Source organism: Syngnathus typhle, linkage group LG3 (assembly GCF_033458585.1).
Source record: "Syngnathus typhle isolate RoL2023-S1 ecotype Sweden linkage group LG3, RoL_Styp_1.0, whole genome shotgun sequence".
NCBI lineage: Eukaryota > Metazoa > Chordata > Actinopteri > Syngnathiformes > Syngnathidae > Syngnathus > Syngnathus typhle.
Window position 1 is genome coordinate 8,690,970 of NC_083740.1, and position 102,348 is coordinate 8,793,317.

Genomic DNA, 102,348 nt, shown 5'->3' on the forward strand with positions numbered 1-102,348 from the left:
TGCAAAAGATCAGGCATCTCTGTTACTTTTACAAATCTTGTGGCCCTACAATGAGGAAAACGAATTAATGCCCATGCATGCACTGACTCTAAAGTATTCAAATGTATTCTTTGATGGAGTTCAAATGTTTCTGTGCATAAAATGGTGATCATTTTGAAATTCAATTGAAGCGTAAAGTCTACACATCGATCATATGGATGTCTGTGTAATGCTATGGAAAGGTTGAGTCAGTGGTTTAGGTTTGAAAATCTCATTTTTATTGTAAGTATTGCATTTCCAACTTTGCAACAAAACACGTTCATCAGAGTGCATGTTATACAAAGAATGGTCACAGGTTGAGAACAACCAGACGACTCCCCGCAAGGGACTCATCTCGTTGCCTTAACTTCACCTCGAGGACCCGTTTTCTTCAACGACACTTGAATGGAGTGTGGTTTCCCAAAACAAAACAAAAACTGCAACATCAACTTTTGGGGGGGGCTGCCTGGACTCTTAAAAGCAGAACAAAGCCCACTTGCTAAGTTAACCACACGCCCAAGGTTTCTTGTTCGGGACCATATCCTCAGGAGATGTAAAAAAAAACACACAAAAAAACACGGTTTGTTAGAATAATTCCAGGACTTGTGTCACAAAATATCACAATTCAAGACCAAATGACAAGTTTATTCCTATGGAAGTAATTCCCTGCAGTTACTAATACAAACTTGAGCCCAAGATGTAATATAACAAAAATAAATCATAAGGTCACATGAGTAGGGCGCTTGCTTTAACATGACAATGTTCTTCTCGACCAGGCACTGTCAGCTGCTCAGCGCATTGTATATCTCGGCTCATAAATGCAATCGGGTTACCCCTGTGCATGAAATGATGTCATTCTGCAGGATGTATTCAATCAGGATTCTTTAAATGTAAGTTCTGTCCATTGAGGCATGTTATTCCAATTGTTTCATGAACCTGAATTCTGACCCGAATATTCACTGCATGTAAATGTCGTCTGCTCCACACATTAAAATGAAAAATAAATCTTTTGTGACACAAAGACCTGAAACATTTCTGACACACCCTGTAGCGTCAGAGAAGTGAAACAGCAGTCTTGGGAAAGTAACGTGAGAAGAAAATGGAAACAAAGATGGCTAAAAAGTCACAGAGGGGCAGAATCAATGTATGCTGTCCCTCAGGTAGAATGATAGAGAGAGAGAGCAAGAGAGAGAGAGAGAGAGAGAGAGAGAGAGAGAGTGAGGACACTGAGGTGTTCTGATGTGGTTTTGGCATTTGTGTTAGTAGGATCAAGCACCAGTGGTCACTTTCTGATTCAGTGCCAACAAGTTGAAACCCTACTGTTGTTTTTCTGTTGAATCACCTTATGGGGGTGTTGTAAGTCTAAGACACATGTTATCAACTAAAAAGACAAGTCCTCTTGTATGAGGAAAGTGGCGTTTTGAAAGACCCCAGTTTGGGTAGTAGCTGGCTCAGCATATGCCTGTGGCGAAGACCGGCCCCCTTAGCCTACTTTCTCACACACACTCACAATAGTCTCCACTTGACCAGCAGGCTGGCTTTGGAGGGAAGCCAATCCAGTTGTATAACATGTGGACGTGACTTTGGAGTGCGAAGCTGGCAGTGGCGAGGGGGCGGGGGTCAACCTCCAACCAAGACAGGTGACTTAAAACAGGCTCAGCAACTAAAGAGCAGCTTTGAGGTCATTTACATTTCAAGTGTCCATTGAATAAACATCCAAAGCAAAAGAAAATGGCTACATTATGTTACCCTCCCAAATGCCCCCAAAGACCAATAAAACATAAAATACATTATTCTTAAAATAAGGGAACAGGAATACGCATTGAAAGTTAAAGTAAGACAGGACAACAATAAGTTATTTTTCTCCCTCTGGTCTGTTGTTAGAGGGATGGAGAAATAAATATTCAAATGATGTTCTGTTAGAAATCAAAAGGGCAGAAGAGAAGGGGGAAAAAAAAAAAAAAAACAGCGGGCGAAGTGCAATTCTTAATGCCAGTGGAGTTGGGATGGCTAACTTTGACAACCCGTTTATTTTCCCCAACATGTGGGATCACCTGACCACCAGTGGAATGCCATACGCACACACACACACACACACACACACACACACAAACACGCACGCACACACACTCCAAGAGAATATCACGTGTAATAAATTAAACTCTGCAGCTTCCGCCACGTTACCTTGCGCAGCACCAGACAGCAACACGCTAATTAACTTGTAGGATGTCAACCAGCAAAAACTAAGTGTCCAAGCCACGTCCACCGCGCTTCCACTTTCAAATGCACAATAAACACAAGTCAGCAACAGAGGCAAAAGTTCTATCCATGAGCTCTAACTTTTTTCCAACTTTAACATTAATTCAGTAAGCTATTTGTATATACAAAGGGAGGGGAAAAAACAAAACATGACTTTGCTTTTTTTTGGACGGTCACAAAGGGAAAAAGATGAAGAGTTATTGCTTGTTACTGCTGGAGAAAAGGTGGACGTCTATTCCCGTCGTATCTTGTTGCTGTAGTTTGTGCCGTGTCAGCTGAAAAGTATTTAAGTGCAGGATCGCTCATCGCTTGAGAGGGAACGAGAGCATGAGAGAGAAGGCGCCGCATTTAACAGGAATGACTTGTGTGTGGTCGTCTTGCTCCGGGCTAGCGCGTGGAAGCGGACGCTTTTGCTTTACCAACTGATGGAGGACTTGCACAATAGCACCGAGTCAAGTGTCCAAGATAAGACAGATTAGGCGGCATGGGGTAATGTTACCGTGCTGTGTGCTTTCCATCGGCCTGAATCACCCATCAGCTCGGAGCGACTTCAACAGCAAATGGGCTTCAAGTGCATCTTGGGTCATACATAGGCTTGTATGCGTGGGTTTACATTTTTTAATTTAAAGTGTTTTGCTATAAAACCAGATTTTTGGGGTCTTAGATCAGGGGTCTCAAACTGGGGTCTGTGAGCCGCAAAATAGTTTTCAATAAATTATGCTGAGCTTTTTTTTTTTTTGAAAGTGCAAACCTAGATATAGGGACGGGTTGCCCAATAAAACAAACGCAGTAAACAAATTATTCCTCCTGTGATGCACCACATCAATCTATCTAAAGGGTTGGAATTTGCTGAATATTTGTAGGGATGTGTCCTTTGTTATTTGCTGAATTATTTTGTTATTTCTATGCTTGGGCCAAAGCAACAAAAATGGAAAAAAAAAATTGTTTTGGTGCCATCTTGTGGCATTGTAGTGCTTAAGTATAATATTAAGTTAAGGAGCTTCATTTAGACAAAAGTAGTGCTTTTCTACCTTATGTCACCTGTAATCAATTAGAACCATTTATGGAGGGGCCAATAATCTGCAGATTTTTACTATCTGGGGAAACACTGCATTTAGGTAGAAAAATTTACCGTATTTTCTGGACTATAAGACAGTTTTTTTCATAGTTTGGTCGGGGGTGCGATTTATACTCAGGAGCGACTTATGTGTGAAATTATTAACACGCTATATCATTTCACATGTTAATTTCACACTAAACCACAAGAGGGCGCTCTAGGCCTGTGGAATATTTGGAACTGCAACTGACGATGAGTCTGACGTAAGCAACGTAGAAGAGGAAGTGCCGCATCTTCTCCCTCCAGAGTTAGTGGAGTTGTTTAAAAGTGACACAGAGGATGAAGCTTTCATTGTATTTAGTGATTTGGAGTAACACGGATGGTTTGGTAAACTTGTTAGCACGTTATTTATGCTATAAAAAAGTTATAGTTAATGTCCCAATGATCGTCACACACACATGTAGGTGTGGTGAAGTTTGTCTTCTGCATTTAACCCATCCCCATGTGATTTTGATCCATCCCCTGGGGGAGAGGGAAGCAGTGAGCAGCAGCGGTGCCGCGCTCGGGAATCATTTGGTGATCTAACTCCCCAATTCCGACCCTTAATGCTGAGTGCCAAGCAGGGAGGCAATGGGTCCCATTTTTATAGTCTTTGGTATGACCCGGCCAAGGTTTCAACCCACAACCTTCCAGTCTCAGGGCGGACACTCTACCACTAGGCCACTGAGCTGGTTCTATAGGTATCTGAATAACTTAATATGTTACGTCAGGCACGTTCTCAGTTTGTTGTTTATGTGTCATGTAACGTCAGCATACCGTACAATTATTCAGCCTGTTGTTGCCTCTATTCTATTTTTATTTTAAATTGTCTTTCCTGTTTATTATGCATTTTATGGCTGGTGCGACTCCGGAGTGACTTATAATCCGGAAAATACGCGAGACAATAATTATTTTTGCTTCTAGGGGTTCACGTGGTAGCTAAAATATATTTAGTAGGCGTAAGGACTAAAAGGGGCTCCTCATAAAAATGTCTCCCAAGTAGGTTCCCAGACTCAAAAAGTTTGAAAGCACCTGTCTAAGATACTGGGTTCGGCTTTAACAGTGCTTTTGCATGGTGATGGGCACACTGCAAGTAGGCGAACAGAGGCCCGTGGGCACGGCTGGATGGGAGCACGGATATACCGGGTGGGAGGGCTGGATGGGAGCAGCAAGAGGAGGGGCGAGAGGAAGAGGTGGTGTTTGCAGTGTTGGCATTGTGTAGCTTCTAGGAGGAGAAGGCAAGTTTGACACTGCAAGAGGAATATCCCTCATCACTGGCCATGCTCTGCAGGCTGCTGTGGTCATCCAGGTCGCTGGTGCTGGCTGTGCTCAGACTGTCCAGCTCTCCGTGGGATAACTCCGTGCTCTCCACGTCCACCTCGATCTCCTCTGTGGCAGAGGGAGGAACGTCAATTACTCGATCGACACTGGCAGGAAAGGAAGCGTGTAATTCCTCTGCTAACCACTAGATAGTGGCACATGATTTAGTGAGAGTACATTTTAGTTTCGAAAATTAAAAAAGGGAAGTACGACAAATTTCACTCAAAGTAGTTTTTGCTGTAGATGATTAAATGTCAATTCTGCTTTTGACGTCCACAGAAAGCAACAGGGTGAATGAGAGTTGGATCATTAAGGTAAATTCAGTTGACATTAACTTGGCGGCTAGCACTAATGTTACCTCATTTCTACTCCTATTTGCTTAGTCCTTTGATAAAATGTCGGTTTCAAGCTCACAGACCCTGTCATGATGATGTCGGCTTTACTGCAAGTAGATCAAAACAACAACTGACCCTGGTCGGAGTCGGAGCGCTCAGAACCTAGAGTGGAGCCCACGCTGTTCATGCGTATCCTCTCGCCCTCCACGGCCGTTCCGCCTCCTCCACTCAGCAGTTCTAGTTGGCGTTGGAGGTGCCTCTGCTCACGCTCCAAAGACTCCAGCTGGTACTGGCTCTTCCTGTCGGCTTCTTCAAGTTTCTGGAAGCAGGAGACAAAGGGGGCGGGGTTAAATTGACAGGTATTGACAGGTGAGGCAGAAAAGTTACTTTCATTGAAGACCTTATTGAGAAGCAAGCACTCCAAGTGTATCCTGACTCTTGCCCTCAGAGCCCCTTTATTTTCATTTGCGTTATGTCACTGGTGACAAGCGCGACTCACGGAGACAAACTAAAACGATGGGGTCATCGTTGGTGAAACCAGGTGACAGCAGCAGACGAGTCGAGTGTTGGTGGATGTTGCCCGATCAACTAGGCAGCAACAATGTGGCCTTTGTTCCATCTCTCTCCCTATTACACATGCACGCTGCGCTCACATGTCAAGTTTTGAGTGCTCATCAACACGAGGTAGCTGAGCTTCACAATTTAGACGCACACGTTTTCTCGATACGATGAGCTTCTTTGGGAATCTTAGAACAAACCTTACACTAAAGATCTTGGGTTCAAATCTCAGAGTGGAGTTTGCATGTTGTCCTCACGTATTTACTGTGGCTTCTTCTCACATTCCCGAGAACATTCATGTTTGTTTAATTGAAGACGCTGAATTGCAAATGATTTGTCTTTTGTAATTTCCTGGCAACCAGTCGAGGTTGTACCGCGCCTCTCACTCACTCAAGGCTGAGCGAGGCTGCTCCAGTGTGAAAGCAGTACAATGGATAAGTGTCTAAAATCAGTTAGAATAGGATTAAACTCACCACAGGAATTCTGGTAAAAAAAAAAAAAAAGAAACTGTAGATAAAATGGAATACCTTTATATGTGCTTTGGCTTTGTTGAGCAGGCCCAGGGTGGTATGGCGGCTGCAGTCCGGTCCCAGCGGGATGAGGGCCTTCAAGCGCTCCAGACACAGTCGCAGATGAGCCCGTCTATAGTTCAAATAGAGAGGGAGGGGAATTTTTAGACAACGGGGAAGAAAACCTTAAAAGCAATGCATGCTGTTAATGTTAATGAGTAAGGATTATCACTTAGACTTGTCGCTTGGACTTCTACTTGCTGGGTGATGGTATTTTTTTTTTTTACTTAAATTATTGCTGATACTGTTAATAAAGATTTTATGTCGGTGATGGATAAGTCCCCAAAGTAATTAAATTCAATGGCGGAATTTTCTTTGAAATTCAAACAAATCTGACGAAAATTAGCATCAAAAATGGAGATACTACTTTGCCCCCTTAGTCCATGAAATCGAGGTTCCGCTGTACACACTTCCCCCGACTCCCCCCCCCCCCCCCCATCGCATGTCAGTGTGAATCAGTGAGCATTTTAAAAGGCTAAACACAGACGTTGACCGTTACTGACTTTACCGTAGCAGCAACTCATTCACAGTCGAGTGCTAATGAGGAGATGGGAAAAACTTGCACTTCAGCACCCTAACGCAAGATGTGCTATGTAATCTTGAGACATAGGCACATATTATGCATACTTGAAGAAAGCAGAAGCTCTCCAACAGTTTCCTGCAATGTCAACAAGCTTTAAGTGATAGTAAGCACCTCAGCAAGTTGCATATGGTTTCAGCCTCTGGGCGATACATGATCCTTTGTTGGCATTTCTCTCAGGCCGCTTAGGTTACCCCGCTCATCTCCATAACAAATATGTTTTAGATGATAGGTGCCGTGAAGAGAGGAAAGGTGTAATGGCATTTCCTGGATCTCTCTGGGCCCATCCGTTCCATCATCCAGACAGCACCTTATTGGTTGTCTGGGGAAACGCCCGGGGTGACATCTATCCCGGCTAATGACCCGGAGTTGAGAGATAAAGAGAGATAATTATGGCTATAACGCAATCAGCGCTCCATTAACAGGAGCCTGAAAGGCTGGGCGTGGGGGGGGCTATTAGGAATCTGGGGGCTCAGTCTAGTGACCCACACTCAGGAGATGAAAACAACTGGGATTCAACTACTTTCTGTTGCTTTAAGACTGGTGCAGAAGAATGCAGCCCGGAATATCCATCCATCCATCCATCAGTGTGCATGAATGGAAGGTTGAGGTATACATGGATGCCGCTGATAAGAACAAGAGTGCAAACCATTAGAGCGGTATGTATTGCAAGTATGCATGAGGGTGCGTTTTAACTCGACACCAGCAAGAAGAGTGGTCTGAATGAAGGAGGAGGTGCCATGATGCAATCTGTAGTGCTGAAAGTTTGGAGGTCAAGAGAAACACGCGTGAAGTATGCTTCTAATCTGACTGTGAGCATGATGTCCATCAGTCTGGCTCGGGTCTTTTGTCAACGCCTTATCTTCTACCGACGGGGCCTAGCAAAGTCTGTCTGCCTCACATGGACACCCACAGCCCTGCTTCAACCATCATGTTATCAGCTGACAGTTTGTCTCTCTTTCCAAGAAGCCTGGCTCCATCTGGGACCATGCACCGTGCCGGTCAGCTCGCTAATGCATGGCCAGTTTTCATAAAACAAATGAATAAATCAATAATGCTTGGTGAAGAGACAGATCATAAGCCTGCTAGTCCAAAACTCAGGCTAAATAAGGATAATAATGCTACAGGCTGCTCAGGATTGTTTTTAAAAAAAAATGCTTGGTAACAAGAAACAGACACAAGAGATTTAATTGATTCACTTGATTCGCCTAATCGTATTTAAATATCTTGATAAAAATAGTAATTTGTGCATTGAGGGTTGCTCAGCCACAACGTCATGCTAGAGAAGTGATAGATAATGAAGGTAAACGTGCAGGTCATTTGAAGACCTGTCTGGCCATGTCAAAGTTCAGTTAACAAATTCCAAGTTGTTGTTTTCCGCTCGGACCAGGACTAAAACCATCACAATGGCATATAAAGAGGCATCCAATCACCACGGACCCCACTGCCCATTCCTATTTTTCCTCAAATACACTTCTTTCGGATCCGCAGGGGCATCCACAGAGTACAGCATTGCCGTTTTGGCAAATTCAGTTTTGGTTTCTTGCTCCATGATTTCTATTTGAGACTGTGAGGCGTTGCTTGTTGCGCAATTTTTGCCAAGGCCGTGAGAAATCACAAGAATCATTTAACACTCACATGGCAATGATGCTGTCGTGCAGTCATGCAGGGTTCTGGTTCTGTTCCTTTTGTCAAATTGTTGATACAGTCTGTAAACCCAAAGCCCTCCAAGTTCTGGTTATGTTGCTTTTAACACTATCTTGTGTACCATGTGATCTCCTGTTTTAGAAACACAAGTGGTCCATTGGCAGCATGTTGCCTTCAAGCACCCTCAACGTGTCCGTCAGTGATAGACAAGATCGCAAAACATCTACATGGCTTTTTTGTCCTGAAGTCTGGACCCATGCCAGACTTTTGTAGGGAACACTTTGATGATTGAAGGAGAACTCAGCTGATCGCGTATGACCCGGCGGAGGACAGACAGTCTGTCTGTTTACTGTGATGTCAAACGAGCCTGAAAAGCAAATATTTGCACAAAAAAAAAAAATATATCCTTTCGTTTGTGGTTAGGGAACAAGCTAATGACTAAAGATAGCTAAAAGCGGATGCAGGTTTATCATATAAGTTTGTCCTGCCAGCACTATCTTGAAATGTGTCACCAGAAGGTTAAAGGCCATGAGTTTGTGGCTTATTGGGAGGCCCCCCCCGAAGGGTTCCTAAGCCCTGCAATTGATACGTTATCATGGAGACACACAGTTTAAGCCATTTCCTATTAACAATATGAGAGTTGTCTTGCTACCATAAATAGTTACACAGCACAGCCAGAGTCCTTTCAGTCCTCAAAAACCAGTAACACCCTCAGAATAGAGTGGTGGAACATCGAGGAAAAATACAGTGCCATCAAAAAATATCAGCATCCCTGCTTAGATGTGTTAAATTCCTTCAAACATTTCTCTTTATTGAAGAAGCATACGCTCATTCTGAAAATTGTAGAAATGGTTCACCACAAACAGAATCACGCTCCTACCACAAAGGAATTTATTAGAAGGCATCAAAGCTTTATTAGGGGTGCCAATAATTATTAAGGGTAGTATAAAGGAGGGTTCCTGTGGTATCCAGAATAATATCCACATCCCACATTTATACAGATCTGGTAATGCGTCACTTTGTGGTAGTTCTACTTTATGTTTGGCCCATTCTCTTCATGGTTGTGTACATATGTTTTCTTATGGCTTGTGTTCCTGACGGTCCCCAGATGGTTACGCAGAAGGGCAGCTCTGCCTTTTGGCTTCGACATGTGAGCGAGGAGCCAACCGACCATGGGTCACTGCACCCCAGCTCACCCCACCTTTGCTCCCCTCCCCTCCAATCACAATAGCAGTGCCTTTTCGATTGCATGACTAACTCATTCCCGTTTACAGCAACGTGTAAATGCAGTGTTTTTTTTTGTTTGTTTGGTTTTTGTTCGAAAGTGTGTTTTGCAGCAGCTTTGAAATGTGATCAAACAGACTTCAATGTGGGTTTTATTTTTACAGAAGCACTTTGATTCTTTCCCCCATCTGGTATAGGAGAGCTGCCCACCTACTGGTACAGAACCAACGCACATCACATGTACATCTCTTTTTGTCAATTCAAAGGAGTGCAGTTCACCACTCGCCTCCTTCCGCGCTCTGCTATCATCTCTGAACACACATACTGGTACATATGATGAGCAACTGTCTAGCATGTTAACAGATGCCGCAATTCTTTTTCCCCATTATGATAAAGAGCCGTCATTGCCTCCTTTAGGAATAATCCAACGAGGTATCAAATGAGTTTAAATGGGAATCTATCTGTATGTACTAATGTAGTTCGATATTTTAGTTTTGATAGCATGACGGTAATGTAAAAGCAAATTTGACTATATTACTCACATTGCTATTTCAGCAAATGTTTCTAAGCTTTGAATAAATTAGTTACAATCAACACAAGCCTGTCCTTAGGCAAATATAAAGAACATTGCAATTTGTTTTTAAAAGCTGCACTGATAAACCAAACCGTGTTTCTACTTAATCAAAACCGTCTTAAAGCAACACTTAAAGCTAAAGCACGAGTGACGGAGGGAAAAAAAAAAAGACTGCCCTAGATTCTAAAACTTGTGAATACATAAATAATAGACAACTTCGCAGAACCGAATATGTCTGACATTATCACTGGCTATGCTTTTAAAGGCAGGGTCACATTTGCAGCCCAGATAAGAGTCAGTACACATCTTTATGGCAAATCCCCCACACTCTCAAGCCCTTTTAACGCACACACACTTTGACCCAATTCTATTTCATCTGGAGGGAGAGAAATTCTGACCCTTTACCCAGTTATTACACTAATTACATATCAGCGCTGTCCGTCTCAGAGGTGAACCCTCTAAATCGATTTACAAAGAAAATCATAATTATAACAAAGGATGATCTTCATGGGAGGGAAAAAAAAAAAAAAAGAGCACGACTTTCCCTCGACGCTGTTACAACTTCTTTATTGTCAAGGCTCATTTGAAGAAGTCCAAAAACCTAATTTACAGTGATGCCAAAGACATTTAGAATATTTTGTAATGCAAAAGCTCATTTGAAGCAGTCTAATCTACATCCACTGGGCACAACATGAAGTCAATGTCAAATGATCTCCCGTCACGGAGGAATGCAATCAAATCAACCCCAGTCAACGTGCAGGCGGTTTGTATTCTATTGTACTTGCTGAGCTGAACACATTCCTCATCTGTTTGAACAATCCAGACCGGTCATCAAAGTAAAATCTTATGTACGACAATTTCTTCCCACATCATACACAAAGAAAAGCGCATTAAACATGTGACACATCATGAAGCCACAGTGCAGATGGTGACATGCAATATATATGGCGAGAAGGGAAGAGCTGAGCTCACGTGGCAGCTCATCCATCAATGCATCCTGCATGATGTTTTACTGTCACTGACTGACTGCTCGTAGTCCCAGCGAACTGCCGAAGGCACGTCACTGGATGTACAATCGCTGTACCAAGTTAACTTCATACTGCTCCTTAACATACTGTCTTTGTTCTCTGAGCTGAATCAGCAAGATGATGGGTCGGTGCTTAGTACAAAAAACAAAAAAAAAATCTCTTTTCATAAGAACCTCACTGCTAGGACAATACTGTTTCACATCCCCCCACAAAGTATTTCTGTGCCTGTGTTTCATGGAGCTGGACATTCTTCTCTCACTTTCTCGTTCACATGCGCATTGTCACATGTTCCCCGATACAACACGTAGCACCTGACTGAATGGGCTGTTCATGTTGACGGGGAACCTACCACTCACTACTGCTGGAACGGTCATTAAAGAGCGACCAAGCGTGGCTGCTAAATTGGGGCCTGACGCAAGGGCGTTAACCCACAGCTTTATTATATGAACCATAAAGTTCAGTAAATTGCACTTACGTATGGATGTGTGGCATAACTATATGTAGAAAACCTCTGGATTTGGCAGTGAGGCTATTTTTAGGCATGCTCACACGTCAGGGTACTTATTTCCCTTTAACAAGATCAGGCTGGCCTCGCTTATCAATTCGGAAGAACCATAACTGAAATGCCAGTGCTCTCTGGATTATAGAACAAAAATCCGTATACCACTAGTGGCCAGAAAAAAAAAAGCAGCAACATTTCATGTGTGTATTCCAATGTGCAAGTAAAAATTGCGAACGTTTGCTATGATAATGGGCAAGTCACAGTTTACCAGTAATATTAGCGACATAGCAAGATTTCCCCCTAAAGTTGACACGTCATTAAAAATGATGAATTTGGTTGAAATTGCTATTTCTAACAGAGTACAACACACCAAGAATTTTGAAAATATGATGATACGTTTTGTTCGATATCGCCTATAGAAAATCTGCTTTAAAAAAAAAAACAACAAAAAAAAAAACACCTTCAGACTCAAGTAAAACTTCTAATTCTGAACACATCTTCTGGACCTTTTGGTTTTGTCTGCTTCTCAGGGAACCTCTTCTCTTATTGGCTGACAAGCTTCAGTTAAAAGTATCCACCAATAAGCTTGTATGGGGCCTTCTCCAGGCGACACATCAAAATGACCGTGACGTTTCAAACAGCTTCTTGCCCTAAAAAGTCAACTCAAATAGCACAAATGGAACATTAGTCATGAGGAGAGCAGTGGAATAAGTCATGTCCTTGAGTATTGAATTTTTTTTTTCTGAACTGATTCGTTATAGAGGATTTCAGAGATGTTTGAAGTGCTCATTCTATTTTATTTTTTATTTTTGAAAATCCCACAACTACAGTGGGTACTCATTACATTGCTCATAACATTTCTCCTTTCTACTTGTGCCTGAGTCAAAGGCCGCTATGTGTTTTGTTTTCTGCAAACAAAAGTTAGTCCATCACGTCTCCGTACACGTCAGATTAGAAGAATAATTTCCCTTCACAAACTGAAGGCTCTTCTTGTTGTTCTGGCCGATACATCCCTTTTGTCTTTATGAAATCCAGACAGATGGGAGAGATACAGGAAGAGCTGGCGCGAGATAGAGCAGGTGAGAGATGTAAAGCGTGGGGGAGGAGAGGGGTGCGTTACATGTGTGTGTGCATGTGAAGTCTGCCCAGAAACTGCCCATTGGCACAAAACGGGAGCTAGTCAGGACTAATTCTGAGTTTAGTAATGGTGAGTGAAAAATAGACCATATATAAGAAGAAACTTTTATAATAGTCTACAAACTACTTCAACTTTTTTCTAGCTATAATAAAGACTGATGAGTAGTTTGAAATGGAATACTCTGTTCATCTCACTCATTCAATGGCATTGATGAGTGAAGGGATTCCATATGATCCGTTACTGACCTACTACATATTCTGCTCACATGCCAACAAAACGCAAAGGAAATGTAGAGGGGTACAATTCATGGCAGCGTTAGAGTGGGTTGTTTACTAGTACTTCAGCATGCAGTTGTGACCTCAATCCCCAGATGGAGATTTATTGTGAGCAAGAATATTTGGGCGAGCAAGAAAAACCGTAGCAAAATGCAAATATATATTCAGCACGACACTGCAAACTGGGGACAATCAAATGTTCAAAGAACCGCCTGCCCTGCCTAACCAATACCATGACCACAAGTAGTAAATAACGTGAAATTGCAGTTGGTCACTAAGCGGACAAATATTGTCGTCACGCTCACTGCAGAGGCCACCCTGAGAGACAGAGCAACATGACGCATCGGGACCAAGGACTGATGGGCAAAAGGTGGGGAATAAAATGTTAGAATAAAACAATAGCGCAGCAATTGACCCTCTTCAAGCAGCGCTCACAGGCACAAACAGGCGCTTACACACACAAATGCTCGTGCAAAGTTCACTGGTGAGGGAGGGGCGGCAGGGGAATGTGCTAGCTGCATGACGGGGCCAAGGGACTCCAGGGCTGAAACCCATCACTAACTCATGGATTAGTTCACACGTGCACACTGCCTTTTAATCTGCTCCGATGAGAAACAAGCAATGGAAAAAGAAAAAAAAATCAAAACCAGGGCAAAGAGGTTGCTAGGTCTCAGATTAAAACCTACAACAAACAAGCATAGTATGAAAACAATTGCATATATTGTCCAAATCTCTTTCCTAATCACACGTACAGATCATGTGATTTGAAATTCACTCGCCCCCTAATCCCTGTACTGCACTGTACCTCCGAGTTGTGTCCAAGCATGCAACATCTGACTCGAATAATCAATATATTAAATATAGCATCTACTTTTGTCTTCAACTATGATTGGATGAAAGCCTCCAGATAAACGCAAACTTTCCATTTGAACCCAGTGTGACCTGAGGGGTGTGGGTTAGAAGCTTTGGATTACAACACTAATATGGATGGGCTTCTAAAATGAGTCTGATGAAGGTGGGGGGGGGGGGGGGGTGTACAGATTTGGCCAGATGTTGTCTCTGGGGGATGGTAGTATAACACATGTAGCTGGTTCAGCAATGGCTGTATGTAATCCAAATGTCAGAACTAAAGTGCAAATACATCCTTGTGTTAAGGCACTTATGTTTTTTCCACCGTCCCAGTGGGCTGGGATGGTAGCACTGAGTCATGCGGAATTGTGTTTTGATTCATGTTCTTAAAACTTGCCATAGAACTCGGACGAGAATACTCATATTTTGGGTTGGAAAATTAAGGGACGTGTTCTTTTCCGCGGCCCAATTCCGTCCGTGTGAGTCAATCAGGGGTCCCCTTTCCACAGAGTGCTTCGGATGACCTTCCAGCTAACTATCACATTTGTCATCACGTTCGTTATGAATTCTCTGAGCAGCAGTACCCTAAAAACTGATTTCAACCTGCGTCTTGTGTTAAAAACCCATGTCCTATCTATCCCAAGAGTTCCACTGGGCATGTCATGCATGGCCTCGCGAATAATCATCCCACTTCGGAGAGCATTTGTAACCGTCAATCTGGATTTGAACCTGGGCCTATGGGGGCAGATTGAATCCTTCACAGAGCAATAGACACTTGCACCAGGACGACAGGCTACTAAAAAAGTAATTGTTTTTTCCCCCAATGTTGCGTTTATCGCAATTGTCTGTGGTAGCATCCAGAGCCCGTTTAACTGAAATAAGGAGTGACAACCTTTTTCACTGCTTATTCATCGCGAGGCTCTCATTGGTGGCACACAGCTAACCTATGTGATTGGTCAGAAGGCGGTGGTGTTTTCACTCTGTCTCCCCAGCTGTAAAGCTAAAAATAGAAGCTGGAGTCAGATTTAGTCTAATTGAGTCATGATTCTTCTGCTAGCATCTTGTTTTCCTTCCTTTCTGCCTTGTTTCATTTTCGGCCCTTCAAAACTTCTCCTGATGGTACAGATTTGGATTTTGATACCGATAAAGGCAAAGTTGCTTCTCTGGTCGCCTCACTGGTCAACTGTCAGTCAATCAACCAAAAGCGTGTTTTCTAAAAGCTTTTCCGATAATCTAATCTTCTTACCGATCAAACCAGGGGGAAAACTAGCACATGCTACATACAGGGCTTCCTTTGGAACTTCCCTTGTGCTCAAAGGAAATTAGAAGCATAAATACATGAATCGTCGACACAATTTCACCATCCCTCAAGCGTTATTTCATCACGACTGAAGTTGCAGCCATATCCTAATAATGGGTCATATTTCATTGCGGTAATTACTGTACAGGGTATAAAGGCTCACCATGCACAATCTGGCACACAAGGGAGCATAGATTAGGTTTGTTTGCTGCTTGAAGTAACCCTTAGTCAGGTGTGTTTGACTACGTCCCTGCTCATCCCATCAGCTTGTCAGTTAGTTCCTTGTCCTCTGACTCGATCGTTTGTTAATCCGGCATCAAGAGAGGCTATTAAAGAATTGCACCGGGCGGTCTGTGCGCGTGCGTGCGTTTGTTAGGGAGGTTGATGAACGTGCCCCAACACGTGCACATGCTGCAGTTGGGCTCACCAGACCAAAGATCAAGCCCCTTAAGCGGCTTTTCTCAGCCAAGAAAAGCTTACAAGTCGTCACGTTGGTCGGGACAAATGGTCCCAGTCCCGGGGCTTGCAGCAACGCCTGAGAATGGGCTGCACTCACTGGGCAGGGAACACAAAGCTTTAGCACAGCCACAGAAAATGTAGCCCGGGCTTTTTCATGCTTAGCGGCTCATCCCGCCCCGAGGGCTCTCGCAAAAAAGCTCAGTTCAATTCTTGCTATTATAAAGGCTCCAGCAAGGATATGTACCAGAAGAAAATGTTCAACCTACTATAATGTCGAGTCGCTTCTTAACAGGTTTGCGTTTCATTGTACGCACTCGAATAAAAAAATGATCCATCTTGTGTGACACTCGGTTTTCAAGAAAGATTGAGGTAGACAGTGAAGCCCGACGTTTTGGTGACGGAACCGATGAGAATGGAAGAGACTATTTCAACTGGCATGCGAGCAACAACAAACCCAGGAAGTCAGGACTGTTCTAAACGTGAATTCCATCATGGTTCAGCTTGACTGGGACTTTTTCACAACTTGTAAGTCTGCCTTAGAAGAATCGTGGTATAAGCCTGAAACACTCGGGTGAACAACTTAGGCTGATACATATATCTTACAGTGGGGCATGTCCTGAAAGGGAATTGGATTAACCGCTGGCAAAGATGGGGGATTATAAATTATTTTAACAAGTGCGCTTTCAAAAAAGATGGATTACCACATCAATTCGACTCACTTTCTTTGGTACCAGAAATACATTTTTACTTATACAGAGAGGAGATGAAGTGAACTACTTGAAATATCAGATGATTCAAGATCCGAGATCCATTTCTGTGTGTCTAGCTTTTGGCAGAGTTGAAGGCCTGCCTGGACCAGCAAAGGACAAGCAGGACAGGGAGGCTGTGAAGGGAATGCTTCAAAGAATGAAAACAAAAAAATGTGGAGGGACCCATAAACAGCACTCGGTATGTTGTATGAACAAACAATGAAATACTACCCGTAAAAAAAAATTCAAACCGGCATGGGAGCTCCAATCTGCCAGAGCTACTCGCCCGCCAACTGCGTTGCCATGTGCGACATCACACATCAACTGGTCTATATTTAACACACTGAAACCAACGTTCCAATCGTTTTACTGGAGTCCGCCAGGGAAGATGGTGAGAACAACAGGCCGAGGTGCGATGTGATTACACCTCCTGCATCTTTTCAGTGTTCCCGCATCCTCAAAGATAATGAAATGGAAGGCACACTCTTCTCTCCTCTATACTATAAATCGTGCAAGTCTGTTATTTAAGGTGTCACACACGCTCTTTGTGGAATGACGGTTGCGGTCTACAATCTTAAAATAAAATAGTAAACGGCGGCAGGCACCCAAAACTCAAATTAGATAATGGCCTTCAAGATACCCGAGATGGCAATGTTCAGAGGAAACCCCTACATCCAACTGTCCACCATCTTACATAAGAATATGACTGGATACATGAAGGCATGTTCAGGCTCAAACATGACAGACACTTTTATGATTTGTATATAAAGCTGACAATAGCATGTAGCAACTGACAAAACATCTAATCTTCCACAGACAATCACTGTATGTCTGGTCTGGTGGTTGCACTCGTGTTTAATCAAAGACCTTAGTATAAAAATGTTCTTTGTAAATGTGGTGAAGAATAAAAAAAGAAAGGAAGAGCGGCTTAGTTTTGATTACAGGAACGTGTTGAGGAGCAAAGCTTGAATTTAAAAAGGCAAAGAAAAGTGCCTATTAAAGTGTGTTAGGTCCACTCACCTATTCTTCTCCAGCTCGTTGTGTGTGGACCTGCAGGGGAAGAGAACATTAATAGGTGTTTAAATACACTATATTAAGAAGAAAAGCAATACATGTTGTACACAGTATGATTGACAGAGTGCAGTATTTCCGAAAGCATTTTTTTTTGGTAGGGTTAAGGGCCAGATGTTTGAAGGCTTTAATGTAGTGTATTAAGCAAGCCAAGGCATGGTGTCCTAATAATGAAATGTGATTAACTTTCTATCCCTGTACTGGTATTTTTACATCCTCATGAAAACAAATATCCTGATATAGTGAAACGTATTTGCTTGAAATTACATTAAATTTATTGCAAATTAATTTTTAAGTTTATTTCACATATTTAAAAATATTAGATTTACAAAACACAAAAAAGATGGAATAAAAATACAACCATCCAGTGGAACGATAGCCTTCAAAATACATATCTCATAGTACAGCCAGTTTCCAAGGAATGTGGACAGCTGGATTCGATAGACATCACTAAGAAGAGACTCTCCAACAAAGTTCGAACCCACTGAAGCCTTTGCACCATCAAAACATCAAAGTGACAGGCAGGAGAGCACTATCATCATCTCCTCCTCAATAATACACAACACTACACAGTGGGGGTGCACATGTAACAGTGACTTGCATTCACTTGAGTTGACACTGCACGCAGTGTGTGCGTGCGTGCGTATACACACACGTGTATGGGCTGTTGGGGAGACTATGAGGAACATGTGCATGCCCTGTGTGGGCAACAAGCCGGGTGCAGTGCACCGTTGAAAATTAAATGTGATTGAGATGGTCTCCAACACCGCCTTTGTGGGGCAACATACTGAAAGGAGCCAAAACACCCCTCCCCTTGACTGAATGGCTGGGTTCCCATCCACTCCTCAGCTCGAGGATTGCTAGATTTGAAGGAGGGTGACATGTGTAACTTGCCCTCCAGGTAGGTAAACAGGCTACAATATGTCTCCTATCACATCTCTCATTATTGTAACCTGGATTTACGAGGAGGAAAGTGCAATTGTTCAGTGCGACTGCCTCGGATGAGACGATCTCTTCCGGATTAATAATTGACAAATTGAAACACCATATGTCTGCATTAGACTATATTAGTTCATTTACTTAGGTATGCAAGAGTGGCTGTGCAGTCAGCTGAGGCAATGGATATGATTTTAGATGACAAGGCCACTAATGGCCAGGTTGACTTGCTGCTATATTGGGCCAAACAAACTCTGACTTGGGATCGGCTCAAATCTCCAAGAGTTAAATCCAAATGAATATGTGGGGAGAAGTAAAGAAATAACTGGAGCAACACTGATGTCCCCTACACTGTCCATTACTCTAAGAGACACACCATTATTCAGAGTTGAGCCATGAGGCTGGCACTCTCGACATCCTTTATATAGTCACTCATTCATGGGGATCAATCTAAGTCAGCTTGCTGTCCTATAGCCCTTTATCATCACAAAGACTTTCTTCCCTTCATCCTGAATCAGATAGCAACATGTCTGCAGCTCCCCAATACTTCAAACCAGATAATGAACTGGCTCCAGGCCATCCACAACTGCAGTATGCTTACTTGGGCGAGTGGGAGGGAGGACACACAAATGCGTGCGTCTGTGCGAGTGTACTTGCACGTGCATGTAGACCGAGTGGGTCAATGAGATAAAGCGCACCGGCTATAAACGGTAGGCAAGTGAGGACAGTCAGATAAGCCCATCACTTGAAGCGTTATCACGTTACAGAGAAGGCAGTAAGAAGGCCACAAAAACTTAAATTGTTTGTGGAAATTGCCAATGTTCTATCTCCTATCATTTTGTCATCTTCCTTATAAAACCACCTCAAGCATTATTTCAGAAACCCGAAAAATAAAACAAATACTGAATGCCGTTATAATATATTTATTAATTAGCTCATTTCATCGAATGACCTGTCAATGACAGAGCAGAGGTGCTCAGTACCCCAAAAATGTTTAGGGGGAAAAAATTATATAAAATATGTTTTTGTCAAATTATGCGTTGGGGCGATTTGGAAAATCCTTATGTTAGGTAAATGGGCTTGTATGGTGCTAAAACAAAAAAAATGGTTTGTCGTGCGTGCTGCCAAATGAATGACGTGAACATTAAACCAGCACTACCTTACTGACCTCGTTTTGAATGCGTTTGTGCGATGGTGAGCAAAATTGAAAACAAACATGTAGATGGATTGATAATTTCATGTTTCCCTTAAAAGGGAATATTGGTGACTATAAGCAAAGGAATTGTAAAAATGGAGCATGAGACGTTACACAGAAAATATAAAATGTTTTGCATGAAACTCAAGGATGTGATCACACTGGCCGACACTCACTTTTGCATTAATGAAAACATCTTATGGGGAGCTACACATTTGAAAGTATATTTGCAGTGCTACTCCTCCCCATACTCGTGACTTTGAGTCTGTATTCAACCAGCTTGTGCAACATCATTAGCATTCTTAAACAAATGCCCTGTTCATCGGAAGCATTATGAGGAGCACCTCAATCCAATTATGATCCTGACTGTTGCCATGCAGAAGTAGGCAGCATTCTGTGCTGATTGTGAGTAATGCGCAGTTCCTGTTTGTTGCCTCGCTCTCACATTAATATTAAAGCATTCAGAGCAAGCGAGTGGGGCTTTCGTTTGATGTATGGCGATCAGATGACAGATTCACCTGAGCAGACCTGTACCAAAGAGGACACGATGCCAATGGGTCTTCATTTGGCAGACTTGCTTCCTCTACTGAATGCAAGTTACATTCATCAACATCAAATACTGCGACATACATGTCATGCATGAAAATCAATCCTCAGTGTTCATGCATCAGACACTTCATTAGGAACATCTGCACCAGCTAGTGAGACACAATCAAAGACCTTTGTGGATGACCTTATTTAGTAACATGAGTGGTGCATTATTAAAAGACACCACTCAATAGAATATGGCACAGTTTATTGAGGAGGAGTTGTTGATTTATTCAATTTTCCATAATGCTGGAGCCCACCCCAGCTGAGTTTACTGAGAGACAAGGTACCACGCTGGACTAGTCTGCAAGACACATATTAATAAGCAGCCATTCACACGTACACATAGGTTCACAGAAATTTTGGCAATCTCGAGTCCTCGTTTAGCCCAACATGCATGTTGATGGAATGCGGAAAGTACCCAGAGAAAACTTTCACGAGCACGAGGAGAACAAGCAAACTGCACACAGGAAGGCCGGAGCTGCAATGAGAACCTGTGAGGTAGCCGTGCTAGTCACTTGTTTACTGTGCTTGCCAAGCTGAATTATTGGTGCCGTGTGAATTAATGGTCTTGTATTTGCTCTAATTAGTTTAGTCTAATGTTGTGATCAACTAGTTGAGGGGCTCAAGTATTTAACTTTGGGTCAGTGCAAACACTAATCACATGGTGTTGTTTCCGCCTTAAGTCAATAGTTTACTTCATCAGTGTCCTGCGTGAGGCCAAAACTACCATATAGTAACAATTCCAGGTGACTCAGTTTTGCAAAGGACGAGCCCTCCTGCCCCAAAGCGCACAAAGCAATAGAGGTGTACTTTCGCACTGTCACGAACACAGGAGTTTTCTTACCTATTGTGGTTACTGCTGAATTTCTTATTTCGGAATTTCCTTTGCCTCTGGTAGTTTGTGTCCTGATTTGAAGGAAACGTCGATGCATATCCGTGTTCACACTCTGTTTGAAGAATAATATATTTGATTAGCATTTAGCCATGAGAGAATTTCAACATGACTCTTCTAAGAACCCTGAATGTAAATACACTGGAGGTAAATCCTCCGTTTGCACGGGGACTTTTCCTGGATAAACTTTAATAGGCTCCTGTTGACAATATCACATGTATTTTACCTCTTTCTCTCCTTTCGAGATATTCCGCGGCTTCCAATAGACGCTGGATATTCATTAGCTGAACAGCCGTCATTCTTTCCTGAGCCTTGCTGTCGTTCACCTTATTGCTAGCGTTTAACATTGACAGCAGTAATGCAACGATATAAAATACACGGAAGACAGTGCTTCGGTTATCAGTGCAATAAATTCAATATATGTACATTAAAAGCAAAAAAAAAAAAAAAGGCCTTTAGTTCTCTTATTGGGGGTCTTTTGCAAGGATGGGAAATCGTGTTTCCAGAGTTGACAAGCTAGCAAGCTGCAGCCAATCCTTTGCTGGGTTGTCAGAAAATCAGCGTATAAGAATAGTAAAACGTCCACATTAATACGATTGTTATTTGCTACAAACCCAAATGTAAACAATAAAAAAAAAAATCCCCCGGGTTGACTTGCGCCAGCAAGTGCCTGCTGCTGCTCGCTTCCTCTCTCCTGTTTGCTTTCCATAGCTGTACAGCTCGGAGGCGGGGACATAAAAAGAAGGAGGGTCCGGAATCAGCGAGGCGCATTCTGGGAAATTGTGTCTTTTTACGACTAAGGCCATTCAGTATGTAAACATATGCATACATACATCATATATGCATGTATATACAGTAAAGCAAACTGAACAGTGATGATCTGAATATTAGTAATGAACACTGAGTGACTTGAAAGTTCAAGTATAGATTCTTTCTGCTCGATAAGACCTACAAGTCCCATGAGGCAACAAGAGCTAGGGGCGTGGTTAATAGACAAAGCCAGGCCCAGCAACACGTGACATAGCAGCTACCCGTGTCTTTGATTGGCAGATATTTTTGACAGACTTTGAGGGTTGAGTCGCCTCTATCCAATCAGAGAGCGATTTTGCGCCATGTGGAACCCGGCACGACACGCCCACAAATAGCAGGAAGCAAACAATCGACAGAACTGTGGAGAAACAGGAACTGTACGAGCGAATCTTCCAGTAATTTACCCAAAGTACTCATTTAATAAAAGCTGCATTTCCTGTTTCTTTATAAAAACTTTAGAACAAAAATAATCACATCTAAAAGTCATCCGGGAGAACATCAATAGACCGCAATGTAAAACTCATAATTTTTATATGCTGGTTTTGTGAATGCACCTCTTTCAATATCGCATCGTCCTACACCATTGCTCATGCGAGTTGGAGGCTTTTTATGACATTCTGCGGGGGCGCAATGACATCATCCTAGAAGTGACTAGCAGCGCGCTGCAATGTGGTCAGATGTATTGCATCTGAGTGAGAGCCAGTATGCACACCCACTCACCCAATCAATATGTCACATTTTGCTATTTTCAACTGTACAAAGATCAATAAGAGATCCCTTCCTACGTGGAGACGTGCATACACACTCCAGTGTGGATCGCATGCCATTTAATGCAGATAAATGATCCACGTACGATGGTGTAACATCTTTTTATTGTAAGGCAAATCCGTCTTGTGAGCGTAGACAATAGTCAAAATCTTAGTTGAATTAACTCAGTTCTTTGTTGTCTGACTGCACATGATAAAGTGTGTTCGTCAAATGCAGAACGACATCGCACAGCACACATCAACTCACTTCCGTCCTTCCTTTCAGCGCTCTCGAGAAAGCGAGCAGCCTCCAACAATACTTGCACATTTTTCAGAAAAGTGTTGATCTGATCCATGTGGGAGTCTTTGGGGTTGAAGACGTCATTGAAAGGACAACTGGACATCTCCAAGTCTTGCTGATCCAAGTCAGACGCCTCGCAATCAAAGAAGAACTCCTCGCTCTTCAAACTTCTTCGTTGAATCTCAGTTTTGGCCATTTTCCCCCCTGTAAGTTTGCGTGGCTTCTGAGGAAAAACCGTGAGACTTATGCCAGTGAGTGGAAGCTGTTTGCGCCTGAGCTTTTTTTTTTTTTTTTTTTTTTAAATATATATATATATATATATATATATATGAATGCGGGCTGTCCAATGTGGAGCAGCAGCCAATGTCAGTGGATGCTGGTCCATGAGAAAACTTAATCCCGCCCCCTCGAGTCGAGGATCTCTGCATGGTCCTTGTGCTTGTCGGGTTTTTAAAAAAAAGATCTATGGATTGAGGCTCACCTGTACCTGCACACGCTCATATGTAAAAACCAGTTACCTCGGAGTTATACCTGTGCAAGTCGCAAGACTCAAATCGTAACCTTCAGTTTTCGAGCAAGTCCCAAGTTATGGGAGAAATATCAATTAAATCAAGACGCAATTAATAAGTCTTGCTCATTCAATATTTATTGGAGTCGCAATAAATCTTTTTTTCTCATTCATTATCGTCAAGAATATTAGCAATTCAAATCAACTCTAAACACACCTCGCAAACAAGGATATTCTTATAGGTTTGGGAGTATATTAATATACCACCACTCATTTTTTTTGCACCGCTTGTCCCCACGGGGGTTGCAGGCATGCTGGGGCCTATCCCAGCAGTCATCGGGCAGGAGGCGGGGGACACTCTGAACTGGTTGCCAGCCAATCGCAGAGCACACAGAGACAAACAACCATCCTCACTCGCACTCACACTTGTCATTATTTTATTGTCAATATTTTGCGTTTTAATTGCTTGTAATGTGCTACTGTAATTGCAATGATGATAATAATCACAAAAGGTTGTGCAAGTTTCTTCAACTAATCCTCTTTTTGAGAGATCTAGGGCCATTTCTATTTAGTGGCTAAGTCCATTTTCAACCAGAACATGTCAAGGCGGGCCTGTGTACAGCTCAAACACCCACCTACTTTGCCACTTCAAAAGGCTGGTGGAAGCCCGTGTTCGTTTGATGTAAAGTTCGCACGGGCAGAAACTTTTAAGTGCAACACACAGGGGAATATTTGAAGGTCCCCGCTCCACCTTTTGTAAGGCCCGGCTGTCAAGACCGAAAGGCGTTTGAACATTCCTATGGTGGAGCAGATAAAAATGGTGTCGTTTTTGGCCAGCAGCAATACTACTATACTGTACTCATAAGGAGGTATTCCAGAAAAAGGGCTGACCAAATTCTTAGGGCTCTATTTTCCTGACTGTTTCAAGTCTGGCATGATGTACGGTTTAAATCTGCACAGAGCCATGTTAGACCTGATGTTGGCAGACTTATGCAAACTAGGGGAATTTAAAAAAGGGTGGTTTGCGCCGTTGTGAACATGAACATCGTTGGCTACATTTGTCACTAATCAAAGCAGCTCCTCTTGCACCGAGACATTTCTGCATTCTGCGGAGGACGCAGCAATCCATATGTGACCGGAGCATTGTCACTTCACTTGGCCGTTCAACAAGTGCGCAAAAGGAAATCAACAGAAAATAATCAAGTAAATTAACTTGAACAAAACCTTGGAAAAATATTTTGTGCACCTCCGCCTGCTGCAGACCTTGAGTAGATCAATTTATTATTTTGCCTCATCAAGGACATTGCAATGTTTATTAGGTCAAACGTCTTCATGTCCACAACGGAGCAAGACAGTCATAGAAAGGGACATCAGCAGGTCTCAAGTAAGTAATGGAATGCTGCAAAGAAGATGCTTGTCCCACGAGCCGACCGTGGTCACAATGTCAAGGTTAAGATGGATGTTCCTTGTTGTAGACACCCACCAACAAGAATCCAGCAAATTCTCCTCATGCTATCGCTACGATTAAAGGGAGCACTTTGCTTTAATCACTCCGAGACAGTGCAACAAGCAAAGCCTCAGAGCTCAGGCATCAAAAGGAGAAATGGAAAGAAAAGGGTAACGCATTTTATTGTCAGTGTCTGACACGAATAATAATTACAGCTTTCTTACATTACATTTAAATGTATATTGTGTATAAATAATATTCTTTATATTTAAAAAGACAGCAATTATTGCATTATCATTTTATTGTTGAAAACAACTTCTTGATGGTCGAGCTCTGATGCTAACGTTGAAACATTTCACACTGCAAAGACTGCGGCAGCGGTTAGGCAATTGTTTATCTTTTTTTAACCTTTCGGATGGTATGAGAGAAATCTGATGTAGGTTTGTTTCGCTGGAGCCATTCTGCGTCATTCGGCAATCTTTAGGGGTTCGAGGTAGACTGCTCCCACTAAATGAAACCCTCAAATCATATGCATCATCAGAACGGATGACAAATTGACTTCATAAAACGGTGGACTGGAATGGATCTTTTTTTTTCCCTCACCCTTTTATTGCTCCCTGTGAAATCTCACATTTTCATAAATGTCAATGACTTACATCATTCTCAAAGAGCGTTTCAGCAAGTGTTTTTCTGAGAGTATTAGGCAACATTCGTCACCGCCATCACTGAGCTAGCATGACATGAATCTAAAAGTTTAAAGTAGAAACACTTGTAGAAACTCTCTCAATACAGCACTTCAAAATGTCCTTTCAAAAGTGGTCGTTCATAAATCTGACCTTTTTTACAGCCACGTTTTCCAGTGTGTTGGACTTTTCAAAACAAAATGAGCACTCTTGTTTTCTCCATTCTCTTTTCATCCCAGAGTGGACCTAAGGAGTTTGTCGAATCAACTTTGAAAGTGTATTGCATAATTTGTAATTTGCGTGAAGTCCAGCGTCAATAAAACAGGGCCCACTAATACGCATGATGTAAATGTTACCTCATGCATTTCCCAAATAGTATGTGTGACGCGTGAGAGCTGCACAGTTCTAAATCAACCTCTTTTGTTTCGGCCTGTCTTGTGTGGCTGTGTGGTGTCGCTAATAAGGGCCCTGAAAGCAACCCTCATTCGTAACCTCTCATTCCTGTCCTCATCTTTCTCATGCGGTACTGCTTCTCGGTGGGAGGTCAAACCTAAACACACAAACACTGAATACGTGTCATGCCTGCTGTTGTTCCCTCCATGGGCCAATTATGTAATTCTTTGGCTCTCCACCAACCAAGCCAGGGTGCCTGTCTGTCGTTTACATTCACAGATCCGGAGGCGCAATTGCTCGCAGCTGCAGCACAATAGATGCCGCTGTCTGTCTTTAACTTACATTATAGTGACACTGTGCAAACAGACAGTGAGCAAGCAAAGGTGCTTTTGTACTGTGCGCTAAACAAAGTGCATGGGGCTGAGGGGAGGCTCAATCGAGGAAAATGACAAGGTGAGAGTGACAAAGCAGTGTCAGCCTCTTTAACTGACCTCACATTGACACCGCCGCTGACACTACGGTCCGTTTTTTTTTTTTCCCAGGAGCTGTGATCTGTGTGGGTCCCTGCTTTGTCAGGGTTTTCTAATGAAGATACTTATCTGTCTTCCATCAAGATCCCAGGCAGCTTTTGCTTTTGTTTGGCTCAAACCGAGTGGCCGCTGGGGGGGAAAGGCTTCCTGGGTATTATCTCCATTCCAGGATATTCTCAGCCCTTCCTTGAGATACTGTATCAAAACAACACATTAGAATAACGCACCCCACCCAATTCCTCATCTAAATGCTGCTGATGCAACTACTGTTGCACATCTCAATTCTCACCTCCATGCTGTTTCGAGATAGTTCAGTCAGAGTGTTAGCACACACATTTGAAACAGCTCAAACTTACTGTCAAACATTGCTGTACTGGCAGAAGTAAAGTACAAACCTGTGAGATGACATACTGATGTCACCCTTCCCCGAACATGCAGTTGCCCTTTGGCTCTCTGTGACTATTGTTCACTTCTGTTCCCAGGCACTGACATCTGGCAACAATGGACACGGCGGGAAAGAGGGGAAAGAAAAGTCTGCAATTGCACACATGCAGAAATGTACACAAGCAGACAAATGAGAAGGTGGCTGACTCTACTAATGATTGCTCAAACAATCTTTCTAAGTCACACACACAAACAAACCAAGAAATTGGAGCAATTTGTGACAACTAAAATCTAATGGCTGAATAATACTGATAGGATTTTACATTTGTTACGAGTATATGCGTGTATGTTGCTGCACAATCGAAGCATATTACAGTGACGCGTATGAAGAGTCATCGGTCGATGTGTCGTGCAGTTCACATGAGTATCACCCGTTGTGAGCAATGTCTGGGCCGTAAATGATTACATAGCTCAGTCCAGGGCCGTAGTTACACATATTGTGATGGAAAGCATCACTCACGTCAGTCACCCTCCCCTTTTCGATACTGTAAAATAGCAAATGTTGAAGTCAAAATGTAAAAATTATGATTATAGCAAACTTCCTTAAAGTCCATTTAGGCCAATTCACAACGTAAAAAACTAAATGGCATCAAATGCTTAATCCTTAACTGATTCTTAAAAAGTAATACTAATTGTATCGGTGTCACAAACTGTTCAATACGCCCTAGTTCGACATACAGGTGGTTTGATTTCTTGGGGCTAACATACAATATGCCTTTTTTTAAAAAACATAATCTTGCTAAGAATCTAAAATTACAATACTAAGTTGCATGAAAAGGCCATTAAAACCACAGTCTTCTGTACATAGCTGCAGAGAGTTCAAAGTCTTCTAATGTCAAACAGGAAGTGTGAATTTATTTGCTCCTTGTCTCACTAGCCTGTCATTTATTCTCTCAGCCTCAGACAAACTGTCTCAGGTCATCTCACTCCCCTAAAACTGTTAAAGCAAGCCCTCCAGTCTGATGTAGGATGCTGCCACATTAGCTAAAGAGCCTTGGGGCTGTATGCCGGCTCTGGAAATTACAGAGGAGATGGAGCAGATGAAGAGCAAGGAAGGAGGGCGTGTGTGGGACGGATATCGGGAGAAAGAGAGGGCAGGTTCAAAGGACCTGTGTGGGAGGGGAGCAGTAGTGGGGGTCATGTCTGTGGGGGGACTTTACTGGAGGGATGAAGAAAGGGGATAGGAAAAAAGACATGAGCTCATGGTTGTTGCTTGTTCAGCTTGGTCAAAGCAGAGAGTGCTTCAAAAGGACGTCCTTCCAAAATAGGTGGGGTTACAAAACTCGCTTGAAGAGTGTCACAAAAAACGACGGCTATGTTTGCATAGAGAGGTTGAAATAAAAATATAAATATGAGGGGGAAAAGGTATGTTAAGAACAGAGGTTACAGTTCATTCTGTATTTCTGTAGCAGACTGTAATCTTGTGGCACATCTCTTAATTCATTAATCAATACAGACTCCTCTGTATGTCAGCTGTGAGTTTTAAATCCTTCAATTTATCAAGACAGTTTGGACAAGTTTGTAATCGGTGTCTGAACTGATGAAAGTTCCTCTGGATGAATCTTGTCAAAAAGTCAATACAATTAGGGAACAACTAAGTGCATCTTTTCACTTCCCGTGTGTCACGTGTCATGTCCAGAAGTCCCAATGCCGTTGTTGTTCTATCCTTATATTTGAGCAATAGAACCACAACCTAGTTAATATCATTCCACATATCCTACCATCTATTGCTTTTGCTCATGCCAAAATAGTGCTGTGAAAAAAGGTCATTCAAGCACGAGTAGTGGTTGCCCAGGATTGTCATCTTCAGTTTGCAAAGCCAAAAATGACCCGTCACTCTTCTTAAGCCATTTCTAAATGTTGCATTTGCATCTGAATTGTTTTATTAGGGTGTCTGTGATGGTGGTGAACATCTGACAGATTTGATCAAGCATCTTATTTTTTCTTCTACACTCCGTTTTGCCACTTACTTCTTCCTTTCCAACTGCTGAACCTTCCCCCCTGCCTGGGTACCGTCGGCAAATCTCCTAGTACCCCCCTTTTCCACCGCCACTAGCCGCCCAGTGCATTTCTGTCTGTGATTTGAGCTGGGAGGCAGTAGTGTGTGTGTGTGGGGGGGGGGGGGGGGGGGGGCCTGCAAGAGGAGTACAAACCTTTCTTTACGTTCTTGCTGATTTAATTACTTGCATTATTGGGGTACTTCCACCGTACCAATCCCATTAGGATAAGACGGAGCACAGCGGGAGGAGTCGTGCGTGCGTGTATATGTGTGTGTATACGTGTGTGTTCATGCGTGTGTTTGTGTGTGTGTACCCAGATGGTCAGGGGTTCAAATTCCAAATGTCTTTGTTTTGTCTCTTCAACTTTGTTACATACGCTAATACTAAAACCCGAGTTTACATTTTCACCTCTAGATACAGACTGCACGTAGAAGTACATTTGTTGGTCATCTAGTGTTTGCACACAATTGATCTATTGCATTGTGTTACTGGTTTCGGGAGATGACTTATGTCTAAATGTAATGCACTGGGAATGAAAACGACAACAGAAAATGTGCTTGATCTAAAATGGTGTGTAAGCAAAGTGGTGGTGGAGCATACCTGCCTCACAGTTCCCACAGTGAGGCTTGAATTTAGGGTTCAGATCTCCTGCATTTTCTCTCGTTGTGTTTTCCAGGTACCTCAGCTTCCTCCCACATTACTAAATCATTCATGTTAATGTGAACAGTCATGAAAAATGTCATTGAAGATTCTATATTGCCCAAAGGTGTGATTACGGGAGAATAATTGGAAGTCTCTACGTGCCCTGGAATTTACTGGCTACCGGTCCTGGGTGCACCCCGCCTCTCACCCAAAGGTGGAATACGCTCCAACGAGGCTAGCCGATACAGAAAATGCATGGCGGGATGGTAAAACGTGTAATCTCAACATGTAATCTTCCTGATATTTTTAATGGCCTTGACCATTTGCCCTATCAGAACTAAAGCTGTCAATGTGAACCCTTGACCTCCAACAATAAACCACTGGAGGAGTAAAATCAGACCGTGATGACGACTATCCATCTATAAATATTCACAATAACTGTCCATAGAATTAAATCATCATTTTTGTCGAAAAATGATTCGGACAAGTTGACTAACAGTGTAGGTGTGGCGTGGAGGCTGAAGCTTTTCCCACAATACATTTCAAAACGAAATCTAGTGAGGAAAGATTGCTCTTCAGATCCCAGAATATTTTTTTTCACGTATAGTCAAAGTATTGGAATGACTCATGCATGAAAGGAGCTCCCACACGTCTGTTCCTCCCACACGGGGTGTTTAAATACAGTAAACTACATGACTTGGTGTTATCGTTACAATTAATCAGTGACATCATGTAATTACCAGCAAGTCTAATCAGTAGGGTTATTGTGGGTGTGCAGATTTTTTCGACACACTGTAGAGGCCATGTTTTCCATTTAGCACAAATGGTGCAGTGGTTGAAACATTACTTTAAGAGGCTGTGGCGACGGCAGTCAGACTGGAGCCATCTTAAAACAAACCAATAGGCTCATCTCAGTCAAAGTCTCTTTGTGGGGTAAACACAGAGATCAAATGAAAATGTCATTCAGTTGAGCGCAGACCTCCAGTGTAATGTTGAACCTGTTAACAAAAGGTAAAAAAAAAATGTCAACAGACAATTTCCTGGTTCATTGAGTATGACAAAAGACAACTGTACCACACTACATTTGATGAGTAGGACAGAATGGATGGATTCCTTTAATACATCTACAGGTTTTGAAATGGTGGTCTTTTAATTGGGGTAATTTGCATTTTACGATAGAAATATTCAATAAAAAATAAGGCTGATACTTCCTTATAATTTGATCAATCACAAGAAAAGGGTAAGATTTTTCCACATTTCTTCAAGACTCAATTCATCCAGAAGAACAATTTTTTAGGTCAGACTAAACGGGCTTCAGTAAAGACCTACTCTCTCACAATCTCTTTTCTAGTTCTGCTCTAATTTGAGTAAACGCAGAAGGAGTTTGGTGGGGTTGGGTTCTTCAACACCAAACACATCCAGGCAAGCTTTTATGATCCTTGATTTGCATTACATGCATAAAAAAATGGTCTTTCCAATATTGTGTACACAAAGTTGACACCATAGAATTGTTCGGTTGAAGAATAAAGATCCAGAGGGAACGTTGTGGTATACCAAGACGCTTGCTCAAATTGACAATTCATTCATCAAATGCTGCATCTAATTAGTCCCTGAAGGACTAGTGCTGATGCAACCAGGGGCATATTTAAACCTCAGTGGCTTCCACTTTTGGATCCCTGTTCAGAGAATATCTCTGTCATATAGGCACATGCATACAATGTCATATTCTAGACAGCCACTGAACCCTATAATGGTCTTGGGCACAGTCTGCTCCCTGCACCCTCAATTCATGACTGCAGCTGCTAAATCCTAATCCTTCCTTGTTACTGTCAGCAAAAGAAAGCACCCCACTGGCATGCAAAGCGCCTGGGTCAAGCAAGTTAGAATGCCAGGAAATGGAGTGTTCTGACACTGTTTGCCAATTGCAATCGCAATGTCCATTTACAAGGAACTGCAAGATCTCCACTTGCGGATGATGTCAAGTGGGGCCCTGTGAAACACAGACACTTCTACCCGCACACATGACTTTTGTGAGTCAACCTCTATATCTGTGTGTCACAGCCTAAAGTAAACCATCAGCAAACATTATGTCAACTATGTCTTTATTTATCATCAAGTTAAGAGGAAACAGTGAAAAACAAGATTAGCAAAAGCAATCTGGGAGACATTGTGCAATCATGATAAATGCTCTCATTAATGTTCCCCTCTGCGAATCGTTCTGCTTTTGGCTAACAAATTGGATCCATTATAATTAGTGTCATTTCCAGAACCAAATGCACAAGTTGCCGCTGCATCTTCCAAATGATAATGTCTGTAATTAGCAGGTGATTAAGGTAGTTTAGGATTGAAAGTGAAAGGTACTTCAATTAGAGTTTGTCTGGGGTGGAAAGTTAATATCAAGCTTACATTCACTGGGTGGGTAGAGGCAATAGCACATTATTTAATACTAATTTCACTTCCGGCTCATTAGATGCTGACGCTTTGGAAATTATTTGATGATTCGCATCGTGATAGCCTGAAAACCAATCAACCAACGAATCAAGTTGTTTTTTCCAATGTTTTCAGTCTTCAGAACTTGAGATAGATAGCTAGTCAGTGACACACTGACAAAATGTTAGTGAGACTGGCTGACGTTGAAAACGGCCATGCTTGGCAAAAACATGACTCTCCATCCTGCCAATGACCTTCAGTGGCTGCAGAATAACCTCAGCAGTTTGCTGTTTGTGGGTAAGTAGGTCTGGGGTGGGCCTCAAGCGAGGCAGAACCCCAGCCAAACAATGAGGGCCAATGGGATGGAGTGGCAAAGCGGGTTCTCCAGACCTCCACAGCCCTAAACTAGGTCTTCTATTCACTGAGCCATCCTGCACAAACAATGGGACTGGAGTGATAACATGCTCAATATTCTCAATTCACTGCAAAAAAAAGCCAGAAGGATCCAAGTCTCGTTTAGGAGTGGCATCCCAATTGGACATCTGGCCTTTATTCAATGCACAGCTCTCTTTTCTATTCACATACGTTTATAGGCCCTCAATGGTTATTTGATGTGCTTTGTACAAGCCTCCTGGCCATGAACCCTGCTCTGTGACCATTTCCATGGTTGATTTCATGTAAGATGTGACATTTTCTTTCACTTAGTACAAATTAGATTGGGTTGAAATGTAATTGACACGTAAAGTGTCATTGACCAACCCCCTCCTTGCATCATGTTTTATATTAAAATATGACTATTTTAGTGAGAGTGACTTTGGTAAGAAGTTATCATCAGTCTGCTGAGTTATTCAAGCGTGATCCTCCAGGGAGACCGAGCCCCCCCCCTCGTCTTAAAAACATAAAGGTCTGGACAGACACAATGAGCTATGTGAACAATTTCGACAAGTCACTCGGCAACTCCCAAGCAAACACAGCCGCTCATTGTGAGCCACAATGTGTGACGGGAAAGAAAAAAAGACGACGCAACGTTGATATTCCATACTGAGGGAGGGAGTGAATGAGTGAGAGGAGGGGCTCTGGCTAAACAGACGTCTTTCTTCTTGAGAAACATGCTTAACTCCATTGCTGCTCATGTGAGCTCTGTATGTGTGTGCGTAGGGGTGCAGGAGTAGCAAATAGGGTGCGCTCTCCCCCTCCTTAGACAAAGGGTGCAGATGGCTGGCCCTCCTTGGCTTTGGGCGGGGTGGTGCAAAGCAGACGCCTGCGATGTTGCGTTGTGCCCTCCCATGGAGTTCATTTCAGCTGCTCAAAGAAAGAGATGGTTGACAAGGGGGGGGGGGCTCTGCTCAGGACAAGAAAGGCTTAGAGCCGATGGACCCTCCATTCCAAAACCTTAACACCCCCACAACACTGGCCCATGACCCTTGCTCCTCACCAGGTCACATGCACAGTTACGAAGGTGAAAAGAATGCAGGCGGGAGGGAGTGCTGGACTTAAACCCCCTTGTAAAAGTTATGTAAAGTTTAATTTGTGCTGATAGGCAGCAAGATAATTACTTTGAGTACTGTAGAATAAAGATATTATTATGTTTCACTTTGGAATAGCATTGCACACTGTTTTGGTCTGACAAAGCAAAACAAACGGGCTGTACTGCAGACAAATGCAATGATAAGATTAAGCTGACCTGACATGAACAAACACTTCCAGCTCTTCAATATGTTTTTCCCCTCTGTTAAGCCTAAACACCCCAAAACAATCGACATGTATGATAAGAAGTGTTACAGTAGCAGATAAACCAGAAAAAGAAAAGAAATACATGCAGTGATTCAAATGCGGAAATACCACTACTACCCTGGAAACTGAGCACTTGTGGGATCAACTATATTATTCGGGCTTGACATTGAGCGTGGAATGCCATCCCACGGCTGCGTGTGATCGACAATGCATGCATTTTTTATAATAATAATAATAATAAATTCTTTATTAATTGCTGATTGGTTAGAAAAAGTCAGATGGGTCTAGTGAGTTTGTTTCAATCTGATATGGTTCTGTCACCTATACTTAGGTGGCTAGTACATACAAGTGTGTCCATCATTTCAGTGAAATAACCATCATTGTGTAACCAAATCCAGACTATGCCTGCCTATGAATATTCTCATCCATCCAGATCATTTAATGGAATTGAATCAATCGCAACTGGACTGTTCTGGTTGTCTAAGAGGACAACCCTTCGGAGCAGCTTGACATGTTTTCACAAAGCTTGCCCTTGTTTGGAGAAGTGTACTAAGATAACACGGTCACAGTGTTTCGATGTGCGTAATTAGCTGTGAGCCCACCCCAGCCATGTTTAGGCTACACTATAACATGTCAACATGCCTTGTCTACTCTCCCTAAGCGTACTTTGATTAAGGCCGGCATTCAGTATCGGATAATCTGCAGGTGATTATAGCAGATATTCAAAATGAGGGGAGGCCGAGTCATAATTCCGATGTAATGCACAGCGGTGCTCCGTCCCTTTGACCCATTAACCCATATCCTGTCTGGTAGGAGGGGGAGCTTTTATTGTGATATGGAAAGGCTTACAATGGCTTATGAGGAGGGACCTCGCTCACAGTGAGGCGCTTGTCAGCCCACTTCAGACTCACAGGGATTTCATCACAATGTGTGCATTATAATGGCCAGTGGGGACGTACGTAGGCTCTCTGGCAGATGTCCCTTACACTGTACAGAAAGTATGTAGCCTACCGTGTGTGTGTGTGTGTGCGCTGGTTGAGCAGAAAGAAAAGACACGGAGGGCTGTTTACAATTCAAAGTGCGCTCATGATAAAGTCCCAAAAAGACTGGAACATATTGCTTGCCATTCAAAAGGAGCAATGTAATGTTGCAAATATGTGGCCTAATAGCTTTGTGTGTCTGTAGAGTGCGTAGGTGTACAGTATGCCTCTATGAAGCTTATATGAAAGCTGAGGTGAGAGGGAACATTAATAAAAGGATAAAGGAGAGATTGTGAAAACATGGCATGTGAATAGAACGAGAGAAAACTTCATGAGAGCATTGTGTGCGCGTACATGTGCTGATGTGGTACAGTGGGTCGTGTGTGGGTATCGTGGGGTGACAGAACCCTCGTTAGTATGCGCTGAATGGAGGTCAGTGTGACTCCTGAGTGGGAGGGGAGAGGGAGGGTCAACGTGACAATGAGAGGATGAAGCTCCAGCTAGACTTCTTGTGTCCCGCCTTCTTCCAGCCTCCTCCCCCATTTTCACTTGTCACTCCTGCCAACAAATAACCACATTTTGTATTCCCATTTCAAATATAGTATTGACATTCCATAAATTGACTCTCTTGTGTGCCTTTTTTCCACCTTCGCACAAAAACGGTCACTGAGAAGTCACAATTTCGTCCCTCCTCCCTGCTGCTCCAAATTTCTACAGCCCAAAGAGAAGAAGCTCATAGGACCGTGCCCACTTGATTAAATAGGTCTGGGTGTGGTCAGTGAAAATGAACTGACAAATGTGATTGACTACAGTAAATTTATGATTTAACAAGGGCGGCAAGTAGTTTTGCACACAAGGTCAGGTAGCTTTGAATAGATTTTTCTCCTTTAATAAAGAAAATCATCATTTAAAACAGCATTTTATGCTTAGCTGTCTCTACTTTACTATTTTTGGGATTGTGTTACACATTAAAGTAGGGAGCATATGCAAAAGAGCAAATACATGTGCATGTAATTCTAGTCATGTGACAATCATGCCTTTTTTTTCTCCAATAAAATTGCATTCTAAAGTCTAAACATCTAGTTTTGACATAAATCTGGGAGAATATAAGCAGTACCAAGAAAAGTCTCTTCAGGGCAATCTTTCTGTCAGACTTAAAGGCGTAATTAAATTCTTGCACCGGTAAGAGAAAGAAAGAAAGAAAGATCTGCCTTCATTCTCAACATTAATCAGTGTCACTTAGGGTAATCTAAGTCCCCCATTAGTGGCCCATTGTAGACATAGTGGCTGATACAAAGAAGACGATCAGTCCACAAAACCCAGCTCAGTAGCCTGGTTGCACCTCATTGACCCCCTTTATGACAGGAACACCCCTTTTCCCAAGTTTGGCATTTGTCTTAGTCATCTTCCTTTTATTCCTACCCTCCTTGCTTCCATCGAGCTAGAGGAAGGAAGGCAAGAGGGCAGGAAGACGATACAGTGTCCTTGCTGAGGCATTGTCAGCAAACGTGTACATCAGGAAGTCGTGTGACTGGGAGATTCATACCCTGTGGAACATATAGCACACTCATTTATTTATCTATCAAGGAGGAGAGGCTGCATATTCTCTAGGGCTAGAAGACAGGGTGTGATGGAAGGTATTGGACTCTTTTCCAATTCTTAAATTCAACCTTGTCAATCACAAATGCTTAATTGAAAGGGGAGTTACTTGCCGTTGTCTGCAAAAAATGAAACAAGCAGGCGTTGGCTAAAGAATTGGGCCACGTCACTTAGTTTTGCTTCACGGGCTTGCGATCATGTCGCTTAGGTTCTCTTAAGGATTGTATTGGAGAAAAGTCATCAGTAATCAGATGGGTGTCGCTCAAAGACCTCTCTACATATGTATGTAGCTCCTCCTCAGGTAACCTGACCTCAAGGCTTTCTATTTATTGAATGACACTCTTGGAGTCTATTTGCAGCTTTCTTTAAAACATGTTTCTTGTAAGGTCTGGCCAAGTTCAAAGTGGAGGTCAATTTCACATAGTCTGGTCCAATCAGTTCATCCAGTGGAGTCAGGGCCCAAGGCAATAAAATGATGTGCTATATAGTCCATTGCAGTCCAGTCCAGTCCCGCAGTCTGGCCCAGTTCACCCTCAAAACATCTTAGCTACTCAACCTGTAAAAATGAAACGGAAAACCACCCAGAACATAACTTGGTCAGCACACTTTTGTATCGCGTGGTGCTTCCTTCCTGCAACATGCTTTATCGTGACAAGCGGGTTAAAGGTCACTTCTTGTGTGCGTGTGTGTGTGCCATCATTGGACTATAGATCACAATGACAAACAGGGCGGGCTTCAGTTTTCTGCTGAGGACGCATACACTCACACCTCAGAGCCATCCTGTTTGTGTCATTGATTCCTACAACTGTTTATTATTATCGATACAGTCAATGTCCCCCAGTGGGAAAGAAACTTCCGAGGTCTGTTTTAGCCACTTTAATTGCAAAAATCTGGGAGAACAATACAGAAACGTCATATGTGTGCAAGTGTATGGCATAATGATTTTATTTTAAACCTAGTATGGCACACAATAATCAATTCTATACAAATCATGACATTGATTGAGGCAAAGTGTAGTGATTATAACCTGCAATGCTGCCCACACATCTTTAACAAATGAAAAAAACTGGGCAAAATCTGAAAGTTTGGACAGTTTGTGTTAAATGAGTCACACTAATTCAGCAGACGAGCAGTCCAGTCCACGGTAGTATTCTATTGAGTCCTCGACAAGTGATGAGGAAATAGGAGGTTATTGATCTGGGTTGGAGGATGAGATTTCCAATAGAAAAAGGATACAATCTCATTGTACAATGGGAGGAGGATGTGACAGAGTGGCCTATATATAAGCCATAGCAGAGAGTCAATAGTCAGGACAAATGATTGTGCAGCCCATAGGCAATCTATGCCACTAATTCTTGTGTGCAGTGGCCGCATTTGTCACAGGGATCCCTTGATTGTAAGAGAGCATAAAGCTGCTTTCCATCTGCTTCCACAGCTTAAGTCAGCAGGAGCATTGAGGCCACTTCAACTCCTAAACAACCGTGGTATATTTTCTTTAAGGATCGGGTTCGTCGTCCAAAACCATCCGCCTATGGTTAATACGAATATTATTTTTATGGATAAGACTCTTTGAGTTGCATTCATTACCACCAAAGTTGTACCGACACAAATTATTTTCAAATTCAGAACCTGCAAACTGGAGCTACATGAACCACTCAATCACAATGCTGCTCATGTCTTCAATGAAATTTTTTCATGGCAACTACAGAAAAAAATGACTCCTTCCACAGATCAATCATGTAACACCACTTCAATGCCACTATTCATCCTGAGAATTTTCCCCCCTAGATTTTCAAAAAGAAATTTATTATTAGCAATCCTGAGCAGCATAGGTTTGAGCCAGTGTTCCTGTCAACCAGGTCTAGTGAATTATAATATGATGCGTTTGATTTTAGATTAATTTATGTCGGAGGGAAAAAAATGTTCAGGAAGCCCCTGTGCATCATACGTATAAATATATCATCTTAGAGGCTAACATTCCATATACTCTGCAATGCAAGAATGTTTTACACCTTCCTGCGGAAAATAAGGGCTTTGACGCTTGCATTTTCGATGCATTGTATTACTCTGTGCAAAACATGAACACTGTAATTTATTGTTTGACACATCCTGTGAAAACTGATGTTCATAAAACATCGTCAAAGAGCATCTGCTGTGCATGTAAAAGATGACTAGAGTTCCTCATGTCGCTCTCTCTGAATGCAGTCTGACTTTCCCAGCCAACTCAGGAGCTCATGCCACAGACCAATCCATCACCTGCTTGTTCCTTCCACTGTCCACTTTTGTTCTGGATTTTATTGTGTCTATGTCCCTGAATACTAAAAAACGCCTGGCAAGCAAGAGGGAAGAGGAATTATAACACAACAACATGATACGACCTCTATTTTATTTCCTTCAAAAGGTAGTCCGTCTATTATCTATAGAATTTGTCCTCTTTCAGGTCACGGGTGATCTAGAGCCTATTCCAGTTGTCTTTGGGTTAGAGGCTGCAAACATTGGAATGGTTGCCAGCCAATCACAGCGCACATATTGACAAACAATCACAATACGGAGTGACGCAACAATGTAAAGTAGTAAACTTGAATCTCTGATCCAAAAACATTTGTTGACCAGTGTTAATTGTACAGTACACAACCACAATACCTGCATTACAATAACAAAAGGCTTATTTGTGATCCTATCTTAGACAAGAAAGCCAGTGTGTGGGTGGTCCAATGGGGTGTGGACAAACTGCCCCCTGTGTGTGTGTGTGTGTGTTTTCCTCCTGCTGACATGCGCTAGCTGTGAGCCTGGGAGTCATGTCGAGGTGTCTGCGTGGGCATGTTTGGGTCTAGTCAATTGTGCTCGTGGGTGGGGGTTTGCCCTAAAAAGGTCTAGCCTGTTTTCTACAAAACCCAACAACAGTAGCACATGCATCATGACGGAATCAGGCTCATCGTTGTGACACTCACAGCATGATGCTGTCTAGTGCAGAAAAACAAATCACCCTCCTCCCCAAACAAGCACAATCACCTCCATCTTAATACCGCTCAGAATAAAATGCATGAATAAAAATATCTGGATGTTGAGGAAAAGGGATGTTCCTTTGTGATTTACTTATCTTTTAGATTTAAATGACAAAAAATATTTGCAAAAGACTGTGAATGCAAAGATTGGTAGACACGAGTGCAGGAACGCGAGCAAGAAAACCCAGGAGTACCCAGGAGACAAAAACATTTTTTAATGACTCTCAAAAAGGCATATTTATGATAAGACTCTAGTAGGAACATTACACAACTCACTATTAATTTACTTACAAAATACCGACACTATTGGTGAGTCGGTGACTGAATGTATCACAACAGATAATAGAGTAAGCCTAAAAAAATGATTGGATGAGCAAATAGCAAATATTTAAAATTAATATCAATTAATAATATTTTCATCATTTTGATTCAACATTTCAAAACTAATGGAATTAAGTGTACATCGCGACATTAGGTTGACATATAAAGTATAATCGGATGTAATAAAAGTGCTGGTTTTAAACAAAATGAATAAATAATCCACCTTCACAAACATACGAAATCGTGAATTCTGTTTCACAAAGAAGCGCTGTTGCCTTTTAAAATATTATTATTGTGATCGTAGCTTGGAGTTGTGTAAAACTGTTACCTTGAAGAAAGCGCCAATGAAAGTGAGACTGATCAACTTTGTACAAGCTTAATTTTGCTTGCACTTCTTGTATTAGACTTTGAACCCATACATAATTAAGTGTATGTTGTGTGTATATGGGATTTAATGTAAAAATAGTGTTATGATTGAAAAGAGCGATCAGTCCTTCTGTCACAATAAATTGCATTCCCCATGATGGACGTGATTGAAATTGGAGGTGTCCAAGGCCAATAGCTTTTTTTTTCTGGAGCAAAACCAATAAACAACCATATTCCATCTTTTCTATTATGTTTTCCTGCCACAAGAGCACACTAATGTAATGAACCGTTATTGATCTGTAACCAATTTCCCCCAAAGAGGATCCATAGTGTAATCTCTTTTATTGCTGTGTTTCCATATGCTGCCACGAGATAATGATCACAAATCAGATGAGCGTCCTTTGAGCGCACTGGAATCACCTTGATGGAGGGAAGAGCAGTGGATGTGTGCGTGACACTGTCAGCAGCCGCCATCGAGGTGACGGAACGAGCCGCAGTCATGACACTCGCAAAATATTGATGAATTGTCAGATCTGGTTTTATTGTTCATATCAGGAGCTTTGCCAAATCAAGTGCTGAACTAAGGTTATCACATTCACTGGGTATGCTCACACACCGGGCTGTAAATAACACAAGCCACAGCCGTGATTCTTCACAAAGTTGTGACCAGGAGAAATTGGGTCTGGTCCATTTCATCTTCTTCTTTCATTCCCCTACTCGACGCCTTTCTAATAGGGCCGCAGTGGAGTTAAGTTTCTCTGTTAGCTTCCAGCATGCTGCCGTTCTAAAAATAGATTGTTGGCTCGTGCTCGTGAAGGATGACATTGTTTCTTCTAATGCATGGAAGGTATGAAGCGGAAAAAGGCAAGATTTTACAGTGCAACTTGCAAAGTCATGAAATATATGCCTCTTAAGTCACAAAAGTTAAAGGTCAAGCCATTATTAGGCGTATGTGACATCACGCAATAGCACACTTTAGTTAGTATCTAAAGCACAGGTGTCAAACTTAAGGTCATTTTATGTGACCTGCAAAAGCTTGCCACATTTTTTGAACACTGTCCAAAACTATTTCTTTATCATATAGATAATTGGATATTATGAAATATGATGGGGTGATTACTGAGGTTCCCACAAGAAGTGCAACCGTGTTGCAGATCAGCTTCTGGCTTGCATTGCGGCTACCAACTTGCTTTGGGCAGAACATCAATCTGATGAACTCATTTGAAACACGGCTCAAGCCAAAGCCATCAGAGATGACATTGTATTATAATCTAGAGTACAATTCATTACTGTACATACTTGTCTGCATTGTTCATTTCCTACAGAAAAGACAAACTATTAAACTTTCCTAAAAAGCAAAGATTTAAAATGTTTTGTTTTAAAATGTCAATGAATCTTTTTTGTCAGCTTACTTTTACATCCTGATGGTGTCACGGATCGGAATGGAGCTGGGCGACCAAATGCAGCTTGGACCAGGGTGTATTGAAGAGAATAGGTAGTTAGAAGGGAGGATAAGGGGAACAGACGGACAAACTAACATAAGGACCTAACAAAACAACAACATGACCGATCGACAGACTGGCTCACCGAAACAGAACTGACACTGACAGGAACCAAGAAACAAGAAGTGAGACGACATCAACGATCCGACGGGAGTGAGGGGCAGACAGGACTTAAATACAAGACAGGTAACAAGACGCAGGTGACTGGTTACATTGATTGTGAGGTAACACAGAGGGGAGGGGCGACGCGAACAGAAACCATGGTAACGGGGACGAGTCGTGACACAGTTGTTCATTTGTCATTTTGGGGGAATCACCATTTTAACTGTAACTATGATTTGATGAAAATGATAATGACACCAAGTTTGACTTCATCCGATTTTTATTTTAAAGGATGAAGCCACCACCAATCAGTATGGCGTCGGTAAGGACATTTGAAAAGCAGAGTCTTGTTCTGGCAGTAACAGTTTAATGCTGACACAGACTATCCAAAAGAATTTTATTAGTTGATTTTACTTTTTTATTTACAATGATAATTCAAAACAAATAAAAGCAAAATGATGAGCGATAGTCATTTTAATTTAATTGATCTTATATAAATTATATGATATTATTTCAAGAAAAAAGTTTTTTTTAAGAAAAGAAAAGAGGTACTAAACTAAAAAATAAAGTTGGAATACTACTCTACCAGAAAATGTTGTAATCTTAAATCATAATATTACAAGAATAAATTTAATATGTTACAGCAGTGCCTCAAAGTGCCGAGATCTGACTGCTTCATTTTTCCTTTGACTTGTGAGCGCAGACTTGAGATACGGGCACTTTATGGTTGAACTGATCTCAACACAATAATCCATCCTCCTCTGTCCTTATCTTAACACAGAGAATCACAGACTCATGATATATGTATGATATACAGTACATATGCTACAATGCACATCAAGAATAATCCAGCAAGGTTACAACACATCATTTGGATACCATTTTTTCCATATTGGTGTACGGCAATGCAGTCAAGGCACACTGGCTGTGCAAAACAAAGACAGGCAGCCATTGAGTAGTTCGTAGCATGGAATTTCAGGAGTGGGGGTCATTCTTTGGAAGTATCTGTTGGACTTTAAAGGGCAAGGAAACATATTTGGCAATTTACAGGAAACAAAACGGTTGCCACATGCCTCACAACAATGTGACTACTCACACACACAAGACTAAATAAGAACATGTTTCAAAAATATACAGTATATACGTATATCAACTCAAAGCAGACGATATACATGCATACAGCAAAATATTTGACCTTGCTGACATTTTTGGCTAAGCCATGTGGTGGATCTGAGCGGCATGATTCTGTTGAAAATCTGACTTTGTGCAGTTCATCAAATATATATGAACTCTCTGAAATATTCTTTTTATCATCTCACTATGACAGAGTGGACATGCTAAATGCAAATAGATGTCTTAAAGGGGAAGGGTGGACAGCAATTTCAGGGACACTGAAAATAGTCAATATAAAATTTAGACAAAATATGGATCAAATATAACCTAATTCTCTTGATTATTTATTTGACCCTCAAATTTAGACAAAATATGGATCAGAAATAACCTAATTTTCTTGCTTATTTATTTGACCCTCAAATTTCAAATGGAACACCCAGTAAACAAGATTTTTTTTTTATGTCAGGGAAGGGGCGGGCAACAACTTTGGGGTGTTGTTTGGCAGGTTATTCATTTGACCCAGTTTTTGCAGTACGGGTGGCAGCCGCATTATGAAATGGTACACAGTTATTTGGAGAGCAAAGAGGCTTGTGCATGTCTCTCATGATATTCTCAAGGCCTCTTCTCATGGCTTTGGTATTCCTGTCAAGAAGGTCCACATATCCTGTGCCTGTTATTGTCCAATTGTTTATTGGTCAGACTCAACATCCATTGTCGCAAATGTGATTGAACATTTCACAGACACACAGGTTGTATATCCATTTCCATCCAAGACAAATAAAAGGAGCCAGTTATTTCCTTCTCAGAGTAGAGCTCTTCCAATTTGTAGCGCTACAATGCAACCAATGATCATGGTGTAAGCATCAATGGATTAGACCTAACTTGGCTCACTTGATGCAAAAGAACATGATTGGGAATGAATACAGCGCAAGGCAAAACAATACATGGAGTGACGTGGATGCATAAAAAGATGAAAATGAGCATTCATTTTGGCAAAATACAGTTTATTTGTGAACGTACACTGATTAGCAATACATCTAAAAGCAATTCCATAGATTAGCATTTATATAAGGAGGTGTTCACAGATCCAAAAAGTCGCTTGGCTCATTGTGGCATACCAAAGCCAACTTTTTTTTTTTTTTTTTAAACAGAAAAGATGAATTGGGAAGCATTGGTAGCGGAAGGTGCAAAGAAACCAAAATTTAAACTGAAGGAACGCGCATTCAGTTCACCTGGAAGCAATTTATGCCCATAAAATATTTAATGAACAAACATAGAATAAATATAGCCATACAAATGGAGGATGACAAAGACGACGATGCGATGAAAAAAAGCTGAAAGCATGCTACAAGTCCTCCCTTCTTACACTTGGAGTTCATCCGACAAATATCACATTTACCCAAAACGTTGCACGAGGGGAGTAGAACGGGCGTACGAGATTGAATGCGCGTCTGAAAAGCTGCGTTTTGAGGAGTGAAGAAGAGTGCTGGTTATTGGACCCGAGAGAAGGGGCCGTGCAGTCATTAAGGGGATTAAACAAGAGGTCCTGTCAGGGTCATTGAAGCCTCACAACCCCTTGTCCAAAAACAATACAATATGGCTTTAAATCACACACTCTTTAAGCACGTATATCAACACTATACAAAAGTCATCCCTGCTTCATACTTCATTCGTGACACAGGAGGATTAGGGCCAGACTGCGGGGGGGGGAAATATACTACACAGATAAAATATTAGAAGAACTCTTAATATACAAGAATAAAATCATCTTTTTTTTTTTCCTCCCTAGAGGAGTAAAAATGTCAGGACAGACTTAATTTGAACATATAAAACACAAATGCAATTGAAATGTTGCGAGGTGTAATTTTGTAACAGATGCCGGATTACAAGAATTAAATTGAAGAATAATGTTGTAAAAGAGGAACAAAGAATTCAATCACTTTACAACTGTTGTAATTTTACAAGAAAATAATCATTTTACAGGGAAAATAGGTCAATCATAAAAGATGTCATTTTGTTTGTAATATTACAACAATTGGGGTTTAAAAAAAAACAGTTCCTCATGATTGAAGATTACTGCATGTTGAAATGTTTTAAACCATTACTTAATACTAATTGCAGAGAAAAATTCAATTTTTAATCGAGATACCGGCCATTTTTTTCTCCCATTACAACTTTGCTTTTGGTAATATCCTTTTTTTCGCCACTTCAGTGAGGTCCTAATACTCCTGTTATTCTCAGCTGGCGACTGCAGAGGTTAGACATTTCAGCACAACACACTTCCGGATTTTTGCAGTGCAGACATCATTTTGCACATAAAGCCTATTTTCTTTTTGTTTTTTCTCCTTCATACTGATTTCACTTTCTGAGTCTTCACTTGTCTCAATTGCTTTGCTACTTGCTCGGTTTTCGACCACATACGACTTGACAGTCTCTTTCACGGGTGAAACCATCCTACTACAGTGGAAAGTGCAGCACAATAAAATAAAAAAATATATAGTTACAAATCTATAGCCGACGTATCCAGTTGTCAAATATATCTGTGTTATATTTATGTACTCTACTTTAAAATATAGTGTGAGCAATCACTTACAAGTAGCAAAATGTTCAATAAAAAAGGTCAGATTTCATGCGATGACTTCAACTACACTAAAAGAAAATTCCGGTTCGTCCCAAAAGTAAGTAGGAAAATGCTACATATGTAAATGAATAGTATCCGACTGGCTCTTTTGAGATGTTAACAACACTAAAAGGCGCATGACTCCAGTTTGATGAGTAAATGTGTGTCGATGCCGCAGAAGCGCAAAAATGAGAAGAATGGTGCAAAATAAGAAGAGCCACTAAACAAATGGACACATACCCTGTGGCCACTGATGGGGAGAAATTGTCCAGTGTGACGTCATCGGTCATGAAGCCTCTTGGTGATTATAAACTCAATGCAAAGGTAGAGGACCACCAGATGAGGACTTAACAAAAAATGTGCAGTATACACTCTTGACTTGAGAACTACGTTGAAATGATCGTACTTTTAACAATTCTAATTTCAGCACAGTTGTGCAGATGTCACTGAATCAACTTTGAGTACTGCATTTGTGATTCACTTGAAAATGCTCGACCACACTATCTGTCCATCTGCGTGGGAAACCCTTTTTTTTTTTTTTTGCCAATTCATTTTTTTTCTCCAAATCATTTCTTTGTATATAAAAACTCTGGAAAGGATTAAACACAAAAATCAGGAAAACAAAGACAGCATAAAAGACAAAACATAAAAAGATGCCCTCCCCTTTCTATCATCTTGGTGGCCCTCAGGCCTCTGTCTTCTCTTTCTTTTTGTTCTTCTTGAGGAAGGACGGCGTGCGGAACTTTTTCTTCTTCTTGCCGTTGGGCGACTTGGAGGGCGAGCTCTCCTGAGACAACACCTCTTCGATCTTGTCGGCCGAGCGCACCGTCATTTCCACGCTCTCCGCGCTAGTGTTAAGCTGGCTGACCCGCTTGCACAGCTCGTCGTTGGCGTCGCAGTGGTTATCCTTGCCGTTCATCAGGCCCGCGTGGTTGACTGCTGGGGAAAAGGACCCCGTGAATACACCAGATTGTCATTCATACTAATAATGAATCATTTGTGAGCCTATAGGAAACAATACAGATCCAAATCTAAAATGCAGCATCTGATAACTGGGAGGACTTTAATTATTTAAGCCTTGCTTCATTAACGTGGCAATTTTTATATTCATTCCAGTGTGGCAGGCTAGTCAACAACACTCCTAATGATGAAAGAAGAAGAAGAAATGATAGTGAAGTCATCGGAGTTCAAACTGTAATACCGGCACATTAAATTCGACTTCATTAGCATTTACCAAGCATGCTTTTAATACCCTACACTGCGCTCGTGTCGTAAATGTGTCGCTGCTGGCTCGGACACACAAACACCATTTCAGATGTTTGCTGCAATGCCACTGTACTTGTGCTTTACATATTTCATAACATGGCAGCGTGAAACCCATTGACCTCATAGACTAAAGATCCTGTCCTACTCTCACTTTAAATAAAAAATAAATAAAAAAAAGCCTCGGTTTTTAACAGCAGACTATATCCTCTGTTCACTTAAGGGCCTCCGAGTGTACAACTCCTCCTATGGACTTAGCAACACCAAGAAAGCAGGCCACTGGTATTAAATAAATATAATGAAACGTTATCACCACTTCTCAGGTTATTTTCGTGCTTCAAAGCAAACAATACACTGAGGCCATCCTGAAAATGGAGCATGTAACAACTGACCCGGATTCAAGCACAAGAATCTGACCTCACAGCAGCGCCATCATAAAAGATGGCTCCCGCGAGTCTGCACGGCGCTATGGGTTAATTGCTACTGCTGGTGTGTTTGGGCATTGAGGGAAGGTGACAGGAAGTAAATCTTGTGATGTTGTCAGCTACTATTTAAGTAGGAGCGGCCCTATGAGGTAATGCTGCTGGCTTCACATGTAAAGGACATATGGAACAAATAGAAGAGAAAGGTACAGTGAACACACATTTATGGTGGAGGAGGTATTCCCGACCCTCCTGCAAAAGCTGATAACAAAATGTAAACTTATTGTAAATGTACCGCAGTGTATTAAAACTAATTGCAAGCCCAAGATGTTTAGAAAATATTGTCTGGATAGAAGTGTCTGTGTACAGTACATGCATGTGCCTTTAAAAGGTGGATTCTAGTGAGGTGGGGTGACTTGGCGAGTGCACGTGAGCACCTGCGTGTGAGCTGTAGCCAACAGAAGCTCAGATATTACGGTAGGTATATTGTAAGAACTCATTAAAAGGTCACTTTTGAAAACATCATAATGCTTTATATCGCAATTGGCTCCAAGTTGCCATGGAAACAGGATAGCGAGCATCACTATTCCCCCAAATTAGAAATGAACTGCTCGAGCCTATTAGCTAAATAAAAGTAGACATTTTATATCCGGAACTTATTTTAATGGCGAAGCTTTTGCCAAGAATCGCAGATTACTTGTCGTGACTGAGGTACTGAACTATCTGCTGCTTCTAAATTGTGTCATAGTTTATTATTAAGATTTGTGTTGTAACTAGCACAACCGTTTCTAATGAAATTTGACATCATATTATAGATTTCAGAGTGTGTAGCCTACTAAAGCAACACTATGGATATGAGTGATAGATACCGTGAGAAAGTCGTTTGAATTTAACAGATGCACAGGGCAGGAACTTAAAGAGGCGGCTCTGGTGCCGTGACTGATACCTTTAGCTGGAGTGCTTTGTGGGGACTGGGTGAGCGACACAGACTGAGAGAGCGTGGAGCCGTCGTCCGAGGTTAGTTCGTGCTCGCCATCTGTGTGGAGGGGGGTGGTAGCGGTCGCGGGGTGAGCGGGTGTGGGATGAGCGGATTGCGGGATGGTGGTGCGTGGACGTGGATTGAAGCAGTGGCAAAACAGCGGGGGCGAGCCGGTCCAGAGAGGATGCGGGGATTGGGATGAAGGGTCAGGAGGGAAGTGGGGGGAGGCGAGTCAAGAGATTAGTGATAGCACACACAAGTTAGGATTCAGACATAGACAGAAACTCTTCTGAAAATTTGACAGAATCCTTGTTGGATTCCTTTCAGGGTTTTCTCTTTCCTGGACATTATTATCTTGACAGGAGTACACGTAGCACCCTCAAGATGTCCTATTTCACTATGCAGTTTACCATCATAATTGATGTAATTATTATTATTAATTTTTTTTAAGCATTAGAGCAAAACTGGCGCTGGCATATGTATTTATAGCTACTCATTTTAACTAATTTCTGTTTTATATTTTTTTGCAATTTCCCTTTTTAAGTTATCGATAGATGACCTGGGATGGATGACCTGGCCCATCTGTTAAAAAATATATCAATAAAAAAACAAAAACATCCAACTTGTTCTTTGAGTGAAAATGTTAGCCTGCCAGTTTAAAATGTTATCGTCCTTCAAAGAGCCTTCAGATTATTTTCTTTTTATTGCAAGAGTTTGACCATTTGGATTTTTTTTTAAGTTCTTAAACCTACCAAACTGCCCAAATATTAAGTTATGAACGTATTTTTAAGAGGATTTTCTTATCTTATGCATTACTATAATGTCATATGAGTGCCAATGTTAATATAGTTAATGTGCCAGGGCAGCCCAGCAAAAGTGGCTTGAATGATTTTAACAGCGCACAAAAGCTGCTTCCAAACCACAATGACACATTAATCAGCACGTTCAGGGTTACACACTGAGAAAGCCGAGGCCTGGCTCACAACACTTACATACGTTCACGTTGCTCAACAGGCTGTGGAATAAATTGATTTGCTTTATGTCTGAGTGTGTGCCTGTGGAAAACCTATAACCATACAAGTGAGATTTGTAGAGTGCAAATATCTTATTTCATATGCACTTTTGAAATATATGAAATGGCTTTTTGGATGACCATATAGTGTGTGTGTAGCCAAGTCATGTTTTAGGCCAGTCCAGACGGTCTCCAGCTGGCATCCAGATTGGCCAGTGGGGATTCACAGGGCTACGGGGGGCAACATTGTCATAGCAATGACCGGCAGTCTTGGGGCTGGTGTGAAGACCTGCTGTCTGTTCGTTCTGCCATCGTTTGGCCTCTTGTGCCCACACGCTACACTGACACTGTATTACTGCACTGTCCGCACGCGCATACATGAATGAACACACGTACTAAATGCAAGGTGGCAGGTTTAAGTAGCATGCAGACTGAGACCGCCTCTTCTCTATTTGTTCATTATTGATTTTTCCCATGCCTCTCAATATGATTAGCATTTGGTGTGTGAGTGTGTGTGTGTATGTATGTATGTATGAGTGTATGTGTGTACGTTAAGCGTGTCTGCGAGCAGAAACAAAGGGTCAACTGGGAGAAAAAAGTGTTTGTTGTGTGTTTTTTTTTTTTTTTAGCTCCCTAGAGGCTGCTGCTAAGCTACATACTATAAACACACACACAACAACCACATTAGGTACATTGTGCAAAGGGCTTCAGTACAACATCATAAAAAATGTCACTTTTCTATAGGCGATAGAGATACGTGTATATATAATGGTGTGTCTAGTTTTTTGGCTCTCTGAGTTACTGTTTAAGAAATCCACATTTAATGAGCCCTTATATTCAAATATTTGATCTGATAGCTAAACCACTATCAGATGATGTTTGTGGTTCATCTGGTATGGAAACAAGATAGCGACATTGTTACGTTTCTCAGAGCGCACGTCTGTTGGAATTTTTTTTGTCATTGAGCATGAAGTAAAACACCAATTAGTCACAAAAAATAAAAGTAAATTTGTGTGTGGCCGTCCACCACCTACCGAGACCCAGTTGCCTCACTTCCACGTTTTTGTGATACTCCTGCAAATCTTTCTCTGACAGCTCACTGAAAGGGTTGGGAGGCAGTGGGGCCATCTGCTCCTCCTCTGTGGGCACGTATGGCTGCCGTGGACACACACAAACACATATACACACATATAAACATTTAGGAGGTACTAGTAACCCCAAAAAAGCAAAAAAGAATGATACAGTAAGTATAGAAGAATGAATCTACTCCAGTCTATATTTGATCATGACCACAAAAAAGCTCCTCGACTGAGGAAAACTGAATAACCACTTCAAACTTGACTCGTTTCAAGACAGAAACGTTCTGACATCTTGAACCCAGATGGGAAAATCAAATGTGCACAGACTAGACAATAAAACACACACACATTGTCATTGTGGTAACATGCAGGCTATGCATACAAACCACGATCCAACCGCATCGGTGATATAAAATCTGTACATTTGAGTATTGAAACACACCATTACATGTCAACATCCAATTAAGAACACAGCACAATGATTTGTTGTACGAATACAACAACACACAGTGGGTGAATGTGTTTGTGACTATTCGAAAACAACAAAACATGCTCTTGGTGCTGTGACACAAAACTATATAAAAGTGAGGACAATTCTGAAATATATTGCAAACAACCATTCATTAATATTTGCAGGTATTTACCAGAATGTGTATCTGCACTTCAGCCTTCAACACAAGATACCAACTCATGTCAGCATTAAAAGATGAGGTGTGGATCATTTTATAATAATAAAGCATTTAAGCAATTTTCTTATACAATCAACTCATTGAAATATAGAAAAAATAGAAAATAATTGAATATGGCACTTTGGTTATCATTCGCAGCAATATGTTGTTACTTGTCTCCCTCTAGTGGCCTTAAGGTGTTACAATTTAATCCGTTTTGTGTAATCAGATTGGACCTGCAAACATTTAAGACTACACCCTAAGATTGTCACCGGCAGTCAACTACAACAAATCAGCTGCATTCAGTGCTATGCATGGTCTTTGGCAATAAAAACCTTCAAGCAAACCTACAATGGTAAATCCTGCAAATGAGTTGGTCTTTATTTATTTATACTTTTAAACGTTTTCTATCATGATGTCATTGTGTGTTTTGCATCTTACCTGTCGTGGTTGATCAATTGGGATGCCAGCAAGGTGCTGTGATCGCGGCCCTGATGTTGTCAGGTCGCATCGATTCTGCTCTCTGATCTGTAAAACAAGAATAAGAATACGAATAAGAAGAAGAAAAATATTAACCCTAACCCACACACGCGGTCTGCATATTTCTCGTGTGCATATTTTAACTATTGATCAGAAAAGAATAGCTGCAGTTAAGGCAACGTTAGCATATACTTCCCCTAACCTAAAAATTTGAGCTGGGTAAATTGCAAGGATTGCAAACATATTATCAGATTTATGGCAAAATAATGAAACTTGCAGTCATCAAAAACCAAAACATTCAGAAAATTGCAAGGATTGTAAAGACAATATCAAATTTATGGCAAAATAATGAAACTTGCAGTCATCAAAAAACACAACATTCAGAAGCCCATTTTTAACTACATAACACTTGCAGGGTCGTTGAATCTTGGCTGTTAAAAGACCTCATCATCCGTAATTGTGTGACGTGACGTCAGACTCACTTTGTTTCTCTTCTGCAGTACCTCCTTGGGGTCTGTGTTGAGAGGGACAAATTGATTGGGGTCCTCAATTCTGATTGGCGTTCCAGTCTCCTCTGCTTTCATCCACTGTAAATGAAAATAATAATAATAATAATAATAATAGGTATGGCATTGTCAAATAATTTTAGAATCGATTATTCTACCAATCATCCCATGAACCTGCCCCTGAGATGGATGGTTGGAGGAATTCCATTCTGTTTAAAAATATATATAGTTATTTTTGTAAAGGAACCGTAATACCTAATAGAATAGACCTGACCTGGTGAGTCTAAGACTTAGACTAAAGGTCAATGATGGCAAATGGTCAGTGTTCCATGCAGTATAATAGTGCCTTGTTTAACCAGCAGATGTAGCTAGACCCTGACATCTTAAGAAAAATTATTACATTGATTATTAAACGGAAGAACTACACCCATATTCATGTGAACAACTCAAGTTGTGAATCTTGCTGATAAGAAATTTGTAAATTGTGTTTACCGTGGTTGTCCTGTTGTGGTTGTAGCGGTCATCTCCGCCCTCCACGTTGACCTTGGTATAACTGTTCGGTGAGTTGAGCCAGCGCGTCTTCTCCCGCTGCTGCCGGTGCTGCAGGAACTTGAAGGGAAAGTGCGTGGCGTCCACATCCTCTTCGAACATGAACGCCGTGACGGTGGCGGGGATCTCCACGTCGCTCTTGTGCCTCGGTTTCTCACGCATGATGGGATGGCGGTAGGCATAACCGGTCCTGTAGCCCTGGAGAGCAAACATCAAGAACATATTCAAAGATGGAAGCCCAGTCACATTTAGGATAAAATCACACATGGCTACCAATTGACCCACCAGGTTATCCAGCATCCTCATCAGTGACTCAAACTCCAGTTCACCGATCTTCCACTTGTACGGGCTGTTTATATTTTCGGAAACTGTTGAGGCCACGGCGAACACTCGCGATTTGTATTTCTCTTGGTCAAGCACAATCAGGTTGTCTATGCTGCCAGCACAAGAGATGGCGTTAACCTAAAAGCAGCCACAAAGAAGGAGGGGAGATGGATGTCAGTTTGCACAACACACCTGACAGATGAGCTTTTTTTTTTTTAACCAACAAACATCTGTCAATCAAATTTTGCCAACTAAAATCCTCCATATGGTGAATTAGTGCTGGAAATGCTCTTTGTTAATCTGCACAAGGACAAAATGTCATTTTGCAAAAGACACAGGACTTCAACAACACTAAGGAATAAACCACACAGCACAAAAAACATGCTTGGGAGGGATTTATTTCTAGAAATTAAGCTGGGCTTTGCTGCAGGATTAATGTTCTTTTTTTTTTGTTTGTTCCACCGAGCATTGATGTAGGAGATTTGGACACACCGGGATAAAAAGAAAAAGTGAAAACAAAGATTTGCAAAAATGTGAAAAATCCCCAATTCAAATGGCTACTAAATTGATCTATAGTCTTCATGCATTATTGTTTTTTTTTGGTATGTCAGCCATATTGACACAAGAGTGTCGTTCACTTTGATTGTACCTGAATTTCACAGGCATATTGCGCAGTGTGGATGTAATGAAAGGCCTCTTCCATAGATTCACCCAGAGCAACCAAGCCATGATTGCGCAACACCAGAACCTTTAAAAACAAGAGCATATTATTCATGGTTATTGACAAGTACAAGTCAAGTACTGCTTTTTTCACCATACATATTTAATATCGGACTGAAGGATGTGATTCTTTTTTTTCACTAGTAGTGGTCCGATAGTTGTCTGTCTGTGACAAACACACACCCTTTGCATAATTTAAATTGTTTTATGTTGTGTGTCCAAAAGGCGTTTTCACCTTTGCTGTAGGCCCGAGTGCTTTTTGCAGCTCTCTTCGCTCGGCTGGCTCATCGAGATTGCCATTGTAATTGAAATAGGCGATGTCACCCAGGATGAGCGCCTCCTGAGAAATGGGCAGGATGCCGCACTTCATAGAGGACACCTACAAAGCAGGGAGGAGAAATAAGATCAAAATAGGTCAACGATTCCCAACCATTGTGCTGTGGAACGATACGTCATGAGATATCCTCAGGTGTACCAAGCGAAATTATCCATATTTAATTAAAATATTTATTGTCAACAATAAAGTTGCTTTGTGCACCAATCTATCCCACCAATGTATTGTAGGCGTGTGAAACAACTACACGTTTTTCCACTAGATGGCAGAAGGTGCATAGTCAGTAATCTGTGTACAATAAACAGCATCATTTGGGAGAAAATCACATTTACCCCATTTTTGAAATAATAAATTAAGATTAGGGGATGTTGTTAATATTTGTCAAATATGGGTTTATGAAGCCCTTTGAGACTCTTTTGTGATTAAGGGCTATATACTGTAAATAGAGTTGACTTGACACAATAGTATGTGTAATTAATAATCATATTAATCTTTGTGAATGATTATGTTAATGGTTTCAGGAGCAGAATATTTGTGCATATATAGGGAACAGGGAAAATATATGCAACAAACAAATCTCTGTTCACAATTTTAAATGATCACTCCTATTACTGGTGAGTCGTGACCTCACAGGCTACCTGGTTGTACAAAATAAAGAGACTTACAGCAGCCGTGGCAGGAGTGTGCACATGGATGACACAGCGGGTGTCTGGACGTATCGAGTAGATGGCGGCGTGGGGGCTGAAACCGGCCGAGTCGATGCTCAGGTTGGTGGAACCCTGCTCGATCACCTCGCCGATGATGTTGACCTTCAGCTGGGGAAGGAAGGAGAGCAGCTGGAGTCAGCATGACTTTTTCCCAAGTGTTTAATCTGAACCTTTCTTCCCCAGAACAGTCACCTTTGTACCATCAAATGGTTTTACATTGAAAGCTCACATAACTTCTGCTGTAACACATATGTTAAACAATCTAGCAGATAAATCCATCCATCCACAAAAGCAATAGAACCAACACCATAAATCACGCTAACAACCACTCCTCACGTCGACAAGCCCCTCCCTAGGAAATGAACTAGACTCTTACATGCAACATGATACAGTACCGATAAGGCAACTGCATTCCCATTCCCTTATTGGATGATTGGGAGCAATATCGGATTCAGCAGAGAGGTACACGACCCGCAAGAGAGAATAGAGACATAGACAAACGGGAGAGAATGAAGACACCTGGTCAGAGAGACATTTGTGCGAAGCGGAAGAAAAAGAAATGACCCAAGTGTGTGCAGATGTGAGGGTCCGGTTGAAAGTTAATCGCAAACAGAAAGCCTCTGTGGCCTGCAGGCATCGTGCACATGTTGTTCTGATATAAAGCAGAAAACCACAAGATCGCATTTCCCTTTTACAACAAAAACTGTGAGTGTGAGTTGTAGCAACAGGAAAGGGCATTCATCATGCAGTTGGACGCACATGAATCAATTTTACATCTCCCTGTTGAACACAGACTACAAGTTTTTTTTCGCTGTTTCATTCCTCTGTCCAGCTAAAAGAAGCCCATTCAGAAAAACAAGCAGAAAATCCATTTGGGGTTAACTAAATTAACCAGCTTGTGGTTAGTGGTTAGTCCAATGTGTAGCCTTTTAACAGGATAAGCAGTAGAAAATTGTTGCAAGTTGCAAACATGTCACTTTGGCATTTGACACAATTTAAACACAATATTCAGTTTACTGATTGTCGACCACACCAGTCATTTTAGTTAGGCCTCTTCCAACTCAGATGGAAACTACATTATAGGTAGATAATTCATTGATCTTTCAAAAACCGAACCACCACCACTGATGTCGAAACAGTCAGACAAAAGCAGCTGTCAGACAAGTGAACATTGATTTGCGTCCATCACATGTCCAGTAACTTTTCACCGCCACGACCTTCAATAATTGCTGCTCACTCACACAACTCTACAGCAGACTACTGTGATATGGACAGCATGTCAAAGGACGTGTCAGAAAGCTATTAAATGTGACATGCTTAAACGACGATGATAAGAAATGTCTAAAAATGGCAACGGCACTCAAGAGCGAGGGGCATTGGGGGAGGGATTGGTGTGTGTGTTGACAAGAAACAAACTGACCACTTCAACCTATGGAACAGAGCCCATCATCTAAAACAGTTAGCTGGGATTTGGATCAAACGTCTATCATTTTTGCCAATAATTGCCTGGAAACAAAAGTCCAGAATCAAAGTCTCTAATTGACATTGGATCTCAAACAGACATGAGGAGGTGAGGCAGACTGTAAGTGACCATCACTGATAACTTAATGTTAGTCTGCAATAGAAATGCGTGCAAAACTCACAGCTGCAAAATGTAAAAATGACACATATTCAAAGTGAATGATTTCCCCTGTATTTGGGGCATTTATCTTTAATAGCTGGATTTGAAAGATGCAGTGTAGCCACATTGCTTAATCAAAACGTTAGAACAGATGTTGCACAGACAATTACAGTATTTCTTCTTTTTTGTACTTTGCCATTATTTTGGGATCAGAATCGAATTAGTCACTGTCAGATGGCTATAGTATGTGGTTTTGCTCATTTTATGTCTTGAAGCAAAGCAATGATGGTTACACTTGTGTCAATACTAAACCAAAAACGTTTCCATGTAGCCTGTTTTTAAAACAAAATATACAGGCAGTCAAATATTGTTCCAGTAAAACAGGAATGCAGTGAAATTAATGAAGGTCAAAGGCTTTTTAACAATGTTAATTATTAACATAAACAGCCAACAAATATGTGCTTCAGTCATTTTGAAAGTTTGAAAGTTTCTGCAATCAAAGATTTTTATTTTTGGGTGACAATCAAAATGGAGGAAGCTGCCCTTTTTCAAAAAGTTGGGACTGAGGCAGGTTGAGTCTTACCAGGTTTGATGCAGACGCCTCAGCAAAGGAGAGCCCTCTGGGGATTATAAGGATGTGATCTTGCTCTTTGCTGATTCGGGCCTTTGGAATGAGAAAATACTGATTTTATTTCTCCAAAGTATCTACGCAACCAGATAACATAATAATGAAGATTTACTGAATGCCATTCCATTGATAACACTCAATATTAGCCAAAAAAAACAACAACACAAAACCAGCGAAGCAACCATCTAATCTGACGTGGCTCTGTAAAAAGACTGAACAAATTGAGAACTTTATTAGAATTGGACAATGCACTAATAGATCCAGCAGATAGAGCAGTGATGAAAAAGTACTGTGGGTGTCATTGTGTCTCATGATATATTGTGCAAGTACACTTAATAAAAATGAGTGGCCTGTCCACCTGTACTCTCAATGATAAATTTGGGGAATCTTACGGTGATATAGGAGCTGGCAAAGTGGGCCCAGTTAAACAAGTCCACCAATCTGTAGAGGCTGGCCAGTTTACAGCGTGTCAGCTTCTCTCCTTTCACCATGGCACTCGTTTCCCCGTTGTACAAGTCGTTAATGGGTATGACCATCCCCAAACCTGAACAGGAAAACACAAAATAAAATGCATGCAATAAAGAAATATGCTGACTGAAGTACAGTAATTAGTTTCCTTTAATTTAGTGATATAGAGGTGTACAAATTAATCGATTAATTAATCACCTTGCATTTTAATAATCAAGTAATCGCTTTGAGACTTCTTTTTTACAAAAGATTGTACAAATGTTATGATTTCAGGCTCTCAAATGTAATAATACTCTGATTTCTGTAGTCCTTCATGAAAGAAGACTTATTTATCTTTTGTGTTTAATCACAATAAGACATTTGAAAACATCTGCTTTTACGTTGGAAACAATGATCGATCTTGTGTGATATTGCTCAACTGTTGTTTAGTTTTTTTAGGATCCCTTAAGAAACAGCAATTGTGGGGGGAACATTTTAACACAGTTTAATATAAATAAAATTGAATACAATTATCTGATTAATTGATGGAATAATCGAGTCAAAAATCGTTTCTGACCATATTCAATTGTGATTGCCCTACAGTGATGTATTAGACACAGCATGTACTGCATCATTTAGTTTTGCAGCTTTTGATAGACTAACTTAAGAGACTGAGCTCCTCTGATCCCTTTAACATATGATCCAGCATTCAGTTGCACATTCCACATGTGCAAATGGAGGCAGTTTGAAAGCCATAACTCCAAGAGAATCTAAAGTGAGAGAAAAATGCATGGCCCTTCCGGCGTCTGGGCCTAGATCAGCACATCAGCCTTCAAGAAGGGAAAGTCTTTAAATATGCTTTTTTTTTTTTTTAACTCTGGGTGTGGGTTATATTGTGTACTGGTCACCATGGTGACAGGTCACATGGCAATGAATACTCACTTAGTGGGGAAGTGTTGTAACCGGCCATTGAACTCGCCATGAAGAAGTCTGCAATCTGTCTGAGGGCCAACAGACCAGCGGGGTTGTTCCCTTTGCATTGCTGCTCTTGGATCAAACTTTCCAACTCCTCCTTGAAGGCCTGGGGATGGAAGTCAGGAAAGGAAGATATTAGATGACAGTGTGCTCAATTTTCAGGACTTCAGGATAAATGATGGCACATGTGCACACTTGTGTGTAAAGATCTTGAGGCATGGCGGATTAGAGCACACGTAGGGAAGACAGTGGAAGAATGACTGTGGGAACAAGATGTGGGACACAAGCAGCACTTAATCACAGATTAGTCATGCTCCTTAGGTGTCAGCAGGAAGACAGCCTCAACGAAGCTGATTGGCTGATCAACAAGCGTACACTCGATAGGCTGCCGTCTTTTGTGTTTGTGAGGCTAATCTTGACATCCAGATCAGAGTCACCCCTTAAATCCGTGGAAAAGCATATTAACATGAGAAACCATACAAACATCCAAACTTGCCATGAAATGAAAGACCGAGCAAGGCTTTTGTTGATGACTACATTACTGATAGAAAGGTGGGCATACGTATGGAATGATATTCATCCTATGTGGGAAATAGAATAGCCACACACTATCTACTAATTGGGTTCTGAATATAGTGTTCAGCTGCAGTTTTGATCAATTTTGTTTTGTGAGAGACACAATGATGGGGTCATAAAAAAAATGAAATCAATTGAATGCATTATGTAACTTTAGAAGAATGAGAACCGCTCAATGTTTTCAGTGTCCGAAATTGATCTGGATTTCACATTTGCCATTGATTTACATTTAGAAGAGAAAATTCCCTTCACTTCTCATTCTATCAGGTTGTAATTTGTTGCACTTCATTTCTGGATCAGGATCAAGGTTTACGTAACTCATTGATTGAGCCTCTGGGCTCAATGAGAAATGCCGAGGTACTTAAAAATGCATTGCAAAATGTGGGTTATACATACAGTAAAATATTTTGTATAATTAGCAAAATGCGTCATGGAACCATTTCCACATGAAGACTCAGTCTAGTAACAAGCATACTCTATAAGAGTATTGATGTTTTGATTGCAACTTCTCTGAACTGTCTGCAGAAAAGAAAATCCAGCACTTTGATGCTGCCTCCAACCACAGGCTCATCCATGGGCGGTCTGCCAACAGAACAGGCCCGTGTGAGGGTGTTTTGTGAAAATTGGAACAACCCCCTCTATGGGAACACCTAGAGTCCCGGTGCACTGCTGAGTCTGAACCATGACCAAACATTCCTCTGTCCCTGGTGGCAGTGTTGCTGTGGTGACCGCCTCAAAGCGGATGTCTGACTGGGAAGGGTTCAGGGTTGTGTTTCGGAGAGTTCTTTTTAAGAGACTCGTTTGCCATCACATTTGTGTTTGAAAGACAGAATCAAAGCCCAGCTGCAGAGATTGGTATTTTGGTTTTATTCTCAGGGCATTGGGTTGACTCTAATTGGGCTGTTCTGGTGATTTTAGAAGTTATTTCGCCTCCCATCCAGGCAGGCTTCATAAAAAGAAGAGCGAAAGCTGCCTTTCAAAAGGCACACATTCGAATGACCCACACACTAGCCGGCATCTGTTCAACAGTTTGTGTGAGTACTAAATTCTCAAAAAGATTATGACAGCAGGGATTTGACTGCATCATGCAAACAGATTAATTCCAGGGCTGAAAGTGGATCTATCATTAATATTTGGACCACCCCCCTGACCGCTGCTACACCAACAAAAACAACAACAAAGAAGTTGTTTATGCTGCTGAGGTTTGCAATAATCATAAAATAAAGCATCGGGTGAGGCTTTTGACATCTGTGTCTGCTGTTCCCAAAGCACAAAATGGAAGTTTATCCTAAACTTGCACAAATGTATTACATGAAATAAGAAAATGTCACCCACTTGGGTCTCATTGACTGATTATTTGGCATCAGTTCTCCTTCCCTAATAAGTCCTAATAGTACAATTGATTTCAGTAGGGTAGCATAAGCTACATTTCAAGAAAATAACTTCCAAAAGCCACAAAAATATCATCAAATCTATTTCCTAAAACTTGAGCCTGTTTTGTGAGTGTGAGCACAACGTTGCTCACAAGCTAACAACGTGACAATGTTGCAGAGCAGGAGAGCGTCTGCCTGCAGGCCAGGCAGCGCAATCGATTATACCAATTTAACCTCGATGAGCGCGTCTGTGGAACAGGACCTGGTCTATAAATATCGTGCGGCTTGTTTTAAAAGCATGTTGCTCCACACACTATGTCTATACATGAGATGGCATAGAAAGCTGCTGCTACATAACCAGATAATTGCCGATGTCACTACAAAAGATTTTTTTTTTTTATCAAATATCGTGTTTATCAAGCTGAAAAGAATTTGATTGTGATAGCATTTTGTCAGATACTCTAATATTCACTGTACAGCAATATTGTCATATTTTTATAGCTTCAGGTCCCCAAGTTGAACCTGCAGAACAAAGGTCACTTAAATTGCGAAGTAGCTCCTGAAATTAAATCACTGCTATGCAAAAATGCTCCTCAAATTTTTTTGGGTTGGGGGGGATATCAATTTCCATACAGTACACAAAAAATGTTGAAAACAACTAACAAGTGCAGAGTAGATATTTCTACAGCCATACATTTTTTCTTGAAGCTAGTGAGATAAGAAATTATTATATTATTAATTATAACTCCCAAATCAATTTGCCTTTTGCACAAAATGATCCAACCCATTCATGCTGTGCGGGCAATGAGGACATTTCATGAAGTTCATCACCCAATAGATGCGGAGGAACGACTCGCGAAACACAGCTGGCTCTGCGGGAATAAGAGCGGTTTGAAAAAGAAATCTCTGGAGGAAGTTCAACCACTAATGTTCTATCAAAGAGCCCATCGGGGCTTTAAAAGAGAAGAAGAAACCTAATAGAGGGCAGCCGTTATATGAAGCCTCACGCAAGACGGTTTTCAGCACAGGCTGCCAAACCACATCAACTATCTACTCATGCTTGCTGACAAGTGGCAGAGGAAGAGAGTAATATTCACACTTCCTTTAATTCATAATAAAAATAGCGTGAAATGAGAAACGTCAAGTTTCCGCATACGGAAAAAATGCAGGAGAGTGGAGAACGCATTCAGAAGGTCAGCTGACAAGGTGCTGAAAATAGAAGCAGCATGAGAAACTGCGTCTGAAATTCAATTTCAGGCGCTCTAATCTTTTGACCTTTTAGACGACAGAGTGAGTCACGGCAAACAAATTTTCAGAAGCCCCAAAAAAATGTAGCTTTGCAAATCTGCTGCCAGGGTTTGCATCCAAATCAATTTTTGTTTTGTATATATGTAAAAAACAAATAGGCAAATAAAAACAAAAACTCAAACCTCCTCAAGAAAAGGTCACAAATTATTTTGCTCCATTTAGCAAAAATAAATAAAGCGCACACCGAAACTGGACACGTTGATTACTTTTCCCTTCTCTAAGCACCTATTTAGTTTCACAGTGGTGACATCATCTGAAGTATACAATCTTTTCTAGTTTCTCTTTAACTCACAGATCACGTCTGTTTAAACTAAATCTATTTGTGCACACAGTCATGTGAGCTTGCTAGTGCTAATCCAGTTTCTGTATGCATCTCATTGTCATAGAAAAAATCGAAGCTTAAAGGCTAAACACATTTTCTCCCAGGAAGGCAATTGCAACAAAATTATTTTTGCTCAACACTTTTAACCGTGATAATTAATATGTCTGTCAGTGTGAAAAAAAAAATCATCTGTACAAGCAGATTTGACAGACCTCTTGTATTGGCTATCATTTTATTGTGTTATGTGGTCATAATGTTATGGCGGGTTGGATCTTCAACGTCTATGAATCTAGACAGTGTCAAGGATTCAATGTTATAGACTTCCAAAAGTAAACACGCTTGCATGATAGATATGGCTAAGTTGCTCCAAGCCTGGTCTATATTGGTCTGACTTTAAACGCAACCTGCAATCTGAGCACCAGAAGCATGTAATCTACGACTCCACTAGTCCTTGAAGAGTGGAATCCAAACAAACAAAAAGAGGAGGAGAGACTTTGAAAGGAAGACAAGTCGTGAGAAGGAGGCCACTGAGCTACTGACGCATACACTATGTTGTTTTTGTATTGCTGCTAAAAGATGACTTGGATTAAGAGACTGAGAAAGCAACACTTTGGAACTTTTGGGCCTTATCCCAAAAGAGACAGTTATAATCACATTGGCTGACTATATGTAAAGTGCATAACCATTCAGTTGATGTGTCATGTCGCAGAAAATTGTCCAAAACAATGATGTCATCAATATTTATTATTAATCCATTTGGCATTCTGTACTGTGCAAATGTCATAGGTCTTGATGCTTATCTTGGTCAAGGGCAAATTTTAGCACTTTCTATGGATTTCAATGGCCATATCTAATGTCCTATATACGTCAGTGTTACTGTAGCACTGAATGTTATTAGTTTGTGGTTGTATTTTCGGAGGGGAATGTACAATCGACTGAAATTCAAATGTGCAATTGTAAGCAAACAAGTGATGCACTTTTTTTTTTTCCAGAGCTGTTTTCCACCGTGGTTTCAGCAATCCTGCTGACATCCAAACTAAAAGGTCAGCGCGAATCTGCAATTCAGTTTGCTCGCTATGGCAATACACACAAGTGCAAGGCAAATGATTGACACTTTGGCGATTACAGCTTCCATCTGTGATCGGCTGTTTTTCTTGGGTATGGTGGACCCCCAATGTTTTTCAATTGCAAATCCCCTCATTTAAATACATGCCAATAAAGAAACACACTATTTGGATGATATATAAGACCAGTCCAATACACTCCAATCATCAGTGACATTTACATCTTAGATAGCATCTGACCAAACTTTTATTGACCTTTTTTTTAATCATTTGTCATCGTCACATCTGAGTGACTCAAGTTGCATACAACCTAGAGCAGTTGAACACCAGACTTGAGTCAACAGTGTTGAAAAAATATTCCAGACACTATTAGGGCTAAAATGACAGGTTAGGTTAGGTTTGTTGTACCATCTTGACAAAATGTGATGTGAAGTGTTCAAGGGGCAAATTACAAAGCACAATCCACAAGCACGGCACCAAGATGTGTTTAAATCGTGCCGCTATGAAGTTTTTGCCTTGGAGCCAATTCAATCCTTGTATACTGTTCACGTAATTGTGTCCTCATACAACCTTGTGCATCAAAATAATTGCTAAAGAGCTCCGAAATCACAAACTGTACCTCCAGTACTTATCTCAAGTTTATCTGGCACAACTCATGTAATTCTCACGAACTTGGACCGCCGGGGATAGAAAAGCAAACAACAGCATTACGAGCATTGGCAAGAATATGCCCTGCTCTCACTAGGATGCCGACGACAGCAAAACCTGATCCAACATGAGGGCTGCTGGCCTGAAGGGCATTTGAGGAATTCTGGATGCAAAGGGTGTGGCACATGGTGCTTCTTTCGGGATTTTAGCTTGCCACTGGCATTCCGTTTCCAGTTGCTAAAAAATACAGCTGAATATGCTATGCATGGAGTTTCAGAAGAGGGCAAAGTCCATAGGAAGTGCTTATCCAAACTATTAATGGGTGGGTTTTGAAAGAATTCATCTGGTTTTTCATTTCATTCTGGTCGGTTGTAGACCTCAGCACCGATTTGGGAGGCTTATTGTATACTGACATGAGCAACTATAAAATGCCCAAGAGGAGTTAAATTGTCTCATCAGCCAGCAAGCAGTACAGTTTTGAATGCATTTCAAAATACCTGAGTGGTACAAAAGAGTTGTGTCAAGTGTGCTGAAGTAGTGTAAACTGTAAACAACAGGTTTTTTTTAACTTACAGGGCTTTGTAATATCTGCGTGACCCGTTTCTTCTGTTCCAGAACGTTGAAGTCCTGTCGGAGGTCAGGCGACATTTTCCTGGCTCGGAGGTACTCTGGATCGTTGACATTGACTCGATCAAAGTAGCGCTCTTTGGTCTTGCCACTAGGTGTGGGAGGGGTGGTCACAACCCCCTGGTGGCTGTCCACACTCATCCCTGTTGCCTTTCACTTCTTTGTTGAATGGCTGCCGCTCTGAATCACGCCTGAGGAGATCAAGAGAGGTCGAGAGGTTAGACGAAAAATCCAGTCCATAAAAATTCAATACCAACTATAAAAATGACATTTTGTCATACAGCATGGCTTGTGGCAATCCAAATCCCAACACGCCCCCCCAGTAAAAACAATTTTTGCAAATAACTCCTTCAATTTGAAAGCAAGCTGAAACTGAGGTTCAAATGAAAACTATTTTCGTTCCTGTTTTTGGCATCTTCTAACAACCTGAAGAAGTTACACATGACCCTACTAAATCAAATCTGTACTCCAATTTAATTAGCTTGCACTTATGACCATATAAACCGTAGAAATTGAGTCACACTCACCAGGACACATCAACACAGCAATGAGTATGCTCTTTCTCTATAGTTGTTTATTCTCATATTGGATGACAGCTGCGCCAATTTTAGAGTTAATCAAAAAAGATTACGTTGATTGAATTACCGTAAATAATAGGTCAAAGGATGCTAATGAAAATTGCACAATTTTGCCTTAATACGCAAAAAAAAAAAAAAACAGGTAAACTGATGGAGCTGGGTAGCTGGGATTTACCTCTTTAGCAAGCGAAATTGATGAAAAGACGACCAGAGAGAAAATACAAATTTGCATCAGTGGCTGTTGTTGCTGAGGATAAGCCGCCAGTGTATTAGGGAGGGGTGGGGCCAATGCGAGCCCGAGCAGATGGTGTTGGTTCAAAGGGTGAAGGAATGAGAGGAAGACATTTAGAGAAGGAATCCAGAGGATGAGAATTAACCAAAATGAATACAAGCTGACCGCATTCCCTCCTAAGGTATAAGACTGTTATGTAACCTGATATTAAATTCACCTCCCCTGCTTGCCTGTAGGGGAGTCTTTCGGAAAATCATAGAAAATCTTAGTGCCACCGACAACATTTAAGGTTTTTATTTTACATCAGAGATCAACCTGATTGGATTAGCTCCAGAAAGTAAAAAGACACACGCTAACAGTAAAGTGCATAAAAATGATATTGGGCAAAGAGTTATTTGTCTGGATGCCAGGAATTTGCTAAATGCCTGGAATTCAGCATGTCAAAAAATACAACAGCTGTAGGCTTACCAAAATATAATAAGCCCCATAAACTCTCGGAATGGGAACAAATACAACACACACAGCACACACACGTGCACACACACAGGGTTGCAGGATTGTGTAATAAATCCAGCGGCATGAGTTGCCCCCTCCCCTTGTTTTACATTCCTTTTTCGGTGTCTGTCAATAGATTGTTGTCCCCTTCGTGAACCCAGTCTCTGTTCACACCCCGATAGAGCGTTTGGGAGCATAAGGGGTGGTTAGTCATATTGAGGGGCGTTCTAACATGACACGCTTGTAAGAGAAAAAAAAAAAATATCCAGCAGTAACCTTATCAATATTTTATGACAAATTCAGTCATATTCACACAGGTTAGCGATAAATCAGATGTCGTATGCAATGCCGAGTAACAAGTTGAGTTCATATGAAATGTGATGTTGGAATACAGTGCTGCATTGTGACTGTGTTTATTCAAGAGGAATCTGCAGGCTGAGGCAAAGTGACCATGACCTCGAAAACCTGTGACAATGGTGTGCTGCACACCTCACCCCGCTTAGTCACGATTTCCGCTTTTATTATTTCTGGACCTTTGCAACAGATGGGAGCAGATCAGATTTTTTCTGCACGTATGAGTTTAAATGAGTCCAATTAACGTAACGCTGGTGATTGAATCAGTGTTTTCCACTCCACTCCAACAAATTAGGGCTGACAAGACTAGAGCAGCTCGGCAGCAGCACCAGCGCTAATTGCTGCCTCTAGAACAACAATTAAATGAAACAAGACTTCTTACAGACATCTTCACGTCAGACCTGTTGTATTACGCTGGTCAACTGTAACACGAAACCTGAGTGACATTGATGCACGACTGCATTCCATCTTTCATTTAGTTTACAAAATAAGATTCCCCTTCGATCTCAATTACAGCAGCTTACTGTTTATTAGCAGGAATGTTCAGCCGTCATGCACCAGTGCGCCATTGACATTTGGAGCTGGTCCAGAGCCAGCAGCTCAAACAACACACATCACTCCATCTTCCACATAAATCAAGCAACCATGCATTCTCTTTTTGTCGGGGCTCTAAATATCATCAAAATGTATTTAAAATAAAACTACAGATTCTGAGCTTTCATTTGAGGATATTTGTGTGTACCGTAATTTTCGGACTATAAGTCGCACCCGAGTATAAATCGCACCAGCCATAAAATGCCCAAAAAAGTGAAAAAAAACCTGTATATATGTATATAAGTCGCCCCCCCCCCACCCAAACTATGAAAAGAAACGCGACTTATAGTCCGAAAATTACGGTACATCCAAATAAGGTGCTTTCCATTTATTAAGGGCTCAAAAGTAATGGGACAACTGGCTGCTCAACTGTTCCATGGCCAGGTGGGCATGTATGGCTGCCAAAGAAATCATGTGACTGCTGATAAAAGCAGCGGAATTATTCAGAAGTGTTTTGGACAGATAATGACTTGAGGGATAATGGGAAAGCAACCAAAGGATTGGCCAGTGGCCATCAAGTATTAAAAAGAGCAAGTTTGATTTAGGAGTTTGTCCCAACAAAGTGAATATCATTCATACAAATATAAATCTTGTTCATTTCATTTCAGCCAAAAAGATGAGAACTGTGCTGAATCATGGTCCCAATAGTACAACAGTCAACAGTAATCATGCCTATGTGCGTGTGTGTGTGTTAGTGTGTGCGTGTGTTGTCATGTCTGGGAAACTGAGAGCCCCGCAGTGTTTTTTGTCAAGCATATGGTTATCAGGTTGGTACATTTGGAAGACCAGTTGGAAACAGAACGTGTTAGTACCTGCATTTGCCAACAGTCAATACTGATTAGGTTCTGCATGGTGGAAAAAGAGCGTACATTTTGAGAGATCTTGGAAACCTTCCCTCATGGAACAATCCATCACAATGTGGGGATGAATTGGAAAGTGTTGGTCAATAGTTATTTAGAAAGGGTTACGTGACATCAATTTCATCGCCGCTTTGCAGAAAATTTGTGGAAGTCAAAGGTCACCTGGAGCCTATCTCGGTTGATTTTGAGAAAAGTTTGATACACCCTGGACACCCAGCCAAATGCAAGGGCACTTCATAAGCAGACGTTTTAATGAATTAATATTAATAAATTAAATAAAAATGAGACAACAGCAGGCAGTGATCATGTCTTAAGGTTTCAAATGTGATGCGGAGCTAAATCAGAACTGTCACTGCCTTGGTGGAGGCAATACCACTGATAAACATCCACCTGCATTACTTTTTCATGCTTGGGGGAGACACCAAATTATAACTGCTTGTGTGGCTGCCACCTCTAAATATAGTCAGCCTTGTGGGTTACTTTACAACCCCAACAGTAACAATACCAGGAAAGAATCTCTAGGGCAGCTAATTATATCCACACATGCAAAGTCCACACATAGCCTTGCAGTCCGATACACACATGCACACACTCACACACATGCAGACACAGGAGGGGGCGTGTTTCCACGATTAAGCAAGCCAGTATGACAAGGAAGACAGAGTTAGCGGTGAAACCAGAGGACAGCATGTGAGGCAAAATCGGAGCAACTGAAAGCCGCACACAGCATGCAGGTCTGTTTTTCAACTTGCATAAAGGTCGTTCGTGTGCAACAAGCACACTTTTCGGAGTCACTTATTTGTATTTCACAAAATAATGCTCAGTGAGGCCAAGTTACCTCGTCTGAGTTGCCTTTCACATAAAGACTCCACACATGAGATAATAAGTAGCGCTAATCTCCTCTGGCGCTCACACTCACTGCACAGTTAGCACCATGTGTGTTTATAGTGCGGCATTGAAGGCCCAAGCAACCCAACTTAGCGTGGAATTCCCCTTAACCTGAAAATCAGTCGCAGGGCTGGAATGACTGGGAGGTGCAGCTGCGGTGCAACACAACACGAGACACGTTTCAACAACAATGTGGCTGTGTCAAATAAACTCAGACAGTCTACTTGGAAAGCCAAAGCAGGTGTAAATATACAAGCCCAACCAACCTTTTATTTCCTCCTTGGTCAATGAATGGGAGAGAAGCAGCAGTGGTGGTAGGTGGCAAAACCAAAAGAAAAGCACATGTCTCTTTTTGTCCTCTAACTTGCTGCCTGGAATCTTGCATCAACTCCCACAGATTCAGAAAAGAAGAAGAGCAAGAGAGCGTGTGTGTGTGAGAGAGAGAGGGCAAGAGCAGAATGACCCAAGGGAACACCAGGAAGCGATCGTAAAAACAAATCAGTGCACTTGTCAATCTAGATCCTCCATGTAGCTGCTCTCAAGTGGAGTCGCGATGGAGCAAACGGCAGAGCTGCTTTCTCCTTCAGCTCCCTGCAGGGCTTCTTTGCTCCTCGCCGTTCATCAGAGAGAGATGAATCAACAGCTGTGAGTCTATATGTGAGAGGATCAGTTTGTGTGTGTGTGTGTGTCCTCTGCAAATGATGGTATGTGTGTAAAAGAAGCTAAAAGAACCACGTGATGCAGGCTTAATCCCCCGCCCAGTGGCTCTCACACACACGCACGTGCACACACATCCGTGTGCAAACACACACATCCAAACACGTTGACCAATCAGAAGCAGGCTGACACAATAATCGCCCTTCCTGCTCCACCCTTGCCTCCTCCTCTCTCGATCGCTCTCTCCCACTTTTTACACCCCCCTTTGCTCATTTTCTTTGATCAATTCAAAACCTAGACACTCTTCCACATTCCACAATCCTCGCTCTCTTTACATCTCGTACTTACACAACCTCACATAGCCCACAACTGTCTCCGGGCAACTATACTTAGAGGTCGGAGATTATGATGCCGTCCGACCGCAGACCGCACAACCTTCTGCAGTTGACTGACTTGCTGTAAAGTTGTTTGTTTACAAAAGACACATATTAGACTCGGATGGCCCCTCAGGCGACAAATTTGCCAAAGATCAATATTTAAATGTAAATGATCCTCTGTCACATCGCAGGTCAGCATCAAGGGTCACTCGGGGTTAATTGAGCATATGTGATGTTTAATCATAATTTCGATTCATCTTTAAGCAAGCCACTTTTTTATTTTGTTACACTTTTAAGACAAACTATAATTTCATGCAGTTTCCTTGGGGGATTGGCCACATTTACTATATTCTCACTTTGACATGGCTTAATGTGCTGCATTGTCTTATTTTTGTCTTTTGTTCTTGTGCAAAACAAATTTCTTTGGGGATTACATAACTAACGGCTCTCAATTTAACTGTCCAGGAGGCTCTGTTTATCTGATATCTTAAAAAGGAAGTAACTGCACCTTCTTAGTATCGGTCAACTGGTTCTAATGCCATAAACCTCCCAGGGTGAAACATTGCCAGTAACCTTACGCAATCTACAACAATGCCAAATGTGCTTTGAATAAATGTCTAAAAATGATTTCTAAGATCTAAAACCTGCTGTTCCAACTCATGTTAAGCAAGATGTTTCAGAACTTGTATTTCAGAAAACAATAGTAAAAAGATTGCCCAATACAGAATTTCTCATGCATTGTATGGAACCAGCAGTTGTTTTTAGTACCTGCCAGTCATGGACCAAGGCCAGCCTTTTAATCCAAATATTTCCGCTTCACTGTTTTGAGTCATAACTTTTACTTAAAAATAAAAGTGGCAGGCTTTAGCCACACCTAAAACTTGTTTGGACTTTTTTTTTTTTTTTAAACACATGTAACAGTTTTGACTCTGCTAAAGCAGCATGAATCTCTTGGCGGAGAGTGTGCAAATAAGTTGTGAGTCTATCATGCATTTTTGAATAAGTCCTACAATAAGGTTGCATGGGCCGTAGGAATCCGAAATAACTATTTAATCCAGATTTCACTCTTTAAATACATTGACCAAGGAATTTCCAATTACATTTTACTGCACATCATGATAAAGCAATTAATTTATTTTCACTTTTTATTACAGCCTGTTCAACAAATGGAAAAACAATGAGTGGGTGTTGGCCCATATTTCAACAACTGAAACGTTAAATTGTGTTGGTCTTTAAATTACTGAACAGATGGGAAACATTTTCTACCTCATCATGAATGATGACATCACCATGCGCCGCAATCATCTTTAAAAAAAAAATGGTAAAAAGTCTCAAGCTCAAGTACGTGGCTGTGAATTTTCACATTATATGTGCCCCACATCCTTCCCTTAATGCTACTGATGAAAGAAGGGTGGCGAGTTTTATTTTAAACAGCTGGAATGCTTTCTGAGCCTATCCCGTTGTATGCTAAGGCATTTTCTCGTTACTTTAATAGAGCATTTTTAATGACTGTGTGGCAGTCCCCAAATTTTGGGATCCTGCCAGTTAGTCCGGTCTAAACTATAAAAGTCTGAGCATTGCTCTCATTTGACTGACGGAAACACAAAGCACCAGGACAACTACAGCAGGAGGGAGGTGGTGACAGACGTGACTCACTGATAAAGCTCGGTCTGTCTCCCCCAGATACCTAATCACAGGCTGGAGACGACTAAAATCACTGCTTCATGTCAACTTAAAATAAATCCCAATGACGTCAAACTAGATGCATGCAGCAAAATGCTGCCTCCGCTGTGCAAACCTTTTGAAAACTTTGGTTAATAAATCATCTGTCCACCCCTGCACTTTTAAGTAATCCCATTCAGTGATGAAGTCATTCATCCCCTCCATGACCCTTGTGACAAAAACAAAACCCAAGAGAGGAGAACCAAGACTAAATGCATCCTGGCATCCATTCACTGGAATGAAAAACATAAAGTTCATGACTTGCATTTTTTTTCCCTCCAAGAACAAAAAGCCATAGTGGTGTGGAGACCTCTCAGAAAATTGGCAGAAATGCACATGTTTAATGCAATGAGACGTAGTCGCATTCCCAGTTACCCAAAAAAACAAAGCAAGGAGGATGCAGTCAAACATTGTGTGGGAGGAGTCTACCTTGGCCTTGTGGCTCAAATGTTGACAGCAGACAGAAGAGGACAAGTGATGGAGCAGCATGTGCGTTTGGATCTGCAAAGACGTCAGAGTTATTGCTTCATTTCCTCCATTGATTGAGACTTAATGAGCTGTGGAAGTGACGACAGGAAGTCTCTGCCTGGTCATCATCTCATCAGATGCTCAAGTTGAACTGAACTGACACGAGGGCATTCATTGCATCTACTCATTTAGGCACTATGCAGGACTGACAACGCAACACATTGAAATTGTTTTCATTTGCTGCCAATATTTTTTCCTTGAAGTGCATGGCATGTTATAATTATTTCACTGTGAGATGACTCATATACGATAGATATATAGAGAGAGCATATACATGCTATGTCATCATCAATGGTTAAAGCAGATGTGATATTTTCAATGTTAATCAAATCCATGTTGGGGACTCTTTGGTTAAGACTGACATGAGAGTCAAAGAAATGTGGATGATATGTTTGTGTTCCATGAGTGGTTGTCAAAACCACAAAAGAATAATTTTGCATCTCAAAACCGCCACAACGCCCCAAAAAATGGCCTGCAATGCCTCAAACCCAATAAATGTTTGTGCATTGCGGGAGAAAATGTGTTCATTTGTTTCTAGAAATATCACAAAATGATGTCGTACAAGCAAAGCACACAAAAATATGGACACTAATTCAAAAATGTGAAGACCAATAAGAAGTAAAAAAACCTACGAGGACTGTAAAACACCAAGTGTATAAAACAATTCATTCTTTTGATTTTCTGGCCTAGCCCATATGCACACAAAGTCACCGGCTTTACGATCAGCCACCGAGTGAATAGCCAAACGATCATTGCAGCTCCATGGATACGCGGCACAATGAGGAGCTGAGTGCTGAATTAGCTTTTGTGTGACTTATATGACTTTTTCAAAGCGCCTGTTGACATCGACGTCTGGTTTGCAGAGACTTTCAAAGGCCACTGCTTCTTTTACATAGACTCCACTGTTCTGCTCGTAAGACTATCACTGATGTTTTCCGCAAACACCTTCCTGTTTGTTACTGACTATATTTGGACAGTACAAACTGTCCTGTCTATTTGCACTTGGAGGACAAATTCGACTTTAATCAGGAAGTAGATTTTATGTTCAAGTCATTATAGTAGGCACCAAAATAACTGAGCAATCCCACTGATTAGTGCGCAAGCATCTGTGATACTATTTAAGGGCATGTAGTATATCTATGGTCATGCCAAAAGCTGCTTTCAATGTGAGGGCCCCTACTTTATTTGTCTCCTGGAAGAGTTTATATTTTTGAGGCCGGGTTTTTTTCTTAGAAAAAAAAAAAAAAGGCGACTTCTAATTCGTCATAATTTTCCTTTCAAACTTTGAATTGCACAAATTGAGTTTGTATTTGGCGCTGCACATTTTCACAGTAAGAGAGACATTTTTATCAATGATGAGCCAGAACAATGCAGCACAGACGGCACACTCCACCAACACTGAAGTCCGTTGTCAGCTCATGAACTCTATTTACCCTTTTCTACTTTTCCTGGTTTCGGAATTTGTTTCCAATGAACATAGTATTGCACTATTAGGGAATTAAATTTTAAATCAATTATACTTTTTTTTTTCCTGCTGTCGAAAAAGAATGAACTGGTCTCTGGTCAAGCGCTCCTTCTCTCTCACATGCAAGCACACGCACGCATTTTGAGGGGGCCGGAGTGCTGGCTTGTTTTCCGGGACTATCCGTTACACAATTTGACGGGGAAGACAGATTTGAAATTTTGGGGTCTGTGTCTAAGTGAGGTCATTATTTGTGAACTACAACTGCGGTGTAATCATGCTAGCACACACACATTTGCACAAGGGGCCACTTACTCACAGTCGCACTCACCAGTTTCCATGGCGATGGCAAACAAACATCCGCAGAGAGCGATGACCCCATCCGAGCAGGAAAAAGGGCAAAAGTGAAGACAGTGAGACAAAATGAAAGTGGGGAGCACCGCGCCAAGACCTCAAAAAGGAGTCTGATATTACAAATTGTTCACTTTGAAGATTTCGAAACGCCACAGAAACCTTCAGGTATCAAAATCATCAAGTATCTGATGAACCTTGGATTAAAAACCACAAACAAAGTCAGCCTTGCGGTGATTCCAATCAACTATAATTGGGAAATTGTAGTCATACAAACTTATCAACATAATTGCAAATTGTGTGCACAATCCGTTCATCAAGTTCATCGGCTTATCTTTATGATTAAGGATAAAAATAATTGCAATATTATTTAAATTGTTGCTCAATAAAACAGAAATCCATCTTGGGCCCATGTGTGCTGCACTGTAGATCAAAAGGGTGGTCTTGACACATTGGAATTCGGCCAGGGGGCTTTCGGGAGTTTTTGTTTTGTATGAAAGAGAATCTCAGCACGTCCGTACCATGACAGGAAGGGAAACAAGAACAAGCGTTTTTCTCAGCAAGTCACTGTCCCCGTTCTGTGCTTTGACCCTTTCCATCACATCTGACCGCTCAATAACAAGCTGCCAAGTGAGAGAGTGGCGTGTCCGGAGTTCATGTGTTCAAGCGAGTCCCCCGTGATTTCGACCTCGTCAGCCAAAAGCCTGTTGGGGTTCGCTACGCAAATCAAAACAAAGCATCCATCTGTGAGAGGGAAAGTCAATGACACGGAGAACGTCAAGCACCTTGTGGGAGATTCCTAAGAGTCTTCTTCACCTCATCAACAATTTATTGAACATTCATGTCACAACAAGTCAAGTCCGGCAAACAAAGACCACATAAAACAAACACACACACACTTTGGTCAGGATGACCAAAGTCAGAGGTTCTTGAATGCTCAAGGAGGGGTCAAGGCTGGGGCATAGTTTAACTATCATTTCCTGAGCTTATCTGTCTGTGTGCTTTGTCATCCGTGTCTGATTATCATGTTATTTGGCAGTTGCCTGAGTGAGGGTCCAGCTCAGATGCAATGCCAGTTGCCACAGATGCAAGTGTGTACTGGCACACATGCGAGCATGAAGGAAGGACAAGCTTCCTGTGAGGATGTGGGGTTCAGTAGAGGAACAGGTTCAGAAGTCACAGCTTTGGTGACTGTGTGGGTGTTATCATTTTGAAAGTATATTCATTCATGTGAAATTGGCAGGAGCATTTGACTGAAGATGGGAAATACTTCTCCAATGCGGAAAGGGACTTCAATACTATTCTACACAAAAGTTTTCATTCATGATATTGTGGAACGCAGCCTTCCAATTGAACCTGAAAAAGACCAATTATCAGCTTCTCTCTCTGGGCCTCTAAAGCAACCACACACGATGAGACCACCGTGGAAGAGAAGTGGGTTTCATGCAAGTGCTTTCTTACAATTTTTTCAAGACCTTTCAGCTTTCTACATTCAAATCCATGGATTGCCCTGACTCACTCCAGTCAGAGGTTTTCTCTTAAATGCCATACAGCGCGGTTTCAAACTAAGGTTAGGGTTTCAAAGTAGGGTCAGGGTTTCAAAGTTAGGGTCAAACATTGTCGCTGTCCCCCTCCACTTCCAAAATCCCATCTGTGCCTCTGTGGTGTAGTATTTATAACAAAAAGAAGGGTCGGTCACACTTGATGATCCAACACAGAAAAATATGTAGGTAGGAGATGGACAGATAGAGAGTGACGTCAATAATGGCAAACTGCCGTAATATTTGTCTCTTGTCCGACGATGACGGGAGTATCTGTTGCAACACTGATAGATTTTTCAGCTGTTGCTGCTTTGAAACCATCGCTATGCTCCAATAAAGCAGGACCTGATTTTTCTTTCTTTACCCTCCCTGTGGTGTCATTACAATCCGACCCTGGTTCTTTAAATCTGCTTTTCAGATATACAAGAAGAGACGGTGGTATCTGCAAATTTTCTCAGTCATGACAACATTCTGAACAAGTTCACTGCGCTAAAATCTTCCAAATTGATTTAGAAACTGGCTAATGGATCATACAGACTGCTCTTACAAAAGCTGAGAATTAATATGTCCTTCAAGAGCTGCTGCCTGTTTTACCAATCAGGGAGAACGCCCGGCCAGTGTGACTTTAGAATGCTCATAGACAGCCCAATAGCCAGACCTCAGTCTTGAACGCGAGCACACTTTGCGACTTTGTGGCTTTGCCACTGGCAAGTATTACGGCAGATTTAGATTAGATGAGATTTGAGATTTTCTAAAAGCAGCTTGATGGCGGGCACAGCCCTTTATGCCATGGTGACGGTTGTGATATTAGATTTTGTGTTTGAAGATGAACCAAAGGCTTTTTTTACAATAGCACAAAATTCAAGCAAAATAACTACCGTATTTTCCGCACTATAAGGCGCACTGTATTATAAGGCGCACCTTCAATGAATGGCCCATTTTAAAACTTTGTCCATATATAAGGCACACCTTCAATGAATGGCCCATTTTAAAACTTTTAAAATTATATAAGATATATACATTTGGCCCGCGAGCCGGACTTTGGACACACCTGCTATAGTGGCTCAATATTGGTCCATATATATGGCACACCTGATTATAAGTTGGCTTTTGAGAAAATTGGAGGTTTTTAGGTGCGCCTTATAGTGCGGAAAATACGGTAATATGCTTGAATCGAAATAACTGAACCAAACACTACTAGTTTATTTCTCAACTTGAGTCTATTCCTTTTCACGTCACTAAAGCTATTCATTTTCACCGCCATTCAGCAGGCAGTGTTTTGCATTCATCCCTCCATATTCAACTTCATTTCATTCTCTAGCCGTCTTTCTTCTGCAACTGCCATTCTTCCTCCCACCTCACTTTCTGTCACACCACTCGCATCTCCTCCGACGACAAGGAAGGACAGCGCATTATCCTGGCAGCCTGCCACTCTCAAGACAGGCGGAAAAATAAACAAGTGTCCACATGTTTCCAAGGAATTTTAATGACTTCCATAAGACTGATCCATTTACCTGCCAGACCCCAGACAGCATGAGGCAAGCATGAGACTCCGAATGAGCTTCTTTCCATGCACTGATGACGAGTGTTGTGGCCAAAAGCCAAGATGTACGCTTTGAAGTGGTGAACTGCATTAGGAGCGCTAGTTATCCGAGACAAAGACATACCTGTGTACCCTCATTTAAGTCACTTTCCAGATAAGATGCTTCTGAGACTTTCACTTCCATAAAGCTCTCATTTGACCCATTGACCTATATTCATAGTTTTAACACTGTTATACTGTTAGAAATGCATAGTGGTGAAACTCCTTCACTTTTTTTAGTTAACTGCAAAGAGACAATATACGAGCATTTAATGTGCACATCGTGGACTAGCATCAACACGATTAATTTGGCAAGCTGGCAAACAAATATGTCTGTTTAAGATTTCGAAAAGATTTTCATACAAATTGATGTTTCACTATGACTGAGTTGATAAGTGTTACTTAAAGTGTGTTTATATACGTTTTAAAAATGTGTGTAATTAATCTGTGGAGTAAGAGTATATTTTAAAAAACTGTGTATGCCCTCGTTCTGTCGTGAATGTTTATGTGGATGGATCAATAAGCCGGTGATATTGTGATAATTAAGTGTTGCTGCATATTTAAAACCAAACAAAATGCGTGGGGTGGCTTAACTGTTATTCAAATACCTTAACACTTGATCACTTGATGGTCCTGAAGGACTTACAAGATCTTGTTGCCAAAGTTTTATTTATTTATTTAAAGACAAAACTGCTTTTTATTTCATTTCCAGTTAGAAATTGCATAATGGTAATTATTTTTAACTTTTAGTATTAATTGTGGTTAGCAAACTGGTGAGCCGTTGTCACGCAAATAGACTCGAGAACTGAGTAAATATCTCATTTTTTGACTCTATCTATCCTTAACAATAAAGTTGCCTTGCTAAAATACATACAGATCTCCCGTTTGTGGCAAGTCGTAGAAGCAGGTTAGTGTCAAGTGTGAAAACCTTCCAACCCCCGTTAAGAGAATACTTTATTGGGGCCATGGCCTATGAGATGTCAAGTGGAACCTGAGTGAACCCAGTGTCTGCTGAGGGTCATGGCAGCACTGTAAATCTCTGGAACTGCTTGTCAGTACAAATAGAAAGAGCTATTTCAGAGAGCTGGACAAATTGCCACTTCTGCTCCTAGCATGTTTAATAGGTACTTTGGTGCCCTGTGGCTCACAGTGTTACTGTAATGTAATTCTGACATTCTAAAACTTGGTCCAGAAATTTCAAATCAACATTCCCATTTTTTGTGCAATATTAGCTACTTCGTAAATGCCTATGTCATAAACCTGCAGTGATCACATCTGCGACCCTGCCTCCTCAGCAGTGTCATTAGCTTCCGATTACGAAATAAGAAAGTTCATTTGACTGTACATGTCTCAGCAGAGGGGAACGCCCAGCCCACTGGCAGGACTGCTGTTTAGACTTCTCATCTCCTAGGTTCTGTTTTTCTGTGACGGAACCAGCTGCACAGGAAATGGCAACATAGTGAGAAAACAGAAATGAACCATTCATTGTCATTGGATAATTTCTTGCTTTGTCCACATCAAACTGGGCATATTCAGTCCAGATGGCTTCAATTCCTTGTTTCGTCAACAAGACTGAAATTGATATTTCAAATCCTTTCATGGAAGGAATTTGAGTAGAATTGATACAACAATAACAAACTGTCTCATCTGTCCATATCCTGTTCAAGTGATCTAAAGTCTATCTCATCAGAATTTGTGTGAGAGGCAGGATGAGGCACAGTCACAGGACACACTGAAAAATATTATCTCTCACATTTACATTGTTGCATTAGAGTGCTTAATCACTTAAAGCAGGCTAATCCCATTAAATGATAAGGAGAACATGCAAACGCCACAAAGACAGGTACCAAGCAGAGACTGGAGAGCAGAACATTTTGGGCATGTTTTTTACAACACACCACATTGGTGGACTTGCAACAAATGCTGACGAATAGGATGGCATCCATAGCAGTGTGTGGCCAGGCTGGTAAGCAGCATGAGAAGAAGTGAGAGTCCTGAATATTAATTAATGAAGTGGTTAAGTTGTTTCTTCAAACTTCAATTATCCAATACACCAAAAACCAAAGAAGAGCAAATAGCAACAGCAAAATAAGCTATCTGGTATTGGCAGAGAAGACATGGGTAGTTTTTCCTAGCCGCAACTCACATACCTCTGCTGCTCATCCCACAAATAAATGCTCCTTACAAATGTGGCACTATTTAAAGAGGTAATAAACAGGCTCCAATATGTATTGCCAAGTATTGTTTCATCAAAGAAATAATCTAAAAACAAATGCTCTTACTTTTGTGCTGTTTATTTAAAAAGTCTTTACAGTCACGGCCATTTCAGAATGAATCATAGATCATTTTAAACGTATCTAATAAGATCTAAAAACAGTTCAGAAAACCACTCCCATGACCTCTGAAATGGTAAGTGATGGGATCATTTCATCCAACGCGTCATAACTCATGATGGTAAAGGCTGTGTCAGGACAGGTTAGGGGTTAGCACCTATGTGGCATAATTCACCCATTTCAATCTATATTTAGACAGGAGTGATTTGCTATGTCCCAACAATATACAGCAATTCCTTTCTAAAAACATTAAATGACTGAATCTGATCAAACGCTCAACTTTTATTTCAGGGAAAGGGAAACCAAGACTAATTTGTGCAGAGAAATTGAACTCTGAGCAACCTCTACAATAACAAAACAAAGTGATCTTGACTGCTGGCAGAGAAACTTGATCACAGTGAGTTTGAAGCCCTGAGAGCAAATTCACATGAAAGTTAAGGGGTGTTTAGTTCTTCTATCAAAGCCAACATGTAAGCTTCCTCTTAGTGTTTTTCGATAATGCTATAGGTTCAGTGCTCATTCTGAAGTGGTTTGCAAAATTTCACCAGTGTTATTCTTTTTTTTTTCTCCCCGATGATCATAAAGAGAAATAGGGCAGAAAATAAATACTGCTCTTGTGGCTCAATGAGGTTACTGGGCCAAAATTCTGAACCACTTTGATGTGGAAGTTTTTAACAGTAATTTCTAACTTTGGTTAGAGTTAAAATATATAAAAAAACATATTGCGCGTCTCACTTGGAGTTGTAGAAAAAATTGGGGTAATGAATGGATTTGAAAGTAATGTTTGTAAAATGCTAATGACAGCATGGTTAAGGCTTGTCGTGGGTGTTTGATCTTAATTTAATATTACAGAAAAGCGCACTGTATTGCAACTTTCAATAAGTATTCATTCGTTATACTAATTTCATTTATTTTTATCCAGCACCATTACTTGTCTGACAATTTAAATCGATACCAATATTGCAAAATAAACACAGCAGTTACCCAGCCAGTGTGGGTCAATGATTAATATTTTATGGCATGTAGGTGCATGCATGAATGATGTCAGCAAGTGTAGAAACACCCATCAGTTTGAAAAGGTTCTTATCTCAAAATTGACTGCAGAACAAGACACAACTTGGACCCTAATCTTTTAGGTCGCTCCCCAATCCCAATGAGAGTAACCATTGCCAGTCAAAACACACCGCAGAGATTTGTGGCAAAATTCACCCAAACTGAGGTGGTAGGGAGATTTCTGTACTGTGGTTTCTAGGCAAAGACTCTGGATTGATTTCATGTTTTGTGCCATCAGTTGTATTTGTTTTATTAATTTCTTGTGTTTTCTTTATCACATGACTTTAAAAACTGCATGTATAGGACTTAAATGTATCCATTCATTAATTTTTACGAATTACAATTTGTCAAGTGGTAATTCAATTTCAGCTGCATCATATTTGGTGTTTCCCACTGCAGAGGGAATCAGATCATACACATGCGTGTATGCAAGGAGAGATGTCATAGGGAAGCAGCAGAGGCACTTCAACAGTAGTCTAGCAACATATATTTCCAACAACTAGTGGCCTTATAGATTATTGACTGCCACACCTTTAAACATTCCTATTGATTGCAACCTGGAGATTGGAGGACCTTTGTATCACGTGTGCAAACCCAAATATCAACGAAGTTGAAGCATTTTGCAAAACCTTTACAACCTCTATTCTATAAGAATAAGAATAAGAATAAGAATAAGAATAAGAATAAGAAGAAGAAGAAGAAGAAGAAGAAAAAGAAGAAGAAAAAGAAGAAGAAAAAGAAGAAGAAGGAGGAGGAGGATGTTCAGTTTGAACATTCCCAATTTCATTGGAAATGGGGTTATGAGATGAGCCACTGGTCACCCAACCCCCATCTACTGGGGGTGGGGGGTTTTGCCAAGTGAATTCAGCTTTGTGTTACCATGACAACCAGAAAAGGAGAAGTTCTGAGCTATGAACTTTAATTCCAGAAAACAAGTGAGTGTGACGCGCATCCATCCGCATGAAAAGGCAGACTAAACTTGTGGTGATATGTTCCATTTATTAATCATGTTTAAATTAGGGAGGATCTGTGCATGTGGTGCTGTCGGACTAAGGGCTTATGATAAAAAGAAAAAAAAAAAACATCCGAAACATTGTTTATGTGAGCCTTTGACATAACACATGCAGCAACTGCCAGAAAAAGCAGGAAGGAGTCTTCTCACTACAAACTTTAGACACTGAAGGTATTGATAACATCACCTCGTCATACGTATGAGGGAAAGAAAGCAACTTAAAACTCCACAACTCTTCACACATATGTGATATGAAGAGGGGAACACAGGTAATAGCTTATCTTTTATCAATGAGGGCCAGTTGCAACAAGCCCTGCCCCCATCTGGAAACTGCAACCAACACACACAAGTACAGACTCTGCATCCACTGGCTAAGCATGCTGACACTTGAGAGGGCGGCACCTCTCTTGTGCACACAGAAAGCGATGTCGGGTCCATTCATCTCATCCCATTCTATTCATCTCTGTATTTAAAAAGGGGGACCCGTGAAAGGAGGGATGAGGGCTATTTCATTTAGTGTGCTAGACACTTGAAGCAGCCAAAATGGAATGTTCAGCCCCTCTTTATTTTTTAAGTTTATGACTGAATCTCAAGCATTGCTGCATGAGATTACAGCAACAGCCAAAGAGACAACCTTAAAAACATGCATGCAGTTCCCTGGCACTGGCAGCTCTGGGAACCGTCACAACTGCACGGTCAATAGGAATGGAGGGCAGTGAGATAACAGCCCTGTTGGTGGAGAACACTGTGCTCATTATGTCTGTCACAGAGCAGAAAGCAGGCTACTATCAGTTTTTGTGAAAGGGAAAAGCGCAACAAACCTCTGTCCTCTGTGCCTTTGAATCTTCCTCTTAAAGCAAGCAGGAACGCGATCCACCTGCACTGCAGCAAGTCCGTTGCCAGCACTGCTGCTCACTCACTCACCCTCTCCAGCAAGCAAGCACGCCTGTCTCATTCTAACAACTGTCAAAGTCGCCTACTGCTCCAGCTGCCCTCCTTTCACGCTCCTCCCATCTTTCCCTCCCATCTCTCCCTCTCTGCCCCCCTGTGCTCTTTTGTCCTTCCCTTAAAGCAGGAACAATCTGCCTAATCTAGTTCTATGCTTAGGAGACTATCTACTGCAGAGAACTAGACCTGTGATGACCTGGGGTAGTGTTTGGAGGTGTATCCAAGGAGAGGGAAAGGGGGGGGCAAACAATGTTAAATGCATACATGGTTGATGGTTTTTGGAAAGGAGAGGGTAAGAATAATGGCACTGAGAAGTAGTAGAACCAAAAACTGCAGAAAAACACTTTGCATGGAATGCATTAGAAGGGATCAAACCTATTTTAAAAAAAAAATAGAAGGGTTCTGAGGGTCACCTGTTTACCATATGGTTTTGACCACTCCTTGATTTGACAACAGCATTTTGGAGAGCAAAAACACAAAATAATAGTTTTCAAAATCGAATTTAAAATATGACTTAATGAATGAATAAATGAATGAATGAATAAATAAATAAATAAATAAATAAATAAATAAATAAATAAATAAATAAATAAATAAATAAATAAATAAATAAATAAATAAATAAATAAATAAATAAATAAATAAATAACTTTGTAGATTAATCGCTGACTTAACATATCAGCCTTATGAACAAATGAATGCTTAAATTTGACTCCAAAATGTGTTGACTCTAAAAAATTTGATACACCACAAACAATTCATGATTCGGCTTGATGCCCAACTGAAATTATACCGTGTTGTCAGACCTAGACTGGCACGCTTACACTCTGTGTGTAGCGGTTACGGGTACTTGTTTTTCAATTAATCCGTTGATGGGACTGCAAGCTATAATTTGACTGCAGGCTATAGTTGTCGTGCCATGTCTCTAATTACGAAACGATTCATCAACATAACATTTGCTGAGGTTTCAGAATTCTCTGTCGGTTCTGCAAAGATAAACAAATGAGAATGCTCAAGTATCACTATGGCACTTCTGCTTGCCAAGCAAACAGTGAATGCACAACTGAGTAAAGCGTCCAAATGCATCTATTCAAGTTCAGCCCCGACTCCCTCATATCTCTCAGTGCAGCATTTCACTTTAAAGATGCCAACATGTACAGAATGCAGCAGACTACTTATATGTGGAAAGGTGACCACAAACAATCTCTCTGAAGAAGCACATAGCTGTCTCAAAATAAACTTGCTACTCTCAAGAACCATAGCAATAGCTGCATGCCTGGTCTAACATTAGAAGGTTTGCGGCAAATGTGCAGAAGGTCAAAGCTCTCTCTGTGGGTTCAAAAATGGATGTGCATCTAGATTATTTATGACCACCTAGTTGTTTTCTGCAGGCTTCCTTTGAGGAGAGGAAGGCTGAACATAGTGGTAGTGAATTGTACACTGGAGATACTCTGCTATTCTAAGCGTTCCAAATTCACATAGTGTAAGACGACCACTGCACATACTGGAAATTTGATAATGGAATGAAAAGATGCTTGGGTTGCAAGCATTCTTTGATAAATGATAGCAAATCAACAACTAGATGAAATGTAGCCCAACCTATTTAAAGATACAATCCTGTTTATGGTGATGGATTTTAGAATCACATTCTTTAATGGGAACAGCAAGTGCAGACCCAACTTTGACAACAGAAACTGCCAACAATACAACTACAAGTGTGACCATGAGAATAAAATTCTTGCGTGATAATTGCACGCAGAATATAAAGCATGCAGCGTAAATTGTATGGAATTTTAAAACTGATTATGTTAGGAAAAACGTTTTATGCAAACAGTAACAGTGCTTCTAATAAAAAAGTCTCAACTAGTCTGCAGTCTAGAGCGTAAATTTTGCTATTGCAAGTTGAGCTATGTATGATATTGTTCTGTAGATATAAAAAATAAAAAGTAAGAGAAATAAAGAAATGAAGAGAAAATGGAAGTTAAGAACATTTACACCTGAAAACCTTTTCTGATGTCACCCAGGCTCAGCTGTGTTTTTCTGTGTTTCCCCCATGTCATTGAACAATATTATAAAGTGCATATAAGTACATACCAAATGATTCCCATTTATTTTCCAATAGTATACTGTAGTGTTATCGACTCTCCTAATGACCTTTCCCCAATCCAGTGGATGGAATGGGCATACTCTTGTATTACAGGGAGGGGCAGGAGTGCCGGGGGGCTTTAGTCCCTTTAATTCCTATGTTGACCATAACCACATGTGACAGAAGCTAACCTGGCGCTTCGTGTAATGAGTCCATGTCTGGTACAAGGTCATGGGGAGCTCATTAGGACCTAAATGCACACTGTGATTTGGACTTTAATTAAATTACCACCGGGTGATAGCACATTTCAGATAAAAATAACTTCAGTCTTCCGACAATTCAGACAAAACACATCACAACATAATCCCTGCTGTGTTGCTGGAAAGAATACTCACATCTTTGCATGCAGTACAGTATTAATATACGTTATGGAAATAAAAGTGTAATATTTTGTACTGTTACATCTAAATGCGTGAAACATGTGCAGCTTGCATAAAATGTTCATCTATTTATTCTTTTTATATTAAATTTATTGTACTTGGATCTTGTCTGCGTTTGGGGGGAGTTTGGGTTGCTGCAAGCCATTTGCAATTCGAGCTTTCACGTCTGCCTGACTGAGAGGGACACAGACAAACGGAGCCCACAGCCAAGTATTATTGCTCACTCCATTTCCAAGCATGTTTCCATTGCAGACTGCCAGAGATATTTCATGCATTTTTACATTTAGTCCATCCCAACAGGAAACATTGGATTTATTATCATTTGTTTGCTTAATATTTGTACCCTGTTTGGTTTTTCTATTGGATTTTCTCGGTGTTGAAGCTGTAATTTAGCACCATGTACACTAGGTTGTAGCAAGTAGTCAGGTTAGCACCTGATCCATTAACTGTGGTTTCATCTACTCAGACCTCGGAATGTAGGAGCCCTGTTTGAATACACGTGGATGAACACATTGTGGGCGCCTGTAATATAAAAACAACTGTAAAAGCAGATTTTGCGTAGGAATAATGTATGCCACTCTAAAGCAAAATTTATTTAGAGCAGAGGAGAAAGCTGCTTCTGATGTGCTGAATGAGAATCATTACATGCTAAAGGAAACCACTTCACAAATCAAACAATGTGGAAAAAAATGGAAATTTTACACAAAAGTGAAGTGTGTGTACTATTTCGATCTACTTGCTGCTCACTTTCTGCCTTGTCCTTTGTCATTTTTCCGCTTGTGACACGAGGAGCCACTGATGAATCATCCTTCTGAGAAGCGCAGGACTGTGAATGAACTCACTTGAGTTGCCCAATTGAACACACAAATGTGAAAGTTCAGTTTAGCGGTTGTGTATTAACCTCCCGCGCCTATCATTATCTCAATTAGTCATTTAATTGACTTCTTTGTATGACAATCATATGAGCATTCAAGTGAATGCGTGAGAGTTTTCAAGAGAACCACAATGATTCAGCTGTCTGAAAAGCTCTCAATTATAACTGGTTTATGAAAGGATTAAATAAGTTCCAACAATATATCATCATGGGTTGGTTTCCATTAGTAATACAAAATGTGGCTGCATGCACCTCAAAGGTACCGCTTATCCCCACGGGGTTGCGTGCGTGATGGAACCCAACCCAGCAGTCATCGGGCAGTAAGCGGGGGACACCCTGAAACAGCCAATCAGAAACAACCATCCGCATTCGCACCTACGACAATTCGGAGTGCTCAATCAGCCCACCATGCATGTTTATGGGAAGTGGGAGGAAACCGGAGTGCCCGGAGAAAACTAACGGAGGAACGGGGATAACACGCAAACTCCACACAGGGAGGGTTGGAGCTGGAATCGAACCCTCATCCTCTGAGCTGTGAGGCGGACATGCTGACCAGTGCCCGGCCCTGCTAACCAATGCCTCGCCATGCCGCTCTGTAGTAATATGATATATAAATAGAGCATAAATAGCTCAGCCAGATACGTAGTTCACTCATGGCAGACACGTCAAGTTCACAAAACCTGGCAGGAATCCTTATTGATGGTGTATAAAAAATATACTTAAAAATAAAAGGTCGTACAATAGTCAAAGTAAGTAGACCTTATATTAGATTCGTCTGTATGTTTTTAACATAGAAACGGACTTATCCTTTTAGGTTAAAATGTTTTTGTCTGTGTATGTACACTACTCGATAGTGATCAAGTACACCAGAAACTACAGCCAATCGTCCTCTGATGGGGAAAATAGCAATACTCCAACTTAACTGTTAAAAAGGCACAAAATTAAACAGTATTAAAGAATTTTGGTTTTTTTCAGAATGAAAGAGTTATGTGACATACGATGAGGCATTTTAGCATTCTCCCTCACTGACCTTGCAAGCCTTGAACCATGGATCGCTGCCAAATATGAACTGGAACAAAATTTAACGGACAGTGTCAAAAGCATCAAGTCTCTAATTTCAAATAAAGTTGAACTTATGCAAAAAAATAAATCTGGACATACCATTGAGCAGGGAGACTGACTGTACCACCGTATAGTTGAAACTGTTTCCTGCCACTGTGGCCGTTATGGTGCAACATAATGCTCAAAAGAGCTGCTCTGTTGATGCAATCAAAAAGGATTTTAACAGTTTGAAAGAAGTTCAAATGAGAGTGAGTTGTTGATACAGCAAACCTAATAGACACAATTGAGGTGACCACTCACCAACTGGGAAAGAAACGGACAAAAACCAGTTCCTATGATGCACCAATTGATTTAAAAGAACAAAACTAGGTCATGTTATTTTATAACTTGGATGCTAGTAGGAACTTTATTTACATCTCTTCTCTACTGGAGGAAGTTTTTGACATCCAGCTGTCTTTGTTCCAAGTTACCAGTGGTTTTCAATTCTTTTGTTGTATTGCCAACTTTTTTTTTCAATTTTGTAGGCCAATGATTCCGCTATCTACTTTCTATATTTCAACTTTTTGGAGGAAAATACATTGACTAGTCTTCAATGGCCCAGTAAAAGCCAGTGTTGTCAAACCTCTTGAAGCTTCATAAAACTTCAAATACATTTTTCGGTTTCAAATGCATTATCGTAGTTTAATATAAAGGCAAAAACCATAACTCTCTAAAACACTTCTAGGTCTAAATGTCTATACATGGGAGGAAATCACGTGAACCACAGCTCCGCTGTTCATCACGGTGGTCAGTAGTTTCCACTCTGAAAAGGCCGCTTTACTAGTGGTTTAAATAGAGGATCAGACAACCCCTGGGAGTCAATCTGCCCTTGATAACCATCATTGCCATATGCATAAACACCAACTGTATCAACACCAGGAGGCCTGGTTCAATGTTTGAGAACATCGAAGAGCTATTGATAGAACACATGACGTGTTATTTTGGAAGGTGCTGCGCCTGCATTCCTTTCTAATGATAATATGCACCTTAGCTGTCAACACTGAAACAATGACCTAAATGTTTAAAGCAAATTGAAAGTAATGACTTTCAAACAACAAATAGTGAAAACACCCTCGACGTTGTTCATGGACCTTACTGGCCGTGACGATCGACTATTCTTTGAGAGGTTCCTATGGTAGCACAAAACAAAATTAAATGGAGGCATCTTGTTCAATGTTTATATCCCTGTAGATCAAACACACACGCACAAACACACACACCTGCAGACACGCCTACACACACGCACAAACTCAAACTATTTGACAATAGGAGCATTGAACAAAGAAATGATTTGGATTCTTTCCTGCAAGTAGTTGTTAATAGCTTGTTTTAAAATACCGCAAGTCATGCAGGTAACACACCTATCATTAAGTAGTTACTCTACCGTTGAAAGAAGCCAAACACATTTTTACCATTCCAGTGAGTACCGATGCCAAAATGTTCCGTACGAATAACGATCTTGGGGAATCTGGATTGGACATTTTGGACAACTGACCATTTCATTAACCAGCTACTTTTGCTTTAGACTCTAGCTAGTGTGTTTTACCTTAACTACAGTTTGACAGTTTGGTTACTTTGTGATTTTGGCCACCATGGAGTGGAGCAATTGAATGCAAGAGGGTGAATATTTGCTCATAAATGTTAGCTTACTTTGAACAATTACGTAGTCCGTCTCGCTTCTGAAAAGATAGCTCCCGTCCAGACCATGATGGATGAACTCGAATCACAAACTACATGAACGCTTATGAAGACTTATGATAGGACAGATGAGACATATATGAGCGGCCCCCTTCACATCTATTGTTGGCTCAGTTACACTGAGTCTCCTTACCACACCCAAACTTAAACTACAACTACTTGTAAAAGTTTGTGGGAGGTAGATCCAGCTTTAATCAAGACAGGCATTGCGTTTGTTCACATAAATCATAGGAGCCAGTACAGTTACATAATACACACTGCTGACCACTGTGGTCGCCTCTGTGATTTGATGGATGTGACGGTCAAACCCCACAAGCACTGGCATCATCAACGATTACGCAACAGTCTGACTGAATGCAGTGAGAATTGATTGAGGAGACGTGAGAGACCTGCTGGGTCAAGACTGTTTTTCCTGGATCTGCTTTGTGTTGTGAAAATGATGGTTATTATGCACTGAAAAGGGGACCATTGATAGTCTTGTTGTTCAGATAGTTTATTTGGGAATCTGGACATGATTTAGTATACTGAACCAAGGGGTTGGATGAGATGGAACATCACGTTCCAAAATGAACTTCAACACTAAGCAGGCATGTTCCAATCTTCACATCAACCACAAACAGCCATGACATTATTTCAACATTTATTCTAGCAAATAAAAAATAACAGTGCCCATTGTTCATAACAAGCTGTACGCAGAAAAAACGGATGTGACGCAAATGGCTCCAATGACCTGCGAGACAAACACGCACATCCAAGTGCTATGTTTTTAAATTATGAACTTTGAACTGTATTTCTTGTAAAAAGATAAAATAAGTCATAAGATTGCTTTGGATACTGTCGTGGATTTTCTTTGCTCAAGGGCACCAATAAATCAACAAACCCAGCTTCTATCAAAAAGTTGAGCATACATTTCTACTCCCTCCTCCCCTTACTGTCATCTCCTGAAGGCTAAGGAACCGATTTTTCCGCAACAGAGTATTAGGCCAAGCGTGATGACATCATCCAACGCACTGTTGTTGACAACAAAATGACACGACTTATCTCAATAGCATGCTACAATTAACACTTCAAACACCAAATTGTGGCACTGGCCCACTAAAGACACAGAAACATGGTTCTCGCGAATATCACATGGCTGTGATCTTACTACACTGTTTTTGTAACCTCCAACCTGGGAGCATATCAGTGGCCCTCCTGAAAGAATCGAACAAAAGATGGGTCCTATGTCGTTATTTCCTATGCTGAGAAAAAGGAAATACAGCCTTCACATCCTGCGACAGTTCCGGCAAGGCGACACATGTCCAATTGTGTATCTCTGCCGGCCTCCAACCAGACACATCCTCCATGGAAAATTGTACGGCATGCAAAATCCTCATCTGCAGAGGGTAGCTGTCATGCTACATTTGGCTTCATCGTTAGTTTGGTGTTTGTGTGTCAGGCCGAATGCACGATAAAATTTAGGGATATTCTGCTTTCAGGTACATTTAATACATTCAAATGACCTTGAATAGAATTTGTGACAATTCCTGTCCACACAGCCAAATGTCATTTTGCCATCACTAGAACAGGATGTAACACAACATTGCTTCTTGAGTCACCACCACTGCACAAGACTGGGCGTGACAATCCACCCCAATAAAATGATCATCTTTTCTGACAAATTTTCTTTGATTGCCAGAAATTATTTTTTTATTTTGGAATGTGGAAGGAAGCCACAGCACCTGAAGAAAACCAATGTAAGCTCGGTACAGGACGCCTGAATCTCCAAACTGTGAGGCAGACTACAGTTCTCGACCACTTGGCAGCCATGCATGACTAAATGGAGGAAAATTATAAACATTGTGTAAACACTTTGTCAATTTTGTTGGAATTGAACTTGTAATATTCTTACTCAAACAGTACAAAAGTACTTTAGTGCAATTTAATTGTAAATTATATTTTGTCGATTGCATGGATGTTTTTTTGTTGTAATATATTAAGACACTTGAGAGAAAAAAAAACACATTTTAAATTGTGTTTCATGCTATTCTACTCAAACTAAATTTAGTCCACAGGCATGTTGCTTATGGTGTGGGGGGGATACTCGCCTGACCTGTCTGTAGGGAGCGTTGGACTAGTCTCCAAATGCCCTGCCCTGTAACTAGCATCCAGTTCAGGGTGTGGTTCACCTTTCACAGCATGGCAGATGGTATAGGCTCCACCCCTCCCCGTAACCCCAAACAGAATAAGATCCAGAATATATATAAAAAAATATATGGATATCACAATATTGGCCCATGCTATATGACATTGCAAAGATACGCAGTAAGTTACGAATAGAGGTGTCTGAATATGACCAGTGAGATGCAAATATAAATGTACACCGCCAGCCAATGGTTGAACATCATCTACAGCAATTACAATTAATTAGCTAAGAGCACATCGAGCTTGCTCATTTTGTATGCATGAAAACAATGTTGCGGAGTTCTGTTGAAAAAGGGTGGATGGAAAATGAGTAAGCTGCAAGTTTAAACGTACACCGCCAGCCAAGGGTTGAACATTATCTAGAGCAATTAAAATAATTTGCTTCAAGTCAAGTAAGGTAAAGTCAAGTTTATTTAGTATACAGCCCTTAATCACAGACAAGTCTCAAAGGGATTCACACGGGAAAAATTGACAATTATTCTCGACATCCCCTGATCTCAACTCTCAAGAGGGCAAGGAAAACCTCACAAAACCCCAAGTGGGGAAAAATGAGAACCCTTGAGAAGAGACCACAAGGTAGGATCCCCCTTCCAGGATGACTAGGCTGCAATGGATGCAGACAGGGCAACATTAAACACGCAATATAAAACAATACAAAATGTTGAAGTGGTGTTAAAAATGGATGGATAATCAACAAGCTACAAGAATAAAACTGACCACTGTTGACAGCTCAGAGACTGTGAGGTACAGTTGGTACACAAGCTGACCTAGTTAGATAAGGGACAACTGAGGCGCAAACATTTTACATACCCCCGGTAATAGTAGCCTGGCTCACTGCTATCAAAAGTGATTTATCAGCGTCTGTCTCCACGCAATCATACACAAATTATTAGTAGGACTATATTCATGTACCGTATTTTCCGGCCTATAAGGCGCACCGGACTATAAGGCGCACCTTCAATGAATGGCCCATTTTAAAACTTTATCCTTATATAAGGCGCACCGGACTATAAGGCGCACCATTAATGCATCATGTCAGATTTTTAATCCAAATCAAATCATTCTCCATTTTATCTTTTTTATTTCAACTTCAGATGGAACAAATTACTTTATAATCATAAAATAATGATCCATAGTCTTTTTGATTCATTATTCATAGTCTTCAGCGGGCCATTTATGATTGATTTCATGACACAATGCTTTGGGCCAGTTTAAATTTAGGAATTTGGTCCATATATAAGGCGCACCGGACTATAAGGCGCACTGTTGGTTTTTGAGAAAATTTTAGGTTTTTAGGTGCGCCTTATAGGGCGGAAAATACGGTATATATATATATATATATATATATATATATATATATATATATATATATATATATATATATATATATATATATATATATATATATATATATGGTGAACTGGTTAGCAGGTTCACCTCACGGTTCAGAGGTGCAGATTTTGATCCAGGCTCTGCCCTATCCTGTGTGGAGTTTGCATGTTCTCAATGTGCCTACGTGTAAGTAATAAAAACAATTCAAGTAATACTGCTAATGTTTAAATAACCGGAAATAAACCACACTGATTAGGAGGGTGTTTTGAAACTTTTGATTGGTACTTTATAATAAACATAACATAATAAATATTTAAATATAATAATAATTCCTGCAACCCCCGTGGGGACAAGCGGTATAGAAAATGGATGGATAATAATAATTTATAAAGGTAAATTCACCTTCCCTTATGCATTTTCTTAACAACCAAAATAGACATATTGCCTGTGGCAGCAAAGACTCCCCTTTTGCTTTCACATTTACAAATTCAAGATGACAGCTTTGAATGCACCTGACATGGGTGACAGGAAATTGTGTGGCTTCAGATTGCAAAATCATAGTTGGCTGCAGATCAGGTTAACACACCCACTTTCATTCTTGCTTCATGCTGTTAGGCCAAGGCTTTGTCAAAAAAAATCAATCAATCAATGATCAAGCCTCATATTGGGACATGAGAATTTTTCACACAGAATAAAATTACAGAGAAACACTATTAGGTTATTGGCTCAGAAGAAGCTCCTTGCAGCTGGAGCTTCTTAAATCTGGACATACTCCACAACATCATTTTGCTTTAGTTGGGGAATAGGCTAAGACCTCCACCTGTTGGCTTTCTTTCCCTTATGTTTGGTCGCAAAGGGTTCTATTCTTGTGACCAGCCTGAGTCATGCTGCCTAAAGCAGTTGAAAATGGGCTTTTTGCACCATTGAGGGCTTGAACACAGGAGGCTTAATTTGCCACCAGTATTAGCTATTCTTCTCATTCTTTTAAAATCAGCATGCTCAAGACATCGTTGACATGGCGGAATGAGAAACTGATTTGCTGGAGTCTATACAGGACGTTAAGCAAAGCATCAGGTTGTCAGAATAGTCTGAGTTGTGAAAAAACTCTTGGGAAGTGAACCAAAGCTGCAGCACCGAATTACACGCAGTAATTATCACCCCAGAGATAAATACATTCTAACATGATAAAATATACAGCCAACATAATAAAACACAGAAAACAGTGTCTAAGAATCAATCACTTTGCAGTGTGCATAGCAGGGAGAGCCACGTGGTTTTGATAAGGCCTCGCAAAGCAGCACAGAGTGAGGTAATGATGAAGTCATCTCTGTCCTCTGAACAAGTTCACGTCCAACTTTAAACCCACTGGGCTCACTCTCCAACCCACAGGCATGTTTGGCTAGTCAAAGTATTTCAAAATTTAGATTTACAGTATATAACGTTCAGTTGATAAAGGGAGCAGAAAAAAAATCCACGTAAATTTCCATCCAAGATGATTCCACCGAGTTTTGTTGTTTGAACATATGATCTTACCCATGGATTTTATGAGCTTGTATGAAGTGAGGTGAGTTGACACGCAATTTTTTCTACGAGTTGTTTTTTTTTTATTTTGGTGATAAGAAGAGTTGAGCACTTATACGCCCACACGCGCGCACACACACACTGACGCACAAGACCTACGAAAATAGAATTTACACGAATGCTAATTATCATTGATGTCTTGATGCAAAACAATGCAGTGTGGATTCCATTCCTTTCCATTTCCATTAACGTATTTACGGAAACAATTCTACTTTTGGTTTCAGATACTTGAAGTTAACCAACCGGTTGTACAAGCCATACACTTTCTTAAGAAAGCTTGAATACATGAAAGTGACTTGAATGTTAGGCCAGGGAGCCAATGACCATAGAAGCCATTGTAAACCCTTCATCCGGCTGTCCATCCGTCCTTCCAGCTATCCACACATCATCTGAACTTCTTTATCCTTCACAACGTGGGTCCTATATGCAGTGAAGGTCTCCTGCACGTTCTGTGAATGAGACCACAACTAGTAAGGTGTACCCCACCTCTCGCCCAAACTCATCTGGGATAGCAAGCATGATTGTACTAGATAGCCAAAATTATTTTGATTGCATCTTGCAGCCAGTCAAGAAAAAAAAATATATATTCTTCAGCCTTGATAAAGTTAATAATAGCGTGTTATTTATTTTTAGTTGTAATGGAGGCCTTACTTTTAGAAATAACAATTTCAGGATTGTTACGGATCTGTGGAAAGCCTCCAGACATGAGAGACTGTTTTATTTCAGCAGAAAAACTACTAAATAAACACATTGTACGTGATAGAATAAAAATGATCAAAACAATAATAGTAATGTGGTTTAAATAATCCGTTTTTCTATTTGGTATTGTAGTTTTGCTGCAAGCTTGAGAACATTGACGCATTGAAATATGCTGTACTGGCTCCATCTAGAGGGCAAGAACAATTGAAACTGTTGCTCAAAGTGCACAACCTCAGATGGTGTCAGTAAGGAGACAAGTAGAATAAACATTGAGTAAAGCGCTGAGGTCTTCTCTAAAATGGGATACGACCTCCTCAATAAAGTGCTCTTTATTCATTTGGCATTCAAACATAAAAATAGCTTTCACATCTTATTCTAATGCAAGGTTTTTCCTAAGGGTTAGGACATGTGTGAAAAGAACAAATACATTTTCAATTAATCCGTTGATGGGACTGCAAGCTATAATTTGACTGCAGGCTATAGTTGTCGTGGCATGTCTCTAATTACGAAACGATTCATCAACATAACATTTGCTGAGGCTTCAGAATTCTCTGTCGGTTCTGCAAAGATAAACAAATGAGAATGCTCAAGTATCACTATGGCACTTCTGCTTGCCAAGCAAACAGTGAATGCACAACTGAGTAAAGCGTGCAAATGCATATATTCAAGTTCAGCCCCGACTCCCTAATATCTCTCAGTGCAGCATTTCACTTTAAAGATGCCAACATGTACAGAATGCAGCAGACTACTTATATGTGGAAAGGTGACCACAAACAATCTCTCTGAAGAAGCACATAGCTGTCTCAAAATAAACTTGCTACTCTCAAGAACCATAGCAATAGCTGCATGCCTGGTCTAACATTAGAAGGTTTGCGGCAAATGTGCAGAAGGTCAAAGCTCTCTCTGTGGGTTCAAAAATGGATGTGCATCTAGATTATTTATGACCACCTAGTTGTTTTCTGCAGGCTTCCTTTGAGGAGAGGAAGGCTGAACATAGTGGTAGTGAATTGTACACTGGAGATACTCTGCTATTCTAAGCGTTCCAAATTCACATAGTGTAAGACGACCACTGCACATACTGGAAATTTGATAATGGAATGAAAAGATGCTTGGGTTGCAAGCATTCTTTGATAAATGATAGCAAATCAACAACTAGATGAAATGTAGCCCAACCTATTTAAAGGTACAATCCTGTTTATGGTGATGGATTTTAGAATCACATTCTTTAATGGGAACAGCAAGTGCAGACCCAACTTTGACAACAGAAACTGCCAACAATACAACTACAAGTGTGACCATGAGAATAAAATTCTTGCGTGATAATTGCACGCAAAATATAAAGCTTGCAGCGTAAATTGTATGGAATTTTAAAACTGATTATGTTAGGAAAAACGTTTTATGCAAACAGTAACAGTGCTTCTAATACAAAAGTCTCCACTAGTCTGCAGTCTAGAGCGTAAATTTTGCTATTGCAAGTTGAGCTATGTATGATATTGTTCTGTAAATATAAAAAATAAAAAGTAAGAGAAATAAAGAAATGAAGAGAAAATGGAAGTTAAGAACATTTACACCTGAAAACCTTTTCTGATGTCACCCAGGCTCAGCTGTGTTTTTCTGTGTTTCCCCCATGACATTGAACAGTATTATAAAGTGCATATAAGTACATACCAAATGATTCCCATTTATTTTCCAATAGTATACTGTAGAGTTATTGACTCTCCTAATGACCTTTCCCCAATCCAGTGGATGGAATGGGCATACTCTTGTATTACAGGGAGGGGCAGGAGTGCCGGGGGGCTGTAGTCCCTTTAATTCCTATGTTGACCATAACCACATGTGACAGAAGCTAACCTGGCGCTTCGTGTAATGAGTCCATGTCTGGTACAAGGTCATGGGGAGCTCATTAGGACCTAAATGCACACTGTGATTTGGACTTTAATCAAATTACCACCGGGTGATAGCACATTTCAGATAAAAATAACTTCAGTCTTCCGACAATTCAGACAAAACACATCACAACATAATCCCTGCTGTGTTGCTGGAAAGAATACTCACATCTTTGCATGCAGTACAGTACCAATATACGTTACGGAAACAAAAGTGTAATATTTTGTATTGTTACATCTAAATGCGTGAAACGTGTGCTATCGGCAGCTTGCATAAAATGTTCATCTATTTATTATTTTTATATTAAATGTATTGTTCTTGGATCTTGTCTGCGTTTGGGGGGAGTTTGGGTTGCTGCAAGCCATTTGCAATTCGAGCTTTCACGTCTGCCTGACTGTAGTGCAGACTGTGAGAGGGACACAGACGAACAAAGCCCACAGCCAAGTATTATTGCTCACTCCATTTCCAAGCATGTTTCCATTGCAGACTGCCAGAGATATTTCATGCATTTTTACATTTAGTCTATCCCAACAGGAAACATTGGATTTATTATCATTTGTTTGCTTAATATTTGTACCCTGTTTGTTTTTTCTATTGGATTTTCTCGGTGTTGAAGCTGTAATTTAGCGCCATGTACACTAGGTTGTAGCAAGTAGTCAGGTTAGCACCTGTTCCATTAACTGTGGTTTCATCTACTCAGACCTCGGAATGTAGGAGCCCTGTTTGAATACACATGGATGAACATATTGTGGGCGCCTGTAATATAAAAACAACTGTAAAAGGAGATTTTGCGTAGGTATAATGTATGCCACTCTAAAGCAACATTTATTTAGAGCAGAGGAGAAAGCTGCTTCTGATGTGCTGAATGAGAATCATTACATGCTAAAGGAAACCACTTCACAAATTGAACAATGTGGAAAAAAACGGAAATTTTACTCAAAAGTGAAGTGTGTGTACTATTTCGATCTACTTGCTGCTCACTTTCTGCCTTGTCCTTTGTCATTTTTCCGCTTGTGACGCGAGGAGCCACTGATGAATCATCTACCTGAGAAGCGCAGGACTGTGAATGAACTCACTTGAGTTGCCCAATTGAACACACAAATGTGAAAGTTTAGTTTAGCGGTTGTGTATTAACCTCCCGCGCCTATCATTATCTCAATAAGTCATTTAATTGACTTCTTTGTATGACAATCATATGAGCATTCAAGTGAATGCATGAGACTTTTCAAGAGAATCACAATGATTCAACTGTCTGAAAAGCTCTCATGTATAACTGGTTTATGAAAGGATTAAATAAGTTCCAACAATATATCATCATGGGTTGGTTTCCATTAGTAATACAAAATGTGGCTGCATGCACCTCAAAGGTACCACTTATCCCCACGGGGTTGCGTGCGTGATGGAACCCAACCCAGCAGTCATCGGGCAGTAAGCGGGGGAATCGAACCCTCATCCTCTGAGCTGTGAGGCGGACATGCTAACCAGTGCCCGGCCGTGCTAACCAATGCCTCGCCATGCCGCTCTGTAGTAATATGATATGTAAATAGAGCATTAATAGGTCAGCCAGATACGTAGTTCACTCATGGCAGACACGTCAAGTTCACAAAACCTGGAAGGAATCCTTATTGATGGTGTATAAAAAATATACCGTAATTTTCGGACTATAAGTCGCACCGGAGTATAAGTCGCACCAGCCATAAAATGCCCAAAAAAGTGAAAAAAAAAACCCATATATATAAGTATATAAGTCGCTCCTGAGTATAAGTCGCCCCCCCACCCAAACTATGAAAAAAAACGCGACTTATAGTCCGAAAATTACGGTACTAAAAAAAAAAAAAGGTCGCACAATAGTCAAAGTAAGTAGACCTTATATTGGATTTGTCTGTATGTTTTTAACATAGAAACGGACTTATCCTTTTAGGTTAAAATGTTTTTGTCTGTGTATGTACACTATTCGATAGTGATCAAGTACACCAGAAACTACAGCCAATCGTCCTCTGATGGGGAAAATAGCAATACTCCAACTTAACTGTTAAAAAGGCACAAAATTAAACAGTATTAAAGAGTTTGGGTTTTTTTCAGAATGAAAGAGTTATGTGACATACGATGAGGCATTTTAGCATTCTCCTTCACTGACCTTGCAAGCCTTGAACCATGGATCGCTGCCAAACATGAACTGGAACAAAATTTAACAGACAGTCTCAAAAGCATCAAGTCTCTCATTTCAAATAAAGTTGAACTTATGCAAAAAAATAAAAATAAATCTGGACATACCATTGAGCAGGGAGACTGACTGTACCACCGTATAGTTGAAACTGTTTCCTGCCACTGTGGCCGTTATGGTGCAACATAATGCTCAAAAGAGCTGCTCTGTTGATGCAATCAAAAAGGATTTTAACAGTTTGAAAGAAGTTCAAATGAGAGTGAGTTGTTGATACAGCAAACCTAATAGACACAATTGAGGTGACCACTCACCAACTGGGAAAGAAACGGACAAAAACCAGTTCCTATGATGCACCAATTGATTTAAAAGAACAAAACTAGGTCATGTTATTTTATAACTTTGATGCTAGTAGGAACTTTATTTACATCTCTTCTCTACTGGAGGACGTTTTTGACATCCAGCTGTCTTTGTTTCAAGTTACCAGTGGTTTTCAATTCTTTTGTTGTATTGCCAACTTTTTTTTCAATTTTGTAGGCCAAGGCTATCTACTTTCTATATTTCAACTTTTTGGAGGAAAATACATTGACTAGTCTTCAATGGCCCAGTAAAAGCCAGTGTTGTCAAACCTCTTAAAGCTTCATAAAACTTCAAATACATTTTTCGGTTTCAAATGCATTATCGTAGTTTAATATAAAGGCAAAAACCATAACTCTCTAAAACACTTCTGGGTCTAAATGAAGAATGTCTATACATGGGAGGAAATCACGTGAACCACAGCTCCGCTGTTCATCACGGTGGTCAGTAGTTTCCACTCTGAAGAGGCCGCTTTACTAGTGGTTTAAATAGAGGATCAGACAACCCCTGGGAGTCAATCTGCCCTTGATAACCATCATTGCCATATGCATAAACACCAACTTTATCAACACCAGGAGGCCTGGTTCAATGTTTGAGAACATCGAAGAGCTATTGATAGAATACATGACGTGTTGTTTTGGAAGGTGCTGCGCCTGCATTCCTTTCGAATGATAATAGGCACCATAGCTGTCAACACTGAAACAATGACCTAAATGTTTAAAGCAAATTGAAAGTAACGACTTTAAAACAACAAATAGTGACAACACCCTCGACGTTGTTAATGGACCTTACTGGCCGTGACGATCGACTATTCTTTGAGAGGTTCCTATGGTAGCACAAAACAAAATTAAACGGAGGCATCTTGTGCAATGTTTATATCCCTGTAGATCAAACACATACGCACAAACACACACACCTGCACACACGCCTACACACACGCACAGACTCAAACTATTTGACAATAGGAGCATTGAACAAAGAAATGATTTGGATTCTTTCTCGCACGTAGTAGTTGTTAATAGCTTCTTTTAAAATACCGCATCATGCAGGTAACACACCTATCATTAAGTAGTTACTCTACCGTTGAAAGAAGGCAAACACATTTTTCCCATTCCAGTGAGTACCGATGCCAAAATGTTCCATACGAATAACGATCTTGGGGAATCTAGATTGGACATTTTGGACAACTGACCATTTCATTAACCAGCTACTTTTGCTTTAGACTCTGGCTAGTGTATTTTACCTTAACTACTGTTTGACAGTTTGGTTACTTTGTGATTTTGGCCACCATGGAGTGGAGCAATTGAATGCAAGAGGGTGAATATTTGCTCATAAATATTAGCTTACTCTGAACAATTACGTAGTCCGTCTCGCTTCTGAAAAGATAGCTCCCGTCCAGACCATGATGGATGAACTCGAATCACAAACTACATGAACGCTTATGAAGACTTATGATAGGACAGATGAGACATATATGAGCGGCCCCCTTCACATCTATTGTTGGCTCAGTTACACTGAGTCTCTTTACCACACCCAAACTTAAACTACAACTACTTGAAAAAGTTTGTGGGAGGTAGATCTAGCTTTAATCAAGACAGGCATTGCGTTTGTTCACATAAATCATAGCAGCCAGTACAGTTACATAATACACACTGCTGACCACTGTGGTCGCCTCTGTGATTTGATGGATGTGACGGTCAAACCCCACAAGCACTGGCATCATTGACGATTACGCAACAGTCTGACTGAATGCAGTGAGAATTAATTGAGGAGACGTGAGAAACCTGCTGGGTCAAGTCTGTTTTTCCTGGATCTGCTTTGTGTTGTGAAAATGATGGTTATTATGCTCTGAAAAGGGGACCATTGATAGTCTTGTTGTTCAGATAGTTTATTTGGGAATCTGGACATGATTTAGTATACTGAACCAAGGGGTTGGATGAGATGGAACATCACGTTCCAAAATGAACTTCAACACTAAGCAGGCATTTTCCAGTCTTCACATCAACCACAAACAGCCATGACATTATTTCAACATTTATTCTAGCAAATAAAAAATAACAGTGCCCATTGTTCATAACAAGCTGTACGCAGAAAAAATGGATGTGACGCAAATGGCTCCAATGACCTGCGAGACAAACACGCACATCCAAGTTCTATGTTTTTAAATTATGAACTTTGAACTGTATTTCTTGTAAAAAGATAAAATAAGTCATAAGATTGCTTTGGATACTGTTGTGGATTTTCTTTGCTCAAGGGCACCAATAAATCAACAAACCCAGCTTCTATCAGAAAGTTGAGCATACATTTCTACTCCCTCCTCCCCTTACTGTCATCTCCTGAAGGCTAAGGAACCGATTTTTCCGCAACAGAGTATTAGGCCAAGCGTGATGACATCATCCAACGCACTGTTGTTGACAACAAAATGACACGACTCATCTCAACAGCGTGCTACAATTAACACTTCAAACACCAAATTGTGGCACTGGCCCACTAAGGACACAGAAACATGGTTCTCGCGAATATCACATGGCTGTGATCTTACTACATTGTTTTTGTAACCTCCAACCTGGGAGCATATCAGTGGCCCTCCTGAAAGAATCGAACAAAAGATGGGTCCTATGTCGTTATTTCCTATGCTGAGAAAAAGGAAATACAGCCTTCACATCCTGCGACAGTCCCGGCAAGGCGACACATGTCCAATTGTGTATCTCTGCCGGCCTCCAACCAGACACATCCTCCATGGAAAATTGTACGGCATGCAAAATCCTCATCTGCAGAGGGTAGCTGTCATGCTACATTTGGCTTCACCGTTAGTTTGGTGTTTGTGTGTCAGGCCGCATGCACGATAACATTTAGGGATATTCTGCTTTCGGGTACATTTAATACATTCAAATAACCTTGAATAGAATTTGTGACAATTTCTGTCCACACAGCCAAATGTCATTTTGCCATCACTAGAACAGGATGTAACACAACATTGCTTCTTGAGTTACCACCACTGCACAACACTGGGCGTGACAATCCACCCCAATAAAATGATCATCTTTTCTGACAAATTTTCTTTGATTGCCAGAAATTATTTTTTTATTTTGGAATGTGGAAGGAAGCCACAGCACCTGAAGAAAACCAATGCAAGCTCGGTACAGGACGCCTGAATCTCCAAACTGTGAGGCAGACTACAGTTCTCGACCAATTGGCAGCCATGCATGACCAAATGGAGGAAAATTATAAACATTGTGTAAACACTTTGTCAATTTTGTTGGAATTGAACTTGTAATATTCTTACTCAAACAGTACAAAAGTACTTTAGTGCAATTTAATTGTAAATTATATTTTGTCAATTGCATGGATGTTTTTTTGTTGTAATATATTAAGACACTTGAGAGAAAAAAAAACACATTTTAAATTGTGTTTCATGCTATTCTACTCAGTCAAACAAAATTTAGTCCACAGGCATGTTGCTTATGGTGTGGGGGGGGATACTCGCCTGACCTGTCTGTAGGCAGCGTTGGACTAATTCCCACTCAGTGACAATGGAGGTGAGGGTGTGACTAGTCTCCAAATGCCCTGCCCTGTAACTAGCATCCAGTTCAGGGTGTGGTTCACCTTTCACAGCATGGCAGATGGTATAGGCTCCACCCCTCCCCGTAACCCCAAACAGAACAAGATCCAGAATATATATAAAAAAATATATGGATATCACAATATTGGCCCATGCTATATGACATTGCAAAGATACGCAGTAGGTTACGAATAGAGGTGTCTGAATATGACCAGTGAGATGCAAATATAAATGTACACCGCCAGCCAATGGTTGAACATCATCTACAGCAATTACAATTAATTAGCTAAGAGCACATTGAGCTTGCTCATTTTGTATGCATGAAAACAATGTTGCGGAGTTCTGTTGAAAAAGGGTGGATGGAAAATGAGTAAGCTGCAAGTTTAAACGTACACCGCCAGCCAAGGGTTGAACATTATCTAGAGCAATTAAAATAATTTGCTTCAAGTCAAGTAAGGTAAAGTCAAGTTTATTTAGTATACAGCCCTTAATCACAGACAAGTCTCGAAGGGATTCACACGGGCAAAATTGACAATTATTCTCAACATCCCCTGATCTCAACTCTCCCGAGGGCAAGGAAAAACTCACAAAACCCCAACTGGAGAAAAATGAGAACCCTTGAGAAGAGACCACAAGGTAGGATCCCCCATCCAGGATGACTAGGCTGCAATGGATGCAGACAGGGCAACATTAAACACGCAATATAAAACAATACAAAATGTTGAAGTGGTGTTGAAAATGGATGG

General features: G+C 40.9%; 2 protein-coding genes across 20 annotated transcripts; both read right to left on the reverse strand.

Moving 5' to 3' along the window:
* Positions 1-234: 234 nt before the first annotated feature.
* mxi1 (max interactor 1, dimerization protein) lies at positions 235-23,323 on the reverse strand. 2 transcript variants are annotated; one of them, XM_061274436.1, is made up of 7 exons: positions 22,990-23,104; positions 21,392-22,333; positions 21,118-21,220; positions 17,501-17,530; positions 6,114-6,228; positions 5,164-5,347; positions 235-4,762 (listed from the first exon to the last, which is right to left on the reverse strand). In XM_061274436.1, exons 2-7 carry the CDS (start codon positions 21,510-21,512, stop codon positions 4,599-4,601), a joined length of 717 nt encoding a protein of 238 aa, XP_061130420.1. In that variant the 5' UTR covers positions 21,513-22,333; positions 22,990-23,104; the 3' UTR covers positions 235-4,598. The 2 variants fall into 2 exon arrangements, with proteins under 2 accessions (XP_061130420.1, XP_061130419.1); XM_061274435.1 differs by lacking the exon at positions 21,392-22,333 and having other exon boundaries at positions 22,990-23,323.
* Positions 23,324-43,808: 20,485 nt separating this feature from the next.
* On the reverse strand, positions 43,809-97,844 carry add3a (adducin 3 (gamma) a). 18 transcript variants are annotated; one of them, XM_061273604.1, is made up of 18 exons: positions 86,202-86,252; positions 86,071-86,109; positions 71,260-71,331; positions 64,020-64,264; positions 58,123-58,261; positions 57,126-57,277; positions 56,689-56,769; positions 54,443-54,592; positions 53,679-53,822; positions 53,373-53,471; positions 52,685-52,861; positions 52,343-52,597; positions 51,827-51,931; positions 51,306-51,392; positions 50,841-50,864; positions 50,152-50,272; positions 48,073-48,162; positions 43,809-46,380 (listed from the first exon to the last, which is right to left on the reverse strand). In XM_061273604.1, exons 4-18 carry the CDS (start codon positions 64,212-64,214, stop codon positions 46,127-46,129), a joined length of 2,073 nt encoding a protein of 690 aa, XP_061129588.1. In that variant the 5' UTR covers positions 64,215-64,264; positions 71,260-71,331; positions 86,071-86,109; positions 86,202-86,252; the 3' UTR covers positions 43,809-46,126. The 18 variants fall into 18 exon arrangements, with proteins under 18 accessions (XP_061129588.1, XP_061129589.1, XP_061129592.1 ...); XM_061273605.1 differs by lacking the exons at positions 86,071-86,109; positions 86,202-86,252 and adding an exon at positions 97,660-97,844; XM_061273608.1 differs by lacking the exons at positions 71,260-71,331; positions 86,071-86,109; positions 86,202-86,252 and adding exons at positions 97,660-97,698; positions 97,797-97,820.
* Positions 97,845-102,348: the final 4,504 nt, after the last annotated feature.

Excerpts from the sequence above, each read along its gene's own strand:
- mxi1 (XM_061274435.1), bottom strand. The coding sequence starts at position 23,218 with ATGGCCAAAACTGAGATTCAACGAAGAAGTTTGAAGAGCGAGGAGTTC. Across the intron at positions 6,229-17,500 it reads AACGAGCTGGAGAAGAATAG|ACGGGCTCATCTGCGACTGT; the intron begins GTGAGTGGACCT and ends TTTGAACTATAG. Across the intron at positions 5,348-6,113 it reads AAGCCAAAGCACATATAAAG|AAACTTGAAGAAGCCGACAG; the intron begins GTATTCCATTTT and ends TCCTGCTTCCAG.
- add3a (XM_061273605.1), bottom strand. The coding sequence starts at position 64,214 with ATGAGTGTGGACAGCCACCAGGGGGTTGTGACCACCCCTCCCACACCT. Across the intron at positions 51,932-52,342 it reads ACCACAACAGGACAACCACG|TGGATGAAAGCAGAGGAGAC; the intron begins GTAAACACAATT and ends TTTCATTTACAG. Across the intron at positions 48,163-50,151 it reads AGTGAGGCAACTGGGTCTCG|ATGGCGAGCACGAACTAACC; the intron begins GTAGGTGGTGGA and ends CCCTCCACACAG.